This window comes from Ostrea edulis, chromosome 7 (genome assembly GCF_947568905.1).
Source record: "Ostrea edulis chromosome 7, xbOstEdul1.1, whole genome shotgun sequence".
Lineage (NCBI taxonomy): Eukaryota > Metazoa > Mollusca > Bivalvia > Ostreida > Ostreidae > Ostrea > Ostrea edulis.
The window spans coordinates 16,955,930-17,077,825 of record NC_079170.1 but is presented as its reverse complement, the minus strand read 5'-3'; the positions used below and the strand labels follow the sequence as shown (position 1 = coordinate 17,077,825).

At 34.8% G+C, this 121,896-nt stretch overlaps 3 protein-coding genes across 7 annotated transcripts; 1 reads left to right on the top strand and 2 right to left on the bottom strand.

The window, feature by feature from the left end:
- Positions 1-624: 624 nt before the first annotated feature.
- Positions 625-17,128, bottom strand: LOC125655776 (uncharacterized). 5 transcript variants are annotated; one of them, XM_056143525.1, is made up of 11 exons: positions 16,692-17,128; positions 15,663-15,768; positions 14,863-15,012; positions 14,639-14,754; positions 10,423-10,576; positions 9,482-9,604; positions 4,534-4,713; positions 3,465-3,577; positions 3,316-3,367; positions 2,338-2,425; positions 625-2,020 (listed from the first exon to the last, which is right to left on the bottom strand). In XM_056143525.1, the coding sequence occupies exons 1-11, from the start codon at positions 16,725-16,727 to the stop codon at positions 1,531-1,533; spliced, it is 1,608 nt and encodes a 535-aa protein (XP_055999500.1). In that variant the 5' UTR covers positions 16,728-17,128; the 3' UTR covers positions 625-1,530. The 5 variants fall into 5 exon arrangements, with proteins under 5 accessions (XP_055999500.1, XP_055999501.1, XP_055999502.1 ...); XM_056143526.1 differs by having other exon boundaries at positions 14,863-14,994; XM_056143527.1 differs by having other exon boundaries at positions 15,663-15,748; positions 16,692-17,124.
- A 15,242-nt stretch (positions 17,129-32,370) lies between these two features.
- On the bottom strand, positions 32,371-107,655 carry LOC125655766 (uncharacterized). The gene is made up of 11 exons (XM_056143517.1): positions 107,573-107,655; positions 93,098-93,158; positions 82,817-82,981; positions 77,407-77,528; positions 61,748-61,892; positions 60,765-60,887; positions 38,090-38,278; positions 37,681-37,799; positions 33,815-34,004; positions 33,636-33,720; positions 32,371-33,545 (listed from the first exon to the last, which is right to left on the bottom strand). Exons 2-11 carry the CDS (start codon positions 93,141-93,143, stop codon positions 33,131-33,133), a joined length of 1,599 nt encoding a protein of 532 aa, XP_055999492.1. The 5' UTR covers positions 93,144-93,158; positions 107,573-107,655; the 3' UTR covers positions 32,371-33,130.
- On the top strand, positions 100,288-101,354 carry LOC130048610 (uncharacterized). Its single transcript, XM_056145586.1, has 2 exons — positions 100,288-100,438; positions 100,732-101,354. Exons 1-2 carry the CDS (start codon positions 100,288-100,290, stop codon positions 101,352-101,354), a joined length of 774 nt encoding a protein of 257 aa, XP_056001561.1.
- Positions 107,656-121,896: the final 14,241 nt, after the last annotated feature.

The window sequence follows — 121,896 nt, the reverse complement described above, 5'->3', positions numbered from 1 at the left end:
GCCGTGCTTGCAGTTGGTCTGTAGTCGAAAATAGTTAGAACTGCATCTGGTCGAAGATTTGATTTCATAAACCCATTAGTTTTTGCCAAAGTAGAGTGTATACAATAACGAAATTGATCCTCATCAACCCCCGTAATCGCGTAAAATGATTGTCAAAGAACTTCGAGTTCTGTATTCTCGGTGTAGATTTCACACCCAAGTCTTTCTGAACGTTGGATCATTTAGACAAAAGTATATAGAAATACCCGACTTGCTACATTACAGTTGAATGTAAGCACATTGAACATTTTGACGGCTAAAACCCGCAGTTGTTAGTATAAACAAATACACATTTGCGTCAGGCTGGTTTCTTTTGGTCATCAAGCAAGGCAGATAACTCATCTTACTATTTTGATACTTCACACCATAGCAACATTTGACGATCTGTAGCGTCTGTTACCGTACGATTTTTTTCTGAATGACTTATTTACATATATAAGTAATTAAAGAACACATTTTCGTGCAAAACATTTTTTTTTAATCGTCTCCTATGACCTTTAATATCTTCATGTGAATCTTTAGATGAAACCGTACATGCTTTGATTTATTTTAATCGTCAGTTCCTTTTAATTCAAAACGATAAGATCATTTTCAAATAATTTATTTTGAAATGTTTTGGCAAGGACATATATTCTCTATCTCTCTCCCCTCTATCTCTATCTCTCTCTTACATGCACATACACGAAAGAAGTGTTGTGACTTTCATACTTCTATTGCTGCAGTGGAATAAAAGTCTGAAATTTTCCATAACCATTTTTCATTGATCATCACCTTGTTAAATTTGACATTGTATACCACAATACAAGTGAAAGAGAAGTAAATATAACACCATAGTCAACTGTAAACAGGCCTTCCTCACAATGAAGTACCCTCCTCACAATCAAGTACCCTCCTCACAATCAAGTCCCCTCCTCACAATCAAGTACAGCATATTGTTTATTACGAGGGGAGGAGCAAGTTTACCACACCTTAATAAATGCGTTTGAAAAAATATATATAAGGTCTACATCTATCAAATATCGAATGACATATTTTACCGAGTTCAACTTTGTAAATAAAAATTCGATAGTCCTATTATTTCTGCAAGCGTTGTTTGTATTTAGTCTCATTTTTCTACAAAAAAATTCTTCCTTTATACTTTTACGCACATACATGTAAGAAGAAGAAACACATTTTTATTGCAAGGATATTATAAAACTTGCCGATAAATGACTTTGGATGACATTGAATGAGTAGCGCACGATACGACCATTGCTAGGGGTTCCGGAATGAAATAGATAAGAGAAAATGCAATTGCTGAAAAGTTTTCAGAAATGATAGAAATATCGAGGAGTTGCTGTATTTGGTAGTGTAAAAATCGAATTTTATGTACATGTATCACTGCTTGGTAAATTGACTCTCTTCCGCTGTTATAACATTACGCGAGAAGATATGTGCTTGGGTAACGTTGATCTCCTTGTATAACGTCGTGACTTACAGGTATAATATATTTCAAATCTGCAATGTTGTGAAGGTTTTATCGTAATGACATTCTTCATTATTAGGTAGCACTTTATTGTATCCATATTCTGAATCTAAATTGTTCCCTCCGGTTTTATCATACATGTTTTCTGTTTCCTGGTCATACTTCCGTCTGGTGACGTCATAATTGGATGAATCGTCGACGTGCACATGCAGGGCGTGGTGATATGTGTCATCTCTTTCTTTCTGTCTCGACTTTGTCTCTCGGAGATGATCATAATCTCCTTCCTCAGCGTCATTATAGGGACTACTGCAATCTTCATTCATTTCGTCTGCTACCTCATGACTAGGATGCGAAGATTCAAGAACCAAATAGTTGTTTTTCTGATCCCCCTCGGTATAATCAGAATATTTATCTTCAATTTTCTTTGATTCACTATTCGTTTGAACCTTGATTTTCTTTTCTGTGTTATTTGTATCTTGCTGCCTGTCATAACTATTGACGTGTTGACGTTTTTTCCTGAAAGGGCGAAAATTAACAAAAGTCACAGGATTTGATTTTGCAGTGAAGAACTTGAACAAAGTCAAATTCAATACCTTATTTTAGTTTTGAAAAGAACTTTTATGTACTATGCACATATAACAGACAAATTTGTATCTTATGACTATAATGCAGAATAAAGATGACTAAATTTGCGATCAATTTCTATTCCTCTTTCAAACTGATATTTTCTGAGACTCCATTCATAAACTTCAAAATTAATTTTATTGAAATACAGGTAGCTGGGGTATCATATAATGATATATTGTTTGAAGACAAGTTTGAATATACCATACCTTACATAAATGAACAACAATACACCCCCAATGATTCCAAACACAGTAATCGTGATGACTGGTGCAAGAATAGATTCAAGTGATTCACCTGAAATAAAGTCCAATCATCTGTCATGGTAACTAAATTCATATTAAGCATACATCTACACTGTTCATTTATTACGAATACTAGTATTCTGTTTTTAAAAAAAACAACATGAAATTGATTCCACGAAGCAAGCCATTGTTTATCTTATTCTAAATTTCATATTCTATATGAAAGGTGAAGATAACGAACAGTGACCAATCAGCAATAGAAATAGATAGTTGGATAAACACGGACCCCATGACACACCAGAGGTGTATATAGGATTTATGACATTAAACACTATTTGTAATCTCCATTTCTCATTCAGCAACTGTGTAAGACAATAAGTGGTCTTTTAAAAAAAAAGAACCAATGGCTACTTGAAACATGCCATAGAATTAGAACCCTGAGGTTGCGAAAATCATAATTTTGGTATATATCTTTCTGTTTTTCTTATATAGTATCAGCAAAATAAAATTCCAAATTATATACCTTTAATCACTATAACCATTTTGGCCCCACCCTGATACCAAATCCCTACCCCTGTAATCATGAAATTTCCAATTTTGGTAAAGGGATACCTGATCCTTCTGAACATTCATTTAGTTTCAATTTAGCAACAGTGCATTAAAAGATGTCAGTTAAATGTTTTTATAAGTTAAAAGCAAGGTGAAGATAACGAACAGTGATCAATCTCATAACTCCTACAAGCAATACAAAATAGATAGTTGGGCAAACACGGACCCCTGGACACACCAGAGGTGGGATCAGGTGCCTAGGAGGAGTAAAACAAATGTCCAATTGTTAACACACGACGGACTATGACGGGCACAAACCAATGACAATAAGTCACCTGCAGAGTGACTCAGGTGACCTAAAATGCTTGGTACAAGAATGTATGAATTACCTACCGTTTTCAGTCCTGGATGGAGTTGATAATTGAGTTGGTAATGTGACTTCTAGCTGTAACCGACATGAAATTCGATACAAAGTTAATTTGTACATTCAATTAATCTACATCAGATTTTCTCATTAAGATCATTAAAAAAAATCGCCTCACCTTGTTACAAAATACCACATTACGTAGCCTCTGGAGACATCTTGTGAATAGACATCCCGTTCTATTACATTTTTCACACATCAAAACTTGTGGTTTGTTTATATCGTATTGACCTTTCAATAAGAAAAATGAATTGTATTCACATTTTGTAAATGAACTGCACAATCTGTTTTTAACAATGCTACAGTTTATTGCTATAGGAGTAAGATATCCCTCACCCTCCATCCCCGGTCGACGCAAATTCCAAACTGTGCATAGTAGAATGATTATATTTCCTGGATGCTGTTTGGCGACCAAGTAATCAATTTTAGTCTATATACTATTTTTCCGGAAAGTAGTTTTAGAAGTAACAATGATTACATCTTTGACTTCACTAACATGATCATTATGAACAAGTGAATATAATGTACAGTGACCAAACTCTTAAATTCAGTAAAGAGTTGGAAAAAACCGGATCCTAGAAACACCAGGTGTGGGATCAGGTGATTAGGAAGAGTAAGCATCCCCTGTTGATCGGTCACACCTGCTGTGATCAGGCAAACCGAAGAGTACAGTATAACACGGATAAATTGAAAATAAAGGGCCAGCGAGAAACAGTTCGTTATAACCAAACTTCGTTATATCCAATACAATGTTCATTTTCCTCTCATAGGGGAATAATTATCACTTTACAATAGCCGTTAATTTCGTTTTGAGCATGTTCATTATAAGACTGTTTTAATGTAATTTGTAATCAAATGCAAAATGTAAAGTTAACACGAAACACGTCAGACAGCATTTAACCTAATGACAGGATGTATTTTGCAAATAAGATCATTATACTATCCATATAATGTGCGAAGTGCGGACTTTGAACAATACTGTTAAAACCCTTAAATACAAGTTTCTTTGTCAGGCTACTGACAATTAAGTTAATTTAAAAGTTTCAAGTCTCGTATAAAATCGGTATTTCACAATGTGGTTGGTATAATGATCTTGGTAAAGAAAAGTTTTACATTGTGAAAACATATGCTTGAAACATGGTTATGTCAATCATATTCAAAATGAAATTATATAGTGTATATTTCACCTCTGTCTTTCGAGAGATATCTTTCTCGTACAACTCCAACCCAGTGTTGATCGCCAAATGTTGCATTCACATATTGACAAGATAAGTCTGTGTTTGACATATTAACATTTCCAAAAAGATAGCGATTCCGTTTCTTACAGTTCGTCAGATGATTTCTCCATCCTGTATAATTGTTTAGACCTAAAATGATATGTAAAAATATGATGACAACACATGTACAGATACTAGTATCTCTCAGTACTATATCGATAATCAAATGTTATTTACTGAATATGGAGAAATATGCCCGAATGGTAAATGAGACTGGGATCGCAAAGTCCTCGTCCTTACAACGACCCCGGGGTTGGACATATTTTCTGATATTTCATTAACATTTTCATTATATATTTATCGTATTCTTTTCGCCTCTAATTCTAGAAGCACATATTCGCTTACATTTTCAGAAACAGACAAAGCATTTTTGTCCATGATTATTTCTAAAGATATGTGACGTCACATAACAGGCGCGGACCTAGAAATTTTTCAAAGGGGGGTTGAAGAGGAAATGCAGGGGCGGATCCAGGAATTGCGGTTACGGGGGGGGGGGCCACTTTATGAGGCAGTGGGTTTGAGTGCCGCCTTGAGGCTCCCAGGGGTGGGGGGCAGGGGGGTGAAGCCTCCGGAAGCTCTTGGATTTTACAGATTTTATAGGGCTTAAACTATGTCTCCTATTTAAGTCATTTTTACTATTTTCTATCATTACTAATAAGGTGAAATTAGTAAAATAACACAAATTTTAAGGGTTTTTGGAAAAAATTAAGTTCTCCCAATGAAGTAATTCAAGAAATCAAAAAGATTTTTTCATTCATTTCTCCGGGAGTGAAAGAAATTATTGCTTCTTTTATCGTTTAGTACATTTGTGTAAACAAGATACCACGATTTACCTTAAATTGAAAAATTTAGGGGGGGGGCACCAATTGCGCCTCTCCCCCCTCCTTAAATCCGCCACTGAAATGAGAGTTGTTATAACGTACGTTAACATAGTTAAACGACAACTTAACAGGAATGCTATCAATTTGTATTTCTAAATTCAAATTTGGATTAATGTTATTCTATAATTATCAGACATAGATTTGTCACTCTTGATTTTAAAACGAATCTTTTTTAAAATGCATTCCGATTTACTTCCAGTTTTTAAAAAAAAATAAAATGTAATATTACAGATATATATACAAACTATATAAAAGATAATATGAATTATCATCACCCGATAGAAATGTTGACGCACAATTGTATAAACAAAACCCATCGTCTAGGATTTTAATAACTCTATAGTCATTCTCTCTCTCTCTCTCTCTCTCTCTCTCTCTCTTTCTCTCTCTTTTAGCGAATCCAAAGGGGGGGGGGTGCAACCCCCGTAATCCCCTCTAGATCCGCCACTGCATAATGATTTCGTAGCTGAAGACCGGATACGTGGGGATCCGTGTTAGAATAGGTCATCAGTAACCATAGGTCATCAGTAACCCTTGCTCGTCGTAAGAGCCGATTGAATGGGGACGGTACTTCAGAAGAGACCGCAAAACCTGAGGTCCCGTGTCACAGCAGGTGTGGCACGATAAAGATCCTCTCTGCTCAAAGGCCGTAAATGCCGATCATGGGCCTAAATGTTGCAGCCCTCCACCGGCAGTGGTGACGTCTCCATATGAGTGACGAATTCTCCAGGTGAACGTTAGATAATATATACAATTAATCAATCTATAGAATCTATAGGGAAAGATCAAAATGCGTATCGATTTGTGAATATATGACAGATAAAATGACATTCGAATTATAATTCAATGAATGATACCATAACAGTAAAATACGATCAAGCATACATTTGTACGTGCCCAAATTTTGGGTATGAAAAAGAAAACAAGTTTATACGCTATCTCTAGTTGGGTAATATCTGTATTGTCTTGCATTGAGACAAAGAATATGAAGTATGTCAAATATAGAATCAACTAATATGTAAGATTATAGTTTATAACAAGAGGCCCAAGGGCCACATCGCTCACTCGAGTTACCTTGGCCCATATCTAAAGACTTTCCATATATATTTGCATGTAAAACCTTAGTCCGTATTATGGCCCCAACCTACCCCCGGAGGCCATGATTTTTACAAATTTGAATCTGCACTGTCAGGAAGCTTTCAGGTAAATTTCAGCTCTTCTGACTCATTGGTTCTTGAGATGATTTTCAGATTTTATATTTATTCTCATGTAAAATTTTGATCCCCTATTGTGGCCCCAACCTACCCCCGGGGGCCATGATTTGAACAAACTTGAATCTACACTATGTCAGAAAGCTTTCATATATATTTTAGCTCTTCTGGCTCATTGGTTCTCGAGAAGATTTTTAAAGATTTTCCTTATATATTTCTATGTAAAACTTTGATCCCCTATTGTGGCCCCAACCTACCCCCAGGGGCCATGATTTAAACAACTTGAATTTGCACTATGTCAGAAAGCTTTCATGAAAATTTCAGTTCCTCTGGCCCAGTGGTTCTGGAAAAGAAGATTTTTAAATGACCCCACCCTATTTTTGCATTTTTGTGATTATCTCCCGTTTGAATAAACTTCAAAGCCCTTCACCCAAGGATGCTTTTGGCCAATTTTGGTTATAATTGGCCCAGTGGTTCTTGAAAAGAAGATGAAAATGTGAAAAGTTTACAACGCCGACGACGACAGACAACGGACAAATTTTGATCAGAAAAGCTCACTTGAATCTTCGGCTCAGGTGATCTAAAAAGGCTTACGTAATTAAACACATAAATATTGCAATTTCATATACATATCGTATACTAGTATATTGTACCTTCAAAACAATCTGACACCACTGTGAGGAGCTAAGAGTAAAATGCTGACTTTGAAGCCTCCAAATCGGAGAGAGGGTGGAGCCTCTTGTCATTAGAGACTGTCAAAGGTAGAGCTTCTGGAGGGAAGTCCAACACATAGCTAATTCTATCTGTCATTTCAATTTCTGTATCTAAGTAGACTAGTTATGTGGCAGATAACATTATTTAGCCAGTCCAATGCATTACAAATATATTTACATTATTGATATTTTATAACTCAAAAGTTACTTATGACTTCTTTGAAGCATGTTAGTAATATAAAGCATGTTTTCCTTGCTAAACAGGACTCATATGTTATCAACAAAGTGGAATTGTAAATTAAAGGTAAGGGGTGTTATTCCTGAAAAGAGAATTAAATGACAAAATAACAAATTAAATATCCAAAGCACCTGGGGTCAGATAACGTGTGACATATAAGACAATGCTTTTTGAAGTCCTGACAAATCTATAATCATATACAAAAAAGTTTCAAAGCTAAACGTAAGAGGAAGGGAAAAGTATCTATGTTGTCCCTTTTACATCTAAATGTTTAGATGAGAATCAATTTCAAATATTGAAGGTATACCGTATACATAATAATTGTCAATCTCTTTGTCCCAGTAGATGTACATGTAAATCAGCATTATTTAGGATGAAAATACACGTGATTAACCCTATACAACCCATTATGATTACGTTTGCCATTGCAGCAACAACGCTTGTCATATAATGATAGGGGCCGGGTATGACTCGTGAATATATTTAGTGTAGATGCGTTCAGTCTGTGTTATTTTAAAGTCATTCTGCTGTTTATACGGATCTTTAAAGGACTATATTGTGTTTGGATAACTGTATATCTTAGCCAGAAACATCCCAGGCAGCCAAGATGTCAGAAATTGAAATGACAGAATAAATTCACTCCAAACGTTTCACCCTGACAGCCTCTCAAATTAGGAGGTCCAATTTGAAGGCTTTAGAGTCAGCATTTTACATCAAGTCCCGGTCATTACATATGAAATAAATTTTCAGACCAAAGCATCTTCACTGGGATGCTTTTGAACTGGAGTATTCCAAAATGAGCGTATGTAAAACTTATACGGTACCAATTTTGATGCACCAGATGCGCATTTCGACAAATAATGTCTCTTCAGTGATGCTCAACCGAAATGTTTGAAATCCGAAATACCTATGAAGTTTTAGAGCTAAATATAGCCAAAAACAGCGTGCCAAAGGAGTGGAGCCAAATTCGTCCAAGGACAAGAGCTATGCATGAGGGAGATAATCCTTTATTTTGAAATGAATTTCTAAATTTTATAACAGCAATTAAATATACATCCGTATTTTCAAGCTAGAAACGAAGTACTTAGCTACTGGGCTGTAGAGACCCTCGGAGACTAACAGTCCACCAGCAGAGGCCTCGACCCAGGGGTCATAATGTAAAACTTATACGGTACCAATTTTGATGCACCAGATGCGCATTTCGACAGATAATGTCTTTTCAGTGATGCTCAACCGAAATGTTTGAAATCCGAAATAACAAGTCAATGAAGTTTTAGAGGTATTTAGGGAAAAACAGAGTGCCAAAAAAGTGGAGTCAAATTCGTCTAAGGATAAGAGCTATGCGTGAGGGAGATAATCCTTAATTTTGAAATGAATTTCTAAATTTTATAACAGCAATTAAATATACATCCGTATTTTCAAGCTAGTAACGAAGTACCTAGGTACTGGGCTGTAGAGACCCTCGTAATAACCGAAAATTTTATTTTTTTTTAAATCTAATTATCTGTAATTTTGAGTAACATCCAACATGGGTTTCCTTTCCCTCTAATGTAACATACTTCCAATGTTATTATAGGAGACACGGTTCTCGTTTTCAGTATATAGTTATGGGATACAGTGTTATTATAGGAGACACGGTTCTCGTTTTCAGTATATAGTTATCACATGTAGGGATATCAGTCATTCGTATAGACTCTCTTAAGAAAAATATTTATTCATATTCCAGTCAAAATATCAGCAGCTTACTCGTTTAGTATTGTAAATATATAAAAGTATCAGAGAAGTTAGAGTGAAATATAAGGGATATTAACTCACTCTCTTTTCCTTGACAGACCGCTTTCAAAGCCGTGTTGCAAGTCTTTTCTTTAAAAACTTTACTTTGAGCACCACATTGTAAGGATAGGCAGTAATTATCTTGTGAATAGAAAACCTCTGTTCCTGAAAATATATAATTCAATATGACACCATGCTATTCCAGAGAATAGAACATAAACTCACAATAAATAAAAAATTCGCTCTGTGTACGTTTCATGAGAATTTTTTGGTAACATTGCTTCTACTCTACTTCAGAATGTATATGGACTATGCCCTGTCGGAAAATGTTGATAAGCAATAACATCACGCAAGAAATAAATATGTTGCCTTAATGTATCCGAACGCATTTTCCTCTTTCACTTTATTTTCCACAACTGAAAACCATTTGTGATTTCTTCGGTCGAAATTGTAATTTCCTTGATAAAACGTTTAACGTGATGATAAAGTATAAAATCTGAGATTAATAATAGCAGACTATTAAAACATTTCAAACATAGTATGTTGCACAACAACAAAATACTTCCACTAACATTTATAAGCCTATACTATATCAGTTATTGGATTTCAAACGTTTAATTACCATAGGATTAAACATTCTTTTTGAAGAATTCATCGATGTGTAAACTCTGGACATTTTACTTTCAAACTGAATAAAAGTGCGAAGCACTTTTATGTTAAGTTTGTGAGTAAAATGTCCAGAGTTTACACATCGATAAATTCTTCAAAAATAATGTTTGATTCTTATAATTCCAATTCGTTCCCTGTATTATCAATTTCAATAATTTGAATAGTTTCCCCGCACTATGTTATTTGTGTTCAGTCGTGTATGTATACATAGCGGTTTTGGATTTATTGATGTGTAAATTCTCGTTTAGATTTATCTTTGTCCAATCAAAACAATTGTAATAAATAACATTGGAATTATATAAATTTATATTTACCTGTTGAAAACACATTAACAGTTGTATTGCCCCCACATTCAGTTGATAATACATCATCGAAATGATTATTGCAGGTGAAGTTGCAAAGTGTAGCTGACGTCGTTGACATCATTCTGTTGAGGTAATCGTTGTTCAAACAAAAACAACTTCCTGACTGAAAAATAACTATCTTTCTGAATAATAATTAGTTAGTGGCGGATCCATACAATGTTCATAGAGGAGTTGCGATCCTAGTTTGGCAACGTTCCCGCTCCGAAAGAGCCAAAATTGGCAACCCCCATTTTCTTTAAAATATGTTCACCGGAAGGGGGAGGGGGTTACAACCTCAATAAACCCCCTCTATACCCCTCCCATTGTTAAGTTTTGTCTGTTTTGCTTTTTGTGTTTCGTTAGAAATGAGACTTCCACTATTCAAACATTCAGATTATATATTTGTAATTCCGTGGACATCCGGGTTAGGATAGGTCCTAGGTACCACTTGTTTGTCTTAAGAGGTTACTAAACGAGGCGGTCCTTCGGATGAGACCACACAAACCGAGGTTCCGTTTCCCACCAGGTGCACCACCATAAAAATCCCTCCCTGCTCAATGACCATATGTCTAAAATTTGCAGCCTTTCGCCTACAATAATGACGTATCCATACAGGTGAAATATTCTCGAGATGGACATTAAAAAGTATACAATCCATCATTAATTTGTTTGACCTTGAAAAGGAACAAAAATTCACCTTCAAAACTAGTACATCATCTATATTTTATGCTTAGACTTCTAAAGTATGTTAAAATATCATTACAAATAATTACAAAATTTTACGCATTTTTATAGCTCTCTGTTTTTGGATGATTTAATTTGTTTGACCTTGAAAGAAAAAAAATGTATTGACCTTGAATACTAGCACACCATCTTTATCTTAGACTTCAAACTTATGTTAAAACATTATTAGATAAAAGGTGAAGATAACGAACAGTGATCAATCTCATAACTCCTATATGGAATACAAAATAGATAGTTGGACAAACACGGAGACCTGGATATATAACAGAGGTGGGATCAGGTGCCTAGGAGGAGAAAGCATCCCCTGTCGACCGGTCACACCCGCCGTGAGTCCTATATCTTGATCAGATAAACGGAGTTATCCGTAGTCAAAATCAGTGTGCCAAGAACGGCCTAACAATCGGTATGAAATAAGTCATACAGCAACCCAATGACAGGTTGTAATGGCAAACTAGATTGTTGCATGTAAGGATCATAGAATTTGCGAAATGCTGACTTTAAACTTTAAATACAATTATAAGTACGGATTTATATAGCCCTCTCTTTTTTATGTTGCAAATTGTTTGACCTTGAAAGGGAAAATAGAGGGGGAAAATGATCTAGAAATCTAGTACATCATCTTTATCTTTAGACTTCTCTCACACTGATACTTCAGTGCGAGATTCATTTGTTTGTCAAACTAGATCGGCCATATAATTTGCGAAATGCTGACTTTAAGCGAGATTGTTGAAACTTATGTTCGTCAGTACCCTGCTTCGATTTAAAAACTGTATGAAAATAAATATTGAAATGATCGAGAGAGCATAAGTGTGATTTTGGAGTGATGAAAGTTCAGTTTACGAACTACGATGTCCAGAAACAGTCATTGTGTCAGAGTCTTTCTCCATGGTCTTACAACAACGGCATCTCGGAATCCATTACCTCCTATAACTACGCAGGATTGTGTTTGGGACACCCCCCCCCCCCCCCCCCAGCAAATTTAACGTTATATTACTCAGAAGAATGTACCATTATTTTGGTTTAGAAACCCTTCGACATGTATGTAGGAAGTGTTCTATCTTATGGAAGTGAAATTTGGGGGTTCCGCAAACTACTTGCAATCGAAGGCTTACATTTATCTTTTCGTAACACTGTGCTAGGTATAGGGTCACAATTCCATGTATATGGATCGCAGGCTGTGGAAATCCATTTGTCATGCAAAGAAAATAAAAAAAATAAAACCATGACGCACAGGCGTAAACTACTAAAAACAGAATATTGCATTCGAAAAGTCTCGTATGAATAAATGCGATGTGAAACAGACGCTGGGCCAGGACATTGGACACGCGATGTAAAAATGAAGGGTTTGATGAAATTGGATGAATTAGAAATCTACTAACACCGTACAATTTATATCTACCTTCAGGAATACAATTCCACACAAGGACAATTATTCAAAATGATACCTTTGTACATATAAGCACTTTGTACATCACAACTTTTGTAATTTCCAATCATGTTTAACAAAACCAATTCAGCATAAACTAAAATAGCTTATATTTCTCCCATTAGGCTTTCTGTTTGAATCTTGGGCATCACAGACAATGTGAAGGTCGTGACACCCCAACATATCGAAGATGAATTTCATTTTATCAAAGAATGCCTGAAATATCCTCAACTGAGGAGAAGATAATATCGATGAATAATCATATTATTTTTGCAAGTGCATTTAGATTAATCCAGTTATTTGGTTCACAGCACATATCTACAGCGGTTGACCTTGGGAAATATATTCATCACGGTCTTAACTCGTGGAAGTAGATTCATTGTACGTCTATGATATTACCCCTCCCCCTTTTTTCAAATGACAAATTTTGCTCTCTAACACTAATTCACACTGTTTTACAAATAAATATGTAGATCTAATATGTCTTACGGTGTGACCGTGTTTGAAAGCGAAGCAAACAATATTGGCATTAGTATCTAGATCCACAACAGGACTAAAAATATCCCGAAATATTAGCACATAATGTGTGAGGACAGAGCTCAATCAAAGTATTCTAACTTTAGACATTTTTGATCTGCCTATTCATTGAACGCGGGAAACTCTATGCAACTGATGTAAACAGTGTATTGCTACGTCATATTCAGCGTCGGTGTTTAGCAAATATACAAACATAGGAGACATAGCACAATTCGCGTTAACCGAAGAGTGATTTTATATGATTTAGGAAAAAAAGATTTACATGCTTTTACGGATTTTATGTAACATCTCAGAACGACGTGAACTAGGGTAGACGAGATTCAAAATGGAGAAATACATGTTCACGCGCTAGAATTCGAATCGACGCCATTGGGACCAAATATTTTCAAGTTCCATAGGTATGGTTTAATTTTTCATTAGTTTTCTATATTTTCCTTTTAAACATGTATATACGTGTTACCAATAGGGAGAGCTCCGCTCTCACGGCCTTTCGGGCCGTGAGAGGGCTTCGTCCTCTATATTTGTATATTGATGGACTGTAAAGGTCTAGGTTATTTTTACTTAATAAACTATATATTGTCTTATTCATCAGATAATACTTAACTTTTGAAATGTGCAGTGCTAAAAGAAGTTTATACAAGTATTTTGCACTGTTATCTGAAATCAACGGCGAATAGAGAACACTATAAAAGAGATATTGTGTTTTTGTTTAATAAAACTTAGTTTGTAAGTAGATACTGAAAAACATCCCCCAAAAAAAATCCGAACTTTATCAGCCCACATTTAGAAACATCTTACGCACTTTATGTAGGTAGTTAAGATTACAAACTGGATTATGTTAAAATGTAAGGAAAGTAAGTGATGTTATATAATGAATAGGAGGAAATGAATTGGATCCCACTTTTATGTACTAAATTCTAGCTTATTTTGTGTATAGTTGAACATACATAACCTATAAATAACATCTCCTTACATTGAAAAAGCAATGCTATAAATATTGTATATAGATGATAATATTATCAGAAATGGTGTTATTCTTGTACAATTATGAATCAAACAAATAAGAAAGAAATTATTGCAGATTACCAGCGACACCCCTTGAATCATATATGTGTAAGTAAATAAATGACGCTATAAATAATTGTCTTACATCAAAAAATAAATCTTTAGATTTACTGATAAAATACTGACAAAACTAAGTATTGATGCAATACAGCAATATGAATCTGTGTTGGTGAATATTAATACTCGGTGATAGGACATTCAGCGTGACTTGTACAAACTGTACACTAAATAATAAATTCGCACTTTTCAGTTTACAAAATGTACTAAATGGTCACTTTATGGCCACTGTAAATACATTAAATGACCGATTTCTGTCATTCAGTTGCTTTGCGGTTTCCATACTGAATTTTATGATACAATGTGTTCAGTGACTCTGAAACATAAATATATTCACGTGTATGTTAGCGTTCATACCTGTACAGCGAAGGTTGCATAATCGTCCGAACCACAGAGCTCCTGGCACAATCCAGCAGACGAATTGACCATATTAAAGATCCGGACTGCAGTCACATCTGTCATCTTACAACAACCTAAATTGATTATTAATCATACATGTATATCAGTAGGTGCATGTTCATAAACCATTTCCGGTATTTCAATTCAATAGCATTTTTATACTTTGGATACATGATCGATACCTATTAATTTGATCCACTTCGAAATGCGTTTGTAATTGCCAGTCCAGTAGTATCCATCTGATTGTGCTTTCTTAATTGTCAAGCTATCGTTTTTCTCTTGGCATGCTTCACGTGCTTCAAACCAGGTGTAACCTATTGATGTGCTAAAAACTATTTTAAAAACGTGATTTAAAACATTTCATTTATATTAAAATTTGGCCATTTCTTTGTAAGGTTAAATATAGTACATTGTATATGTAACTGAGCTTGGATAGATAGCCTTCAGTATACTATTCAAACAGCATACCGTCTGAAGTACACAACATTCCAAGATTAAAATAGATACACGGAAAATGTAAATTTGTGTGTATAATATAAGAGGGTAATTCAAGTGTTCAACAAACAGCAAAGCGTGGATGAAAATACAAAATATACATTTATGGTAGGCCTATATAGAGATTCAGGTCAGAGAAGCAATAATTTTACACAGAAGTGTTTTTACAAACAGAAGTACATTATATAATGATGGTTTTAGGGACTGAATTGAACAGAGATGACACTCTCTGGGAGAGTTTTTTGTGCCGCTTTCTGGATAAGCTGGATTAATTTCTTAATGTCAAAAGTAGTTGTTAGTGCACATGTCCCAAACCCATTAATTATAAAGTGAATACGATGCCATGCTATTAGCAATAAAAGTCATAAAACTATTCTTCCTCTATGAAAAAATACCTTTATATCTTCAATCTCTAAACCCCAAGTACATAATACTAGTTTTTTTTTTTTTACAATGTAGCGGGAAAAAAAACATTTGAAAAGGTTACCGTTAGAAAACGAGGTATATATGCAAATCAGAAGAAGACTTTCCGTCAGAATGAAGCGTTTCCTGGTCATCTTCGTCTCAAGTTGCCTAGGTAAAAACACAGAAACCTATAGGAAATTATAAAACTTTTATGAATTGAAATATCGATCCCCAACATGACGAAAGCGCTTACAGTTTTTTTTTTATTGTGCGAACTGTGTCATTCTTGAGATTGGATTTTAAATATATATAAATATATTGAATACACAAAACATGGAATACAAAACAATTTCACCATTTCTGTGTTCCATGGTAAACACACCTTTGTTTAATTAAGAAACATGAAGTTCACATGAGCGCGATACTTCACGTGATAAGATCACAATGCCGAGACGGATCCCAAACAGTCCATTAATGTGCTGTCATATTTTTGTAGTTACACCCAATCAGTCAGAATTATAATTCATAACATTGTTTTCAATATGAAATCGGTAGTCATGGGCGGATCCAGGAATTGCGGTTACGGGGGACGCCACTTTATGAGGCAGGGGGTCTGGGGGCCCAGGAGGAGAAGCTCCTGGATTTTACAGATTTTATAGGACTTGAAATATGTCTCCTATTTAGGCATCTATTCTATTTTCTATCATTTTTTATAAGGTGAAATTAATGAAATGACGCAAATTTTAAGGGTTTTTGGAAAAAATTAAGTTATCCCATCAAAGTAATTCAAGAAATCAAAAGATTTTTTCATTTATTTCTCCGGGAGTGGAAGAAATTATGGCTTCTTATATCGTTTAATACATTTTTCTAAAGAAGATACCACGATTTACCTTAAATTGAAAATTTTAGGGGGGGGGGGGGCTGCTCCTACCTTAAATCTGCCACTGGTAGTGTTGATGAACAAAGACGGTATCAGTGATAGATAGATACACACCAACACGTGTCTCACACTTGTCAGCCGTGATTTCAATCCTAGTGGTGTTTTCCGTACATTATGGCGATAAGGAACGGATTGTTGTCGAGAAATAAAGATTGATAAAGGTGGACATACCTGTGCTTCTTTCGTTGACCTTAATTTAGATTCCATTGTTCCCGAGTCTCGTTTTGTTAGTTTCGGAATGAATGGAATTCACTTCCTTGTTGACTATTTCGAGGGAAGTGCAATATCACGTCGTTTATGGAGGGTGAATTAATCACAGGATGTACGGTTACAACACAGCTTTACACTAGCTAGTTGACAAGGCAAATTACGTGTTTTCCTCGGTCTTTATACCGGATATTGCTTGATGATTTAAAAATCTTCTCTGGAGATGAAGGCGTTGGGCACGAAAGCCTCTTAGTATTACATGCATGTGAAACAAATTCATCCTTCACTGTCTCGTAATTACGAGAAAATATTTCGTAGTTACGATAAAATTATCTCAAATTTACGAGAAAAGATATCGTGATTAGGAGAAAACAATCTTGTTATTACGAGATGATTATCAGAAACGATCTCGTATTTACGAAATAATTATCTCAAAATTACGAGAAAACATCTCGTGGTTTCAAGAAAATGATATTCAATTATGAAAAAAGATGAATAATTGTTGGTCGTATGATATCTCGTTATATAAAAGTTTTGATTGAAGTAGTTTGCGATGACTTGCCGATCGCTATCGGTTTTAGTAGCGTTCAACATAGCATGTTTATTGAATACACATCAACATGATCAACACAGCTGCTAATGAATGTACCATACGGTTTTAGCTTGCCATAGCCGTCAACATGCCACATGGAATTAGGACAAGGATTTGAGTAACGTCGTCTTTTTAATCTTTTACACACTCTGGACTTCATGACTTCCGGGTCCAATAATTTTGTTAATTGGTAAACAGTGTCCATTATGATATTGGGACACGTCTGTACACACCTTTAAATGCACCAAGCGATAATTATCAAGGCTCCTGATACTTAATAAAACTAGCTACATACAATAGATTATAATATTTCTTCCTTCGAAACTATACCACGGATTTCATTTAATAGTCTGTTGAAATATCAATAATAATTCCCTCACAGAGAGAGAGAGAGAGAGAGAGAGAGAGAGGCGGTATGGAAAATATGAAAGCAGGGGAGCTGCCATGTGCCTCACACAGGGATTTGCAAGGACCCACCGGGGGGGGGGGGGGTTAAGGCAGCTCCCAGGAATTTTGCTTTTAGCCCCATTCAACCCCTTAAATAAAATCCTGCATCCGACACTGTAGCTGCAAATCTGTGGCTCTCTGGGAAATAGTGGGACAGACCAGACCATTTAAAACTGACAATGTGCGTTTTCGAGTCGCATAAGACAGTCCCCAACTTTGTTTATCCACACATACATGTAAGGTTTGATAAAAATAGGTTGTCACTCGGGTTGATCTACGGGTAAAGGAATTTCATTTTATATGCCTATTTTTTTTCTCGTAAATGCGAGATGTTTTCTCGTAATAACGATGTTTTCTCGTAATAACGAGACATATTCTCGTGATAACGAAAGCTTTTCTTGTAATTTCGAAATGATGATTTCGCAATAACTAAGATCTACTATCGTAATTACAGGATGCTTATCTCGTAATTTCGAGATGGAGAAGTCTCGTGGGGATCCTGGTTATAATTGGTCCTCAGTACCCCACCCCCCATCCCCCGGGACCCGGGTTAGAATAGGTTCTCAGTACCCTTTGCTTGCAGTAAAAGGGGTACTGACTAAATCCCGGTCTCGGTCCCGGTCTTCGGTCTCGGTCCCGTGACTAAAACCCGGTCTTCGGTCCCGGTCCCATATACTTTTATTCAATAAAAATAGAATATATCAGGATATTTGAGCCCCATTTCTCAATAACTTAGGTATGACACCTCATGCCTGCATTCTGCTGGTAATTAGATTGATCATATTATTTCTTCTTTTGTAAAATAATATGTGAAAACTCCGGGACCGGTGGGACCGAGAAGTGAAAACAGTGCTAAAAGACGGTCCCGGTCTCGATGTTTTTTTATTTTTCTAAATAGCCGCTTTAATCTACTTTTTATGAGAAAAAGATAAGAGTGTTATATTCAATGACATTCCTTTGTATGCACATGTATGTTTCTGATTTATTGTATGTTTGTGTTTTATTCCAATTTTCCTTTTTAATGTCAAAATCGAACTCAACTACGTGATTTTTTTTCTCCCAAATGAACGCGTTACAATACATTTTCATAAAAAGATAAGGATGTAGAAGAGAAATGATATATGTATTATCCTGGTGTATTTGTTTGTAATTTACTGTTGGATGTAGTATTTACAAAATTAAGTCTTTTTTACATTTCACCTGACCACACGATTGATAAAATTTTCAAATCCAATGTTGGTGTATTCCGAACCGGGTCTCTGTATAGGTACATGTATACGCGGGTTACTGTTCTCTCTCTCTCTCTCTCTCTCTCTCTCTCTCTCTCTCTCTCTCTCTCTCTCTCTCTCTCTCTCTCTCTCTCTCTCTCATTTACGAGTGTATAGTGAGAATCGCATTAATTTGTTAAATTATTATGTTATATTAGTTGTTTTAATCAGGGAAGAAAAGCCTCTATGTAAATATTAGACATGAGTCCAGAATGTACGATGTATGAAGTACTTTAAAAAAATATGTTCATTAGTGAAATGGAAAAAAAAAAAAAATATTGTCCTTAAATTTTATTATGATTATTGAAACATGATGGATAATTGTTGTTGACAGCGAAACAAAATTAATGTGCACTCTAGTCAACAACCCCTCCCCCGCCCCTTTCCAGAAAGATTCTGAATACAAGAATGATGCTTTTGAAAAGCAAATGTTATACCCCCGTAATCGGATATTCGGGGCGCATTTATATAGTTTTTGGTCCATCCGTCTTTTTGTCAGCAAAAACTTGAACCTTCGGCACAACTTTTGAATGCATGTTGATAGGGTTTTCATATTTCACATGTGTACTCCCTGTGACAAGACCTTTCTTTACATGCAATTCTTCACCTTTCAAATTTGACCTACTTTTGAAAATCTTTAACTTTAGCCATAACTCTTGAATGGTTAGTAAAAATACACGAGGGTATAAAATGCTTCACGCAGGCATACTTTTCATGAAGTGCTAACAGTACCGTAGGCCTATTTGTATTTTCAAAACTGAAATTTATTTCTTAAATAAATTTACATGTATGTCTTGCATATTTATAAATGTAGATTTCATTGTTTGTAAATTTATCAGTTTATGTCAAATTTATGTATGCACTTTGAAATATAAGATATTTTGAAAATAGGAAACCAACAGTTTTTGTGCAGCATAATTAATACATATATGTTTGCACATATACGTATATAACTATTCACAATAAATATAGTTACAACATAATATTACAGTTAAACATACCATAGGTTATTTGAAGATCATCTAAAGTCAGAGAGTATCTTCTGTATAAGTATACAGAATCTGAGAATTTTTGGTGAGCATGTGCTCTATGTATGACACACTTTTATAGATACTATAAATATATTAGGTGGACTTTTTTTTAAAGAATTGTATCTAAAAGAACCACAACTGAAAAAAAGAAAGAAAACTAAGTATGAAATAAGAAAGGAAGAAATATTTTATAGTTATTATTTATTGGTTATATACAACTATACCCATATAAAGAGATCGGGTTCGGAATACCAAACATGAATCTTTGAAAACTGATTTTGACAGGAATAGAAGAAATAAGATAAATGAACAAATAAACTAACTACAAATTACAAACAAATACACCAGGATAAGTACATATATATTATTTTCCTTCTACATCCTTATCTTCTAATGAAAAGGTAGTGTAACGCGATCATTTGGGACAAAATGTACATGTAGTTGAGTTCGATTCTGACATAGATACATGTATAAAGAATATTGGAATAAAAAACCTATACACACAATAAATCAGAAATATATGTATACAAAGGGATGCCATTGAGTATCACGTCCTTATATTTTTTATGAAAAGGTAGATTAAAGCGGCTATTGAGGAAAAATGTCGAGACCGGGACCGGCTTTTAGCATTGTTTTTATTTCTTGGTCCCACCAGTCCCGGAGTTTTCACATATTATTTTACAAAACAAGAAAATAATATGATCAATTTACTATCCGAATACAGGCATAATATGTCATACCTAAGTTATTGAGAAATGGGGCTCAAATATCCTGATATATTCTATTTTTAATGTCTTTTTAAACAATCCTGAGTGTTTATAATTCTTCCATCTGTATATGACTCACCATTATTTATTTATATTACTTAATCATCTTAAAAAGAAACCACAACATTACAAATGTCCCAAGTAAATATGTCCTATTGCTCCTCTTTCCGTGTCTTTAACATCTAGCGTCCCTCGTCACCCCGTTTGTTTGTGCTACTATAGTACGGAGCATTTGTTAACTTCCTTATTTTATGAATGCGAGGTCTCTGTTCGTCTGTCACACCACTAATACAGAGGATTTCACAACTATTAATGTCTATAACATCTGGCATAAATTATATTGCATATAAAACACCACCACAACTAAAATCCTCAATGGCGGATTAAGTGGGCTTACGTCAGTTCACGTATTGTGTGTATGTCTGTGTACATGTATATATATATATATATGTATGTGTGTGTGTGTCTGTGTGTGTTTCCGTGTTCGTTTTTGCGTGTTTGTGTCTACCCCTCCCCCCCTCTCTCTCTTTCGCTGTGTTTCTTTTCAGTTGAATGATTTCAGCTTTAACTGAAATATTTTTTTTTATTATTTATTAATTTTTTATTTCACAAATATTGACATAAGACAGAAGAACATTTACCATTTTTTTCTAACCACTTTCACACACTTTCATACTCACACTCATACATTTGTTGGTAAGTGCTTGCATTTTTAATATAATTGTAAGAGAAAAATGATAACAATACAGAGCTCGAGTAAATAGATAAAAGTACATGTGGCTTCAAAAGTAGGGAAAAAACATTGCTTGAAATAGCAAAATTATGATTTTTTTATGTTGTCAAAAAGTGTTTTCCATACATGCCAGGTATTTTCAAAATTTTGTATTTCTAAATTCTGATACGCAATGTATTTTTCAACCTTGTATTTGTTGTATAGATAGAACAATAATTCCAAGAATCTTGGCAATTTGTTTTTGTTTGTTTTTTTCAAACAAGAAAAAATATATTGTTTTGTATAAAGGATAAGGAAGTTTACAATTCTGTTGCCTTTCGACAATGGGAGTTCACCTAATAAAATATTAAGTACATTAAAACCTATTCTTTTGGAAGTTGTTTTATAAATGTGCATGCTCAGATTGCTCCAAAATATAGATACTTTTTCCACAGCCAATGAAAACGTGTTGAATTGTCTCAACTTCATCATTACAAAAGGTACAACAATCAAAAGACACAACATTGATTTTTTTAAGATAATAATTGACAGGCAGAATTCTATGAAGTAATCTATATTGTAACCATTGGATAGTAGAGTCCTTGGTAGTCTTAAAACATACAGTAAAGGCATCCTTAACACATATTTCTATTCCATAAGCTTGTATATTACAATATAACAGTATATTGAGTGCAATATCAACTCATCTGAAATTGTTTGAAAACAAAGGTTTATTCAATAGATCTTTTACACCTTATATTCCATTATATTATAAACCTTTGATTTTGCAAACTAAATGTACTAAATCTGTTTACAAACAGTTAAATGTAAACCATGATATACCTACTTCTGTTTCAAAGTGGAATTTAGATCTGGTAACTGAAATATTTTAATTGAGTAAACATCTCATAACGTCACGCTGATGTTCGTTTAACGGTTTATTTGATAACTTACAAAAAGTAAATCTACGTGCATCTTTTGGATTCAAATATATTGGGGTTTACATTTCCTTATAACTGTGGTTAAAAGCCTTCTACTGTATCTGGCACGAGGGTAATCCGGACCAATAACAGAATTAGGGACTGGTTTGGGACCCAAAATTTCCAAACAATTGAATTATAAACTATTAAAAGATTTAGCAATTCATTAACAATAAAATACATCAATTTTGTAGCGAATTCTCTACTGCTTTTTCACTGTTAAGTTGAATTAATACTGTTCAGGGCCCATATTTACTACAGTTCGTAGACGTAAACGTAGCGTAAATCTAGACGTAGCGTACGTTTACGTGTTGGACGGTATTCACGAAACAGTCGTAGACGTAGATTTACGTCAGAAATAAGCGTAACTCTACGTGTGCTACACTAGTACACGTAAGCTGATCGTAACTTTAAGAATAAACAAAGCAAATGGCGACTTGTCATTTTTATCGATAATTTCTTGCGTAAAGACCTTACAAACCCTCTAGATGGATATAAGCTGGTTAGTAATACACAAATTAATTGTATTTATTCAGATTATCGTTTTCTTTGAGATCATCTGCAATTGTGTGACAATTCTCAAAATTTTGAGCCCGATCTAATATACCTTGTGGCGGATCACAGTCTGATTTAAAATCAAACCTCTCACTTCGCTCGATATACGGACAGTCGCTGTCCGTATATCGAGCAAAGTGCGAAATTTGATTTTAATCACACTGGGTGGATCTAACCTTGCCTTTAGAAATAATTGGGAAGCTTTTTATTTTAGTCATGCAGGTTATTTAAAAAAAAGAATATTTGCCATTTATCTTATTATATAGGGTAGGTCTAGCATCTTTCAGGGAAATGCATTTTTTTAATTTTCCGAACATGGTGGAATTAATGTATATATATGCAATCAAACATGCAATGTTTTAGATTTGAAAAGAAGAGAGTCACTGTGTGTACAAGAATACATGGTGATCGACAGCTATAGAAAAACTATTTCTACTTATAGATATGTGATCTTTACTTTGTGGTTATAAGCAAATATTGGTAGTCCAAATAACTATTTGTTACATTGTTACTTACACAACAGGGAAATGAGCCTCTAAATAAATATTTCTTTAAAAAAAAAAAGATATGCATTTCATTCCAAGAATACAATTTGGTGTAATTTGTTTCAGAGAGCAATTGTGATGCCTACTAGTGTAGTCATGTGTAGACTTTCAATCTTTCAGAGTGCCATTTCCTTTAACTATAATCCTACAGGAGTCAAACCTTCATTGATAATGCATATATATGAATCTTTCTACCATTCATGATTTGTATGTAATTGACTTTTATATGTGATTAGCTAGGTAAAAGTCTTTGCAGTGTATATTACCAAACTCCAAGGATGATGCCTTCAACATACATATTATTTTGTTGAAGTCCATCCCCCCCCCCCCCCCCCCCCAATTTACAAAAATCTCGCTGATAAAAGTTCATTCTGAAGGCTTCTCACATTAAACCGACATATGTACTAATGCTCCTCTTTACAAATTTTAACCCACCAGACAACTTTGTTGACAAATATTTAAGATTTATTTATTATGTCATCATTTTAATATCAAGATGTTAAAATCATTCTAGAAATGGAAGTAATACATGTACATGTCAATATCAATAACAACATGAAAATTCATCTAAGAATTTATCTATTAACAAATATAATTACATGTACATAATTGTATGCATAACAATGCATGTACATGTACTTAATTTCTTAAACATGTATTGTAACATTCTAATTACATGTACATAATTGTATGCATAACAATGCATGTACATGTACTTAATTTTTTAAACATGTATTGTAACAAATTCTATTTTGCTGAATATCAAACTTTTTTTAATTTTAATGTCAATTTTTAAATGTCCATATGATATATAAATGAATAAATAAATATATAAGATGACATCAATGTAGCAGATGGACCATCAGCATGGATTGATCAGTGGATAGAGTACCAGACTACGGGTCATGGGTTAGATTCTCAATCCTGCCATATATTTTTGAATCATTCCTCTGCTCGTCCTTTTACACAATCATGGCAATGGAAGATAAACATTTCTCGGTTTCGCAAAAGATTTTTCAGGCCATTACAGCAATGTACCCATAGACCTAGAAAAATAATAGTATTACATTGATTTAAATAAACAACTGTCATTACACTGCAATCAAATTTCATAAGGCTTGAAAAATACATGCAACATAATTGTTAGTTAAATAAACTGTAAAATTGTGATAATACTTATTTTATTTACTGTATATTCATCTACCGTACACCATATCTGGGAAGATGTCATGTGGAAATGTGGAAGAGATGGGAAGATATTTTTTAATAATTTCTTTTTTAATTTTTACATGTTTTTTTGTTATGCTTCAATACTGTACAGCAAGTGACCACAGGAGAGAATGAAATGTATGTATGATTGATTGTCCGTTTGTTTATTTGTCTGTGTGATTATATTGTATGTGTCAAAAAACAAATAAATTATAAAAAAAAAAAAAAAAAAAAAAAAAAAGTATCACCTACAATTTCTAATTTTAATGATTTATAACCCAAGAGCCCATATTAAGAAAAAGATTTCAAATGACCCCAAGGTCAACTTCAGTATTTTTTCATTAACCATTCCCCTTGTAATGAAATTGGCTTCTTTCCAAACCAGAAAAAAATACTTTTTAACCAAGAATGGTAAGTTTCAGTTAAGGTCATTCACGTTTATAAATAAAAAATAATTTTTTGTGACATTTCAGGTACAATTCACTTGCATTCTATTTTCTTTCTACAAAATTCTCAGGTTTAATTAGTCTAGAGTTAACATATTTTGATAGTTCCTGGTTGTGGCAAGTAAAAATGTAAAATCAGCTGATATGTACTGCAGTAAGGTATATGAATGGGATTTTACTGTAGCAAAGAAGGTGAGAAAAATCTTTAGCACAATTGAGTATTGAACGTGGTACCTTTGCACTGAGCTACTCAGGCTGACATATAGTACATGGTAGTACAACATTATAAATTTAAAGGGGCATATTTGCTGTGAAAGTGATGGCAACCATTTTTATCTCTCAAAATATCCCAATGGCAAAGGAATATGTATTACTGACTAAGAAAAATATTTCTTTAGTAAAATTAAAAAACAAGAAAAACAACAGAAACCTAACAAGAGGCCCACAGGCCTTATCGGTCACCCGAATACTAGTGGAAAAGTATCATTACTTCCATGGACTATGAAATCTAGAAAAAATTTCCTGTTCTAAATATCTAAGCTAATTATATTCTAATGTTCAGCAACAGTATAAAACAAGATGTGTTCTTAAAACTTCACATCCCTCAAAGTGCATACACTGATGAGAGGCTTTAAATAGGTGTATTCACATGAAAACATCAAAAGATATGACTAATTTGGACTCATCTTAAAGTCATAACCCTGGGTTGTGAAATTCACCATTTTTTGTACATCCTTTTCTGCATTTATATTTTATACAGTATCAGCAAACTTACACATAAATACTATATACTAAGTTTGGCCCCACCCTGGGGTCAAAACCCTTACTCTGGGGGAAATCAAATTTACAATTTTGGTAAAAGACTACCTCCTCTATCCATTTAGTTTCAATTTAGTATCAATAGCATTAAAGAAGATGTAATTTAAGTGTTTTATACACATAAACACTATATAACAAGATTTGCCCCGCCCTGGGGTCAAAACCCCTACCCCGGGGATCATGAAATTTACAATTTTGGTAGAGGCCTGCCTGCTCTACATCAATATGCATTTAGTTTTTCTTATATGTGTGTGTTTCTTGATAAGAAGATTTTTGAAAATTAGTCCCCCTTGTCCCAATGATGCTTCATACCAAATTTGAAAAGAATTGGACTGGTAGTTATTAAGAAGTTAAAAATGTTCAATTGTTAACGCACGACGAATGAAAACTAATTGCAATAGGTTACCGAGTAAACTCAGGTGACCTAGTAAAAGTACATTTGATAACCGCTTTTAGTGTAAAGAAATATATAAAGAAGAATTATTGGCTTGCAAGATAATAATTATTTAATCACCAAAATTACATATATTCATTTGCTTGCTTTGAGATTAAAAGGTGTTTCAAATAACTGAATACATGTGTTATTACTGATCAGAAATATATAACATAGAGCAATTTTTATTGAGTGTTGATTTCAAATTTTGGTGACAAAATTACAGCTATTATTTTGGAAAGCCTCATGCAAGAATTTTTAATATCGAGGAGATAAAAAATAAAATTTCAAAGAAACATAGTGTATGTCCTTAGATTGGTTAAATTTCTATTTGCCAAAAAGGTGAAGATATGCTTAGACAGACAGGTACAAAACATGCAAAATGGACAAACTTTGATCATAAAAACTCATAAATTTATGTTCTTAAATCTTTGCCTAAGGATTTAATCATCAATGCATTACAAAAATCATTACATGTACCATAATTTGTTTTGGATTTTTTTAAAACTTTGTAAGTACAGAAATTATTAAATGTGTACAAACAGTGGATATACTTACATCATATATATGTACTGTACATCTTGCATCCCAGTCCTAACCCTGAGGCATCATGGAAAATCTTTTTAGGAGAGGACATGAAGAGAAATGTATCTAAATCAAGGAATGCTGCTGTCTGTTGGCAATTTATTTCTTGACCACCTTTATGACCCTTTGAAAAATAACAGAGGTCAGCTAACTTGGATATCTAGTGCATTATATCACACCTAATATCTCCAATTGATATATAGTCAATGTTATTCTACATTAAATAAATTAACACCGACTTCACACAGTTGTACAACTGTATTTGAATGCGATTTTGTTTCACAATATTTTCTGAAAGTTTTGCACATGGATGTGGACAAGCAATAATTGAAATGATGCTAAAAGAGACTGTAACTGTCCTCATCTGGTACCGAGTCCATTCACCCTATCTACCTGTTCGCCCAGAGTATATATTGTTAAAGCAATAATAATTTTCATATTTTATAACCATGCAATAAAGGGGCACGTACAAATCACACATTTTAGAATAAGTGCCTGTATACATAATGTATATTTTAGATTCATTTTTCACCAATATTCTTGTTTTTCTTTTTGCGAAATGATGTGAAAGCATGTGCGTACTTGTGTACAGGTAGCTATGATACTGCTTTGATGTTGTTCCAGTCATGAAATTAAAAAAATGGGATAAATAATTTTGAATTTCAATTGTGGTATTGTCAAAAGTTTGAAGTTACCATGTACACAAATGAGCTTGTGTCTTAATGTGTTAATAGTGGGCACATATCAAATTGTAAATAACTTACACATATGTATATGTGCTCACTATTTAGAAATTAAGATCCAGGCATTATAGCAGCTACATAGGTTGAGAACAAAATGAATAAGGGACTGTGATTTTACCATGTGTGTCATGTACTGAATCCCCTTGAAGTCAATTTAACATTATTTAGGGGTCTAGTGACGAGTAGTCAGTGGTAAAACATTTAAGGTTATTACTACACAAACAACTTAACTTACTTGTCAGTCCATGCCGACTTCTTTTTGAAGACCTACAGCATCGCAGATCCATGCACAAGTCAAATGCGTTAAATTTGATGAACCTTCCATTTGGATTTGTAAACAACACTGAATAACGGTACAGTTGATCGACATGCCGTTGGCAGGCATACGTATACGTTGAAATTCGTTGCTTTCTCACAAAGTTCTGTGTTCTTTTTCGTCATAATGCGGCATGCGGCGGTAGCGCAGGGAAGTCAAAGTAAATGAGCAAATTCACACTTTTTACGCTTCGAAGTGAAAATAGCCACTGCGCACGCGTACGTGCAATCGTACATCGTAAGTTACGTTTGCGGCTACGAACGGTTTTGTAAATACCATTTCACGAGTGCGTAACTCTAATCTTAAGTCAGACGTAAATCCTACGTTTACGTCTACGTCTACGAACTTTAGTAAATATGGGTCCAGGACACTTATAGAAAATGAGTATTGTTTGTTCGCTGAATAAACACACTAGAATAAGTCTGTTCAGGACAATGTTTTACAAAATGTCTATTGTTTGTTCACTGTTAAGCTGAACTAAGGTATATCTACCCTCCTGTGACGTCATAAAAATTTGCAAAGTCAAGGATATAACAAGATGTTTGCATGACAGGAACGTAAATTTTGTCGGAGTCTTTAGTTATTGTAAAAAGTCTTATTAACCATAAAATACTTTGAAAGTCCAAGTTACATATGAATAATCAATTACATGTTTCAAAATATATCATCCAAGGGATATAACTCTGTTTTCATTAGATTATTTATCAAGTCCATTAAGCGATAGATTTCATTTATTTTTCACAAAAAAATTGTATAATTTATAAATAAACAGTTTCATGAAATTCTTATGAATACTATTATATCGTTAGAACCAGTTTTTGTGAAATTTTGATAATGCTGTTTAATGGAAATTGCAATTTTCTGGCGTTGCTAATAGGTTTCTTATGCTAATTGATACAAAATTTATTAATATCGCAACATACTTATTTTATCACTTATTTGTTATTAAGATATATTATTTGAAGAATCAACAATCAAATACAAGATTGAATCTATAAATCTAAAAGGGTTGAATTACCTTAACACTGTTCAGGACAATGTTATACAAAACATCGATTGTTCACTGAATTAACACTCTAGAATAAGTCTGTTCAGGACACTGTTATACAAAACATCGATTGTTCACTGAATTAACACTCTAGAATAAGTCTGTTCAGGACACTGTTATACAAAACATCGATTGTTCACTGAATTAACACTCTAGAATAAATCTGTTCAGGGCAATGTTATACAAAACATCGATTGTTCATTGAATTAACACTCTAGAATAAGTCTGTTCAGGACAATGTTATACAAAACATCGATTGTTCACTGAATTAACACCCTAAAATAAGTCTGTTCAGGACACTGTTAAATTGGGGGTTAAATCCAGTCCTGTCCAGTCCCCATTAATATAATATCCAATGTGATTCTACAGAGTGCTCATTACCACAAGATTTGCTATCTCCTTTTACTAAAAGAAATTCTAGGGTTTCTTTCTACAAATTTAAAAACAGGTTCCTTGTTAACGTTCTGAAAAAAATAAATAAAGGTAGAACGCTATGAAACCACCAAAGGCTTAAATCCGGGTCAGTTGTTTCAATAAACAATTTCTAGTACATCTTTACACAAAATTGGAATCCCAAGAAAGCATTCAATCGATACAGAAAAAGTATTTCGTTTAATTATTTGTACAGATGTATATACTCGGTATCTTGCCATTGACTTTTCAAAATTTAAAACTGAATTAGAACTTTTTTTTGTAAATCTTTATCTTCATTCATAAACAACATAACGAGTTCCTTTCAACAGATATACACACTAAACATATTTTTACACTTTGAACAGCGTTCCGGAAAGATACAGCACAGACCTTGTACATGTTAAAGTTGAATGCATGTTCTATTTTGCGCTGCGAGAAGTTCACAGTGACGATGGGGGGGGGGGGGGGGGGGGGGGGGGGGGGGGGGGGGCACGTGTGTGTATGTAATCTCTATGTCACACTGCTAACATCAGTAGGCATACTTAAACTTACGAGAAGTCAAACAAAACATTGGTTTTATCCGGGAAAACGGCTGCATTGTGACGCAAACACCAAAGACAAGATCACACTCTTTATGAGCAATATAAACAGAAAGAACGAGAAAGAAATAAATAAGAAGAGGAAAGAAAATAGTGACAAAAAAACGAGAGAGAAAAAAAGTATCAGCAAAGGACCAAAGAAAACACAGAAGGTAGTGAAGAAAACCCCAATCGAACAAACGAGATAAGCAACAGGTAGATAGCCTTCCAATAGCTTTACCAACCTCACCACCACAAAATGTCATCACCCATCAAGCCGCAGTTGCTAATTAACACTGAAGAGTGGATACAATGCGTAGGAATGGGCGGAAGAAAATAAGAGAGAGGCAGAGCTAAAGCCTACCGAGCAATCTAAATGGGCTACTGGAGAAATGGAGAAAGGGATACCAACAGACAACAGTAATGTAAAAGTGAGGGTTCTGGGCCAGATACTTTACATTTAAATCTCCTAAGTGCGTTCTCAATCTTGACCTCAATTGTTTACATTACATTAAGGGACGCGCTGGTGGATTCCTCATCCATTATTCTTATCGTTTCCCACAGGTATGATGACATGGAATTTCCAATAGAAATTATTAACATCAATCTATTTAATCAATGAAATATGACCCCCTTTTTCATCTCTGATCTATTGAGATGTCAATCACTCCCAGTGATCTTCGATTCATCGATCCCTTCAAGGTTGTCATATGATCCTTTCTTTTATTCTCGAGAACAATAGGGAAAACAATAGATGTATTGTTTCTACATACTCCTCATTGTCTGGATGTCCGTCCAATTGTGACGCCATGAGATTTCCCACCCTCTTTGTTGCCGTTATTAATATCTTATTGTGTGTGTTGCTATGGTTATGGATGACGTCATTGGCTCCTCAGAGGAGCCATGAGGAGCCCATAGTAAAGTATCTGGCCTAGAACCCTCACTTTTACACTACTGACAACACCCCCCCCCCCCCCCCCCCCCCACCACCACCACCACCACCACACACACAAACATATACAAAATCAGCTTTACAGAAAAGGGTTGATTTCATAATTCAAAGGGGAGAAACTAAAAGGGTTCCTATGCATTATCAGACAATTATTAACAGGATAAGAGACCGTTACAAATGGCAAAAAAAAAAAAACAAAAAAAAAAAACAAACAAACAACCCCCCACAAATTCGTCAGATATCAAGAATAGTCTGTACATAGCAGACCTTAAGATGTTACCGTATGGGTCGGTGATCTCTGGGAAGTTTTGTCAAAAAGAAGGATTAGACTAGATGGTGTATGAAGGTGACTACAAGGACAAAGAAACGTGTGTGCGAGTTTCTCAGTCATGATGACAACTCAAGAATGAAAGTCAGGAAGAAGGCTACAATGAACAGGAAGAAGATAAAGAGACGGATACGATTATTGAACTTTGACTTAGAAACGCTGCATGCAAAATTCCTTACGGAGACGTCCTGCAAAATTTCCTATAACTTATTTTGTGGCTTCAAGCCTTTCAACGTTCTTCGACAAGCTGCAAAGGGTCGATATCTATGCTTATGAAGAATATGACGAAACATTAACTTCAAGTTAGAAAAATGTTTTCAAGAGAGGGCATTGAACTTCTCTAGTGTTCAATACCAAAACATAAACACAATATATACATGTATAACTAAATGCAAATCTACTACTAATCCTTTTTATTTCCTAAACGTAAGTTTTCACACCTTTCCAGCTTTCAAACATGGGTTTGGGGTGATCAGGATTGATTCTTTATCCGCTCGAGAATATTTCACTCATACCTACGACCTTTGAGCAGGAAGGGGTCTTTATCGTGCCACACCTGCTGTGACACGGGGTCTCGGATTTTGTGGTCTCATCCGAAGGACCGCCCCATTTAGGCGCCTCTTACAACAAGAAAAGGGTACTGAGAACCTATTCTAACCCGGTGCTGCGGATCTACCCTAACCCGAATCCGCACGGGATTGGGTGATCAGGGTATGACAAGGGATCTCAGCGATTGATAAGGGTACACTAGGGAATAACAGGATCTATCAGGGTAAGGGGTCAGGAGATTTTTTTCCAGCAATGGAAGCGAGTACCCTACCTACTAGGTTACTACAGCTGTCAATGCTCATGTGAAACTAAAAGAGTGACATATGTCCGTCTCCTGAACAATTTATTATATAGATAGAATCAAACTTATGGATTATCATCCTGGCATCAGTAATCATAGTTTGAACAAACTTCAATTTGTATTAGAAGTATATACATTTGATTTTAATATATTTCATTGCGTGAATATGCACAGAAGAATTTAATGGCAAGAGGATGCAAATGTTTTGATATCAATTTCACAATTTATTTCCCATCACTGTGGTTTTTGAAAAGATTCATAAAAACGTATCTATATACTCGTAGTAATACTTATAATTTTGAACCCCTTGCCTGGTATTTGACAAGAATATTTCAAAGGATTTTTTTTCTATTTATTTGAGGGTTAAAATCTGAAACCACAGTGTGACTCCGTCGTGACTTAGAGCTCAGAATTTAAACAAACATGAATATTTAAAAGGAGGTTTTTCACAGAAATTTCAGTGTTTCTGGCTCAAAGATTATTGAGAACATCCTACTCTACATGTATTTTCACAAATTCTTATACAGAAAAAGGACATATTACATAATTTGAACAAACGTGGATATACATTATCAATAGGTTGATGTGTAATTTTCGATAGACAGATGCATTTATAACAGTCAATACTTCAGAAATTAAAAGCATTTACGTATATAGACTGTTGTATGTCATTTTACAATGTATTTTGTGTATAAGGTGTGACTCTTGGGTAGTGTGTCTGGGATTCAAGTTGGAGAAAGTATTCATGCATTTCAGGATTTGCCTATTCAACCTATTTGCCTATCTTAACTACGATCCAATGTGTTATATCCATAATCAGAATTTCTCGTGTGTTCATTTGCATGATCATAATACGGATTTTCTATCTCCTGGTTTCCGGCTCTTCCAGCAAAGTCATAATCAGACGATTCTTTGTTTTGAAGACAGTGAGCATGTTGGTAAACGTTGTCCGTCGTTTTTCGTCGTGACTCCTTGTCTCTGAGATGATCGTACGTTCCTTCTCCCCCGTCAATGTACGGACTCTCTGATTCCTGTATATCATCATCAAGTACTTCGTAATTAGACTTAGGTGACTCCAATACAAAATAATTGTTGTTCATTGAATTGTCAGACTCGTTGTAGTTTTTGTTTTGTTGTATTTCTGGCAACTCATTCTTCAAACCGGCTTTTCTGACATTCTTTGGAATTTTCGCCTGTCTCCTTTGTCATTGCAAAAGAAATGAAAATTTATGTTTGACACACTGAAGGGAAAATAATTCTTGAAGTATTTCATCTGTTTTAATGGTATACCTTTTCAAAATGATAATACCGATGACAACTCCAGCAACGATCAGTACCATAACTGTTACTAAGATGCCCACCAAAACACTGTGTTCTGAAAGAGAACAAAACACTCAACACAATCACTACAAATGCTTTCTCTCTTCTTTATCAGTTTAAACAGATGTACAATATCAGTATTCTTGTACCGTTACTGTCTTGCTGATTTGAATTCCGATTGACATGACTATCCTTCGTTGTATTTATTGCTACATTTGTAGCTGCTGATGTAGTGACTTTCGTTGTTGCTGTTTGTTTTGTCGTTGAACTTGTCGTTGATCTTGTCGTCGATCTTGTCGTTGAACTTGTCGTTGCTTTTGTTATGTTCGTTGTTGGTATCTTCGGTAAAAATAATTTCAAAGAAGAGAAACAACTGCTTTCAGATATATTGGATACGCATATGTAAGGTATTCCGAAGATCTTATAGTTATTGTAAAGTTTTTAAGGTATGAAATGCCTCATTGTTATTGTAAGCTTGTCCCCCTATTATTCTTAAATTTGTTCATACAAATCGAGATTTCTTTAGAGAATTGATCCACAATGTCAATATAGATCAGCTCTTTGGACAAATAGGACGTGTCCTAATTCACTCTGCTCTTAGCATTGATTGCCAATCCAACCAAAACCAAAAATATGTAGTCTGCGGTGTAAATATATTTCGTAATTTAGTGCAATGTGTATTTATATCTAGTTTTTGTAGTTTTTGTTCTTTTGTTATCATTCTCTCTTGACATTTGCCATATATAATTAAAGGACAAGTCTTTGCGAAAATGTGACAATCTGGTTGGTCGTGTTGGTCATTTTAGTGCAGTATGTATCTTTTGGTATATGACCTCGTATCCGCATTGTGTCGGGTGTTTTGCGGATTGTTCCTGTCCGAGGTAGATGTGAAAAACAAATTTATGTTATAGGGCTTTTAAACGTTTCGCAAATTATATGGTTGTTATAATGATTTTATTTTCTAATAGAGCCTGTCATCACGGTTGTATTTGCATTGCTTAGTTGCCTAATGAATTCTTGCGCAGCACAAATTGTTTCTATTTACAAACATTTGTTAACATTTTTACAAACTAGGACATATAGTTTTGTCTTTTCCTATTAAATTATGAGGAATGGAGCCTAGGTTTTATCTAAATGTATAATTTAACTTGGAACAATTTATACTTTTTTATAATGCACAAAGACTCATGCTAGATTATATCACAGGATATAGGTAAAACTAAATTATAAGAATTTAAAACATTTTTGTTACGCAATCATTTGTCTTTTCAGGCTTTTATATAGGAGAAAGTCTACTTATAGTGAAAAGGTTACCTGTAGGTGTCCAATAAGTTGACAATTGCTGTCCATTATTTTTAAGAATGGACCGATACTGTCTGTTCTTAAAAATAATGGACAGTAATTGTCAACTTATTGGACAATGCCAGGCAAACCCAATAACTTATCAGACGTCTACAGGTAGATTGATAATACGTTTGTCAAAGAGATACAAATTTAATTTTAAATTCTCTACAACATAAATATGGGAAAAATCACTCTAACACTTAAAACAATATTTCCCTTTAGTAGAATTAGCTGCTTCAACTTTAAGATTTAATTTTTTTTTAATTCCATTGGCCATTATTATATCGCATCAAAACTTAAATTTGAAAGACATATTTCCATACTGTATTTGAATTTCGCTGGATTCAGAGGCACATTTCAAAACTTCTTCACATTGCTTTTTTTCTTCTTTATTAGCATATCCTAATTCTGAATTATCATTTTCATGAATAATTTCATTTCACGAGTTGGGAGTATTGAGTTATTTGGTTGGTGTTAATTATTTCCTCATCCAAATATTCAAAAACACAATGCTTTTCAAATCAAATTTGGCTCCATAACTTTCTCATCTTCCATACCCAGAATATCACACTCCTTAAGAATATTTGCAGTAATTTCATTAAAATCCTTCAATTTTGATTGTGCAATAAAAATGCTCTCCCCATCAGAGGAAGACATGTTGATATGGCTCAGTACTATAGAGGGAGTGAATATGAAACCTGCAGTACAAGACTACTTACCTGATACTGTCCAATAAGTGAACAAAAGAAACAGACTTGTACGCAAGACTGGTTGTATTGTCAGATTATTCAAAAATAGCTTTATTCATAATTATCATTGTCAATGGGTTTACCTGAGACTCACTGTCCATTCTTAGACAAAGATGTAATGTTTTAAATAAGATATAAGCCTTAAACTGTCCATTCTGTGAGAGAAAGAAACTACTCTCACTAGAAATTACAATACTCTCAATAGAAATAACTCTCATAGAATGAACAGTTTTTGGCTTACATGTATATCCTTTACATAAAAGTTAAATTTATTCCTGATCTGAACAATATAAAAAATAAACGACATAGTTGAGAAGGTTCTGGTCATATCTGACAAGTATTCTTTACATTGTCTGCCATTACTGATGTACTGCATATACTTCCCCAGAAATTCAGAAAACGTAGACAAATCCTTTCATTAAAATTAATCCAAAATGCTCATAAATGCACTGAAGTGAATTTTGTCACAAATATTGTTGTTTAGCGTCAAATATCGCGATTGCAAAGGAAAGATTGTAAATGTAAAAACAAACCATTGTCATGCTGGGGTAACTTACATCTTGAAAAAGAGGTCGATTTCCGATTCGTTATTATCATTATTATTATTATCATTACTCTTTCGTAAAGAAGGTTTCCATCAAATTGTAACTACTTCATTAGATTCATTACAATGTCAATTTAAATGTTTAATTTTTAATTGTATATTTTTAACTTTATATCTTATTTTATTCTTATTCTTTCAAAAACATAAATGCGATATTGTTTGAAGCTATTTGATAAAAGTTGAATTATATCATCTCTGTTATCCCAAGTTTGGTGTAACTATGAATGATGTTTGATGCTCTGTATATATATATATATATATATATATATATGTGTGTGTGTGTGTGTGTGTGTGTGTGTGTGTGTGTGTGTGTGTGCGTGTTTACATTTTGCCAATCTGATTAAAACCAGATCCTAAGATCCGCTCACTTAGATCGCTACACTAGGATCTGACGTAACCCCATATAAGGTCACGTCCGCATGACCTTTCGTTAAGCCAATCAAATTTACCCTGTCGATTTATACCAACGATAATTTTTCTCCCATGAACCTTTGCGTCAATATTTACGTTAGAGATGCACACACAAAAAAAAAATGGCTTCGCGTTTGACAGACGACTGCACACCTGTCAAAACATGTGATTTAAACAACGTCTGTTTTCTCTGCGGGTTTTCTTTCATTCAAACGCTAAAAAATCCAAATGGAGTTCACAATTCAAGGAAAATGGCTGCGATTGTTTGGTTTGAAAGAACACATATCGCAGCTAGATGCGACGTCACAATGCACCGTTTACGTCGACTGGCGTTATATTCCTCGCGTTATTTAAGTAAACCATCTTGAAAACTATTCAATTCGTACCCGTCCCAATTCATACATAAATCTGAATTCACAATTAATTTAATTTGGGTACATTTCATATCGTACGTTTTGTTGTTTGAATGAACAGAATAGATTAGGCATTATTGAGAAAGTTTTAAAATTCGTTATGCGAGAATATACAAATTTACAGTGTGGAATAAACTTCGTGGGAGAGAGATTACAGCAATTTGTTTACGAATTGCCAGGAACCGCCTAAATAGCCATCATTGTCTGTATGGCGCAATCTGACTGGCTGATAGTTCTCATGAATATTCCAAGCGAAAGGTCATGCGGACATGACCCTATATGGGGTTACGTCAGATCCTAGTGTAGCGATTGTGAGCGGATCTCAGGATCTGGTTTTAATCAGATTGACATTTTGCAGTATTTCTGCAGAACTATACTTGCTTATATTATGTATTGATATTGTTTTCTATATACATTTGTAAACTATGAAATTATCTTTTGATATAAAGGTGTTGAAAGTTTGATGACATGGAAGCCGCCAAGTAATTACTCACAGGTATGCACAGCACTTCTGTCTGTAGGGTGGTGTTGCATTGTTGCATACCACACTCTTGTTGGTTGCACGTTTTACACAGTTCAATTATATTTTGCTTTTCCTTTGAAATGGTCTGACCTGCAATGACATCAGTAAAATTGAGAATTAACAATATTGTGAAAGTGGAGTTTTATCAGATATGCTCTTTAATATCTTAATACGTCCCCTATCACCAGTCTCTAAACTTTGTTCTCGTAAGGTCCAAATTATACACTTAAAGGTTAACTACGTTATAAGAATGCGCTTTATAAGAGGAATATTTCCCAATAAAAAATGTGGAAAAACTACCAAGGATTTAAAATCCCTACGAGATGAAGCTACTTTATAGTTGGACACATTATAGGCGAATGTTACTGCATATGTTTTACCTCGATCAAAATTTATGAACCACTGCTTTGCAATTCCTATCCATCTAATGCTGAATAATCTGTTTGCTATCGTATTGCAAACTGCATCTATGCTTGAAACATTAATATCACCGACGAGATAGGACTTAGAGTTGTTGGTGCATACATCCATTGAGGCTGTCCAATTTCGTTGATAAATCATATCAGAGACTGAAATGACAATATCTTTATTCTCTTAAATTGAATTACAGTGTAGAGAAGTAAACAAATAAAGATACTATGAATGTACATGTAAGTCGTGGGTAAAGGTACATTTTGAAAAAGAGAAGAACAAAAAACTAGAATATCTTGTCCGTGGATGGATTTATTAACCTGGAAAACATACTCTCTCAGAAATGATTTTGATAAATTTACTAATATTGATTAATGTACATCTGTTTTGTGAATTAAAAAGTTGTTCAAATTTATAAATATTTCGGTGTTTGTAGAAATAACTTGCCATGAACGATGCTCTTGAATTTTATAGATAAGCATCATTACAATTGAATAGATAATGAAATTAATCGACTATCTTTTCATATTGCATAGCTGACATAGCCTATTTTCTCTGGGTCACACCATCTACCTGTGTAGGTAGGTTATTTCGGATTTCAAACATTTCGGTTGAGCATCACTGAAGAGACATTATTTGTCGAAATGCGCATCTGGTGCATCAAAATTAGTACCGTATAAGTTTTACATTACGACCCCTGGGTCGAGGCCTCTGCTGGTGGACTGTTAGTCTCCGAGGGTCTCTACAGCCCAGTAGCTAAGTACTTCGTTTCTAGCTTGAAAATACGGATGTATATTTAATTGCTGTTATAAAATTTAGAAATTCATTTCAAAATAAAGGATTATCTCCCTCATGCATAGCTCTTATCCTTGGACGAATTTGGCTCCATTTTTTTTTTTTTTTTGGCACTATAGTTTTCCTTTTAGCTCTTACAAATTTATTGCTATTTCGAATTTCCAAACTTTCGGCTTGAGCATCACTGAAAAGACATTATTTATCGAAATGAGAATCTGATGTATCAACATTGTTACCGTACAAGTTTTCTATATACATGTAGCACAGTCCACAGTCATTTGGATTTTTTGATATAACTATACTAAGGGTTGTTAAAGTTTTTAATAAAGTAGTAGTAGAATTTTGTTGATAGTTTTGAGTCTTGTGATGCAATTAATGTTCCCCAAAATTATCATTCGTAACTTTTATGGTAATAGATATTGGGTATCTTCCTAATTCTCCATAAATGATCAAGTTTGGAGTGCTTTGTTTTAGATTAAGTATGTCTTTACAAAATTTCAAATGATTTTTTTTATAAAGGTGATTGAATATAGCCCCATATTTCACAACCATATAAGATTATAGGTTTTACAATTTTGTCAAACATGTCAAGATTACAATGAAGTGTGAAGATAACGAACTCTTATAATCAATAGACATATTATCCAGTTTACATGTTCATTTACTAATTACACCATACATTGCTTTGATACCCTTATCATATAAAAAAACTCTATATACTTGATTTAAACGATTACACCAATGTATTCAAAACTGTCCACAATCTCCATAGGTTTATCATTGAAGGTAAAGGTAACTTGATTCAGCCGTCTATACTTTCCAAATATAACAACATTTGTTTTGCTATTCACCTTAAGATGCCCGGTTTTAGAATAATTATTAAAAATATTTAATTGATATTGAAGATCCTCTGGGGTTTTAAATAGAAGTATAGTGTCATCTGCATATAAATGAACAAATAATCTAATGCATGAAGTTGAAGATAACGAACAGTAATCAATTAATTTCATAACTCCTATAACCAATACAAAATAGATAGTTGGGCAAACACGGACTGCATGTAGGAGGAGTAAGCATCCCCTGTCGACCGGTCACAACCGCCATAAGCCCTATATCTTGACCAGGTAAAGGGAGTTATCCGTAGTCAAAATCAGTGTGCCAAGAACGGTCTAACAATCAGTATGAAACACGTCCGATAGCATTTGATCCAATGATAGGTTGTATTGGCGAAATAGATTGTTATAACGACCGTAGAATTTGCGAAATGCTGACTTTAAACGAGACTGTTGAAACCCCTGCACCATCAACTTGTTTGTCAGTAGCCTGCCTCGTTAGAGCAAATCGAAGAAAAGATATAAATGAAATACTTCAAATTCAGATATAAACGTTATGTAATATTTGTTTGGAATAGAAATAAAAAAAAATTCTGCCAAACAAAGAAAATAAAAAAGATAAGCCCCCCGCACATACATGTTTATACTTTTTTCCGTGATTCGGATCGCGGCCACGGGTTTTCTGAAAGTATGGTGGGATAACAAACGCGTTTCCATTTCAACGAAAACAACACAGCGAACGCTTGCATTTTACATCTTGAAAACGGCATGATGTCATATGAGGAAAGTGCCCTTGATTTCCTGTTATAGGATGACCCAACCGATCATGTATTCAGTATAATAACCATTAAAGTTGATATAGCCACATAGGCTGACTAAAAAGGAAAAAAAGTTTGCAGTTTTGTCATGTTATGAAAAATGCACGATTAATTAACCGCGATTTGATGCCATAATTTGTCGTTTCATAAAAGAAAAAAAATTGTATTTTATTAAATCTAAACCAAGCGTATAACGCTCAATTGTTTATTAAGAGCTGTCCTGGCCCGCAATTTTTTTTCTTACCTTACCTGACGCGCAATTGTAAGGAGAAGGGGGTGAATTTAGTGTGCAATGGGAAGGGGGTGGGTGTTCTTAATCAGACTGGGCATTCATAGTCGCTGGTGCTGAGGCTATTTTCCCCAGATTTTTCAATGTTTATAAACAAAATACCTTTCTATGAGAAGAAAACAAAACCTGTTAGGAAAACACATATTACATTATTGTATTATTGTAATAATAGACTTGACTAATTTGTGTTATTTTTTTTCATCATGAAGCAAAAAGAAATGTGTGTTTGGGCTAAAATGGGGGAGTAACATCAATCAAAGTCTGGCTATGACAGGCTAATGAAAAATCATATAAATTTCACTTTTTATATAAAGTAAAAAAATCCAGTACTTAAAATTTTATCTATAGTGCTTTCGCCTTGCGGGCTCGTCCGTAGATGTTTTTTTTAGAAATCTACTGACCACTCAAATTTATGATAAACGCAATGATTTCAGCTTTTCATCGTCAACTCCCCATATTTTTGTAGCAATATTCCAACAACAACTGCATGCTGTGTTTAAGTCTCTCATCTGCAACTGATTCGATATGCAAGAGCTTATTCTGTGTATGATCAGTTTTTAAATCGAGACAGGCTACTGACAAACTAGGATGGTCGAGCGGTCTAGCACGTTTGACATAGGTTGCTAGACAATATGGTTCCGCAGGTCGTGAGTTCAACCCCGGGTAGGGATGGAAGTGGGTATCCAAATAAAATAAAGTGAATTTTCTGTGCTTTATATCAAATATTTCTTCACTTAGGGCAGGTCTGTTATTTAAGAGTTCATTGTTATTTCAGTGCTTTATATGGAAATATTTGAAATGAATTTTGTATCCTGTATGATCCTCTTAAATGTACGTTAAATAAGTGTATCGCATTTCCATTCTCAATGACCGTGTAGCGTGCATTCCATCGTCATCGAAAGTTTTAGATTTGCCGCGGTGGTCGAAATTTTTCGTGCTTTACATCAAATATTTCTTCACTTAGGGCAATTGTGTTTATGTAAGAGTTCATTGCTATTTCGGGATGTCCTCTACAGTATAAATAACATGACCACTTTCTAAGTATGCAAGGGAGGTAATAAACATTGAATTACCTCGTTTTCAAAAATTGTGAATTTTCCCTCGTGCCATATATCCTTCTGTGTTGAGCAAACCATATAATTAAAAAATTAGATATATTACATGAGGTGTGTGTTTTGGTTCCAGCTGAAAAAGCTTGTAACAATCTTGTCTTTGTTTGTAAGGTTCATTATTACAACTCTACTTGAAACGAACTTAGTATTGATTCCATATTATGTAATTGTACATATACTCTATCTGTCCTTTCAAAAGATCAAATTCTTCAAAATCATTCTTTAATTTTAAACACACTTAATATCCAAATAAATGATTCCTAAACTTCAGATGAAATTCCAGAAACAAAGATACATTGCTGGATCAAGTAAATATTCTACCAAGCCCCTATCTTTGCTCCTCACGAAAATATTTATTACTGTGAAGGAAGAAAATTCAAGCACATTGTGACATAAGTCCACTTCTGCTTTATACTTAGATATTTTATTGAAAGTAGACATTAACGGCAAACTGACAACTCCACTCTATGACAAACGGGAGGATTTCAGCCTCTCCATTGTCTTCTTCCTACATTTGTGTAGCAATATTCCATTATCACCTGCATATGGTGTTTATATATCTCAACTGATTCGATACGCAAGAGCTTGTTCTGCGTATATGTAGTTTTTCAATCGAGGCAAGCTACTGACAAGCAAGTTGATGGTATAGGGGTTTCAACAATCTCGATTGTAGTAAGCATTTTGCAAATTCAACAATCTAGTTCGTCAATAAAACCTATCATTGGGTCAAATGCTGTCTAACATGTTTCATACCGATTGTTAAGCCGTTCTTAGCACATTGATTTTGACTACGGATAACTCCGTTTACCTGATCAGGATATAGGGCTCACGGCGGATGTGACCGGTCAACAGGGAATGCTTACTCCTCCTAGGCACTTGATCCCACCTCTGGTGTGTCCATGGGTCCGTGTTTGCACAACTATCTATTTTGTATTGCTTGTAGGAGTTATGAGCTTGATCACTGTTCGTTATCTTCACCTTGCATCTAGTGGTCAGTCTTTCAAACAAAATGTGATGTCGATATTAAAAAGATTCTGGAGTTCCTCATTGCTAATATCATTGTAATCTTTTCACACTGAACTCGATAGAATAGACATCACAAACTCTTCCACATTTGCTTCGTACTTAGGTATTTTATTGAGATGGATACTAACGGCAAACTAACAACTGAAATTTATGAGATCGGGATGATTTCACCTTCTCCATCGTCAACTTCTAATATTTTATGTAGCAATATTCTATGATCACCTGCAAATGGTGTCGATATCTCTCAGCTGATTCGATGTGCAAGAGCTTGTTAAGCATACCATAAATTTTCAATCGAGGCATGCTACTAAAAACAAGTTAATGATGCGGGGGTTTCAACTGTCCTTTCATTTAAAATCAGCATTTCTCAAATTATATGGGCGATAAAACGATCTAGTTTACCAATACAACCTTTTATTGGGTCAAATGGTGCCTAACCTATTTCATACGGATTGTTAGGCCGTTCTTTGAGGACTGATTTTGACTTCAGACTACTCCGTTTACCTGATCAAGATAGAGGGCTCAAAGGGTGTGTGACCGGTCAATAGTGGATGCTTGCTCCTAGCAACCAGATCCCACTTCTGGTATATCCAGATGTCCGTGTTTGCCCAACTCTTAATTTTGTATTCCTTATAGAACTTATGAGACTGATCACTACTTGTTATCGCGTCTTCATTAATACAAGGACATTTTATAAAAAGACAATGTACAATAAGTTTATCATTACTCAAAGTTTAGGTAATTTGGCACCATGTGAATAGTCTGGAAAAAACGTGATTGAAATGACAACTTTTGATACTCTAAATCATCTTTGCACACTGATATTGAAATGTTGTGTTATAATAATAGAAAAAAGATATATAGAATCTTTGATTGCGTGTAAATTTTTATGGGTAAATGAATATTTCTGAAATGCTATTTTGTAAGTGTACATGAAATAGAAGTATTTTCAGGAACAAAAATGTAAGTATAAAGTTAATGATATATATATATATATATATATATATATATATATATATATATATATATATATACATATACATATATATATATATATATATATCGCATACATGTGAAAAATCATACACAAGATGAATTTGATACATCAATTAGCGTCATATATTAAGATGTAAACATGACATTATCAGAACATAATAATATGAAACGGACGCCTACAGTAAAAGTAAATGTTGTCCTTAGCTTTGAATACCTGTCCAAACATAACTCAAAACAAACAAAATCAACCAATCTTGTTTCCATACTTTTTGAAATCGATGCCTACAAATCTGTAGTCATTGGTCAAAAGTTTACATCTCAATGGTTGATGGATCTGCTCTCATGTATGCTTCAAAAACAGATTTAAGTAAGGAGGATGTGGTCTCAATACTGGTACTTTTATCATCCACTAACAAGATTTTTTTTTATGAAATTTGCATCATCTGGCGATACTGTATCAAGGGAAGCCATGCAACATTCACGTGCTTTGAAAATATATTTTCTTCGAGTCCTGTCACTAGATATTTTCAAAATATGATTTAAAGACTGTATAGGACTTGTGTTACAAGTGTTCAGATATTCATTTCGTTTCTCAAGCCTCTCGTCGTTACAACTGACGTTTCTGTCCCTTGACTGTCTACTGTGTTAAACTCATGGATATTCTTTTGGCTGGATAATATATAATCACTTTCCTGAAAATAAAGGACGAAATCATTACAGGATGGATAAACAAAAGCTATTTAGTATATTATAATGACAACTGACTGCTTTGATAAAATCGTTAGCAGAAATAATGAATATGCTCAATTAAAATCATTTTCCAGAAATAATTGATCATTCAACTTTAAATAATAATTTGATTTAACATCTCCCGTAGGGTTACAGGTTAGAACATGGGCAAATATATCGCTTGGACTGAAATTTATTATTAAAGAGTTAAGGTAGAGCACTCTAAATGTAGAACTTATACGGTATGAATTCTGATGCACCAGATGCGCATTTCGACAAATAATGTCTCTTCAGTGATGCTCAACCGAAATGTTTGAAATCCGAAATAGCAATGAAATTTTAGAGCTATTATAGGGGAACACAGTGTGCCAAGAAAGTAGAGTCAAATTCGTCTAAGGATAAGAGCTATGCGTGAGGGAGATAATCCTTAATTTTGAAATGAATTTCTAAATTTTATAACAGTAATTAAATGTACACCCGTATTTTCAAGCTAGTAACGAAGTACTTCGCTACTGGGCTGTTGAGACCTTCAGGGACTAACAGTCCACCAGCAGAGGCCTCGACCCAGGAGTCATAATGTAAAACATATACGGTACAAATTTTGATGCACCACATGCGCATTTCGACAAATTATGTCTCTTCAGTGATGCTCAACCGAAATGTTTGAAATCCGAAATAACAATGAAGTTTTAGAGCTATTATAGGGGAACACAATGTGCCAAGAAAGTGGAGTCAAATTCGTCTAAGGATAAGAGCTATGCGTGAGGGAGATAATCCTTAATTTTGAAATGAATTTCTAAATTTTATAACAGCAATTAAATATACACCCCATTTTGCCGATGTAAGAAACAATAAACTAAATGCTATACATTTCTACTCAGTATTCTGATATATTTATACATAATCAATGTACATTACTATCAAAGTTTATCCATAAATCCCGCATACTTCCCAAAATATGTAAAAATTAATTCGGAAAATGTCTATCATTTTTGGTCGATTTTTAGCTGGGCCCTGTCACCATGCAACTAAACAGAATGTTTGAGAATTGCAACAATTTCAAATTCGGATTTAATCAGTCCAATTGATTACTGAATACAAATTAAGTATTGGTATCATATGTTGGAATGTTTTAATAATATTGTAAGCATATATTTTAGGTCAAATTGTTTTCAATGTTGGTTGATATTTTTTCGCAATTGATATAAATTATGCATTTTTTTTTTCATATAGAGCCTAATTGTACCATTATAAAAATCACAAATCATGCATAATTGTCAAGTTTTAAAAATAATATTGTCTACAGGTTAAAACGTCTAATGGCATAATCTTGGATTTAGTATAAACTATCTGGCGTGAACTGTATTGCTTTGATTTAATCTGATATTCCATATTTAAATCAATCACAAATACTTCAGAACAAACATTTAACATTAAAACGATTTAGCAACAAAACTATTTTATTATGCATTCTGTCGATGGGCTAAATATGAAAGAAAACTCGATAAATTGTCAGAACAGATTAAAAGTGTACGAGGAATATTAAAACACCGCTTTTACAAAAGTACATTCCATGTATCCTTCTGTGTTTAGAATAAAGAACAATTACTCTCCCAAAAAATCCCGCATTAGACACATAAAAAAATACGTACCATCCATTCTTCTGTGTTTAGTAAATCAATTATGATAAAATAATTTTATAGGTTACATGAGGAATATGTTTTGGTCCTAGCTGACAAAGCTTGTAACAACATTGCCTTTGTTTGTAAGGTTCATTATTACAACAGTATTTTACACAAACTTTTGGTAATCGTGCTTATACTCTATTTGCCCTTTCAAATGGTGAATTCCTTCAAAACCATGCTCCTCACGAAAATATTAGCAGCTGCAACAGAGAAACCTCACAACACTATGCAACTACATATACCATAAGTGGTGTAAATAAAATTGGGCTTTTAAAACATTCTAAAGAACTTTTAGCAAACTTGAAATAGCAAAGCTTTTCTCAAATCAACAACATTAAAACGTATGACCTTTAAACACTTTACACACCATTCCTCACCATAAAAGAAAGACGACTTTTTGACATCATAGACAGTTGTTTCTTCAATAAAAATGAAAAACGGAAATATTCATATCTAGTGATTAGTCATTCAAAAAATGACTTTGTTAAACGCCACTATGATTCCACACAAAAGTATTCTGAAGTTGAAATAAAAAATATGTTCCACTTCCTCATTGACAACACCTTCGTAATCGTTGGTGATCAGGTCTTCCAACAGTCTGTTGGAATTCCCATGGTAAGGAATTGTGCTCGTTTGTTAGCTGACCTGTTTTTATATTCTTCTTAAGCAGGATTTATTCAAAAACTTCTACGCGAGAAGAAAATATCCTTTGTTCGAGCGTTCGCCCCGTATGTGGAAGGCCGGGGTTCGAATCCCGGCCGCGACAGACCTAAGTCGTTAAAATAGATAGTGACAGTTCCATCGCCAAACACTCGGCATCAGGTGTGAATGTCACGGGTCCTCGGAGATGACCATAAAAACGGATGGCCCGTGTCACAGTAGGTGTGGCACGCTAAAAAAACCTCACTGCTCAATGACCGTAAGTGCCGAACATAGGCCTAAATTAAAAACCCTTCGCCGGTCTTGGTGTCGTCTCCATATCAGTGAAAAATTCTCTCGCGAGACGTTAAACAAGATACAATCAATCAATCATTTGCTAAGGCCTTCAATTCGACATTCAAATATATCGACGACGTTTTATCTATTAACAATAATAATTTTCATTCATATGTCTATTCAATATACATGTATCCCTGGGAACTCGAAATAAAAGACACAACATAGCCGTACACGTCTACCTCATTAAAGGCGAATATAATGAACAGTGATCAATATAATAACTGCTATAAGCAATACTTCAATTCATACTAAGATATATTATCAAAAATAGATATTATTGGCAAACTAATCACTCAACTTTATGACAAACGGGATGATTTAAGCTTTTCCACCGTCAACTTCCCATATTTATGTAGCAATATTCCATTATCATCTGCATGTGGTGTTCATATCTCTCAACTGATTCGATATGCAAGAACTTGTCCTGCGTATGGTCAGTTTTAAATCAAGGCAGGCTACTGACAAACAAGTTTATGGTGCAGGGGTTTCAACAGTCTCGTCTAAAGGCAGCATTTCGCAAATTATATTGTCGTTATAACGATCTAGTTCGTCAATACAACCTCGCATTGGGTCAAATGCTGTCTGACCTGTTTCATACCGATTGTTAAGCCGTTCTTGGCACACAACTCATCTTTATGACAAAGGAGATGATTTCAACTTCACCACCGTCAACTTCCTATATTTATGTAACAATATTCCATTATCACCTGCATGTGGTGTTCATATCTCTCAACTGATTCGATATACAAGAGCTTATTCTGCATATAGTCAAATTTTAAATCGAACAGGCTACTGAAAAACAATTTGATGAAGCAGGGGTTTCAACAACCTCATTTAAAGTCAGCATTTCGCAAATTCTATGGTCGTTATAACGATATAGTTTGCCAGTACAACTTATCATTGGGTCAAATGCTACCTGACTTTTCATACCGATTGTTAGACCGTTCTTGACACACTGATTTTGACTACGGATAACACCGTTTACCTAATCAAGATATATGACTCTCGGCGGGTGTGACCGATCGACAGGGGATGCTTACCCCTAGGCACCTGATCCCACCTCTGGTATATCTAGGGGTCCGTGTTTGCCCAACACTCAATTTTGTATTGCTTATAGGAATCATGAGATTGATCAATGTTTGTTATTTCAGAATAATAAGAAAAAAACCCACAGAAATCGAACATTAAATTTTGAATAAATTCTTTCACTATTCTGAGATAATCATGATAATATTACCAATATATCAACGACGTATAACATTTCTTTACTACCTTTTATGTGGTCAATAGAGTTGTCTATATGGTATAATTATGATAGTTTACTTTGGTTGAGGTTAACTGACGATGTTCAGATAATTATGAAAGGTGACGATAACGAACAATCGATAGTGATTATACCAACACTGATTGTACATGTGATAAAAGTTTTAATATATATCTTTAATCCAGTGAAAAATGCATTGTATCTTTCACATTATGTAATAAACAAGAGGCCCACATGCCTTATCGGTCACCTGGATACTAGTGAAAAAGTATCACTACTTTCATGGGCTATGACAAAATTCCTCTTCTAAATATATAAGCTAAATTCTAATGTTCAGCAACAGTATAAAACAAGATGTGTTCTTAAAGCTTCACTGCCTTCAAAAGTGCATACACTGATGAAAGGCTTTAAATAATAGGTGTATTAACATTAAAACATATGACTAATTTTGACTCATCCTGAAGTCATAACCCTAGGTTTTGATTGAAATTCACCATTTTTGTACATCCTTTTCTACTATTCCTAAGTATGCATTTAGATTTTATACAGTATCAGCAAACTTACACATCAATACTAGATACAAAGTGTTGCATGAGAACCCTTACTCCAGAGATCATCAAATTTACAATTTTGGTAAGAGATTACCTGTTCTATCCATTTACTTTCAATTTAGTATCAACAACACTGAATAAGATGTTATTTAAGTGTTTTACACATAAACACAATATATACCAAGTTTGGGTCCGCCCTGGGGTCAGAACCCCTATCCCGGGGATCGTGAAATTTACAATTTTGGTAGAGGCTTTCCTGCTCAACATCACCATGCATTTAGCTTTTCTTACACTGTACTGTTCTTGAGAAGATTTTTGAAAATTGATCAATTTTGGGCAGGTTTTGCCCCGTCCTTAAGGCCCCAGGGGTGCAGGAATTCTGAACTTAATAATTCATGTTCCTCTTGTTCCAAAGATGCTTCATACAAAATATGAAAAGAATTGAAATGATAGTTATCAAGAAGAAGCTAAAAATGTCTATTGTTCACACATTCAATAATTGACCATTTTGGCCCCACCCTGATACCAAAACCCCTACCCCCCGAATAATTAAATTTACAATTTTGGTAAAGGACTACCTGCTTTTTCTAAATATCTATTTAGTTTCAATATAGTATCAACAGCACTAAAGAAAACTTACACATGAATACTAGATACAAAGTGTTGCATCACCCTGAGGTCAGAACCCTTACTCCGGGGATCATCAAATTTACAATTTTGGTAAGAGATTGCCTGTTCTATCCATTTACTTTCAATTTAGTATCAACAACACTGAATAAGATGTTATTTAAGTTTTTTGGGCCCGCCCTGGGGTCAGAACCCCTACCCGGGGATCATGAAATTTACAATGTTGGTAGAGGCCTTCCTGCTTTCCATCACCATGCATTTAGTTTTTCTTATACATGTGCGGTTCTTAAGAAGAAGATTTTTGAAAATTGGCCAATTTTGGGCAGTTTTTGCCCCGCCCCTAATGCCTCAGAGATGCTGGAGACCTGAAATTTACAATTTATATTCCCTTTGTCCCAAAGATACTTCATATAAAATTTGAAAAGAATTGGACTGGTAGTTATCAAGAAGTTAAAAATGTTCAATTTTTAACGGACGACGCACGGCGTACGACGACGGACAACAACCGATTGCAATAGGTCACCTGAGTTTAGTTGAAAAGTTGAAATTGTGTTCTATAGGCCAATGTTTTATGGGGTTGAAATCTTTGTGATAGATATGGTGAAATAGATTAAAGTTACTCTTATAAAATTCAGTACTAACTATTCATTTAAGAAGGAGTAAGAAGGAGTAAGAAGGAGTACAGTAGCGCATACCCCATTGGTATGAATGATGACGGAATGACAAAAGGACGGAATGAAAATTCTTGCAACATCAAGTATCAGAATACTAGAGTGACGTAGCGAGAGGTTTTACTAAGTGCAATGTAATATCGATTGGTTGTATATTGTTTAACGTCCCACTGGATAATTTATCACTCATATGGAAACTTCACCATTGCCGATGAAGGGCTGCAAATTATAGACGTATGATCTGCACTTTTGGCCTTTGAGGAGGGAGGAATCTTTATCGTGCCACGTCTACTGTGAAAGGGACTTTGGTTTTTGCGGTTTTTGCGGCCCTATTTGAAAGACCGTCCCATTAATCGCATCTTACGACAAGCATGGGATACTGCATATATAGTATACCCCGGATCCCCACGGGACTGCAATGTAATATTTTGTCAGAAGTTTTAGCATGAAGGTGAAAGGTGAAGATAACGAACAGTGATCAATCTCATAACTCCTACAAGCAATACAGAATAGATAGTTGGGCAAACACAGATCCGATGACACTTAATACGCAATTTCCGAGTTGCCCAATATTTCTTTTCCTCTATGGAACCCTTACGTACAATGAGACACAAAACATACTTTGGTCCACACGCGATGGATACAAATGCTTATCGCTGCCTACATACATTGCCTAAAGGCCGAATATCAGATATCATGCAACCACCCAAAGTGCAGAGACACTCAATATTAGTAAGTTTATGACTATTTGATAATAAGATAACTCAAACAAAAAATTATAATCACCATCTTTCTTTGATTAAAATATCACTCATGCAGAACAGGAAATCAAAAATAAATTTCATATTTAGTTTAAAGGCTTAATTCAAACAAATAGTATTCTTGATATGGTCAGTTTAATATAAACCAACGGCTGATATAAACAAAATTTACACTTTCATAACTTTAGTCCGTTATTATATAGCTAGTCTAAAATATGTGTATACAGCTTGTACCCACCCAAGCGTTCAATAGAATACTGAACGTACTTCCATCACAGAAGAGCTGATATATCGGATATACATTTATCAACATTCAAAAGAATAAGAATTCAAAAGATTTAATACTGTGCTTTAAAGTACCTGTTCACCAAATGCTATTGTCTCAACAATACTTTTCTCAAAATATTTATTCCGCGTTGATCTGGTCAGGGATTTTGCGCAGTTAGCAGAAATAGCTAAAAGGAAACAGCGATAAGAGTTAACACACTTTTTATATAATTATGATTAGATTTATGGTAATTAAGGTTGGGGGCACGTGAATTAACATACATGCATTAACTCACTGTTTACAGAATAAGTTAGTCAACTAACAACTCCCACAAGGAATTCAAAATAGAGAGTTGGGCAAACACGGACCCCTGAACATACCAGAAGTAGGATCAGGTGCCTAAGAGTATTCCCTGTCAACCGGTCACACCTGTTGTGAGCATTATGTCTTACCATATATTACATATCTAATGTTTCCCATTTATTTTTAAATTAAAGTTGATAAATGTTTCTTGCTAGATTGAAATATGTGTCATAGGATTAGCTCTCAAAAATTCGATATCAAAAGATGTAGAATATGTTTTTATGTAAAACTTATACGGTACCAATTCTGATGCACCACATGCACATTTCGACAAATAATGTCTCTTCAGTGATACTCAACCGAAATGTTTGAAATCCGAAATAACTATGAAGTTTTAGATCTAAATATAGCCAAAAACAGCGTGCCAAACAAGTGGAGCCAAATTCGTCCAAGGATAAGAGCTATGCATGAGGGAGATAATCCTTAATTTTGAAATGAATTTCTAAATTTTATCCCAGCAATTAAATAAACATCCGTATTTTCAAGCTAGTAACGAAGTACTTAGCTACTGGGCTGTAGAGACCCTCGGGGACTAACAGTCCACCAGCAGAGGCCTCGACCCAGGGGTCATAATGTATGAGAATTACCATATAACATTGACCGTCTATAATTTCTTGATGTATATTGTTATGCAGTTTTGAAAACTGTTTATGGCATCATATACCATGACGTTCATACATTTAATCAAGATTTATAAAAGAAATGATTATCTATCTAGTAAATTTCATGAATTAAAGAATCACTGTGGACTGTTTAATGTTTTTTCCGATTTAAATTGTTGCGGACACCACAAATATATTGAAATATTACTGCGTGACTCCAGATTTGGTTCACATTATGAATGGGGTGAAGTGAAAACCTTAAAATGAATTCTTCAATGAATGGTATAATATAATGGGATAATAAAAACAAAAGGCCCAGGAGTTTTAACGGTCACTTGAGTATCATAGCTCATACAGCGAGTCTCCATTTTTGCGTTTAAGCTTCAATGTAAGGTGAAGATAACGAACAGTGATCAATCTCATAACTCCTACAAGCAATACAAAATAGATAGTTGGGAAAACACGGACCCCTGGACACACCAGAGGTGGGATCAGGTGCCTAGGAGGAGTAAGCATCCCCTGTTGACCGGTCACACCCGCCGTGAGCCCCATATCCTGATCAGGTAAACGGAGTTATCTGCAGTCAAATCAGTGTGCCAAGAACGGCTTAACAATCGGTATGAAACACGTCAGACAGCATTTGACCCAATGCGAGGTTGTATTGACGAACTAGATCGTTATAACGACCATAGAATTTGAAAAATGCTGACTTCAATCGAGACTGTTGAAATCCCTGTACCATCAACTTGTTTGTCAGTAGCTTACCTCGATTTAAAAACTGACTATACCCAGAACAACCTCTTGCATATCGAATCAGTTGAGATATATAAACACCATATGCAGGTGATAATGGAATATTGCTACATAAATGTGGGAAGTTGACGATGGAGAAGCTGAAATCATCCCGTTTGTCATACAGTTGAGTTGTCAGTTTGCCGTTGATGTCTACTTTCAATAAAATATCTAAGTATGAAGCAGACGTGGACGACTCGGTGGTGTCCTTTATTTCGAGCTCACAGGGATATATCAAATCGACATATGAATGAAAGATATCATTGTTAATAGACAAAACGTCATCGATATATCTAAAAGTCGAATTGAAGGTCACATCGAGATATTTTTTCTTCTCACGTAGAAGTTTTTGAATAAATTCTGCTTCATATGAATATAAAAACAGGTCAGTTAACAAAGGAGCACAATTCGTGCCCATGGGAATTCCAACAGACTGTTGGAAGACCTGATCACCAAATACCACGAAGATATTGTGAATGAGGAACTCTAGCATATTTTTTATTTCAACTTCAGAGTACTTGTGCGTGGAATCAGAGTGGTGTTTAACAAAGTAAGTTTTTGAATGACTGATCACTAGATATGAATATTTCCGTTTTCCGTTTTTGTTGAAGAAGCAGCTGTCTATGATGTCAAAAAGTCTAATCTTTAATTTATCGTGAGAAATGTCGTGTATAGTGTTGAAAAGTCATAGGTTTTAATGTTATTGATTTGGGGAAAATTCTGTGATTTCAAGTTTATTAAAAGTTCTTTAGAATTTTTTAGAATCCATATTTGATTAACAGCACTTCTGGCATATGTAGTCGCACAGTAAGTTTGAAGTTTATCCTTAACAGCTGTTAACATTTTCGTGAGGAGCAAAGATAGAGGCTTGGTAAAGCACTTACTGGATCCAGCAATGTATCTTTGTTTGTAAGGGTTTTTATGTAGTTTAGGAATCCAGTATAGGTACGATAACTCATATTCAGTCGACCCATTGACTGGAATATTAAATGTGTCTAAAACTGAAGCATGGTTTTGAAGAATTTCGTCTTTTGAAAGGGCAGTTGGAGTATAAGTATGATTACCAAAAGTGGAATTAATGCCAAGTTCGTTTAAAATACAGTTGTAATAATGAGCCTTACAAACAAAGACAATATTGTTACTAGCTTTGTCAGCTGGAACCAAAACATATTCCTCATGTAACCTATCTAATTCTTTTATCACTATCAAGTATTTTGTACACATGTTTATGATCTTTCAAAATATGCATACAATTCCTATTCAATTACAGAAGAAGGAAAAGTTTGAAACATATAAATCATTTTGACATCCCCTATTAACTCACCAGAAATCCTAAACCCCTGTCCCATGGGCCTTCAATTTCATGATTTAGGAAATGGACATCAGAACCATGTATTTACTTCATTTCCCAAAACTGTGAAAGTAAAGGAAAATCTTAGCTTTTATGCATTTTCCATATAGGCGCTGTCAAGGGTCTCAACCAAGAGATCCCGTGGGGATCCGGGTTAAAATAGGTCCTCAGCACCCTTTGCTTGTCGTAAGAGGCGACTAAATAGGGCCGTCCTTCGGATGAGACCGCAAAAACCGAGGCCCTGTGTCGCAGCAGGTGTGGCATGATAAAGATCCCTCTCTGCTCAATGGCCATAAGCGCCGAGCATAGGCCTAAATTTTGCAGCCCTTCATCGGCAGTGGTGACGTCTCCATATTGTTTAACATACGTGACACTGAATTAAAATTAAAAAATGGACATGTATATACTTTATAATTGATATATTGCTGTCATTTCCCTAAGTATCATTCTAAACGTTTTAGTCACTTGGGTGACCTATGATGGATGGTCTTCGTCCGTCGTCGTGTTTTTCCGTTAACAAATTTACATTTTTAATTTCTTGAAAACTGCATGACCAATTGTTACTATTTTTTGTTTCAAGCATCTCTAGGATAAGATGAATATCAATTGTGAAATAGATGATCTTACCATCCACGGGGCCTCATGGGTGGGGCAAAATATGCTAGAATGCAATATTTAAAAAACCTTTTTTACTCTCGCACATATGGCAGAAAATTAAATGCATGGTTATGATGTTTATAAAGCCCTTTATCAAATTGTGAAATTCATGGGCCAGGATTGTTTTTGTTAAATCATAAGGATTTTGTTCTGTTGAAGATCGGGATCATAATAATTTTGTTCTGTGTCTTAGTCTTTCAGTCCATGCCCATTACATGACCGATGTAAATTCATTCGAACTGATGAAGCCTTCCTATACATTATGATTTTTTGTGCAGCAATTAAGTCAAAATACTTTGGTTTGACTTTTTATGAAATTATGATGGAATGACATTTATATTGAACCAAAAGCGATATACTTACGTGAATCTATGGTGACAACAATCCTTTTAACAGACTGAATTTCAAGGAACATCTGCTCCGTTACTGCTCTGTCCGCCTAACTCCATAACAGCATGTCTTCTTTTGATTCCCTTTCATGCGTGAACAATATTATATCAGGTATACCGCACAATTTGGATTTCGCATATCTTCTATTTTCATTTGATAATTTCGTCTGATGATTGTCGCAATAACAAATACCATCGTGAGTTCAGTCGGCAGAAATCCTGAATTCTTGTATCGGATGGTACATTTTTTCCAATGGAATTTTGTTAAGAGAACACGTCTTAAAATTACAATTCGTTTGTATTTAACTTTTCCGCCATATCTTTTACAAATCACCCTAGGGATTTATTTTAACCTATTTTCATACTGGTACCTCTGTGCAAATATAAAGTTAGGATGAAAAGTTGTGTTATGAAAGGTGAAGATAACGAACAGTGATCAATCTCATAACTCCTACAAGCAATACAAAATAGATAGTTGTGCAAACATGGACCCCTGGAAAAACCAGATGTGGGATCAGGTGCCTAGGAGGAGTAAGCGTCCCTGTCGACCAGTCACACCGGTATCTAATGTAGAGATGTTATCTAACATGCATACTCAATTATTACTTCATCTATTTAAATAAAAAGGAACAAATCCAGTATTTTGACACCTTTATACGAAATTTGTAATTCAGCTCTTATTAATGTTCATATACTACATCTGATGTGTTTAAAAGGAATATTTAACATCCCATTATTTTCGATAGAAAATACAAGTATGATTAATTGACACCAGGTTTCCATGGCAACCAAGCGCAAGCTTCGCAACATTATGATATTTTATGGTGTCTCAACACATGATAAATACTTTCTTAAAGTATTATCATTTTTCGTTATATAACAGGATCACGCCATTTTGAACATGGCATAGAAGTGGTATTTTAACATAAAACCGTGGAAGAGGGCTTAATAGACTGTCTCCGCTGCCCAATTACATTCATGTACTGAGTATTTGATGATAGATATTGTTTAAATTAAACCTGATTAAAACTCTGAACATTATATACATTATCTAATATAAATGTATGTGTAGCTGTACTCGCTCAAACAGTAGCACGGTCAGCATTTTTATTTTTCCTCATGCAGCACAATCGCACCGCAACTCTGTTTTTACTGAGTAGGGTCAATTAAATGAACACCCAATGTAGAGATGAAAAATGTCATTTATTGAAAATGACTAAAATCATGAAAAATATATAAAGCCTGATAGGGAACCAGGCTAACAGCTAATCACACAATGCAAAATGGCATTTCAGTATGCTGATCCCCTACAATTACAGATGTACAATACATATGCACAAAATTACAACAGGAGGCCGACATGCCTTATCGGTCACCTGAGTACTAGTGAAACAGTATCACTACTCCCAAGGGCAATGGAATCTAGAAAAAAAAAATCCTGTTCTAAATATTTAAGCTAATTTCTAATATTCAGCAACAGTATAAAACAAAATGTGTTCTTAAAACTCCAATGCCTTCAAATGTACATACACTGATGAAAGGCTTTAAACAATAGGTGTATTAACATTAAAAAGATTAAAACATATGACTAATTTGGACACATCCTCGAGACAAAACCTTGGGCTGTGAAATTCACCATTTTTGTACATCCTTTCTGCTATTCCTGAGTATGCATTTAGATTTTATACAGTATCGGCAAACTTAAATATAAATATCGTTTACTAAGTTTGGCCCTACTCTGGGGGTCAGAACCTCTACCACTGGGATCATCAAATTTATAATTTTGGTAAAGGACTACCTGTTTTTTCTAAATATCCATTTAGTTTTAATTTAGTATCAATAACATTAAAGAAGATATGATTTAAGTGTTTTACACAAAAATACTATATAGTAAGTTTGGGCCCGCCCTGAAGTCAGACCCCCCCCCCTCCCCACTCCCCCCTACACCAGGGATCATGAAATTTACACATTTTGGTAGATGCGTTCCTGATTTACATCACTGTGCGTTTAGTTTTTCTAGGTTCTAGAGAAGATTTTTGACAATTGGTCAATTTTGGGCAGTTTTGCCCCCCCCCCCCCACCCCCCCCCCAAGGCCCCAGGAGTGCAGGAATCCTGAAATTTACAATTTATGTCCCCCTTGTCCCAAGAATGCTTCATACTAAATTTGAAAAGAATTGAAATAGTATTTATCAAAAAGAAGTTAAAAATGTTCAATTGTGAACGTGCGTCGCACGACGACGGACGACAATCAATTGCAATAGGTCATCTCAGGTGTACATCATCGTCATTATATTAATGAAACAGCAAAAAGCGCAGATGCTTGATACACTTACTTCGCATACGTTATCACTGGATCAGAGTTTATATTGAATACTTATTTTTGTCAGTGTTTCGTGTAACGTTACTTGTAAGAACATATACATCTTGTTCGACATCTTGAAAAAAGACTATCATTGAGCACGTTTAATTCCGTTGATTTTCAATTTCATAGAAGGTCTAACGAGTTAACCGTTCTGCGATGTAAAATTAAAAACAAAATGTGTTTTTGAGACACTAATGTCCCCAGGTTACAACGAAGTGGAACTGTAAGACATTGTAGTTGAAAATTTTGTAACAATACTGAGAATGTGTAATTTTCGTTTTGCTCACCTTTTATTTAGAGGTCAATTTCAAGGTTTCAAGGTGAAAACATTCAGTATGAATGGAAAGGTCTCCCCACAAGAAATGCACATGCCTTACGGTTTAAAAGATATGATATATATTAGTAATTTCTAAATATATGTTAAAGGTCAATGTAAAAATCACCGGGTCAAAGACGTTGATATCAATAGGAAGGTCTTACCATAAGAAATACAAATGCCAAATATGAAAGCTGTATCTCTTATGTTGTGAAAAATATGACCAATGTTAAAGTTTTTTGAAAATTTCCAAAAACTTGGTCAAGGTCAGGTCAAAAACTTTGGTATCGTTGGAAAGGTCGTCTCACGAACAATACTCATGTTTATTATAAAAACAGCACCCCTTACGATTTGAAAAAAATATGGCTTATATTGAAATTTTCTAAAATGTAGGCCAAACATCAATGTAAAAATCACCAGGGCAATGGTTTTGGTGCCAATGGAAAGGTCTGACCATAAAAATACACATACCAATAATGAAAGCTGCACCTCTTTAATGTATAGTAGAAAAAAGGTATCACCAAGATTTTTTTACCACAGACATACAGACGGACAGGCCAAACTAGATGCCCCCGAATCCTTGATTTGACAATTAGCGTCATTTTAGGTTATCAAGGGGTGTACCCCCATACCATGCTACATTATACAATATAAGATATTTTTAGTGTGTTCAGCCAATCGAATTGGGTGTTACAAATAAAATAAAATTATTGTCAATTAAATGTAATTTAATCGATTTAAAGACAAGCATGTAGATTGGCGCCATTGAGAGACAATCTCGTTTGAATGGGTTAACTAATATTTTGATGTGGTAGTATTACTAGGAATGGAGATTTCAACTCAGGAGCACTGATTGATAAAATATCTAAGCTTACTGGTGGCAGAGGCCCAAGAGCAAAACTATTGTATGGACCTTTGGCAGTAAAAACTGTCTAAATCCCACCATTGAAGTCACTAAAACAGATCTAAATTGCAGATTGATTATAGTAGTATACATTAGTCACGCCAAGCTAATTAAAATTCAAATCCTTTGATTAGCTCATCTATATCACTACAAAGATCTGATGAAATCGCATACGCGAGTCAAATCTATTGACCTTTCAATCATGCGTATTAATCGATATGTTCATCCAACCAGAGAACTTTTAATATTTGTATTCGGTAAACGAAAAGTTCCGGAAAACAACAAATATGGCGACCGAATATAGGCGCACGTTTCAAGTTTTGAAAGATTACAAGATTCAATCTTTAAAGAGGAACATAGTGTTGATAGCTGTTCTGAATAATGAAGACTGTATGGCAGTTTTTCCTACCCTCCGCGCGCTGCGGTAAATTAATCAGCTGTCGAATCACATCAACCTTTTCCTCTGTAGGATTTAATTTCAATTTATATAACTTTTTGATTTGAGAGTTCCCTTCACTGTCGGTCTCTCGATTGAATGGTTAACTATTGTTTAACGTGCCTATCGAGAATCTTTCACTCATATGGAGATGTCACCATTGCCGGTGAAGGGCTGCAAAATTTAGTCCTATTTTCGGGGCTTACGGTCTTTGAGCAGGGAGGGATCTTTATTGTGCTACACCTGCTGTGACACGGGGTCTCCGTTTTTGCGGTCTATCCGACGGACCACCCTATTTAGTAGCCTCTTACGACAAGCAAGAGGTATTGAGGACCTATTCTAACCCGGATCTCCACGGGAATTACAACAAATGAAAATCCACACAAACAACAAATATTTGTCAAACTATACACTCTTTGAGGTGTCCTCGGTGTGTCTGACACGTTGTTATTACCGGAAAACTTCGGCAGCTAGTTATATTTCAGTGCTCTGAATAACCCAGGTTTACATCGTCGATTTCATAGCCAATGCGCTGATTGGACAGACTTAAAGGTCACTAGATTTGACCACCGTATGCTTTTTCGTTAGATCCCTGCGTAGCAATATACTTGAGCGGAGAAAAGGATTTAATTTTAATTAGACTGCAGTCATGCAGAACCCATTTGTGGTACCCGGTATATGGAAAAGTGTGAGTGATGGCGGGAAACGCACTCTTTCCTCCAGCGGTCCTTATAAAATCGTTTGTCTCTCGCTAGGTACAGATACTCCCAGTAGCATTATAAAAATATAATTAGTAATTTTTAGCTTTAAACCTATATTACTATAATAGCGTCGCTTGTAAGAAAAAAGGTAATTTCTTTGACATGTAAAACTTATACGGTACCAATTTTGATGCACCAGATGCGCATTTCGACAAATCCATCGCACTTTGAATATTAAAAAAAAGATACTAACTAAATAAATCTAACTTTAATGCATAGGTTGTTTTAACATTCTTTGCATATAATTCCAAAATCTAATAAAGTGCATGTACAAATAAGTAATTACCTGGAGATTCACAAAGTCTTGCAATATCTTCCCCACACGATTTTGTCAGAAATTTTTTATCCTTCTGAGAACACTGTAAAACCATACAGAGATTCAAGACATCTTGTGGATCATTCATCTCTCCTACAAGCGTAATGATATGTTATTTTTCATTTGAGAAAAGTGAATATCCGAAGTTGAATCACTTATATCTGTTTATAAGCAGGTTTAAATGTACGAGTATGTAGGTATTTACTTCCAATATACAGGAGTTAAAGACACTACACATCAATTCTTCAAGATAAAAATAAATCAACTCTATTTTTCTGCAACTGTCTACATCATCACAGGTCGTTCAAAAAATTGATCAACTGTGGCTATAGCCAGTCATCCTGGTACACATACACGTATTATTAGTTTACTATGTATTACCTTTTTATTACTTATACATGTAAATAATTTATTCTTAAGAGTGACGAACCTAATTCGTTTCTACAATAGAGATTTTATTCAAATTTTGATATAAGGCAAAGTATGCATTAATGAGTTAAAATCAATGACAATTAACACACGAAAATCAAAAGTTGGCTATGAAGTAGTCGTAATTGCATTTAGGAAATATAGAGAAATCTCCAATGTGCAATATCAAAGTTAATTTTTTTTTTAAATCTACAATACACTTTTAATCCAAATTAAAGAATGATGTTAAAAAGACAGTAAGCATACTACTTTTAAAAAGTGTTAAGATAGCTCCTTCCACTAAAATGGTATCTAATATCTCGTTAAAACACCTCTTATGAAGTATGATTTCACCTTCGAAAGAATGGTACAAGCTTTCCATTATTCTATATGCATGAAAGTCTTGTGATTTTCCGCAGAATGATAAAAAGGGTACATACAGTTTGATCCCTTTGAATTCTATCAAGTGGAATTTAGAACTATAGATCTGTGTAATTAGAATGAAGAATGAAATATTTTATCCAAGTCTAAAAAGTAGCATTTACCTGTAAAAAAAACATTGTATGATGAATGCCCTCCACATTCTGTTGAAAATTTGTCATCCTGCTCCGAATTGCATGTAAAATGGCATCGAGAAGATAGCTGCTTATCACCATTTATACGTTGTTTTAAACAGAGGCATATATTGTTCTATAAGATAAAATCAATTCAGTTCATTATTACAGACCCAATAAAGAAATACACATTAAGACCGCAGTGGTACATTTAGATTTAGTATTTGAATCCTTGCTAACAAAGTTGATAATGTTGTTCCTGCTGACCCTTCCCCTCTTGACCCATGTGTTTAGCTTCACATACAGTTCCGATATCATCAGATATTGGCTTGGACAAAACCTACTGAACATCGTACATCGTGTACATGTATGTCTACAGTGAAGGGAGTCTGCCTGAATTGTGACCCTTAACCTTAAATCTTATTGACCTCGTCGGCTCTCCTACGTATACATTTCACATCGGCTCCAGACGTTCTTCGGCTCTTTGTTTTAATTTGATACCAACGGCAGTCTTGCTACGATCAAGAAATTTGTATCATTACTATAGCTTAGTTATTTATCATTATATAGACTTTGGACAAACATGATAACTGGGCACTATATTTATTTCTCATATCGTTATTATGCCACTCTGGATCAACAAATCAATTTTTATATTTATGTTCCCCAAACAAAGTTTGGGAACATATTGTTTTTACTCTGTTTCTTATTATTAGGGTCTTCCGTCTTCAGCGGAAGACCCTTCTATTATTCTATTGTTGATTTTTCACTTTTCTTATTATTAGGGTCTTCCGTCTTTAGCGGAAGAACCTTCTATTATTCTATTGTTGATTTTTCACTTTTCTTATTATTAGGGTCTTCCGTCTTCAGCGGAAGACCCTTCTATTATTCTATTGTTGATTTTTCACTTTTCTTATTATTATTAGGGTCTTCCGTCTTCAGCGGAAGACCCTTCTATTATTCTATTGTTGATTTTTCACTTTTCTTATTATTATTATTATTAAGGTTTTCCGTCTCCTGCGGAAGACCTTACTATTATTGTTCGTGTTCTTCTTCTTCATTATTATTAAGGTCTTCCGTCTCCTGCGGAAGACCTTACTATTATTGTTCGCGTTCTTCTTCTTCATTATTATTATTATTATTTTCCTTGGTAGTACACGCGTTTTTCTCAGCCACTTCTCGATTGATTTTCACGAAATTTTCAGGAAAGATGTCTTTTGGTGACGAGACTTTGCTTGCAAAATTTCGTGCTTGACGTCACTTCCGGTCAGGAGTTATCTCTCTTTTAGTGACTTTTTGAAGGGCCTTGTTGTCCACACATCTCCTCCGTTAGTTTTGAAGCTAGAGTCTTGAAATTTCTACACAAGATAGAGTAAACATTTTAGAAGATTTGTGGGGGATTCGATTTTACCGGAGGCGATTTGCCTAAACGCTCGCCTGGACCTGAAAAAATGGATGCCAAAATTTTTCGCCGATTTCGGTGATTTTTGACCTTTGATCTCCAATCTCTTTTTTCTTGCAAATATTTTGTTAAGACATGGAGAACAAAAGTTGTGCACATTTACGAGATCTTTTCGAAAATATCAAGATTTAGGGGCTAGCCCCTTAAATTAGGGATCTAGATGGGCTCAAAGTCTAGATCAAATATCTCAAAAATCGTTAATATTTTGGTATAAGTCAAAGAACAAAAAATGTTCATCTCAACAATCCAAATCTATTCATATAAAAATTTAGGTCATATGTTACGTAATAAGGGATTTCAAGGGCCAAAACCATACATTTTTTACCCCTTGTATCTCGAAAACGACAAATATTTTGAAAAGCAATAAAGAACAAAAGTTGTTCAGAATGATGATCTGAACAATATGCATATTTCGTTTTTACCGTATGTGGCCCCGTTAGGGAGCTACAGTTTGGCCCCTAAAAATTACTTCTAGAAATAACTCGAGAACGGTAAAGAATTTCTAAATACTTGTTGAACAAAAAATGTTTGAAATGTCATGACCTTTCTTACGATATCAAGCAAAAGGGGCTGACCCTTTGAATTAGGGGCCCAGAAGGGTCCAAAGGTTTATGAGAATATCTCAGAAACTATTAATATTTTGTAATAAGTCATTGAAGCGGAAATGTTCATCTAAACGAGCTTGTTCTTAACAAATCAAAAAGTAGGTCATATGTTACGTAATAAGGGATTTTAAGGGCCAAAATCATAAATAATTGACGTCTCATATCTTGAAAACGACAAATATTTTGAAAAGCATTATTGAACAAAAGTTGTTCAGAATGATAATCTAAACAATATGTACATTTCGTTTTTTCCCTATGTGGCCCCGTTAGGGAGCTACAGTTTGGCCCCTAAATATTTCTTGTAGAGATAACTCGAGAACGGTAAAGAATTTCTAAATACTTGTTGAGCAAAAAATGTTTAAAATGACAAGGCCTTTCTTACGATATCAAGCAAAACGGGCTGGCCCTTTAAATTAGGGGTTCAGAAGGGTCCAAATGTTTTTGAGAATATCTCAGAAACTATTAATATTTTATAATAAGTTGTAGAAGCGGAAATGTTCATCTCAACGAGCTTGATCTTATCAAATCAAAAAGTAGGTCATATGTTACGTAATTAGAGATTTTAAGGGCCAAAATCGTAAATATTTGACGCCTCATATCTTTAAAATGACATATTTTTTGAAAAGCATTATTGAACAAAAGTTGTTCAATGTGTCATAACCTATCGATCAATATCAAAAAATGGGTCTGTGGGCCTCATGGCTCGCCTGTAGAGTCGATTTTTGTCGATATCAGTCGATTTCAAAAACTTGTAACTGGTAAATATTTTGTAAGGACATATTGAACAAAAGTTGTTCAGTTTATCGAGATCTATCGATTGATATCAAAAAATAGGCCTATGGTCCTAATGGCTCGCCTGTAGAGTCGATTTTTTGTCAATATCGGTCGATCTCAATAACTTTTTACAGGTAAATATTTTGTAAAGACATATAGAACTAAAGTTGTTGAGTCTATAGAGGGCTAACAAATGACATCAAGAAATAGGCCCGCGGGCCTTATGGCTCGCCTGGAGAGTCGAATTTCAAACGAATTTCACCGCAACTTTGCTTCAGAAGCTTATGATATGAAAAATTGATTATATCTAAAGTGTCTTAAAGTCGGAAACTAATTGGGACTCATTTGTCTTTTTTCTTTTTTTAACTCCGAGTGCATCAACAAATCGGACGGAAGACCTACTCGTTGCTCGCAACGAGATCGTGTCTAGTTATTAGGGTCTTCCGTCTTCAGCGGAAGACCCTTCTATTATTCTATTGTTGATTTTTCACTTTTCTTATTATTAGGGTCTTCCGTCTTCAGCGGAAGACCCTTCTATTATTCTATTGTTGATTTTTCACTTTTCTTATTATTATTATTATTATTATTCTTTTTTTTTCTCCTTACCGATTTTTGTGTAGAAGATTTCTCGGAGATGGCTTGATCGATTTGCTTCAAATTTTCAGGATTGATGCGTTGCCATTTGAAGTTTGTACCGCCGTTTCAATTTTTGAAAAATCACTTCCGGTTGGAAGTTATCCCCCTTTTATCGATTTTCAGATGACCATTTTGTCCAGACAAAAACTCAAAAACCATAAAAGCTAGAGTGCTGAAATTTTCAGTGATGTTAGACGACATGTTGTAGTTGTGCACCTGGGTTTTAAAAATTTCCGGAAGTGCCTAGTATGGAAGCTCGGTAGGGGTCGAAAATGGAGTTTAGAAAAGTGGCCAATTTTTTTCCACGTTATAAATCATAACTTTTTACTCGTAAATATTTTGTTTAGACATATATAACAAAAGTTGTACAGTTTATTGAGGTCTTTCGTGCCATATCAAGAAATGGGCCCATGGGCCTCATGGCTCGCCTGAACCATTGAATTTCTGTTACAATGATTAACTTTTTTCTCACGAAACTTTTGATAAAACATGTAGAATAAAAGTTGTTCAATTTTGCAAGATCTATCTAAGGATATCAAAAAATAGGCCCCCAGGCATCATGGCTCGCCTGAACAGTCAAATTTGTATCACAATTAATAACATTAATAACTTTTTTCGCGAGAAACTTTTGACAAGACATGTAGAACAAAAGTTGTTCAGTTTCGCAAGCGTTAACTAACGATCTGAAGAAATAGGCCTGCGGGTCTCATGGCTCACCTGAACAGTTGGGTTATTGTTGCAGTCTATAACATTTTTGTCAAAAAACATTTAATAAGACATCTAGAACAAAAGTTGTTCAGTTTTGCAAGATTTTTCGAACAACATCATGAAAAAGCCGAACGGGCTTCATGGCTCGCCTGGAGAGTTTGATTAGTTTCACAATCAATAACTTTTTTCTCGAGAAACTTTTGATAAGACATGTAGAACAAAAGTTGTTCAGTTTCGCAAGCGTTAACTAGCGATGTTAAGAAATAGGCCTGCGGGGATCTCATGGCTCACCTGAACAGTTGGGTTATTGTTGCAATCTATAACATTTTTGTCAAGAAACTTTTAATAAGACATCTAGAAAAAAAGTTGTTCAGTTTTGCAAGATCTTTCGAAAAACATCATGAAAAAGGCGAAAGGGCCTCATGGCTCGCCTGAAGAGTTTGATTAGTGTCACAATCAATAGCTTTTTTCTCGAGAAACTTTTGATAAGACATGTAAAACAAAAGTTGTTCAGTTTTGCAAGATCTTTCAAACGATATCAAGAAAAAGGCCCTCGGGCCTTATGACTCGCCTTTACAGTCTGATAAATGTCGCAATCAATAATTTTTTTCTCAAGAAAATTTTGATAAGACATGTAGATCAAAATTTGTTCAGTTTTGCGAGATATATTTAGAATGATATAAAAAAATAGGCCTCCGGGCGACATGACTCACCTGATCAGTCGAATTTGTATCGCAGCAAATAACATTATTAACTTTTTTCTCGAAAAAGGCTGACCCCTTTAATTAGTGGCCGAGAGGGGCAGAGAGTCTTTAAATTATAACACTTAAATGATCAATATTTGTAAAACATTACCGAAGCTAAATTGTACGTCTAGATAATATATTTGTATCATTATTTATGAACGAAAATCTCAGTCAAATTCTTATCTCATCACATCTAAAATTGGGCGGAAGACCCACTCGTTGCTCGCAACGAGATCGCATCTAGTTATTATTATTATTATTCTTTTTTTTTTCTCCTTACCGATTTTTGTGCAGAAGATTTCTCGGAGATGGCTTGATCGATTTGCCTCAAATTTTCAGGATTGATGCGTTGCCATTTGAAGTTTGTACCGCCGTTTCAATTTTTGAAAAATCACTTCCGGTTGGAAGTTATCCCCCTTTTATCGATTTTCAGATGACCATTTTGTCCAGACAAAAACTCAAAAACGATAAAAGCTAGAGTGCTGAAATTTTCAGTGATGTTAGACGACATGTTGTAGTTGTGCACCTGGGTTTTAAAAATTTCTGGAAGCTCGGTAGGGGTCGAAAATGGAGTTTTAAAAAGTGTCCAATTTTTTTCCACGTTTTGAATCATAACTTTTTACTCGTAAATATTTTGTTTAGACATATATAACAAAAGTTGTACAGTTTATTGAGATCTTTCGTGTCATATCAAGAAATGGGCCCATCGGCCTCATGGCTCGCCTGAACAATTGAATTTCTGTTACAATGATTAACTTTTTTCTCACGAAACTTTTGATAAGACATGTAGAATAAAAGTTGTTCAGTTTTCCAAGTTCTATCTAATGATATCTAAAAATAGGCCTCCGGGCGTCATGGCTTGCCTGAACAGTGGAATTTGTATCACAATTAATAACATAAATAACTTTTTCCTCGAGAAACTTTTGACAAGACATGTAGAACAAAAGTTGTTCAGTTTCGCAAGCGTTAACTAACGATCTGAAGAAATAGGCCTGCGGGTCTCATGGCTCACCTGAACAGATGGGTTATTGTTGCAATCTATAACATTTTTGTCAAGAAACTTTTAATAAGACATCAAGAACAAAAGTTGTTCAGATTTGCAAGATCTTTCGAACAACATTATGAAAAAGGCCAACGGGCCTCAAGGCTCGCCTGAAGAATTTGATTAGTGTCACAATCAATAACTTTTTTCTGGAGAAACTTTTGACAAGACATGTAGAACAAAAGTTGTTCAGTTTCGCAAGCGTTAACTAACGATGTTAAGAAATAGGCCTGCGGGTCTCATGGCTCACCTGAACAGTTGGGTTATTGTTGCAATCTATAACATTTTTGTCAAAAAACTTTTAATAAGACATCTAGAACAAAAGTTGTTCAGTTTTGCAAGATCTTTCCAACAACATCATGAAAAAGGCCAACGGACCTCATGGCTCGCCTGAACAGTTAGTTAGTGTCACAATTACTAACTTTTTTCTCGAGAATCTTTTGATAAGACATGTGGAACAAAACTTGTTCAGTTTTGCAAGATCTTTCAAACGATATCAAGAAAAAGGCCCACGGGCCTTATGACTCGCCTTAACAGTCTGATAAATGTCGCATAACTTTATACTCGTAAATATTTTGTTTAGAGATATATAACAAAAGTTGTACAGTTTATTGAGGTCTTTCGTGCCGTATCCAGAAATGGGCCAATGGGCCTCATGGCTCGCCTGAACCATTGAATTTCTGTTACAATGATTAACTTTTTCCTCACGAAACTTTGATAAAACATGTAGAATAAAAGTTGTTCAGTTTTGCAAGTTCTATCTAATGATATAAAAAAGGCCCCCGTGCGTCATGGCTCGCCTGAACAGTGGAATTTGTATCACAATTAATAACATTAATAACTTTTTTCTCGACAAACTTTTGACAAGACATGTAGAACAAAAGTTGTTCAGTTTCGCAAGTGTTAACTAACGATGTTAAGAAATAGGCCTGCGGGTCTCATGGCTCACCTGAACAGTTGGGTTATTGTTGCAATTTATAACATTTTAGTCAAGAAACTTTTAATGAGACGTCAAGAAAAAGGCCCACTGGCCTTATGACTCGCCTTAACAATCTGATAAATGTCGCAATCAATAACTTTTTTCTCAAGAAAATTTTGATAGGACATGTAGAGCAAAATTTGTTCAGTTTTGTGAGATATATCTAGAATGATATATATAAAAAAAAAAATAGGCCTCCGTGCGACATGACTCGCCTGATCAGTCGAATTTGTATCGCAGTAAATAACATTATTAACTTTTTTCTCGAAAAAAGGCTGACCTCTTTAATTAGTGGCCGAGAGGGGCAGAGAGTCTTTAATTTATAACACTTAAATGATTAATATTTATAAAACATTACTGAAGCTAAATTGTACGTTTAGACAATATATTTGTATCATTATTTATGAATGAAAATCTCAGTCAAATTCTTATCTCATCACATCTAAAATTGGACGGAAGACCCACTCGTTGCTCGTAACGAGATCGCATCTAGTTATTATTATTATTATTCTTTTTTTTTCTCCTTACCGATTTTTGTGCAGAAGATTTCTCGGAGATGGATGGATCAATTTGCTTCAAATTTCCAGGATTGATGCGTTGCCATTTGAAGTTTGTACCGCCGTTTCAATTTTTGAAAAATCACTTCCGGTTGGAAATTATCTCCCTTTTATCGATTTTCAGATGACCATTTTGTCCAAACAAAAACTCAAAAACGATAAAAGCTAGAGTGCTGAAATTTTCAGTGATGTTAGACGACATGTTGTAGTTGTGCACCTGGGTTTTAAAAATTTCCGGAAGTGCCTAGTATGGAAGCTCGGTAGGGGTCGAAAATGGGGTTTAAAAAAGTGTCTCATTTTTCTCCACGTTTTAAATCATAACTATTTACTCGTAAATATTTTGCTTAGACATATATAACAAAAGTTGTACAGTTTATTGAGATCTTTCGTGTCATATCAAGAAATGGGCCCATAGGCCTCATGGCTCGCCTGAACCATTGAATTTCTGTTACAATGATTAACTTTTTTCTCACGAAACTTTTGATAAGACATGTAGAATAAAAGTTGTTCAGGTTTGCAAGATCTATCTAATGATATCAAAAACTAGGCCTTAGGGCGTCATGGCTCGCCTGAACAGTCAAATTTGTATCACAATTAATAACATTAATAACTTTTTTCTCGAGAAATTATTGACAAGACATGTAGAACAAAAGTTGTTCAGTTTCGCAAGGGTTAACTAACGATGTTAATAAATAGGCCTGCAGGTCTCATGGCTCACCTGTACAGTTGGGTTATTGTTGCAATCTATAACATTTTTGTCAAGAAACTTTTAATAAGACATCTAGAACAAAAGTTGTTCAGTTTTGCAAGATCTTTCGAACAACATCATGAAAAAGGCCAACGGGCCTCATGGCTCGCCTGAACAGTTTCATCAGTGTCACAATTACTAACTTGTTTCTCGAAAATCTTTTGATAAGACATGTAGAACAAAAGTTGTTCAGTTTTGCAAGATCTTTCAAACGATATCAAGAAAAAGGCCCACGGGCCTTATGACTCGCCTTAACAGTGATAAATGTCGCATAACGTTATACTCGTAAAAATAATTTTTTTTAGACATATATAACAAAAGTTGTACAGTTTATTGAGATCTTTCGTGCCGTATCAAGAAATGGGCCCATGGGCCTCATGGCTCGCCTGAACCATTGAATTTCTGTTACAATGATTAACTTTTTCCTCACGAAACTTTGATAAAACATGTAGAATAAAAGTTGTTCAGGTTTGCAAGATCTATCTAATGATATCAAAAACTAGGCCTCAGGGCGTCATGGCTCGCCTGAACAGTCAAATTTGTATCACAATTAATAACATTAATAACTTTTTTCTCGAGAAATTATTGACAAGACATGTAGAACAAAAGTTGTTCAGTTTCGCAAGGGTTAACTAACGATGTTAATAAATAGGCCTGCAGGTCTCATGGCTCACCTGTACAGTTGGGTTATTGTTGCAATCTATAACATTTTTGTCAAGAAACTTTTAATAAGACATCTAGAACAAAAGTTGTTCAGTTTTGCAAGATCTTTCGAACAACATCATGAAAAAGGCCAACGGGCCTCATGGCTCGCCTGAACAGTTTCATCAGTGTCACAATTACTAACTTCTTTCTCAAAAATCTTTTGATAAGACATGTAGAACAAAAGTTGTTCAGTTTTGCAAGATCTTTCAAACGATATCAAGAAAAAGGCCCACGGGCCTTATGACTCGCCTTAACAGTGATAAATGTCGCATAACGTTATACTCGTAAATATTTTTTTTTAGACATATATAACAAAAGTTGTACAGTTTATTGAGATCTTTCGTGCCGTATCAAGAAATGGGCCCATGGGCCTCATGGCTCGCCTGAACCATTGAATTTCTGTTACAATGATTAACTTTTTCCTCACGAAACTTTGATAAAACATGTAGAATAAAAGTTGTTCAGTTTTGCAAGATCTATCTAATGATATCAAAAAATAGGCCTGCGGGCGTCATGGCTCGCCTGAACAGTCGAATTTGTATCACAATTAATAACATTAATAACTTTTTTCTCGAGAAACTTTTGATAAGACATGTAGAACAAAAGTTGTTCAGATTCGCAAGCGTTACAAACGATGTTAAGAATAAGGCCTGCGGGTCTCATGGCTCACCTGAACAGTTGGGTTATTGTTGTAATCTATAACATTTTAGACAAGAAACTTTTAATGAGACATCTAGAGCAAAAGTTGTTCAGTTTTGCAAGATGTTTCGAACAACATCATGAAAAAGGCGAACGGGCCTCATGGCTCGCCTGAACAGTTTGATTAGTGTCACAATCAATAGCTTTTTTCTGGAGAAACTTTTGATAAAACATGTAGACCAAAAGTTGTTCAGGTTTGCAAGATCTTTTAAACGATATCAAGAAAAAGGCCCACGGGCCTTATGACTCGCCTTAACAGTCTGATAAATGTCGCAATCAATAACTTTTTTCTCAAGAAAATTTCCATAGGACATGTAGAACAAAATTTGTTCAGTTTTGCGAGATATATCTAGAATGATATAAAAAAAAATAGGCCTCCGGGCGGCATGACTCGCCTGATCAGTCGAATCTGTATCGCAGTAAATAACATTATTAACTTTTTTCTCGAAAAAAGGCTGACCCCTTTAATTAGTTGCCGAGAGGTAGAGAGAGTCTTTAATTTATAACATTTAAATGATCAATATTTGTAAAACATTACCAAAGCTAAATTGTACGTCTAGACAATATATTTGTATCATTATTTATGAACGAAAATGCCAGTCAAATTCTTATCTAATCACATCTAAATTTGGACGGAAGACCCACTCGTTGCTCGCAACGAGATCGAATCTAGTTATTATTCTTTTTTTTTTTCTCCTTACCGATTTTTGTGCAGAAGATTTCTCGGAGATGGCTGGATCGATTTACTTCAAATTTTCAGGGTTGATGCGTTGCCATTTGAAGTTTGTACCGCCGTTTCAATTTTTGAAAAATCACTTCCGGTTGGGAGTTATCTCCCTTTTATCGATTTTCAGATGACCATTTTGTCCAGACAAAAACTCAAAAACGATAAAAGCTAGAGTGCTGAAATTTTCAGTGATGTTAGACGACATGTTGTAGTTGTGCACCTGGGTTTTAAAAATTTCCGGAAGTGTCTAGTATGGAAGCTCGGTAGCGGTCGAAAATGGAGTTTTAAAATGTGTCCAATTTTTTTCCACGTTTTAAATCATAATTTTTTACTCGTAAATATTTTGTTTAGAGATATATAACAAAAGTTGTACAGTTTATTGAGATCTTTCGTGCCATATCAAGAAATGGGCCCAAGGGCCTCATGGCTCGCCTGAACCATTGAATTTCTGTTACAATGATTAACTTTTTTCTCACGAAACTTTTGATAAGACATGTAGAATAAAAGTTGTTCAGTTTTGCAAGATCTATCTAATGATATCTACAAAAAGGCCTCCGGGCATCATAGCTCGCCTGAACAGTCGAATTTGTATCACAATTAATAACATTAATAACTTTTTTCTCGAGAAACTTTTGACAAGACATGTAGAACAAAAGTTGTTCAGTTTCGCAAGCGTTAACTAACGATGTTAAGAAATAGGCCTACGGGTCTCATGGCTAACCTGAACAGTTGGGTTATTGTTGCAATCTCTAACATTTTTGTCAAGAAACTTTTAATAAGACATCTAGAACAAAAGTTGTTCAGTTTTGCAAGATCTTTCGAACAAAATCATGAAAAAGGCGAACGGGCCTCATGGCTTGCCTGAACAGTTTGATTAGTGTCACAATCAATAACTTTTTTCTCGAAAAACTTTTGATAAGACATGTAGAACAAAAGTTTTTCAGATTTGCAAGATTTTTCAAATAATATCAAGAAAAAGGCCCACGGGCCTTATGACTCGCCTTAACAGTCGGATAAATGTCGCAATAAATAACTTTTTTCTCAAGAAAAGTTTAATAAGACATGTAGAACAAAATTTGTTCAGTTTTGCGAGATATATCTAGAATGATATTTAAAAAGATAGGCCTCCGGGCGACATGACTCGCCTGGTCAGTCTCGAATTTATATCGCAGTAAATAACATTATTAACTTTTTTGTCGAAAAAAAGGCTGACCCCTTTAATTAGTGGCCGAGAGCGGCAGGGATTCTTTAATTTATAGCACTTAAATGATCAATATTTGTAAAACATTACCGAAGCTAAATTGTACGTCTAGACAATATATTTGTATCATTATTTATAAACGAAAATCTCGGTCAAATTCTTATCTCATCACATCTAAAATTGGACGGAAGACCCACTCGTTGCTCACAACGAGATCGCATCTAGTTATTATTATTATTATTCTTTTTCTCCGGTACTTTTTTGTCCGGTAGTGTTCTCAGAAAATACAAAAGGGATCGATATGAAACTTTCCAGGATGATAGTATAGCGTTTGTAGATCTGCATAGTAATAGTCATTTTGTCTGCACGTGCATGCACGCGCGCGCACGTGCATTGCAATTTTGGTACAAAAAATGGAAAATCAGAATATTGAAGGAAGCGATATAAAACCTAAATAAGATGATAGTGTATCATGTGTACATATGAAAAATAATAGTTATTTTGTCAGCACTCGCACTCATGCGCGTGCACGCGCATTACAAAATTTGTACACTAACTTTGGAATCAGTCTAACTTTTTTGTTGTTCATTGAAATGGCCTGAAATCCATATCATAGGTAGATATTGAGACCCTTAACTGATTTGCATGGTCAAAATTACCAATTTGCACGCGCATGCACGTGCGCTTCATTTTGATTGGATAATACTAAAACGTTTGTAACTATCTTATTTATGAAGCGAATGAGATGATATTCACAGCATACGTAGACCATATGTGTATCTATATATTGGTGTAACAAAAAAATACCAACGTACACGCGCATGCGCGTGCAACGTTTTTTAAATGTTCAATTTTTAAAGGAGGATAACGTTTTTGTTTTCATCAAATTCTATTGATATTAATGGTTTAGATGTGTCTTGGTACTCCTTACAAATTGCTGTGGTTAGAATTACTGCTCAGCACGTGCATGCACGTGTCCTGAATTCTGATTGGACGATTTTAAAATCGCTATAACTTCCTTATATTTGGTGGAAACGTTATGAAATTCACACTCTGGGTATATCATACACATGCCTGTTGAACGACATCAACAAAAATTCGGAATCATACACGCGTGCGCGTGTATGCACGTGCAACGCTTTCTTTCATTTTTTGGTACTGAAATGACCATATTAAACGTACTACATGTAATTAAAGGCTAAAATAAAATGATTTTTTGCTATAGATTCACAAGAACATCACTTTTTAATTGGGGGAGGTTTGGGGAACATATGTAACGGTCCCCGTTACAATTAGAACTAGTTACTTTTTGGTTTCTAATTTTAGTTCTAGTTATTGATTCAATAAATCTATAAATATGAATATTTCATTTCACATTTTAATTCCTATTCTAGTTATTGGATTAAAAATTCTTTTCGTAATTTTCATTTCTTTATCATAAACAGTTCTAAATGCAAGGTGAAGATAACGAACAGCGATCAATCTCATAACTCCTACAAGCAATACAAAATAGATAGTTGGGCAAACACGGACCCCTGGACACACCAGAAGTGGGATCAGGTGCCTAGGAGGAGTAAACATCCCCTGTTGTATATATATTGTTTCTTCTTCTAGTTTTAACGAATTTATCCTTTTAATTCCAAAACCTAAAAAGAACAAGTAAATAAAAAGATAGAAATAAAAGAAAAATCGTATAAAAACAGAAGTAAAGGTTATTTCTAAAATGTTATTTCCGGAAAGTTTTCTAACGATAGGCAGGACAGTGTCATGAAAAATATCATTCGTCATTGACTTTTTCTCATACTTCGTTAAGGAATGAAAGTAATTTTACGATATAAAGTAAATTGGGATAGTTTACGCAGAAAGGGAGTAAACTGTTTCTACTTTATGTCAGATAGAATAAGTAGAAATCACTCCTATTCCTTGGGTTTAATTTTGTAAAACGAATTTGATAAATAAGTAATTCAAAAGAAAAGATAAATTTTATGAAACAGAGCCATGTTGTCGTTGCAACAAAATTGAAAACTAGAGCACCACTAAGCAGACCATCCCCTCGCAACATGGGAATGTTATGAACATATACATTATTTAGGCATAAATGAGGAATGGGGACAAACATGTTTTTATAATAATATGTATGTATAGTTTTTATGAGAGTAATTATGAAGTATTTATCATACAGAAACTACTTTCAATTCATATATCTCCTTTATCCAATCCCAGTCTATTTCTGCTCTCATCACCTCTCTCCTTCTCTCTCTCTCTCTCTCTCTCTCTCTCTCTCTCTCTCTCTCTCTCTCTCTCTCTCAGCGAAAGAGGTACCTTGTGTATCAAGGAAAGGTTCCAAAATACACTGTACATGTATATTAAATGGGCAACACTATGTATACCAACTGGCAAACAAACAGATGCAAACCATCTTGCTGGGGGCATAACATGCATACGTGGTTGGACAGTTTCCATTATTCCTAGCAGAAACACATCACGTATGCTCTAAAGTTTGGTAATTTACCTCCCTTACAGTTGCAAGTATAATGCATCAAATATAACGATTTCCACGAAAGTAACTTTATTTTTGGTAATGAAGCGGGACGAAAATATCCCGGTGATGAGAGATCACTTAAGCTTGTCAAATGTCCGTTTTGCTTTCAAGAATTAAGTACTTCCCAAAGCCTCACAAATTAACTCTGTATTGTTAACTGACACGCTTGGTAATGAAACCGCGATGTTCAAAATATGTTTATCAAATTATTTTTAATTACTCAAAGCTTGCTGACGAATGACACTTTTAATTCATACACAGCGTCTCAAGATTTGTGCACGGTAACTTTACATACATGTAATATAGCAACATATGAACACAAAATTAGCTCATCAACTTACCAGCTGAATTCGCGTACGCTGTTAATAAACCGGGATTCATAATAGTTCAATACTTAACCCTCCCTCCCCATTCTCTTAAATTTACTATTCTAATCTTACTTTCACATTATCTGGTAGTCTGTATTGTTAAGTCGTCCATACAATTCCACAGTTTAATTGTTGTAATGACGCAATATTTCAAAAACTACCTCACATATTTACTTGAAAATAAACAGAGTTCGTCCTCTTACAGAAGTATGCAAAGTGTGATAATCCTTAGTGCAAGGGTTTTCTTTAAATGTTGCCCACAGGCTGTAATGGACACACACCTACACACACACGTACAGCAACGATGCCATATCCTTTCGAAACTAGTTGAACGAGGGGATAAAAATGGGATCAAATGTATTGTGATGCCATTCTGAGGACTTAATAAGACAAAGCTCCCCTGTAACATAGCTTATAGAATAACTATCATGAAGCTGTTATCAATCCTTAATTAGCTGTCTTTTAATCTATTGTGAGGAAGGGTTGTGCAAAGTGTCGAAAAGTCATACTCGTTGATGACGTTGATTTTGAAAACTATTTAGATGTGGAAAAGATGATTTGCCTATAACTGTTAATATAAATCATGTATGGAAGTCAGCGCTTTGATCAAGCAATCTTATTACTAAGATTCAAATCCCTCACTCTTTTGTTTTATGCATAGTTTATAAGCCATTTTATCAGCCATTTTGTAAACAATGAGGATTGAACATTTTCTCCTTTCTTTATTAGGCCTAGTGTCCCTTTCTTTTCATATTTTTTCCACAGTTTTCCTTTTTGTACATTTTGAGAAAAATGTGTACCTTTCACTTTCAAACATCTCCATTTGTATGTGTACACTTGTGCCATGAAAACTTATGTAATTATATATAGAGAGGATGAATTGTATATAGGCTTATAGGTTGTTGTCCAATCCTTTTTTATATTGAAGACTGTGTTTATAAACTAAACATTCTCATTTCATTTTCATGAAGTTTAGAAAAGTGAATTCCTTAAGGTTCCTACAAAACATTTGAAAAATATACACCCTGAAATTGGCACGAAGTATTCTCATGTACATATCTATTGAATTTGCAATATCTAACTAACATATGGGCGTGTTAGTTTGTCGAGTTATGATTTATTATCAGAGATAGAAATGGTATCATAATCACCTGTATTCCAAAATAATATATTCCCCTTGAAATACAGTTGACTTGGCAGAGTCCAGGTGATGGTATTTCCATATGTATTTCTTTCTCCTTTTGGGGTAATACATCAGAAGCATTGTAACAACCTAATAAAGAAATGTTCCAGGTAGTACCTTTTATCAACAATGATATAAACAGTTTAAAATGTAACGTTTATCAAGTGAGGTTTAATAAGAAAACCACGGGCCATATAGCTGAATTGAGCAGATAACTCCGTTTACCTGATCAGGATATGGGGCTCACGTCGGGTGTGACCGAATAACAGGGGATGCTTACTCCTCCTAGGCATCTGATCCCACCTCTGGTGTGTCCAGGGGTCCGTGTTTGCCCAACTATCTATTTTGTATTGCTTGTAGGAGTTATGAGATTGATCACTGTTCGTTATCTTCACCTTGCATTCTTACAATAGTCCCAAGGGTCTTGGAGCGACTAAGTAAAATTTGATTTTACACTATAGAAGGGCAATAGCATGATAAGTTAGTTTCTCAAACTGTATCCTTGTGACTGTTTTTTCTAATATGCATTTTAATACTATATAAAACACTAAACCCTAATTGGTCATTGTGTATGGAAACTTCAATAAATGGAATGTAGGAAAGCATTAATGAAAATTTCAAAATATCTTAAAATATTCTTATATGCATTTTAATGCTTCATGTTTTGGTGTGAAAAAACGTCCATCGATTATATACATGAAAATGCCTGCGTACTAGTTTGATAACTTGTGTTTCTTCAGAAAACGATGATTGCAAAGATGACTGCTTTCAAATCCCTACACAAAACTTTAGAAACTGTATAAGGTCCCGAAGGTCATGGACGGAATAAACTTGTATTTACACTACATAAAAACCCACAGTATTAGGTTGGAAGATTGTGTCCTCTTTGTTACGTTCTTATGATTTGTACTTTTATTACTTAGAATCAAACGCATTGTTAGCAATGGTACAGTGGAATGACCTCACATTCCTATCCTATCGAGTTCTATAAATATATAAAAGACTACTGAAAAAGTGAAAATAACAAATATTGATCAATCTAAAAAATGAATACGTAAAGATGACGAACAATGAGTAATCGAAAATATACTTAGATATTGTATTTAAAGTAGACGGCAAACTGACAACTCAACTGTATGACAAACGAGAGTATTTCGGCTTCTCCATCGTCAACTTCCCATCTTTATGTAGCAATATTCCATTATCACCTGCAAATGGTGTGCATATATCTCTCAACTGATTCGATACGCAAGAGCTTGTTCTGCTTATGATCAGTTTTTAAATCGAAAAAGGCTACTGACAAACAAGTTGATGGTGCAGGAGTTCCACCAGTCTAGTTTAAAGTCAATGTTTCGCAAATTCTACGCTCGTTATAACGATGCAAGGTGAAGATAACGAACAGTGATCAATCTCATAACTCCTACAAGCAATACAAATTAATCTAATCTAATTTGTAAATACAACATATCATTGTGTCAAAGGCTGTCTGACATGTTTCATATCGATTGTTAGGCCATTCTTGGCACACTGAGTTTTGCTATAGATTAATCCATTTACATCATTAAGGTATAGTGATCACGACGGGTGTAAAGGGTCAACAGGGGATGCTTATTCCTCCTAGGCACCTGATCCCACCTCTGGTGTGTCCAGGGGTCCGTATTTGCCCAACTATCTATTTTGTATTGCTTATAGGAGGTATGAGATTGATCACTGTTCGTTATCGTCGCCTTTCATACAGGTGATAATGAGTATTGCTAATACACATATGAGAAGTACACGATGGAGAAGCAGAAGTAATTTTGTTTGTCATAAAAGTGTGAGTAGTTCGCTATTGAAATATTTGTTCAATATAATATATAAATATGTAGCAGGTACAGAAGACTAAGTTTAAATTTTATATTATAGCGATATTACACGTACCATACTTCATATCAAATAATTGTCGATGTAAATCCTCCATGTTCAATTCCTGATTGATCTCCAAAATTATCATCCCTTTCTTTGCCACAGTCACTTAGTAATATCCATATATACAACCTTCTGAACATTGAATCGATATGTGAATGAAATGAAATGAATGTTAATGAATGATACGTCATATCTAAATGTTATAGCAAGATGTGTTTTCTTCTCATGCTTCATAGGAATACAGTAAACGGTAGCTAATAATGGAACAACATTTATGTTCATGGGAATTGCAACAGACTGTTGGAAGACTTGATCATCAAAGATAACGTAGATTTTGTCAATGAGGAACTCCAGCATCTTTTTAATATCAACCTCAGAGTACTTGTGCATAGAATCAAAATGGTGTTCAACAGAGTAATTTTGGATGACTGATCACAAGACTGAGATGTTACAGTAATCAGAGTATGGCAGGTAGACGATGTAATTGATCTCAGTGAGCCAGAGCTGTATCGATTGTCTCATGCTAACCCGAGTAATCAACCAAAGATCACAATACTAACATAAGTCATAAATATATATATATATATATATATATATATACATATATATATATATATATATATATATATATATATAGTAGCCCTAACAAAGCCGAACTGTCTCTTGTATTGAATAATTTAATTCTTATTGTGTCTTTGCCTTTGATTGGTTAAATTCAAATTAAGAAACGCAGGTTATTTTTGTATAACCTGGTTTGGTATGGGGGCACACCCTCTTGACAATCAGATCCTGGAACTATTTTTTCTCTCTCTAAATTTACATTGCAGCACTGTTTTCAGCCTTCTATGGTCAACGTGTACAATAAGATACTTCGGTTTGATACACATATTATTTTCTCGTTGTCAATATTAGCATCTACTTGAACGCAAATCACTGTTGTAGAACATCTTTCTCTGTATGATGGTCGAATAATAGATTAAAACAAAGATATCATATTCGAAATAGATAAGTAAGCATTGCTCTGTTCATTTTGAAATACATTTCTCACTGGGGAAAGGGGGGGGGGTGATCCATCTTTCAACAAAGCAACCAAAAATCTATACGTCACATTTTACATGACGTCAGTCACATTGACATATGGATCGCAATTTGTCACTTGCTTATAAATACATATATTTTCTTATGTTGGATCTATTACCGACAACGTTGCATCCAAGAGTAAATTTTCATGTAATAAAAATTTTCACAGAGTTAGAAGACGAAAATTATTGCATTTTCTGATATTTGAAGACTTGTTTTGGATAGGTCTAAACAATGCATTTCTCCGTATTTTCTCAGTCTGTCGGAGATGAGCGACTTCAAAGTCCGTCTCTATCTCTAAATGTTAAGCGAAATACGCATTACATGCATAGTCTACACAAATTTTCTATCATGACAAACTTCACCTTCGATACAATTTTTTGATAAGTAGGCTGGGCCAGGCTCCGTAGAAGTAAGATTAAAGAAGGTGACCTTCAAAGCTTCATCGTTGTTGCTAAGTGAATCATTGCGAGGCTTAATTGATTTGTATTTTTCCGAGTTTATGTACATTTTGATAAACGAAGGTTAGTATCTTTGTCTCTTGCATTAAATTAAAAGGAATGACTTTACTTCTGAGGCAAATTGTACAAATAAAACCTGGTTTGGGTCAGTTTACGCTTTATAATCCGCGAAGTGAATTATAAAACAAGCGTAAACTGACCCAAATCAGGTTATACTCGTATAACTTGCCCCAGAATTAAAATCATTCCTTAATTATCTAGGAAGACGTAATCTCAGGTGACGTATTTCTTAGTGATTCGTATATATGATTTGAACCCACAATATGGCTGTTAGGATTAAAATATATACTTATCAATGATTGAGGAAACTTCTAAACGTATAACTCGCTATTGCATATTAGAATTTCGACAAATTTAAATCTTAAATAAGTATTCATATAAGATTGGTTTTCTGTTTCAATGCTTCTTAAGAAGAATATTTTCAATTATATCATTTACCCTTGGAATGGTATGCGTTTCTTCTTTTGAATAGCTTTAAAACTCCTTACTTTTTACAATGGAGCAGAAATTGACATCAAACAGAGATTATCAAAGGCAAGGGCAGGATTTAAAAACTTGCAACCTATATGGAGATCCAGCCAATATAACACCCGTACAAAACTGAAAATGTACCCCAACTGTATCTTATAAGTCCTTTCATATGGCTCAGAGTGCTGGGGAAATCCTAAACCAACTGTCAACATTCTGTATTAAGTCTCTGAGAAGGATCTTTAAGATATTGTGACAAAATAATTCATATAGAAGAAATACAATTGTGGCAAGTAAGAAAAGTTAATTTTTCCTCTGTGCCAAGAATGTTCATATCAAAGGAAAAATCTCTTCGAAAAATGTTTAGAAATGACTGTTCAAACAGAACTAATATACATTTTTTAACTATGGGTGACATCAAGTTATCATATGAAAGGTGAAGATAACGAACAGTGATCGATCTCATAACTCCTATATACAATACAGAATATATAATTGGGCAAACATGGACACCTAGACACTCCAGAGGTGGGATCAGGTACCTAGGAGGAGTAAGCATTCCATGTCGACCGGTCACACCCGCTGTGAGTCCTATATCCTGATCAGGTAAACGGAATTTTTCGTATCAAAATCAGTGTACCAAGAACGGTCTAACAATCAGTATGAAACAAATCAGATAGCATTTGACCCAATGATAGGTTGTATTGGTATGAAATGCTTCATATTTTAAGCAGTTCATAATTTTATTGTTGAATCTGTTAGATTTTATTCGTCATAAACTAGTTAATAAACACCTCCCAAATGCAGTTCTTGTTGCTGAACTTTTGTCCTTGTTTACTAGCAAGTCGTGCACGTTATTTCATTGTATTTATAGTTACATGTATAAACAAACGGAGGGGAATTTCTAAGTTGTAAGAATCTGAAAGAATTCGCTTCTGAACACATTCTGCATTGATTTATTATGTATTAGGCCATGAATTTTATTCTATTCAAAACAAAGCAAAATTACTCAGATTTTTATTAGATGTAAAAAACAAAAGTAACCAACTGTATCTATTCTTGAAAGTATGCAACCGTCAAAACGCCATTGATCGACCACAGACGGCGTGAGAGGTGAAAATAACGAACAGTGGTCAATCTCATATCTCCTATAAGCAATACAAAACAGAGAGTTGGGCAAACAAGGACACCTGGATATAACAAAGGTGGGATCAGATGGCTTGGATGAGTAAGCATCCCCTGTTGACCAGAAACATCCGCCTTGATGTCATTCAAAATTTCAATCAAACAGTTGAACAAAAATACAATAAAAACGAAACATACGTAAACATAATTTTAAACAGATGTTAAAAATCCAGTTTTAGTCAATTTTTTTTACTTTTGATTTTGTATACAGAATACCTAATATATGTATCCATCCGGAAAGATCTTTATACTGGCCAATCCAGTAATCGCGATTTTTTATCATGGGTATTGAAGATTGGTTCTTGATTAACATCTGTCCCTTTCCTTCACATTCTTGCTGTGCAGCAAACCAATTAAAATTTCTCGCACCATACGTCGGTCCTACATAAAAAAAAAAGAATATTGTGGAGTTTGAATTAAATATTTTTTTCTGAGCTAAAAATAATTTTACCAAGCGGCCTCACCTGAGCAATTGTATTTTCCCATTTGAAACTTATTTTCAAATTATATGACACCACCCTGGCTAAAAGGGGCGTTCAGTGTGTACAAATGTGTGCCAACGTCATGTAAGCTTTTTGTATACTAAATTTACATATGATATATCCTTGACATCCTTGCGATTGTTTTCTAAAGTCATCTAACATTTAAAATAACACCTGTTGTGGTTCCGTCATGGTTCCTTGCAATAATGCTGTGAGCAGATGTGGAGCTACAGTACTTGATAATGTTACATATCAATATGGCGTTTTATACTATAGTGGTTCTTGCAAAGACGATTTTCAAAGATATCTCTAAAGAATCCTTTATAAAACGTTTATCTCCTTGTAGGATCCCACCCCGAACACCTGGGTTAAGATGAATTAACAATCATGAATCTACACATGATGCATGAAAGGTGAAGATAAAGGTGTCTGATGTGTTTCATACCGATTGTTAAGACCGTTCTTGGCACACTGTTTTGACTACGGATAACTCTGTTTACCTTATCAAGATATAGGGCTCACGGCGGGTGTGACCGGTCGACAGGGGTTGCTTACTCCTTCTAGGCACCTGATCTACTTCTGGTGTATCCAGTGTTCCGTGTTTGCCCAAGTATCTATTTTGTATTGCTTATGGGATTTATGAAATTGATCACTGTTCGTTATCTTCACCTTCCATGTATTCTCGCAAGAAAACACAGCAACGTTGCGTCGTACACTCGTGGAGATTAAGTTAACACACCGTTATTCTAACGTCTCACACTTCAAGGTTCTTAATATGCTTTACAGTGTGACCGTAGAGACAAGTGAATCTTGAAACACAACTTTAGGTCTATACATTTTAAACGCGGGAAATATAAGTCGGTCCATTATCGATGTAAACAGTGCATTATGACGTTGTATTAGCTGCGATGTATGCTTTTTCTTTCATTCAAACTAATCAATAACAAAACGTACGAAGGTATGAGAATTTATCTAAAATTCAATAACGTCTGTGGTACTTTCTAAAGTATGTATTTGTTTTATATACGGAGTTGTCCATGAAGTATACCGCAGTGGTGGCGACATTTTTGCAGAAGCATTACGGGTAATGCTTATCATTTTTCAGTTGATGAAGAGCAAACCATATGACTCAAATGTGTAATCACTGGAACGAGTTTACTTACGTTAGCGAACGCAACATGGAGGCACTAGCGCATACATGTGTGCAGAAAATTATCAGAAACTCATTCATTAAGCATTGTGTTATTATACGACATTAAATGTACGCGAGAAAACACAGCAAAGTCATGTTACTAGCTCATACACTCGATCAGCAAAATATCACACATTTAGTCAAGTAAGAATTGCGTTATTCCATGACTTAACAACACCCCACACTTCAAGTCTCACAACATGGGCGCATCACTATCCAATACACTTGCGCGGAAAAAGATACATTCAATCGAGAAAACATTGCGTTCTTTTTGACAATACAACCCCTCATACTTAAACTTTTTTGGACATTTACTTAAGGAAACCTAACACAGTTGTATCACACTCATTCAAGTAAACATTGCGTTACTCTATACCAAAACAACGCCTCATACTTCATGTTCCCTGTTGTTTGCGTTAGGGAACACAGTACGACGTAACAACGTCACATTATTTAGTCCTATGCGATAGAACACAACATTACTGCGTCAAACATTTGCGCATTTTAAATCAAAATGGCGTTATTATATGTCTTATTTCCTCATTATTTACGTTGGGGAACACAAATTATAACCAAACGAACCCAATCTAAAACTACCATGTACACAATGACATTAGATTCTAACCAACACAGAGTCACATATACGCAAAACATACATCGAACACGTCCTCGTACTAACAATAATGTAATCTAATAACCAAATTTAAGTCACGCAGACGTAAATACAAACAACACATTGTTGGTCTGAGAATAACATTAAATCATTAAAGCAACTAAGTACACAGAAAATGTTGTCGGTCGTGCAATAACATGAAATGATAACTGTCATAATTCATATATAGTCGTTTATTTTGTCCCTAATTGTGCGCCATAACCTGTATGAGAGCGTTACCATATCTAGGCGAGAGTGAGGTCACGTGTTTTATAAAACCAGTTCCATAGTGGTGCGCCAGTTCAGCACGAGTCGTCGAGAAGGGATGTCCTTCAAAGGGGTCAAGCCCAATATATTCAGTCTAATAGCTGATTCATTCAGTTTAAAATACATTGTTATAGGCCTAGTGTTTTGATTCCATAACTTGTCAATTTCCTACTGCTGGATTTCCGACACGCTTGCATGGCTGATCTCAGACAAAGTCTTAAGAAATAGGCCAAACGTTATGGGCCATCGTTGCCATTGTTTTGTGGCAAGTCACGAACAGTCAAGTTTGGAGCGGTATAGATTTGAGCCCGTTCTTTTGCAAGAAGAAATTAAGAAAAGAAAAGGTTCAGTCGAGTCGCACACCAGGTACATGTAGACGGTACACTTTCTTCATGTAAATGTCTCGAAACTCAACTTGTCATTATGCAAATGATGAATCCACAGTTTGCATAGTCTTTTTTTCCAGATGACTTGGTTGAGTAAGGAATTTCGAGAGAGAAACCTTTTTTCACATCTCCCCTTCGCATTCTTGTAATTAAAGGGTTTTTACGATGATTTTTAAAGTAATAAAATCAGAATGAGTAACCATAATAAAGCACGTTTTTTGTTTCATTACTCCCAATAATTGATACAAACATGCATTTCATCTGCACATATTCAAAGCTTCCGCTTGACACATCGTCACTAATGAGCTATCTAGTCACGTGCAAGGTGAAGATAACGAACAGTGATCAATCTCATAACTCCTATAAGCAATACAAAATAGATAATTGGGCAAACACGGACACCTGGACACACCAGAGGTGGGATTAGGTGCCTGGGAGAAGTAAGCATCCCCTGTTGACCGGTCACAACCGCCGTGAGCCCTATATCCTGATCAGGTAAACGGAGTTATCCTCAGTCAAAATTAGTGTGCCAAGAACGGCTTAACAATCGGTATGAAACACGTCAGACAGCATTTGACCTTATGATAGGTTGTATTGACGAACTGGATCGTTATAACGACCATATAATTTGCAAAATGCTGACTTCAATCGAGACTGTTGAAACCCCTGTACCATCAATTTGTTTGTCATTAGCTTGCCTCGATTTAAAAACTGACTATACGCAGAACAAGCTCCTGCATATCGAATCAGTTGAGATATATAAACACCATATGCAGGCGATATTGGAATATTGCTACACAAATATGGGAAGTTGACGATGGAGAAGCTGAAATCATCCCGTTTGTCATACAGTTGAGTTGTCAGTTTGCCGTTAATGTCTACTTTCAATAAAATATCTAAGTATGAAGCAGAAGTGGACGACTCTGTGGTGTCCTTTATTTCGAGCTCACCGGGATATATCAAATCGACATATGAATGAAAGCTATTATTGTTAATAGACAAAACATCATCGATATATCTAAATGTCGAATTGAAGGCCACAGCGAGAGATTTTTTCTTCTCACATAGAAGTTTTTGAATAAATTCTGCTTCATATGAATATAAAAACAGGTCAGCTAACAAAGGAGCACAATTCGTGCCCATGGGAATTCCAACAGACTGTTGGAAGACCTGATCACCAAAGACCACGAAGATATTGTCAATGAGGAACTCTAGCATTTTTTTTAATTTCAGCTCCAGAGTACTTGTTCGTGGAACCAGATTGGTATTTAACAAAGTATGTTTTTGAGTGACTGATCACTAGATATGAATATTTTCGTTTTCCATTTTTGTTGAAGAAGCAACTGTCTATAATATCAATAAGTCTAGTCTTTAATTTATCGTGAGGAATGGTCGTGTATAGCGTTGAAAAGTGCCGTATATACTCGCCTATAAGTCGGATTTTTGGGAGTCAATTTTTGGTCCAAAACTGTATATCCGACTTATAGGCGCGTTCTAAGAAGATTGGCATTATTCTGGGCGGCGTAATGTAGTGTTTTTTAAACAACTCCGACGATTACCATGGACTACCACACAAATGATTATCTAGACATATTGTAGTGTTTATGTATTTTAAAATTATGTATAAAGTACAAGTTAAAAATTATTTTCATACCGCTATAATTAATACTTTCAACTAATCTATCGTTTATCGGTAACATTGAATTACGAAACCGATTTAATATTGAAATATCCATATGTATACCGGCTGAAATATATTTCATAAAGATTGAATATTGTTAACAGATAATTTAGATCATTATTCTTGACTCTTAAAATTGTTGATACAATGCATTATACCGGAATCCCACAATAACAGTTTTCGCGAGGCGCGTGCCATTAAGTAAACACAGTGTCAGGTACTGGTAATTAGGATACCACTATTGCTTAGGTAAACAAGGGATCATTGCCCATACTAGATCAAGGGTTGCGTTTAAACCCCAAACAGATATGGCTTGGATATTGAGCACCTCATAATTATTAATTTCTCAAAATCTTGTTTGAAACACAGGTAAAAACACTACACCATTGAATTGAAATTGTCGACCGACTCTGACAAACATTTGTACTGACTTATAAGCGGGTCAATGGCAAATTCCTACAAAATAACCTTAAAAAATACAACTGACTTATAGGCGGACCGACGTATAGGCGAGTATATACGGTGATAGGTTTTAATGTTATTGATTTGGGAAATATTCTGCGATTTCAAGTTTACTAAAAGTTCTTTAGAATTATGTAGACGTCATGACGTCATACGTGTCAGTTGCTGCAACATATGTGTGTGAATAGATTATATTGAAAATCATAAATATGATACAGAATGGATAGTTAATGTTCCGACATCGATGACATCCCGTTAGTATTTAAGATTCAGCCATTCATGTTTGAACCTGCCGCTGTGCCAAATCTAAGAGAACTTCCATCAGCAAACATTAATATTATAACAACAATATATGACGGACTCGGACGGAGATCCCGGTCAGAGAAAGGATAGAACGTTTTGGTAAGTATCTATCTTATCATAGAATGGCACTTTTCGTTCGCAAACATTTTGTATTCCCCTGTAGATCATAGTATTCTTTTTAAAACATAAGAGGTATATACGTCATGTAGAGTGTAACGTGCATCAGCCAATCTAATTAAGATCAGTTCTCTAACCGTTACAAAAGAAGGTAGAAAAGATAAGTTTTTAATTAGATTGATGCATTAACCTACATCGTGTCGATGGAAACAGCCAATTTACCGATATTGATTTAATTGATGATTTTTTCATGGGAGGGGGGTATCGGATTTTAAAATTACCGATCTAAAAATATATCGACTTCTTAAATCGTATGATGTGTGTTTAAGAGAGTTAGAGAGAGGGGGGGGGAGTTGTCATTTAATACATGGTGCTAAGTCATAACCTCTACTCATAACCTCTAATCGTCCCACTCACTACTATTAAAAATAGAGGGGGGGGGGGTGTTATCCATGATATAGTTGCAGTTTCTTCTCACCGTGTTCGCATGCAGCATCATTTTAAATAAAACTGCCGTATTTCAAAATTGTTGACGATTATTAACTAGGATTGTTTCTACTTCTTTATATTATTTTAATCGGTGGGGGGGTGTCATTTCGTACTTGGTGTCAATCCTTAAAAACTTCAAGCAAGGGGGTTCAGTAAATCAATATATCGTTGCATATGAAATCAAAGGTGCATATATATAAAAAGTATCTGCTACACAGAAATTTCTGTTGTTGTCAGACCCGCGGCGACTTTGGTTGCCTCAATGCCTGGTAGGCTATAAGAGTTCTCTAAGTCAGTCTCTGATTATGTCCAGTCTGAAGGACACTGAGCCTATTAATTTGTAAACAGAAATGTTGAAACCATGAAATAAATGGGTTAGAATGCAGTTCGTCATTGAAGGTGGTTTTCCTTTGGTTTGAACTATTTCTAAGTTTAGTTCTAAGTTCACAAATGCCTCGTTGGTAAAAGTAAAGAAACTCTTCTTTTTTGTGCTGATTATTATTATATACATGAACTGTACAACACAATATAATGGAACTTGCATCAGTAGCCTGATGTATGTGCTGTTCACAACTTGTTTAAATGTTTTCATGCTTTTTCGCTTCACCACGATTGACACGTATGACGTCACATACTAATGGCGCGAAAATCTCAAACGAGAATATGCATATCTGGCTTTGTTTTTTTCTTCTTCCTGTATGGTACTTTAACACTTAAAGTGTATTTTCGATTTTCGTGTCATGCGGTGCAAAGACGTCTTATGTGATTAAAATAAATATTTGCAAGTGCTTTTAAAAGTTAGCATCCACGTTGTCTATGGTCGGATACTGATGGACTGGATCTGGCACTTGCAATGACAGTCTCAGATGGTAAAGAGTTCCAAATCCTAATTCCTTTTGGAAAAACGATTTCTGGTAAACTCTAGTCATGGCATACAGCACAAGGAAGGTGATGTTGTTTCCTCTTGGAGAAATCGTTGGTATCAGGAGTGTAGATGGATTGACAATTTGCTGATACACAATCCGGTACATCATAAGACTCCTGGCCTGGGCTCTGCGCTCCTGTAGTAAGGGCCAGTTGAGTTGCTAGATCATATTGGAGACACTGCTGGTTGTCCTAAAACCATTCATTACAATTCTAGCAGCTCTCCTCTTTGTCATCTCAATCTTGTTGATATGTTCTGCCGTATGTTCTCCCAAATAACACCTGCATATTCCAGCAAGGGACGGACTAATGTCTTTTAGCATAGGGCTTTGGTCTCACGTGGGCATTGATGGATGTTACGCCGCAGAAAAGCGGATGTTGAGTTTGGCGACCTGGTTGATGTGCTGAGTACATTTCAGACTTTTGTGGATATTAACCTCAAGGTTTTTGGCAGAATCAACCACTTCAAGGGCGTGTCCATGGATGTTGTAGGGGTATTCTACATACTTCCTTTTGTTGGTGACATGCAGCACTTGACATTTCTTGGGGTGGAACTCCATCAACCAATTACCCTCCCATTGCTGTAGAGTTGCTAGGTCTTCTTGAAGTTTGATGGCGTCCTTCTCCTTTCTGATATTCCTGAAGAGGGCACAGTCATCTGCAAATAACCTTGCTGTAGATCCCTCTGAAACACAATCTGCTGATCATTAATAAACAACAGGAGCAGCAATGCTCCAAGCACACTACCCTGGGGGACTACTGATTGTACTGGGACTGTAGATGATGTAACGCGCTCCAGTAACACTTGTTGGGCCCGGTCTACAAGGAAGTATTTGATCCATTGCAGATGACTGTGTCTAATCCCATAGTGGTCTAACTTATTTGGCACGCTGTTTTTGGCTATATTTAGCTCTAAAACTTCATAGTTATTTCGGATTTCAAACATTTCGGTTGAGCATCACTGAAGAGACATTATTTGTCGAAATGCGCATCTGGTGCATCAAAATTGGTACCGTATGTTTTACATTATACAAAAGACGCTTGTGAGGAACTTTGTCGAAGGCCTTTGAAAAGTGTAGTACGATGACGTCAGTCTGGCATTTGGAGTCGATGTTATAAGCTAAGTCCTGGATGGTAAGTATTAGCTGACTCTCACAAGAACGCCTCTTACGAAAACCATGCTGGGCATCATGGAGTATATTGTTACCTTCCAAGTGTCGCATGATGTTACTCTACATAATATGCTCCAGCATCTTGCATGTCACAGATGTTAAACTGACTGGACGATAATTCTCCGCTTTATTCTTCTCCCCATTTTTGTAAATAGGTACCCCATTTGCTGTCTTCCACTCTACTGGGAGACATGCCTGTTTTAGAGATGCCTGGAAGAGTACCTGAAACATTTGAGCAATCTCATCAGAAAACTCATTCAGTAGCCTACAGGGAACTCCATCTGAACCAGTAGCCTTGTGGATCTGGACGTTGGAGAGCAACTTCCTAACACCTTCGAGTCCAATTGTGATGGACGGCATGTCCTCAAAAGGCTGCGACCTTTGTCGGGGATGATATCTGTTTGCTAGTCTTTGTTAAAGACCGATGAAAACTGTTCGTTGCGGATGTTGGCCTTCCTGATATTGTCTGAGTGGGTAATTCCAGTAGAATCCTTCAGTGGTGCTACTCCTGTGGTATCAGATTTCATGCTCTTAATAAAACTCCAGAATATTTTAAGGGCTGATCATGTTCTTTATGTATGTGTCATTTGCTGCTTTACATGCTGATCTTAACTCCCTCTTCAAACGATGGTATCTCTGGATGTCCTTGTCATTCTTGGTTTGCCTCGCTTTCCAAAAGTTGGGCTTCTTTTGCCGGGTGTACCTCTTTACGCTTCGATTAGCCCATGGCTGTGAGTATCTTGGTGACGACATCTTCGATGGAACTTGTTGATCTTGTAAACCAATTAAGCTTATTTTGATATAGGCCCAGATATCTTTTGCAGGTTTGGTGATGTTAAAACATGCCAGGAACTTGTTGGTCAGGATGCGACACTCCTCTTACATGGTTTTCAGATTATTCCTATTCCAAAGATGGGTTTTGTGTTGTACAGGCCTTGAACGTCGGACTGAAGCAGAGGATGTAACAAGTACGATATCATGGTCGCCGACACCTGGGGCTGGTGTATATTTGTCTACCAGAGATGGCCTATTGGTCATGAAAAGATCCAGTGTGGCATTTTGACGTGTTGGAACGTCTACCTGTGCTCAAGTGCACAATGGTGTACACAGCTGAGAAATCCGTGGTTGATAGCGACATAATTTAAATTTCCCTCTATGGCCTTTTTGCACTTTCGATACAAAATAATCACTAAAGCACACTTTATATCGAAAAAATAATACCAGCGCGATTTAAAACACCAGAATTTCCTATGAATTTACAAGCAATAAAAATCGTAGTAAGAACCCTTTAACTGCTTGACAGGAAGGCATCAAGATATTTATTCGTAAAATCTATCACATGTCGATGAATCTTGTCAAAACCGGAACAGACGGTGTGACGTCACAATTAATGATTTTTGTGGTCTTGAATACAAAAGAGTTCATGGCAGCCTCTATAGATGGCGGGAATTTCAATGTTTAACGTTGACATCTTCAATTCTGAGTTATTGCGCGCATTAGTGGTATTGTATTGTATAGGATTCCGTGGGGATCCGGGTTAGAATAGGTCCTCAGTAACCCCTTGCTTGTTGTAAGAGGCGACTAAATGGGGCGGTCCTTCGGATGAGACCGCAAAAACCGAGGTCCTGTGTCACAGCAGGTGTGGCACGATAAAGATCCCTCCCTGCTCAAAGGCCGTAAGCGCCGGGCATAGGCCTAAATTTCACAGCCCTTCACCAGCAGTGGTGAAGTTTCCATATGATTGAAATATTCTCGATAGGGACGTTAAACAATATACAATCAATCAATGTATTGTATAGGCGATAGCATTAATTAAATTCCGTTTAATTTTCGTGAGCGCTATAATTGACTGGTTGCTCTCTTGAAATGAATTTTATGATATCAACAATTGAGTTGATGCACACTACAATTTAATGGAAAAGAGTAATAATTAAATTGATATGTGCATCAATTCAAAGTATGCATGCAATAATTAAATCAATGCTTTCTTCAATTGAGATCATTCATTCAATTAATGCACGCAATTCAATTCTGTTAGAGAGAGCAACATTTTAATCAGAGATATCTTCAATTCAACACACATGTATTCACAACTGAATTAACGATCTCTTTCATTTCGATCGCTCAATCTAAGCCAGCTCCTAGATTTTAAACTGGAAAACATGTATATTCATGTAAAATTTATTACTCGTAAGCAAGATCCATTACAACAAAGTATGGGATGAAAAACTAACTTTATTATGTGTCAAGAAACTTGATCCAGTCTTACCTAAATTAAACGTTGAAAATGGTGTTGTCTACGTATTCCAATAAACAGAAACTAGTAGCAGAATAATGAATAGAATTAGTTTATCGTTAAAAATAACATACCTGTTGATATAGCTCCAACGTACAGTATTCCAATTAAAAACAACATGGCTGAGAAGTTCTTCTGTAAATCAAGACGCAAAATTAGTACACATATATCGGGTAACTAAATAAGATTTTTGCTTTGACAGTATGTATATAATTTTCGCATTATAAGAGAATTATGAAAATTAAAAGTAAACAGGATTGAACAGCGTAAAGGAAAATCCCGAAAGACTGACTTTCTGTCTCTCATGTTATGGAAGTTGGGAACCATGGTATTTTTTTCCCTTGTTTTTAAATTACCCAGAGGGTTCGTACGAAAGCACCAACCAACTTGAAGGAGATTTGAATAGTTCGCCAGTGAAATCTCTGACAAAAAAAAAAATGGTCATTTGGTCAGATAATATCATTCCTACATTTCTAGCGTTTTAAACCTTGTCGCTTCACCTTTGAGACAGCTTTCAATATTGGCGGCCCTCGTGACTTTCTAAATTTTGCTATCATATATACATCAAAAGATGAAATTCTTCAAAACTATGCTTCAGTTTTAGACACATTTAATATCCCAGTCAATGGGTCAAAAGAATATGAGTTACCATACCTATACTGGATTACTAAACTACATAATTTAACCCGACAAACAAAAATACATTGCTGGATCCAGTAAGTGCTCTACTAAGCCCCTATCGTTGCTCCTCGCGAAAATATTCACAGCTGTGTAGACACTTCAAACATACTGTGAAACTACACAAACTCCCCGTCGAGGCCTCATTACGTCACCTACGAATAGACCTCTCCTATGTGACGTAGCACAATATACATATTTGTATATTGTGAGTCCGCGATTATCACGCAGGCAAATAACACTAAAGAAGTAGTTCGCAGTTAAAAGTTTGAAGATATTGATATTAATAGCATTAATACCGAGCGAAGCTCGGACGGGCCGAAGGCCCGTCCGCGAAGCAAGGCTCTAAAGGTAACACGTATGTAAAAGAAAAAGTCAAAATCAGCAACAGAAAAAGAGATAATCTCTATATACGTTCACTGAATTTTTCGTGATCCATATGGGCGCCGCCATTTATTTTTTCATTACCTGCTTCAACAGTTATTCGTGTTTTATTTTGAATGCCAATAATAGAAGACTCTGACGTGCAATTTGTAATTTAAATACTCAGTTTGTTCAAAGTGAATAGCATAATTATCATTGTAACAGATTTTAGCAAATAATTACATATAAAATCGCAATACGACTAAATAGATGAACGAGTTCATGAGTTTCTTTGAATAAGAATATACGATAAAATTACGGTTACTTTTTTATCATTTTGAATTTATTGGTTAATTTTGTTTACTTTTATAACGGCCCTTTTCATTGCATACGGAATGTATTATTGTTGTTTATAATTGTTTGCTTTGAAAAAGAGAAAAAAGTCGAGGCTAAATGTGACGTCACAATGCACAGTTGACGTCACCTTGCGTTTTATTTCCCGCGTTCAATGAATAGGCGGATCCTGTAAAACTGTTGTCCCCATATAAACCCCTTTAATATTGAGATGTTACTGGGTTTTTAGCGCAAGGAAAATGTCATTAAAAATATATATTTTTAAATGAATCATAATCTACAATACTTAACGGAATTATGATTACCACTTGGGACAATGACCATTACATGCTTCGCTCGGTCCAACGGTCACACCGTATACATATTATAAAATTATGGATTTTATTTTAAACATAAAATGATCAAACGATCATTAAAAAGTAGGGAGACTCTGTTCAAATTATAGTGTAAAGTAATGAACTTGATGTTTACGTTCTTGTTTGGAAAGCTTTTTTCGTCATTCTACAGTGACGTCACAGTATACGCGACCTATGAAATCGCTATCCCATAATGCCTAAGTGGAAGAGTTTGGTTTGTGAGCAAACGAACTCTGGTGGAAGTTTGTGCGACTACATATGTCAGATGCGGTGTTAATCAATTATAATTCTATTTTCCTTTCATTCGTTATTTACCCTCCACTATAAACCAATTATTCATTTGTAATCCGATGAATGTTTGATATCCGAACATTTTTCCACACGTGGGCACCACTAACCCAACTGCTATACTTCACACATCACTTGTTATCGAGTAATATATATATACCGTACAAAACCAAAACAGATGAATGAGTAGTGTATAAAATTTGCATTAACCGTAGTAGTTTTTTTTTTAAAAATGTCAAAATCTAAACAAATTCGACATTTTAACAAATTTTAAATTATAATGATTATTTATTAATCTTATTTATTGAGTAAATTTGTTTAATCTATTTTCTTAAATCTTATAATTAAAGGCAAATCTAATCTAGATAATGAAATTTATATCAAGAACGATAATTCCAAAAACAAAGAAGGATAACTCTAAAAAACAATTGGCAAATGCGTAATAAATGAAATATACATAAACGTCTGCTAAAAAAAATAATCGTTTGCTCGATGGAATCGAATGATCTACACGGAGATTTTAAAGTAGAGCTGAATATGGAAGAAAACGTGAAAAATTCAGATTTTCTACAAAGTATTGACGACGAATTCTTTAACCCTTTTTCTACCGGCGCATTTTAGAGGTTTTTAAAGACTAAATGACAATATTTTTACATCGAATAAAATCTGCATGTATCACATTTGGGATAGGCATATGACATATAATTTTGTTAGGAATTGGACAGGGAATAATTTCTTATAAATTTTGTCAAGGTACCCCATGACCTCAAAGAGGTCTACGGGGTCAAAGGTCATATAAGTGCACATTTTTGCAATTTTTTCTCTCTGACCCCTCTCACTGGATTAGAGTCAAGAATAGGAAATTCTAAATGTATGAGCTGATGTGCCTTTGAAAATACTACAGAAGCATCACAATCAAACAAATCAATTTTATTGACAAACAAATATGTTTGGTTGCTAAGTAACAACACTCATAGTACAATTTTAACCATAATTTGCCTTTCTACATACATTCGACACAATTTAAACATAATTACATTGAATGATGGTTAGTAAATGTCACATTATCTTAAAAATATAATCTTTAAATAAATCTTAATCATTTTAAAAGCTTTTTAACAAAAATATGATGAAAAGAATTAAGGTCAAAGGTCATAAAATGGAAACTTTGTACTTTATATACATTGTACATATCCATCATTTTCTAATAGTATGACGTTTTGCCATTATGTTCCACTAAATAGAATAAATATTGCAATATTAAAACAAAGATCTTTATTGTTAATCTAAAATAATTTAATTTTTTGCATTCAAATATATTTGGTTGCTAAGCAACAGCACCTTATCAAATGTTATCAAAAAGTACTACCCATTTTTCCTCTGCAAGTTCAACGTATATGAATGTTCAAGTACTTACTTTCAATCACTATCAATTTAAAAGTACTTGCATCGTGTTTAACAAAAATGTTTTTATATTCAACCTCTTAAAACTTATTTCTAGACATCATTCTTGATACACTGTACTTGGTTGTTCCGATAGCGGCATGCATTGACCAATATCTGTCTATCGACTGGAACTTCACAGCAAACATGCATAAGATAATGCACAAAAATCTGGAAAAAAAAGAATTTCTTAATACTTAGCCCTAAATACTAATGTATTGTCAGAGCTTTTGAATGCTCAATTGGCTCTGTAAATGTTTTCAATAGTCAAGGCCCTCTGAAAATTACTAGTATGCATTTCATTACTTATGAAATTTTATCAGAGGTAATTGTAGTACACATCTAATAAATGTGTTAGACGCACAGAAAGATTAATTTTGGTAAAGATAATCTTTTTATTATGCATTTTATTATTCGTTTTAAACTGGAAATCACTGTCACAATATCGGTACTTTAAAACTAGTAATACCTGTATAATTCCTCTTCAGTGAGAGAATGCAAATTTCCTTCGGAAGCATAATGACAATCCTTCCCTCGAGATATGACCATCTCAGCATAATGGTTGGTGGTAATACAGATGGAGAAAACCAAATCTTCTGTCAAAAACAGCTTCATAAAATCTGCAGTTCTCTGAATAATTGGGTCCCATATCTGAAAGGAAATTGCAAATAAAATCAGTATTGGCCACCTTACGTTATTTTTCAGCATTTAGAAAACTTGTCATACCTTGTAATTAGAAACAGAATAATGATTTTCCGGGTTTTTTGTCTCTTTTTGTATGTATGTGATACCTAGTAATGCAGTAAAAACGCATTTCAGTGTATCATGACGCCATGATTCCATTTGTAAATGTATTATCTGGATTTATTTATTATTATTTATTGTTAACCAAATGTATACAGATTTAACCCTATATTCAACCTCAAAGAGTCATACCAACTGAATGTCAGGTTGACACTCTCAATGAAATGCCATAGTTCTTGGATCAGGTGTCTCTGTGTCCTTCACATCAGCATTCTTCCATCGCATGTCTGGATTTGCCAGCAGACTGTCACTAGCGGACGATACCTGGGAACTTCCCACTAAATATTGGGATGTCAATACCCTTTTTAAAGATGAAAAGAAATTGCAATTAATAATTGTTGGTTTATGTTTTAAAGCAAAATATAAGTTGCATGGTAGCAGGGGACAGTTTCGCACTTAAGTACAGCTCAAATTTATTGAAAGATAGAGATGTCCTGTATTTGAAGTGACATTTGGTAGGGGATTGCGTACGTACATGTGTTAGAAATGAATGGAATATTTTATTTTTCATTGCGAGTGTAGCAGAGTGCGTAATGAAAAAAAAAAGATATGCATGATGTAGGTGTCAGCATTATGCCTAGCATATACATTGGGGGTGGGTGGGGGGGATACTGAAGAAATTCAGGTTAAAACCTACAGGGTCCAGCGAAAATACTGCAACTCTGAGGGAAAGTATGTGACCCCAGATACAAAAGTAGAATTGAATTGGTCCTTCATGGTACACAGTGTCTAAATCCCCTTGCATGGTACTCTGATGGGGTGTGGATTTAGTCGAAATTAGAGAAAATCTAGGCAAGATCATAGATCATAGCATACCAGTACCAGCATGTATGGAATACATGTAATTTATGGTCATAAGCTACTCAGTGTATATAAAATACATGAATTTGGATAAAAGAGAAATCTATATGATTTTTCATTAGCCTGTCATAATCAGACGTTGATTGATGTTACGTACATGTACCCCCCCCCCCCCCCCCATTTCGGCCCAAACACACATTTCGTTTATATTTCTGTTACAATATGAAGAAAATAATTCGAATTATGATAATAAATTTTATCATTACAATGACGTAATATGTGTTTTCCTAGCAGATTGTGTTTTCTTTTCATAGCAAGATAATTTTTAATAAACATGGAAAAATCCTGGAAAATAGCCCTCTAACCAGCGGCCATGAATGCCCAGTCTGATTAAAACCACCCCATCCCCCTTCTCATTGTACACTAGATCCACCTCCTTCTTACACTCGAGCGTCAGGTAGGGAAAGAATTCTGGAAAAGGGGTGGTGTTAATCAGACGGATTAATGCCGGACCAGGACAGATTAAATGATGTCAGCTCTTAATGAACAATTAGATGTTATTCACTTGGTTTAGATATCATAAAATATAAATATTTTCTTTCATGAAACGACAAATTATGGCATCAAATCGCGTTGATTAATCGTGATTCTTTCATAACATAACTGCATTTTTTCCCTAGTCGGCCTATGTGGCTACATCAACTTACATGTACATGTTTATACTGAATGCATGATCGTTTGGGTCATCCTGCAACAGGAGATCCATGGCATCTTCTGACATCAGGTCGTTTTAAAGATGTAGAAGCTGTGTTGTTTTCGTTGAAACGGAAACACGTGTGTTCCCCGTGCACACTTTCAGAAAACCCCGCGGGGCCCGCGATCCCGATCACGGAAAAATAAAAGCATAGGCCTATAGGCTAGATGCGAATTTCTTTTTAGTTTTATTTGTTTGGCAGGGGGAAATTATTACTATTCCGAACAAATATAACGTTCATATCTGAATTTGAAGTATTTCATCTATCTTTCTTTTTTTTTTTTATTTACTCTGCCGATGTAACATTCTCAATAGGTGTTTTATAAAGTTACATGTAGGTTGTGTAACTGTTATATACCAATATTGGTTTTATGCTTTTTTCTTTTTTTTTAAGCAGAGAATACCTGGCTGATTATTTCATACTTATGTGTATATTGTTTTAGTGTATCAAAATGTACTGAATTTACTAAAAGAGGACAATACAAATTCTATAGTTTTCGTGCGACGCGCGTCGATCGCTTTTAGACGTTTTGTCGCTAATTTTAAAGAAAACCGCGCAGCATGTCCCAATTTCATTTTATCGTAATATACAAACTACCGAGAATTATAACACGAATAAGGGCCCATCAAAAAGGAAATTTCATCTACTTTTACAGACTTTATTTACTTTTCCCTATTTCCATATATAAATATAGGTAAAACGCCGATATGTTTAAACATTGAGAAATAAAATCGTAAGAAAACGTACATGTGCAAAAAATTGCTATTTTATTATAACTTTGCAAGGCATTAAAAATAATTTTTATATCTTCTGAAAGCAGGGAATATATGCTTTTCAAAAATATAAAAAATATTGAATTCATAAGGAAAATAAAAAAAATCATATCGAGGGGGAAAATGACCTTGCGAAAAAGCGTTGCGTCATATTTAGACGAAGCCATCCTTCACTTTAAATGCTTTTTTTAATCTAATGGCTTTACTTACTTTATTGATTTTTACATAGTCAAAAAATAGAGAAAATTTCCAAAAATATGATATATAGATCATATATCTTATGACCGTAGTTTCAAAGATTTAGAGACACTCCTTTTGCGTTGCCCTGTTTTTACGCGCCACCGGTCAAATTGAAGAGATGATTGACCCCTTTTCCGCAACCAACGATGCAGGGCACCTATTCACAAAATATCTTACAACTAAGATCAAAATTTACAAACACTGTAATTTCCTTATTTTTCATTTCTTGTAGACTTTCTTAATTAATATGTAAAGTACATCCATGGTTTATAAAAGTTGAATACATACTTATGACCTTGTGATCGGTATTTGATTATCAAACAGAATTCTTTTTTCCATCTTAGTCGTAAGATATTTTGTGAATAAGGGCCCTGGTGCGTCCGAAAATTCCAAAAAATTAATTGCTAAAATGAAAAGAACACTTGATGAGTCAAATTCTGGGAACACTTCGATAAAAAGGTTCAAAACAGCTACCGAGGAGGATATTAAAATGTTTCGGGACAGCCGGCAAACAGATTCAACAAAACGTAACACAAAATGGGCTGTTAAAATCATACAAGGTACGTAATTTATTATTTTTTTAATTTGTAAATACAATGATCCCTTTAGCTTGAACATTGTTAAAATTTATATTTTGTGTATTTTGAATAATCAAATATATCATATCGATTTTAAAGAAACTTTTCTTAAAATATTTTTAAAAATGTAGCTAAGTGGAAGTGTAAGGGGGGAGGGGGTCTTAACAAAATAGAAATTTGAAAATCCAGAAAATTAAAAAAAAAAATGCTCAGTTAAATAATTTTTTTAAAAATTAAAAAAAAAAATGAATTTTATTTATTTTATTTTATTTTAGAATGGAGTTCAGAAACGTTTGGTGTTGAAATTGATTTTTTCACAATTGATGCTGCCGACCTCAACTCCAAATTATCCAAATTTTATGCTGAAGCTCGTCCAAAAATTGCAAGTATAACAACAGAAAATACTGAATATCACAAGAATACCATGAAAAACATTCGAGCAGCGATTAACAGACATCTTGCAGATTTGGAGAGAGACATGAACATTGTAAAAGATAAAGAATTTAAAAGTGCAAACGACACTTTAGATGGCAAACTGAAACATAATGTGAAATGTGCAATTTCTAAACCAACGAAACATAAGGATGTCATTACCCCTGAAGATCTGATCAAAATCAGCGAGTATCTATACTCTGCCGAAAATCCAATAATCCTGCGGTATCGCGTTTGGTACGATGTAGCAATGCACTTTGTTACCCGCGGCCTCGAGTTTCACGAACAGCTGAAACCAAATTCATTTGAATTTCTTAAAGATGAACATGAACGCGAATATGCTGTCATGTCCCATGAAACCAAACAAAAAACAATTCAAGGAGGGTTAACAAACGAAGAAGCAAATCATGATAAGAGAATGTACAGTATGCCACTAACACCGAAAAATGTCCAGTCGCATCATTAAAACTTCTCATTAGCAAAGCAGACCCGAACGCAAATGCTTTGTTCAATCACTGCACAAAAGAAGCGATTAAAAATCTCAACGAGGATATCTGGTATTCAGAAAAAACAGTGAAAAAATACCAGTTTTCAAAATTTATGTGCGACATATCTAGGAATGCAAAATGTAAACAAAGGTACACGGCACACTGCCTAAGAGCTACAAGCATACAGACACTTGGCGACGCAGGGGTAGAACTCCGTCATATCATGTTCATCAGCGGGCATAGAAACGAAGGATCTATCCGTAGTTATGCCAGAAAATGCACAGGCAATCAAAAAATCGCAATCAGCCAAACATTGTCCAACTTGGCGTCAGCGAGTGATGGCGGTGCAGGGCCCAGCTGTGTTCCGGACGACCAGAGCACATACCTGCTTCAGCAATCAATGTACAAAGAACAAAATACAAAATTATCATCCAAATCATTTATCAACAATTCTGTTTTTCACAATTGTTCGATCAATGTTAATGTACATCCGGAGCTAGAGTAATCAACGTGTTGAAATCCTAAATAAAATCACTCCGCGTGTTAATTACATGTACTTGTTTGTTTCTTGTTGATTCTTGTTATTTACAATAAATTTAGCTTAAATATACATTATTTGTGTTTAAAATTGAATTATAAGCAATGACAGTATATATATTTTTTTTTTGCTCATCGAGAAATGAATCTAAAAACTGCATCGCAAACTTTTTTTATGAAAGTCTTCGGCTTTCATAAAGTTTGTGATGCGGTTTTTAGATTCATTTCTCGATGAACAAAAAAGAATTATACAGTCAATCCTATAATGGATTCTAAAACATTCTAAAGAACTTTTAGTAAACTTGAAATCGCAAAACTTTTCCCAAATCAATAACATCAAAACTAATGACTTTTCAACACACTATCATTCCTCATGATGAATCAAAGACTAGACTTTTTGACATTATAGACAGATGCTTCGTCAACAAACATGGAAAAGGAAATATTCATATCTAGTGACCAGTCATCCAAAAACTTACTTTGTTTAACACCACTCTGATTCCACGCACAAGTATTCTGAAGTTGAAATATAAAATACATGTATGCTAGAGTTCCTCATTCACAATATGTCCGTGGTCTTTGGTGATCAGGTCTTCCAACAGTCAGTTGGAATCCCCATGGGCACGAATTGTGCTCCTTTGTTAGCTGACCTGTTTCTATATTCATATGAAGCAGAATTTATTCAAAAACTTCGACGTGAGAAGAAAAAATTTCTTGCTGTGGCCTTCAATTCGACATTTCGATATGTCGATGACGTTTTGTCTACTAACAATAATAACTTTCATTGCTGACTTCAATCGAGACTGTTGAAACCCCTGTACCATCAACTTGTTTGTCAGTAGCTTACCTCGATTTAAAAACTGACTATACGCAGAACAAGCTCTTGCATATCGAATCAGTTGAGATATATAAACACCATATGCAGGTGATAATGGAATATTGCTACATAAATATGGGAAGTTGACGATGGAGAAGCTGAAATCATCCCGTTTGTCATACAGTTGAGTTGTCAGTTTGCCGTTTAAAATGTCTACTTTCAATAAAATATCTAAGTATGAAGCAAAAGTGGACGACTCTGTGGTGTCCTTTATTTCGAGCTCACAAGGATATATCAAATCGACATATGAATGAAAGCTATTATTGTTAATAGACAAAACGTCATCGATATATCTAAATGTCAAATTGAAGGCCACAGCGAGAGATTTTTTCTTCTCGCGTAGAAGTTTTTGAATAAATTCTGCTTCATATGAATATAGAAACAGGTCAACAAAGCTAACAAAGGAGCACAATTCGTGCCCATTGGAATTCCAACAGACTGTTGGAAGACCTGATCACAAAAGACCACGAATATATTGTTAATGAGGAACTCTAGCATATTTTTTATTTCAATACTTTTTTTTAAATTCCGCAGTCAAAATCAGTGTGTCAAGAACGGTTTAACAATCGGTATGAAACACGTCAGACAGCATTTGACCCAATGCGAGGTATGTAGAGATACAATGTATCAGTAACTAGATACAGCAGACTATATCAACTCTTCAATTCCAGGAGATAAAATATTGTGCCATGGAAATCTTCATTTGAGCGGAAAATTTAGTGCCTATTTTCATTTTGGGATGTTTATACCTAGACGGTAAGCAATACAAGATTAATAGTGATAAAGAGTTAGTTTGATAGTCAAATCACTCAATTATTTGAAACGAACAGCAGTGTCACCTAAGTGCACATTAATTGCTAGAACTGACCGAAGCTGAAAGTAAATTTCCAGACATGAATTATGAAGGACTGCACCGAGATTCGGTCCAAATATTCAGCCGAGCCGAATCTCAGCCAAGATAAGTTCCCGCATACTGACAATTACGGAAACTACGAGTATATCATAATTTACACACCGCGGATATCACTAACAGCTGTGGAATTGCACACAAGTTTTAAATCCACACTTGAAAATATTGAATTTATTACGGATTTAATTAGAAATGATATGCATTCAATTAACATAAATTCTAAGTGCCTGTACATATAAAAGCTATATGGTAATGTTAACATATTATGCAACCAGCAAAGCACAATTATATAGCGGTAACAATTATTGATTTTTAAAAAAACCACTCTATTCACTGTCGGAAAATGAATGTACGGGTACATATTCCAATTACCTTAGTGTGTCAAGGAACTTTCAAGTGAGCAAGTCAGACGCAGTACATGTAACTCGGCAAAAATAAGATTGAAATACACATTTTCAACATTAGTCAGACGTTTTAAAACAATTGTATAACTACATGTATACTGTGTGATATACGATGCTACGGAAAAATATTGAAATAACGCTCTGGATCAACACATCAGATTCAGAAACGCTGAAACCTTAAAGTGACCCGATTGTGTGATGTCGATGGATCCAATCGAGATTTAATAGTCATCTTCTTTCTAATAATTTGCATGTCAGCCATTTGGAAACAAGTTCGTAAACAATATATATTATATATTATATATAAAGCACTAAATAATCACAACTAGGTACTGGAAATGTTCGCCCCAGCCCGGGGTCGAACCAGCGACGTACGGCACCCACCGCCTAGCAAGATTGTCAAACCAGTGCGTAAGTCCACTCGGCCACAACGACTTCCCTTATTTATTTATATATATATATATATATATATATATATATATATATATATATATGCTTAAGAACTTAAACAAGTATAAAGACGCTTAACCTTAAGTATATACTTATAAGTTAAGACGTTTTATGCAACCTTGCTATGCAATATGCTATAGTAAAATTCATAGTTAATATATGCTTAAGGACGTAAGAATTTTTATACATATGACCCCTGATTACACCTTTCAGTAAGGCGTAGGCAGACTGAGGTGCATCTATTTTGGACATTGTTGTCGGTCAAGGGAGGTAAATCAGGTTTGAGCTGGTGAGGAAACTTTACATTTGTGTAATAGTTGTCTTTCTTTCTGTTTCCCCTTAAAATATTAGCTAGCTCTTTTTCTTTTGGAAAATAATGATAGTTAAAAGACATTTTCAATATACTATTATGATCATGTCTTTCCAGTTTTTTACAAACCCAATTTCCACTCTATACCTTTTGACTTTTCATTTATAGATTTATATAAAATGAAATCTTGCTAACTTTTTAAAAACAAAGGAATGGGTACTTAAACATAAGATGTGGTGTCAAATTTGTGGTTTGGTTACTATACAATAATACGATAGTGTTTCTCTAACACTGAAACAGTAATGAAACAGATTAAATATCTACAATTTAATTCCAATTTTAAAAGCCAGTCACATCCCATCACCCAAAGGGGATTGACCAATATTGATTTGGATATCAGAGGGGGTCCATCTCCCACAGTTGGTGAAAACAAAAATCAAGAGATGGGAGTAATTCACTTTCAGTTGTTACAGTGTAAATAATACATTCAAGGACTGCACAAGTGTTGTGTAAAACTATTTAATACAATACTCTAGGGCAATTAGGCATTTGGAATTTATGTTCTTACATGGAGTCTCTATATGTTAACTTACATGAGTGTCAGAATATGTACATGAAGGTTTTGAAATAATAATTTCTCTTTATTCAATTAATAGAATACATTTATTGTCATATATGGGTACTTTATACGTGCTGAAAATGATGTATTGTAATATAAAGCTTGTAACTATGTGTCATATATTATATTTACGGAAATGACTTACAAAGACAGTGCCTACTGTCCAATCCTATTATGAATTATCATAATAAAATACTGTTTAAATTTTGAATATATCATATTTGTTACTGCCTAACATTTATCACTGTACATGTCCTTTTATTAAGGGTTAGTATTTCTTTATCCCAGGGTTATGTAAGCAATGCTCAAGCAAATTGAGTAATTTTTTGGCAAGTTTGAGTGTATATACCAGTATTTAGTACATGTACTAGTAGGTAAGACCAATCTATATGCATATCCCGTATTACATATATTAACATAATTCTTATTTGACGCCCAACTGTGCCAACAGAGCAAATAAATCCGAATTAGCATTTACATAGAGTTGTATATGGTCCGACTGTTGCTTATTTATTTGCGCCACATTTTACCACATACTATAATATAAGGCTTTTTGGCATGAATCTGTTTTCAAATATTTTCTTGCGTTTGATATTCAGAATGTTGTAAAAATAATAATAATGAAAAACTCCCAAGATTTTTATTTTAGTCTGTCCAACTGTCTTTTTTGGCCTTATGTTGACAATGAAAGTCTTACTAAATATAGACCCAAAATGTTACCGTTTCAGAAAATGTTATCATTAAAATTAAATACATGATTCTCATTTATAGTGTGGATACAAACAAAGAAATGTTTTTATCATTATTATGTTTTTGACATGCTAAAACAAAGAAAAGGGAATAGGCCAAACAAAACAAAGAAACCGTCAATGGGTGTCTATAATGTTACTTTAGGAAGCAATGAAAAACCTGCACTCAGATGAACATTTAACAATATGGCTTCCTTTTTTAAAAAATCTCTTAAACAATTTCTGAGTTAAGAGGTATAATTTAGGACCAGTTGGGTTAATGGATACACATTAATCTTCATTCTACACCTTATTGGCATTATGCAATACATTTCATGTCTATGATGTTCTTATCATACCACACGTGTAAATCTTGCACAAACGTCAATCTCATGAAATAATTATCCTGTAAATGTCCTATTCAGCATGTTGAGGTAAATTTATTACTATTACCACTGTGGCGAATCACGTGACTTTGGCATGACCTATTACCCGGGAAAATGACAAAGAAAGTCAACATAAGGGAAAACTCAAACAAATAAGTTACTCCTTTATCAATAAAAAATTGTCACAGAACTTATATCATCATTTGAAGGATTTTCTCAGGAACAAATCTCTACTAAAATGGTAGTTCTACGTGCAATAGAAGCAGAGCGCATAGACAAAGTTCTTGCAGTCAAAAAGTTTCTGACCGCCAAAAAACTGTCAATGTTCCCTGCTTCTATGGAATGTAAATGGAGATAGTACCTAAAGGTGATTCTCCATGCAAAATATCAAAAGAATTGGTTGTATGTGCCTGTAGACTGATTTATTTGAGACAAGCACGTAAAGATAAAATCTATTACTAGTATTTGTAACCGATTGCACTGTCCAGTTTAACTCCAGAGTTATCACTAATGCAGACAATAATAATACAATAATGTGGATCAAAATGTCAGAACTGGGACCTAACATGAAATATCAGTAGTTCAACTAATCAATGACTTTCAATGAATGAACATTACAAGGCGACCGATCGAGTCAGCTAGTGACGGATTTAAATTGCTTGACAAAGGGGTATAAAAGTCTTGCACTCTAAAGGATTATTGTTCACAAGCTGTGAAAAGATCTCCCGAGATTTCCAAAAATATACATCAAATATAAATGCAAATTCGATTTGTACGACATAACCTTAGTAAATGTAAACATTTATGGCCAGATATGTGGAATTGATATAGCAAAGATATCATGAAGAATATCATTTTCTTCTTCACAAGATAGAACATAAGAGATACTAAACCGAATGAAGACTTCTCTGTTATTGATTATACCAATTCAAAGTTTACAAACAAGGAGTAATATTTTATGAAGTGTATACATACCCTACAGAAGGAAGATCGTGATAACAAATTTGTTCAGTGAAATACTTCCTTGTTGAGAATTTACGTCACGACATGGCAAGTCCCCACCACAACATTTAAAAGGCTTACTTGAAGTTATAAAAAATCAAAGTACTGAAAGTACTGAGAATCGCTAGTCTTGGCTTGTAACGATGCTGTATGGCCATACAAGTTATGATTGTACTATTAACATATCAAAACAAAATGTTCAATAATTTACTGCTATTGCTAAAGTACGGAATAAAATATTGGAAGTTTGGAACACTTTTCTAAACAATTATAAATGCATGCTATACTACAATGTAGTATTTAAGATGGGGATTTTCTTATGAAATATTTTTCATGAAATGGAAAAATGAAAATCTTTTGTAGTTATTCATATTATTGTTCGATTTAGTTCGATCCTTATTGTAAAAATGATTTATAACGTAATGGGGCTGTTAAATTAATGAAATGACCTAATTTTGCATAAAAGGTTTGCTGAAATAAATTACAAGCTCGTTTTGGTATGTAAAGAGTGCATCTTTTATCAAATGATCTCTAAGAAGGTGGTTTTTCCTCAACACAAGGTTACCACACAATACCACTCAGAAAAACATTAAAACCCATTGACCCAAAAGAATTGTAATTCCTCTAATGAAGGTGAAGAAAACGAACATGTTAGAAATATGTCTCATCATTTCATCTCGATCAAATGTAATTGTGTTTCTCGACTATCTCAAGAATGTTCTCATATAATTCGAAAACAATTCTAAATCATTTGATAAATTCTCACATATTTGCCTCATAGCATTCCAATGGTCCCAAATGATTCCGAAGGTATTTTCATTCGCCTGATGGAATCTCAAAAGTGTACCTCATTATCTCAATCAAATCTAAGTGTATAATCTCAATATATCTCGCATTCTAAAGAAATGATAATTTGAATTAATCCCACCTAGATTTTTACATACTGTATCTTGTATTTTTTAAAACTGTTTATGATTTTTAATCTGCTATTATCACACTTAATAAAACATGTAAAAGTATATTGCCTTTTCTCAAACAATTTCTTAATTATGCCTATAACTTGCATTATATAAATGTATCCAATCCATGGTGTCTTAGGTAAGGATTAAGCCCCTTTTCGCATCCACTGTACATTATGAATAACTCTATATGTTATATAATATTTGTATTATGTAACAATAACTACTTTATTTGTCCTAGAAACTCATTACATGTATTTGAGGTGTCCTGCCTCTAGTAGCGTAGCGCAGGGTAAACGATGCTCTTTTTTGTAGAATTAAAATACCCAGGCTATGTTGTTGTTGGGGTTTTTTTTTTGAGGGGGGGGTGGTATTTAAAACATTGAAATCAAATTTCTAAATTTAACAGTATCATCGCAGCCAATACGTTTCCCTGTTTCTAATTATACACAATAATGTACTATATAACTTTCTTTTTCTTTAATAATAATAGACACCTGCATATGATTTCATAATTACTGTGCTATAGATATGGCCAATCCAGGGGCCCCTGGCTCTCTAGGCGAGGATTAAAAGGGGTACTTGATAATAAAAGAAAGAAAATTAGGCTTAGATCTATATAATTTTGAATGCTTTTCAAATGATTCCAAAACAATATTGTGATTTTCTTTAATTTTCATCTAAAGCTTCATTCTTCTTTACTAGAACAAAGAAAAAATATCTAAATTTTATATTGTTCTGTAGGATGACTTCCCGCTTTCACTGAAATTTCTGCTGCCCTTGTCCATAATGCAATAATCATTTTGATTTTACAAAATGCCGATCACCCTCATAATATTAACTATTTATACAGTATTCTACGTTCCTTTCCGTTTTAGCAACACCCGTAGATTGTTTACAAACTTCCAAACCACGAGATCTCTTCCAACCCACGTGGATTTCATACCCTACGCTACACGTTTCAAAACATGTTATAAAACATTTGCTTGCTATTGCAGCACAAGAATATTCTAAGTACTTTAAAGAAATACATGATACTGCGTCGGTATTTTGAAAGAAGCGCAAAATATTTTGCATGTGAAGGATATTTTTAATCTCTACCCAGAGTCATTGTTCCTTCCACTATTTGTTCTGAATACTTTATAAATTTGCCGATAGGTGTCGTTGATTGGAAGATTTTTGACGACCCTCCTAATAATCGCTGGGCGCGCATGCGCGCCCAGCGATTAAGAATTATAGCATGTTTGTTACAAATCATTCTATGTTTATGGAGCGTCATACAGGGAAAAATCATAAACTGTTTTGGTGTTTAATTCTTTGTTTTGTATGGCATGTCAATCATTGCAATATTTGATTTTTTTCTATTTCGATTGTTTATTTTTCCATCTGTATTGTATGATTTTCCGCCAAACACATCGCCATTCAGGAAATTTTGTATTCATCTTGTGACAGTCGTGGAACTTTCAGCGTTAAATGTGCTTGTATTTCTTACATTTGTATTTTTGCGTCGAAATGAATGCGGTGGATGCTGGGTTCATCTGGAGTTGAAAAATACACCGGAAATACCTTTGTGTTAATTTTCATTGATGCTAAATATCCATTTACTTTAAAATTAGGATCAATAGCATTAAATATGTTACATTATATTTAAATGTTTAACACAAAAGCACTATTGTACATACACCAAGTTTGACCCACCCGGGAGTTAGAACATTTACCCCGGTGATCATAAAATTTACAATTTCGGTAGAAAGCTTCCTGTTCTAAATGAATATCATTTTCTTTAAATGTGAGTTTGTAGAGAAGATTTTTTAAAATTGACAATTTTTGGTAGTTTTTGTCCAACCTCAAAGTCTTCGGGGTGTGGGAGTCCTGAAATTTACAATTCATGTCCCCCTTGTTTCACAGATGTTTCATGCCAAATTTGAAAATTATTAGAATGGTAGTTATCATGAAGTAAAAATGTTCAGTGGTTAAAAAACATTTCATCACTATGACCAGTTTAGCCCCACCATGGTACCAAAACCCCTACCCCTGGGATCATGAAATCTACATTTTCTATAAAGGGCTACATGCTCCTTTTAAATATCCATTCAATGTCAATTTAATATCAATAACATTAAACAAAAGTTATCTAAATGTACTATATATTATTATGTATCATATTATTCAGGACTTCCGGTAAAGAAACATGGCGACATAGAATTTCTCAGGACATGTGAGGAAGCTCTACAATTGTAAGGTATTTAAGAATATTTTGAAATAATCGGTTCCTCCAATTGAATAGGAGAAACTAAGGAACATATAGTGAAATTTATAATTTGCAAGAACATGAAAGATAGTGATAAAACTGATCGTACCCTTGCAACAACAAACCAAAATGGCACGAAACCCAAACGGGATTGACCTCCCAACTCTAATAGAGGTTCAAGAAACAACGCATTGTCTAGGCCAAGCTCCCCGGCAATACTATCTCCTAACATATTTGGTGTTTTATAAACAGAAAAAGATTATGAAACTTGGATGTGTAAAAATTGTAATAAATCTTTTACTAACCCTGAAGCCACAATGCTCGAATGCCAGAGGTGCAGGCTACATTACTGCACTAAGTGCTTATATTAATCTGACGTGGAATATGACATATTAAACAAATCAGACTCAATGTGGTTTTGTGGTCCATGCAAAGGTATAGTCGAACACGATGCGAAAATGGTAAAGACATTAGTTAATGCGTGTGACATAGATACAAATGATTACAAAATTGGGAAATTATTCGGTTAGGCAAATTCAGCAAGGAAAAATATAGAGGGCCAATATTGATACAAAGTGAAAGTCCTGATTTCAAAATAGACATTTCAAGAAATGCACATAAACTAAAAGGAAATGAACAAGAATATGATGGTATATCATTGAGCCATGATATGACGAAAACAGAAAGAGAAGAGGAAAAAGGTTGTACATGGAGGCAAAACAATTAACAAAGAAATGTCGGAGAAAGGCAGTTTACAAGATTCTGGGTCCTCCGGGAGCTCGAAGAGTTGTAGAACTGACCAAATAAAGAACATTAGAAGGAGAAATTGTACAGATGTAAATAGAAATGTTAATAAGTTCCATGTTCTGAATAGTTTAACCTGTTTTTATACAAATGCCGCTCAGTTTCGCAACAAATTTAGTGAATTTCAGACTAGAATCACAAACTATAGTCCAGTGATCCTTGGAATTACCGAAACATGCATTATCAAATGAACCCGGCAGAGTTCAATTTGGACAATGTTGTTGATTATGATCTGTTTTCAGTAAACATTGACACAAATATCGATAGAGGTATGCTGTTATATATACAAAAAAACCTTACAAGCCAAAGAAGTATCTATGGAAACTGAGTACAACGAGAATATATTTGTCAAGATAAAAATTGGACAACACAGATAAAATCCTAATTGGCTTGTTATACAGATCACCGTCAGCACGATCAGAGAATCTAATAAAGACAATAAATCAGACTTACTAAAACTCATAGATAAGTCGACAAAGAAACAGTTCTTACACTTATTACTAAAGGGAGATATAAACTACCCAGATATAGACTGGAAAACATGCAATACTAAGAGTGACAACACCGAATGAGACGAATACACATTCCTACAATGTGTTCAAGACAATTTCTTAAACATGTATCAGCATGTAACAAATCCCACACGATGAAGGAAATCTACTTGATCTGGTATCAACTAATAACGAAAACATGATCAGTGACCTTGAATACCTAAGCCCATTAGAAAAGAGTTATCATTGTGTCATACATTTTAATTACAACTGTTATAATAAACTGAAAATTAACAATAGGACAAGAATGTGTTACGGCAAAGGAAGCTACTCTGACTTCAACAAGGAGATAACAAACACCGACTGGAATACAGTACTAAATCCAAATGACGACATAAACAGAAGCTGGGAAGCATTCTTAAAATGTCTAAACAAGATAGAGAAAAGGTACATTCCGAGTCGTAATCCAAGAATATCAATAAAGAAATGGACTGGATTTCCGATGAATAAAAAACATTAGAGAAAATAAAGAAAAAGAATGTATTGTGCAGGAAATATATTACAACAAAAGACCCTGAAGTTCCACTTGAATATAACAAAGTCAGAAATCCAGTTAAAACACAGACAAGGAAATTGAAAAGAAAACATGAAAAGAATTTAGTACATAAAGCCAAGAAAAATCCGAAGGCAATATAGAAATTCATAAAATCGAAATAAAAAACACGATCAGGGATAGGAGAACTCCTCACTGACTAAAACGATGAAAATTTTCCGAAAACTGATGACGACAAAGAAAAGGCTGAAATATTTGCTAAATTTTTCAATAGTGTATTTACACAAGAACCTGATGATACTATACCGGATTTATCTATGCATGACACTAAAATGACTATGGGAGTAATTACACTTGAGAGCGTTACTAAAATATTGAAAGGACTAAGGATAGATAAATCACCTGGACCGAACAAAATACATCCGAGAGTGCTAAAAGAATTTGAAGATACAATAACAGTGCCGCTACAATTCATTTATCAACAAAGACAGTACCAGATAGATGAAGAAGCTCAAATAAATGCAATCTTCAAGAAAGGAAAAATATATTCAGCTGGTAGCTATAGACCCGTCAGTTTAACATTGGTAGTATGCAAAATCATGGAATCACTCGTACGAGAACACATCATGAAACAGATGAAGCAAAATACATTTTTCATTGACCGACAATATGGATTCATCTCGGGGAAAGTCTTCATCACTCCAATTTTAAACGTTCTTGATACATGGACAGAAGCTTTAGCTGTTATATACATGATTGATGAATTACATGAAAGCCTTTGATACAGTACCACATAAAAGGTTGATGAACAAACTCAAAGAATATGGCATCGAGGAAGCAATATTTAGTTGGATAAGTAGCATTCTACAAGATAGAGTCCAGCAAATTTCCGTCAATAATGAGTACTCATCCTGGTCAAACGTGACATTTGAGATTCCACAAGGATCCGTTTTGGGCCCACTGTTGTTCGTCATATTCATAAATGGCTTACCTAACGTGGTTGAATCAGATGTATACCTGTTCGCCGACGACACAAAGATTTTCGACATCATTAGCAACACGAACGATACAGTACAACTACAAACAGACCTTATTAAACTTTCAAAATGAAGTGAAACCTGGTCACTTTAATTTCATCCAGAGAAATGTAAGCACATGTATATTGGTAAACCCGGACCAGAACCAGATATAACATTCGCACTAAAATCAAAACCGCTACAAAATGTAAAAGAAGAGAAAGACATTGGTGTTATTATTGACTCTGAACTCAACTTTGACTGACATATGAGTAAAAAAGTCAACAAAGCAAACTCTATTTTTGAAATGCTAAGAAGGACCTTTCAATTCCTTGACGCAACGACATTTGTACTATTGCATAAGACATTGGTCCGTACACATTTGGAATTCGCAAGCTCAGTCTCGTATCCGTATAAGATAGAGCACATGACTATGATAACAAATGTACAAAGAAGGGCCACAAAACAATTACCGAGGTTCAAGGATTTGAATTACTCTGAAAGACTAAAAAAAAAACCTGAAGCTTCCAACACTTGGCTTCAGCAGAGCAGGTGGAGACATGATCGAACTTTACAAAATTTTCAATGGGAAGTATGATCAAGAGACAACACCGTTCGTGAAACTATGGAATGATGTGTCAACTAGAACATGGGGGTTACGGGGAAACAGCTTGAAGATATATCCACATAGAGCAAGAACGGAACTGCGGAAAAACTCGTTCGCCATAATAGTGACCAAAATATGGAACAACGTACCTGAATCAATAGTTAATGCACCAACTGTCAACCTTCAACAATAGACTAGACAAACATTGGAAGAATCAAGAACTACTGTACGGCGACCACAAATCAAACATCACCGGAAGTGGAATCGACTATGAGAAAGAGTCTGACGAAGAGGAAACATATTTTTTCCCTAATAAAAAATGAAACCCTAAGTAACCTTAAATATAAGTATATATACATGTAAACACTATATACCAAGTTTGGCCACACCTGAAGTCAGAACATCATCCCCGACGATCATGCAATTTACAATTTCAGGAGAGGTCTTCCTCCTCTACGTGATTATGCATTTGGTTTTTCTCAGAAATGTGCGGTTGTAGAGAAGATTGTTTTTAAATATTTGTTAATTTTCGACAGTTTTTGCCCCGCCCCTAAGCATTGGAGGCACAGGAGTCCTGACATTTATAAAATTATGTCCTCTTTGTCCCAAAGTTATTAAGAAGCAATTGTCAACGCACGACTACGGACGCTGACGAACTGCAATAAGTTACCTGTGCGACTTAGCTGACCGGTCTGCTTTTCTTCATGACAAACTGGTTTGTTTGCGTTATCTTTAGGACACCAAATGCGTGTAATATATCTCTATATCAGTTACATGTAACAGTACATTTTATAATACACTGAGGTGATAGACTGTCTCCTATGCATATAGCTACATGTAAGTTTGGCAAAGACATAAAAAAAAAATAATCCAGAGTATTCATTTTATGGAATCAATTTATCACAATAAAAATATTCTAACCATACAGACATCTGCACAGGTAAACTACTTAAAGATGAGGTCATATGATCACACACCTATTGAATTTAAAACTTGGAATTTTTATCTGGACGTGTATATACTTCCTTGTTTGGGAAAAACTATTTAGTAATGACAACAGTTAAAGCAATCTAGATTTTTAGATTATGTATCATATGAGATCAAGAATTCAAATTTAAAAGACGTTTTAGTACATGTTCGCTGCAAAATTACATACATGTATACATGGTGTTTTTTGTTTGTTTTTTTTGTTTTGTTTTTTTTTTGTTTTTTTTTTTGTTTGGTTTAGAAAAACTCTATACATTTGGGGTGTTGCTAAGACGGGGAATTGAAAACGGGACGGAAAACGGAATTTTTTTAATGCAATAATATTAGGAGGAGGTCGGCATTTTGTAAACTGAAAAGGCTTATGAACGAGGGAATTTTAAGCAGAAATCACAAAGAGAACGGGGGGACATATTCAGAATCCACCGTTTGATATACTACATACAAATACACAATATCCACATGTATACATATATTTGTCTTTAGAGCAAAAAATACTGAAACATGTATTTATGTCCAAAAGCGGATCCAACGCCGACGACCCCATCCCTCGTTTAGTGTGTTTCCCCATATTTCTGACCTGTGAGACTGTAACCTTCCGTTCTGAAATTTATGGATCCGAAGCTAATTGCACATGGTATTTATGTACTTTGTGCTTACCCCCCCCCCCCCCCCCCCTTTCCAACTTTTAAAACTTTGTATCAGTCAAGGCAAAAGCCTACATCAAAGGGGAGGCGAATTTTATTTATATGTGTAAACTTTAACAGGGGCCTAAGATACCATTTTTAATTATTATAATTAAAAGAGTTTGATTATACAATCTGTTTCGTTTCGTTTCGGTAGATTTCGTTTCGTTTCGTTTCGATTTCGTTTCGCACTTCACAGGTACCCCGCGAAACCTGTTGATTTGTCCATTTTCTAGTTTACACAAGCTATCAAATAGATGTATTTGCTCAACGTTGACTTTGATTTAACATCTGTAAATGTAAGTTATCAGATCATTGCTATATTTCAAACTCTTTGGATTAGTGATCGGAAGTAAATTCACACACACACACACAATTAATAATAAGACAAAGGCATTAATTAGTGTATAATCATCTTGAAATATTTATAGATATACATAAAATTCTTAACACCAACCAAATCAAAGTGTCTTTTGTCAGTCAAAATCGGTACGCAATTAATTAATTTGTTATTTACGTCATTCTAATAATGAAAGATTGGCTCTAATCCTAACAAGTTTCTCAGCTAACAAATTCATACTTTAAATTGTACAGAAAGAATAAAAACATATCATCAATCTTATTTTACTTTTACATACTGTGTGTTAATGTAATAAACAAATTGCAATGATAAAAAGTCTCAGATTATACTTTTCAAAATGCATCGGCAACTGTATGCAGTAGTTTTTTTTTTCCCGTGAATTTACAAGCATTTATGAATGCAAAACATTCCTTTGGTACGAGTGTTGTTTCAAAATATGGTAAACAAAACTTTCCGTTTACTGTCGTCAAGGGTCTAGGAAGATCACTCATGCCAGCAAAATACAAGTTCCAGTGGTACTGTGTTGAGTTCCACTTCTTGAGAATTATATATAGGTGATAACCGAAACCACGCTTCATACGAAATTCAATGATATGATTTTAACCGCCTTTGATGCCACCATTTTTTTTTTCGAATGCGGGCAACACTTATACATCGTGATTTTTCAAATGCCATCACAATATCGAAATTGGGAGAGAGGAATAACTAGAATATTGTTATAGAAACATTTCACTTATTTAGTGTTCGGAACATTATTATATTTCTTTATCATTTAAGCTATCCACGGATAATTGTGAAGTACACTTAATGCCGTTGCGCGGCCTCCCTGAGTTTCCATTCGTTATTTTAATACCCCAAAATCTATGATTTTACGTTTGCTTATTGAAAGTTTCAACTTCTATATGTGGTGCAACTTTTATTTTTCTACTCTATCAGACGTTTCAAAATATCGCTTGACTATACAACTGTTTGGGAGAACCCTTGTATATGTACGTCAAAATTAACGTTAAAGTAGCGACGTCATCAATTTCATATAGGGTTTTCTGTTGAATGTGTTACAGTTTCTATTGAGAGTAAAAAATAATAATTGCCATTTAAAAAAAAAATTGCACATTCTCAAATACCATATTTGGTATACCTGAAATTTTCACGCCCATCGTCACAGAAAAGAAATTATATTTAGCCGAGGCGAAGTATATCGATTGATTGAACAGACGTGTTTTTGTATCGAATCGATCGGACAAGTGTAAACTCTATTTAACCTGCTGTTGACTTTGGTATTGCCAATTAAGTTAAAATCTTATATAAGACTATAGTTACATTTTTGAGCTTCCAATAAATTGTTACTTCATGTAATTAACAATTCTTTTCACTTAGTTCGTTCATCACCTGATTTGATTAAAATTTCACTAAAATTTACCAGCTCTCGCGTCGTAATTTTATCGCGCTATTAAACAATTTAAACAAAGGAATTTTTGGAACACCGCTTTCTGAAAACATTTAGCTCTTGCTCTTCCCAAAAATTTCCCAGCCCAAAAATTTGGTGCTTACACATTGTTAAAGTTTTTTTTTTTTTTTTTTTTTTTAGAGTTTAAACATATTTTATTGAGAAACTCAATAGGATCGGGCAACAGGCATACTCTCCCTCTGGTTACCGTGCACCTAGATTCGGTGGTAAAGAAAACAATTAAGTAATAATAATAACATGCTTTATTCTATGGCGTTCAGCTTACATGTAACTCATTGAGATTGTCCACAAAATTCGCAAGAGAAAGTTTGAACAATTTATTTCACTTGACGTATGATCCTGCTGTGATCACGATATTTGCAATACAATGGACAAATGCATCCTATAAACTTCATATAATAACTGAAAAATACCTCTGAAGGAAAAGTATGATTGGATTACATAGACATTTATAAAAATGGCGGCCGGTGTTGTATAGTAGCCTTTCCCCCTAGCCATCTTTCCTCCCGAAAAATGACTATATAGTAGCCCCCCCCCCCCCCCGGAAAAATGGCTATATAGTAGATCTTCCCCCACGGAAATGTGGCTATGTAGTAGGATTTCCCCCTTTTATAGCCAGATGACCCCCACGGAAAAGCTACTATATAGTAGATTTTCGCCCTTCTTTTCATTCCGGTTACGTTTACGGCGGACCATTCCCATACATATTCTTTCCATTCTGAAATTAATCCTTATTTGGCTATTCATTTCTTTTATATCCTAAATGGGTAGTTAATTTCCGAATTCCCTTGATTGGGATTTTTGGAAATATATATTAATTCAACAAACATCGTTTCATTCAATCGAATGTTATGTAAAACAATCATATACGTATTTAGAATGTAAAATCAGAACAGTTCGTGCTTTTAAAACAGCACCTATTTAGGCAACTCAGAATTTGTTAATTAAACGGAGAGGTATATATCGTTCGAGGAATCAAAATTGACTCTCTCCAATTGATAAACACAAAAATCTTTCATACGGATAGTGGAGTAAACTTAAATTGTACAATTCTTTTGGTTGCCTACCCCTGATTCCAAATTCCCTCTACTAAGGAATCAACTCGCTCTCTCGCTAGACATGATTCTTTACACCTCATTAGAGGGAAGTAGGATTTTTCAATTGAATTAGATGTTTTTGAGAGGACCCACCCCCCCCCCCCCCGACTGTTCTCGGGTCATTGGTGGATTAGTAGATGTGAACATATTATCGATATAATCATAATTATTCCAGGCGGTGTAACTCAGTCCCAGCTGTACTGTCAGTACTTTGATTTATACATATTCGTTTACATAATTTCTCCATAGATGAATTTATTTTGAATCTGACAGATGGACAAAGTCATCTTATTGCATTCCTATACGAAGAATAATCTGGAAAAGTTTTGATTTTTAGCATGCATTCCTAAAACGTTTTTAGCTCGCTCAACTGAGCTTTTCCGATCACATCTTGTCCGTCGTCTGTCTGTAACCTTTCCACATTTTCGACTTCTTCTCCAGAACCACAGGACCAATTTCAACCAAACTTGGCACAAAGCTACCCGGGGTAATGGGGATCCCGGGTTATTTTAATGAAGGGCCACAATAACAGCAAAATAGTAAAAATGCATTGACGACTTTTCAAAATCTTCTCCTCCAAAACCACTGGGCCAATTTCAACCAAACTTAGCTAATTTTGTTGATATTCTTTTACAAATAAAATGAAAACACGACTATTCTTGAATGTTTCAAACTCATTTCTAGACTGCAACTGGAAATCCTATAAATATTCATCTAAACCTGAATATAAGGGATTCACTAATTTCCTCCCTATATATTGTCTCCTTGTAAAATCCTAATACCTTGATACTTGAGGAGCCGTTTTTGGAACATAAATTACGTAACTGTTCTCCGATACAGTTTAAAGTCTTAAATGAACTCAGTATAACATCTTATAAATACCATTTATAATAAACATTTTTAGGTCACTTGGGTCACTCTGGTGACCTACATGTATTGCTATTGGTCTGCGTCAGTCGTCGTCCCTTGTCCATCGTCCGTCCAGTGTTAACAACTTCTCAAAAACTGCTGCACCAATCTTTACCCAATTTGATATGTAACATCTGTAGGAGAAGGCAATCAGAATACGTAAATTTCATGACCCACCATCCCAATGGGCCTTAATGTTAGGGTAAAAACTAAAAATTTTGCAATTCTTTAAAAATCTTCTCTACTCCTAGGCATATAGCAGTCTAACTGAATATATAGTAATGATGAGCCAGAAAGTCTCTACCAAAATTGTAAATTTCATGACCACCGGGGCAGGGGTTCCTGTGTTAGGGTGTGGCCATATTAGTCATATAGTAGCAATTCCTTCAAAAGTCTTCTCTACTACTAGGGAAATAACAGACAAACTGAGCATATAGTAATGATGGTCAAGGAAACCTCTAACAAAATTGTAAATTTCATGATCTAACAAAATTGTTTATTTTATAAACCAGGTTGCAGGGTTTCGGGAAAAGGGAGGGGGTGGGGTGGGATGGGGGGTAAAATGGTCAAAGAGAGTTAATGTTTATTATGCTTAAAACCTTATGTCTAGCTCTTTTGATGCTATATGAAAACTGGATAAATAAACAGATGAAAGATGAGGTGATCAAGATGCTGCCTACCCGAGTAATACTTTTGGGGAAATACTTTGCTGGAAGGGTGGTGGTGTCTGAAATTCCGTCAATTAATCTGTCAAAATATATTGAGATATTGAACACTGAATGCTTTTGTAAAGAGGTTACATAATGCAGTCTACCAAATGTTTCAATTGTAAAGGCTTTGGGGGATTGTGCATATAAGAGTCTTTCAGAAAGGTCCATGCATCGGCCCAGGTGATCGTCAAGGCCTATTGGCCTCTTGTTAATTCAAGATATCGATACAATTAAGACTACAGAACATCATTGAACATAAAGATTTATTCTGATACATTGTAAGTGGGCTTACTTTTTGTTTTCCACAAAATGCTTTTTATGAATTGATATATAATTTCGTATATTTTATACTTTCTCAGTAATACCGTTAAATATATCTCTAAAATGTATATCTATGAAAATACATGTATCTACATTCAAACTATCGGCAACATACACTCTTCGATACTTAGATCTATGCAATATCATTATTTATTGTACAAATCCTGATTGACTTTCCATAATCTGTTTTCTAAAATCAAAACAAAAAAACGTGAGGGGAAAACCCTGCTATGGGGGAAGATCTACTTAGGGTGGGGGGGGCTACTATATAGCTATTTTTCCGGGGGGTAAAGCTCCTATGGGGGAGAAGCTGCTATACAATACCGGGATTCGAACCCCGGCCGTCCGCATGCGGGGCGAATGCTCTAACCTCTCGGCCACCGCGGCGGTCTCGTTCTGTTTGCAGACAATGTTCGATGTACAATGGACTATTTTACCGGATTTGCGTCAGGCATTTCTGGAAGACTGGCAGAACATATTTATAAAACAAATTAACTGTGCAACAAACTCTATGCGTCGCAGAATTCGAGCAGCAAGAAATGCTAACGGGACATTCATTGTGTTTGGTTTTGAAGTAGGAACATTTCAACTGCTGCAACCTTGACATATGTTTTTCAAAGTGATGATGGCCAAATCTAAATTCGCTTTGTTATCCAACTGAAGAGATGTGTTTCTCCTGTTAGTTATAAATAATAAACGCTATATTAGAAAGTAATAATAAAATCAAAGTACAAAATGTACTCCTGGGAGTTGAATTATTTCAAACATTCACGGAATTTCTTTTTCTGTATATATCGGAGAATTCCGCTCTTTTTAAATTCAATATCGATTTATTTTCGCGATAGTAGTTAACGTTAGTTCAAGGAAGTTATGTATTCACTTAACTACTATATAAAGAGACTCGTGTGTGTTATGGAGCATACCCTTTAGGCCTACATGTAATTATGTTCCCCAAACAAAGTTTGGGAACATATTGTTTTTACTCTGTTTCTTATTATTATTATTATGTTCCCCAAACAAAGTTTGGGAACATATTGTTTTTACTCTGTTTCTTATTATTAGGGTCTTCCGTCTTCAGCG

Coding starts and splice junctions, on each gene's coding strand:
- LOC125655776 (XM_056143525.1), bottom strand. CDS start 16,727: ATGGAATCTAAATTAAGGTCAACGAAAGAAGCACAG. Junction 3,578..4,533: donor ATATCTCTCGAAAGACAGAG/GTGAAATATACA, acceptor TCTTATTGAAAG/GTCAATACGATATAAACAAA. Junction 2,021..2,337: donor TTGTTGTTCATTTATGTAAG/GTATGGTATATT, acceptor TCGCCCTTTCAG/GAAAAAACGTCAACACGTCA.
- LOC125655766 (XM_056143517.1), bottom strand. CDS start 93,143: ATGTTGTTTTTAATTGGAATACTGTACGTTGGAGCTATATCAACAG. Junction 34,005..37,680: donor CAGAAGTGCTGTGCATACCT/GTGAGTAATTAC, acceptor TTTTTACCGAAG/ATACCAACAACGAACATAAC. Junction 33,546..33,635: donor GGTATTATCATTTTGAAAAG/GTATACCATTAA, acceptor GCAATGACAAAG/GAGACAGGCGAAAATTCCAA.
- LOC130048610 (XM_056145586.1), top strand. CDS start 100,288: ATGAAAAGAACACTTGATGAGTCAAATTCTGGGAACACTTCGATAAAA. Junction 100,439..100,731: donor GGCTGTTAAAATCATACAAG/GTACGTAATTTA, acceptor ATTTTATTTTAG/AATGGAGTTCAGAAACGTTT.